General features: G+C 47.9%; 1 protein-coding gene across 1 annotated transcript; it reads left to right on the top strand.

Moving 5' to 3' along the window:
* Positions 1-11,105: 11,105 nt before the first annotated feature.
* LOC119445731 (uncharacterized) lies at positions 11,106-108,225 on the top strand. Its single transcript, XM_037710017.2, has 14 exons — positions 11,106-11,169; positions 17,185-17,305; positions 19,532-19,637; positions 23,797-23,903; positions 37,866-37,913; positions 39,901-39,975; positions 52,887-52,992; positions 55,074-55,183; positions 61,918-61,965; positions 65,105-65,210; positions 87,293-87,408; positions 91,099-91,146; positions 104,029-104,134; positions 108,007-108,225. The coding sequence occupies exons 2-14, from the start codon at positions 17,206-17,208 to the stop codon at positions 108,158-108,160; spliced, it is 1,230 nt and encodes a 409-aa protein (XP_037565945.2). The 5' UTR covers positions 11,106-11,169; positions 17,185-17,205; the 3' UTR covers positions 108,161-108,225.
* The last annotated feature ends 32,308 nt before the right edge of the window (positions 108,226-140,533 follow it).

Here is a 140,533-nt window from a genome sequence, read left to right on the forward strand (position 1 = left end):
TTCCGTAGGGGTGTGGTGTCGCGAAGTTGCCGTAGTTAATTTTTCTCATGAACACCTTGGACCTCCTGGCGCCAGCCGTGCCGTACTCGTCCCATCGACGGCGGCGAGCGAACGAGGGGACGGCCCTTTTGCCAAGCCCGCCCATGTCCCTGCGAGCACCTTCGCGCCTGATTAGCTTATATCCCCCTCGGGGTGTCATCGGTTGCCTCTTACCGTTACCTGGAAAAGACAGGGGTGCGGCGTGGCGCATTCACGCGGGAGAAAGAAAGCTAACAAAGTGGAGAGGCGTCGACAGCAGCAATGTGAATACAGACAACGTGAATACAGACAGCAAAAGCGGGACCGTGCAAAAACGGAGAACTTGTGCGTCGCAGGATAATGAGTCCGAGAAAGAACATCGCCGTCTGCAGTCGCTCACGCCAGAGAAACTTCAGGTGATGATGATGAATTAATGGCATCCCCTCTGAATGGGGGGGAGGGGGGGTGACAAAATATCACCTAGCCTGCTTGATTTATTCAGGTATGCTGTACATGTTTTACAGCGAAGCTGTCTATGGCGAGGCAAAACGTCCAAGTGTGCCCAGGCGGGCCTACCGCAGGAACCAGTGCGCATGCGCGAAGAAGAATCCCGAATTGGACAGGAGTTAGGAGAAAGAGGAGAGGGAATGTCTGGGTCTTTCACCTCGGAGTGGCACGTCTTGGTGGTGTACATACATAAACCCTGGCAGCGTCGGCGTGAAGTGCACACGCGCCAAGTGTGAGGGAGCAAGAGGAAAGGGAACGTCTGGTTCTTTCGCAGCGTGGGTGTGACGTAGCGCAGCCTGTGGGGAGTGCGCACGCGCCAAAGGTGAGGGAGCAAGGGGAGAAGGAACCTCTGGCTGCGTGGTTGGTGACGTCGTTCCTCTCTCGCAGAGGTGCGCGAGCGGGTTATTCTCCCTCCCACGTCGCAATGGTACAGCCACGTGTTGTGCGTTCTCCCGAGGAGGAGCTTCTGTACGAAGAACGCCGCCGCGAAGAGCACCGGTAGTCCGCCGGCCACCGCCAATGCCATACGTGCCCGTGCCTTCATTTCTCGACATAAACGGGCACGTAAAGTGAGACATAATTGTGTAACACAGTTCAGAAACACTTTAATATAACCGCGTGATAAATCTGAAGATAAACACCGCAGCCGCCCCTTTTCAGCTTCGCTGTTCAACCATCTCCATGGGATGTGAGGGCTGAACATTTTTTAAAGCGAAGCTTTATAGGCTCACAAGTGTATGCGGTGGTGGTGTCACGCTGAGAAGTGGACCGATCCTGGTCATTGTGCAGAAAGAATCCAAGCGCAATGGCACATACCCCAGTGGGCTCGGGGACCTGTAACGCGCCCTTGAACTACCCTTGTCACACGTGGGACCCAAAGATACAAAATTACCAGCTCTTCCGCTGTCGAGAAAATGGGAGTAAGCGAAGCTTATCGTCCGATTCTAGCGTGAGGGCTTCCGAAGCCTAGGCGAAACTTCGTCAGTGAAGAGCCCCGGTACCCGAGTTGCGGGAGCGCGATGTTGAGCCCAAACGTACGTCAGCGAAGAGCGGCCAACCCTGAGTTTAGGGCAAACGAAGCGGAATGCCTGCGACAGCGTCGTCTTGCCACAAGCTTCACTTACCCCCATTTTCTCGACAGAGGAAGGGCTGGTTATTGTTTTATCTAGCATTTTTGTATACATATCCTTAATTTCTTTCCGTTCAAAATCTACCTTGTACCGCTACCTATAAATGCAAGAAATCCGGTCGCATCAATTTCTTCTCCGCTTTTTTTCCACCAGTACTCTAAACGTCTCTTGCTTATCTCGACTGCTGACCGGTTCACGGTTTCTTCCACATAAAACCTAAGCGCTTCTGGAAGGTGTACGTTACCTACGGTTCTCACTGGGTGAATCTCTTCGCATTCCATTAGGATGTGCTGAGAGGTCTCCGGATTTTGGCTGCAGCATCCACATGCCTAATCTAGTTCCGAATATTTGCTCGCTCCGGTATGTTTTTGTCCTTAGGCAACCGGCTCGAGCCTCAAATAGCAAGGCACTGTCCTTTGTGTTATCGCACAGTTTCCCTTCTAATTTCTGTCTTCTTCAATTAACATCCAATTAACTACCTCTGTTTCTCGCACTTTCTTTCTGATGACTCCTGGTTTTCTATTTACAGTTTCAATTACCCTGTACTTGGTTGCCAACTTTCTTGGCCTGTTCCTCCATTCTGTGTCCACGCTTTTCAAGTAAAGATACTTGTGCACTTTAGGCGCCCATTTATTTTTATTCATGTTCTTGAGTCTAAGACGCAGGAATATGAACCAACTATACTTAGAGACCTAGATAACTTATCAGGCACAGCCGCCAAGCACATGGGTATGTTGGGCAACGTCGTTTTCCTGTAAGTTTGGAGAAACCGATGCCTGGTTTCGCTACAGATGCTGCACTAGCCGTATAAGAGGCAGGTTTATCTTGAGCAGAAACGGTGAATTTCGGTAAATAAGAAAGGCTACTATTATCATCATCATCATTGACAGAAGCTGACCCCCCCCTTCAGAAAAAACCTGGATCCACCCCTGATTAGGAGCATGTTTGTTGCTCGTCAGGTAGCATGGTGGCCCAACAGGCTGGTGTGCAAAATGCAGCCATCGATAGCTGCGTCTATCTATGCCTCTAGTGAGTCACCGGTGGCTGTGAGGGCGGGCTCCTGTGCCAGCCGACGGTTGGACTCTCGCAGGCGAGTCAGCGGTCGGTTGTCGCGGGCCTGTGCCTTAAGCCATGGCGGAATTTCTGGCAAGGGTGGGACAGGCTGTGACTTGAACAGTTGGATTGCCCTTATTTAGCTGGGGAATGAGATGTTGAAAATTTTTTCAGTATTAATCTAGCAGCTTTTCTCTGGATATTTGCAGCTGCTTTCGCTAAGAAGAGGTGATGAGTCTAAGTAATATGTCTAAAGTAGCACTGACTTCTTACACGTCATGCGAAGTAATACACTTTTAACAGTGGTAAGCGTCATTCCCCAGCACCATGCAAGAATATTATTCAGGCTACTACACTGCTTAGTCTCAAACGTGTTGAATGTGCTTTGAACTTAATGTTAACTAACCCCCTACCACCCTCCCCCCCCTCCCCCAGAGAACTGTTACAGGTATGGACTCTGTATTTATGTGCGCTGCGTTGATGCCGAGATCGTTAAGCGACACGTCTTTATTTTGGTTGAGTGCATGCCTCCTCGGACAGATGGCACTAAACAGCTGCCTGCTTACATAATGTGCTTACGTCACCTATACCTGGGTATGCACTTAAAGAAAGCGAGCAATAAAAAAATCACCTCCCAAGCACTCCGTACAGATGCTAACCAGCGAAGCCGAAACGTGCGGCCCCAGTGTTTATTACTGGGTTAATCCCGACGGTACATTCAAGTCTTTCTCAATTATTGGTAACGTCTTTGCGTTTCTTAATGAGGTTACACACACGTTCGACTGCGACGGACAGAACGATTTCACTGACGGTATGCCCGCAGTCCGCCGTTGTCGCACTGCCGCTTGCGATTCTTCAAAATTAAATTGCTTCAAAATTAAATCTGTCCGTCACATAAGACAATGAATGGCTCATAACCTCTTAAGCAAAGGCTCCTACCCCCGGAGGCGCTGCCTCCCCATTACGGCGACAGAAGTGAAATTCTACGCTGGAATGATGAGCGGCAACGGAGCCAGCTGTGGAAGAAGACGGCGCTCGAGCCATTGCTGATGATAATAGTTTCTGCGCACAGGCGATTGACGGACGAATCGGCTAGCCATATACAGCTTCGCTGTAAAAGATAGAATGCGGTTTCGCATGTCGCTCCGTCGTCTTGTTTAACTCGTCGCTGCTCGCCAGTTATGCAGCGTAGCTCGGTTAGTCTGAGCATGTTAAATTGCCGGCATCGTCCCCTGCTCGGCAACGCACAGTCTGCACTGTTTTCTGCAACAACTTGGCGCGATCATGGTGGCCGTGACCTTCGTGGCAAGGCCAATATTTATTATTAATTTAATTACCGACATTCCTTATCAGTATGCGGGTGCACATGACCAACACTGTCCTTCCTTCAGGGCATGACGAAAAGTGGAATTCAAACCAGAGTTATTGCTTCAGTTCTCGTTTGCTTTAAGTTCGCATCGTTCGTTATTTACTAAGCATATTAGCATTGCCGAATTCGCGCATAAAAATTATCACCGTCTAACGCAAACCTCTGCATCGGAGAAGCTCGCAGGTGCGTGTGCTATTTTCGCTGCCTGTTCAAATTCCGCATGTATGACGCAGATGTCTTTAATGGAATAAGGAGGAGCAACAAATGGAGTATTGCTGCGAAATTTTAGTGAAAACAAAGTAGAGGTACGCGCAAAATGTTCTTCAGCAAAGTAGTTGTGCACATGTACATGAACTTGGTAGCGTCGATGTAGTTTCTTGTAGTATAAAATTGTCACCACTATTTTGCTGGACAGTAGAAGCTTGATGCTGAAGTACACAGTAACGTGCCCGGTTATTCTATGGCAGAGTCACGCAGCATGTATGTTTACGTTGTCGGTTGCAGTCGGCAGAAGGTTCTGGTTCGTGGACTGAAATAGTATTTGCGGATATTCACCTCTTGTAAAATCAGCGGTAATACAGCTACAGAAATCTGGTGCTTACATAACATATGCTTGCAGGTTGGTGTAAGGTACACAATGTCTGAAGTGCCAGAGTTGGTGCTAATAGTTCTCTTTATTGGTACGTTAGTGGCTATAACAGCCTATGGGCTTCTAGATGGTGCTAGTAAGATGTATGTAGTGATACTCTCGACCACTATTTGTTCAATGATAGCGCATGCAGATAAAATGGATGTATATCGGCAGCAGTACTCATACATGCTTATGTTTCTACCTTCAAGGGTAAAGACTTTAAGAACCACAAATTCTCAATTCCCTAGAACGTCTGCGTGGGTGCGCATGTGTGAGTATAATTCATGGTCACAAACGATCATTCAATGGCTGCTGTCTATAAACTGTCACGTCTGCTGTATTATCATTGTTAACGACGCATAAGACGGAAAAAACTCACAGGAAAGACCCAGCAATTTATTATGTGAGAGCGTTTTTTTTTCTCAGACCTAAACACCGAAAAACTCTCTTTCAATGCTAGAAAACTGAACTGAACATATTTCCTTGCAGATTTGCGTGGTATATGAGCTGTCATGAAAGTGAATTTTTGATTTTTCACATTGCGTAAAACACAAGGTGTGATAAATACTATGCGTATTTTACTAGGATAGCTCAAAATTGTAGATATGTGCACCAGCAGAGACCAGCGGCGCACCGGCGGGGGGGGGGGGGGGGGGAGGATTCGGGGGTTGTAACCCCCCCCCCCCTGAGGCCGACTTAACCCCCCTTTTGTTTAACCCTATTTCTTTCCTTACGCATTTGAGTACTGCAACTAAGATGTAAGACGCGCAATCATCTGCACACTCGCACAAAGCGCATTTTTTTGTCAATTTCCCGTGAAGAAATCGAAATTAGTGCTGTTTAGATGGTATTGGCACACTGTAAACACCCCCCCCCCTGGCAGAGATCCTGGGTGCGCTGCTGGCAGAGACGCAAAATCGCAAGAAAGAGCCGTTCCCCAGTGTTTAAATTAGTTACAAAGAGGTTAATCTGTTAAGGGCAGTCTACTACATACGATTTCCTTCTAACTTTGCAAAATACGATATTAAAAAAGCTTGTACCAATTGTTCGCACATACAGTTTTCACGGTGGAAGAGCCATAAGTCATGAATCCAATTTTAAATCAGTAAAGCTATACATTGTACCTACACAGTAGCTCTGGATTGCCTTGCACTGGTACATCCTTCGATGGCTGAATAAAACCGGTGAGTGCACATGGCAGTGTATGGTGCAGTACTGCTCGGGACAGCTTAACGCTCCGCTGAGTGCAAGCTTGCATTGCTTCACAGATCGTAACTAAAGTATAGTTCCTTTATATTAAAAAAATTAAATATGGGGTTTTACGTGATAAAACCACGATCTGATTATGAGGCACGCCGTAGTGGGGGACTCCGGAAATTTGGACCACCTGGGGTTCTTTAACGTGCACCTAAATCTAAGTACACGGGTGTTTTCGCATATCGCCCCCATCGAAATCCCGCGACCTCGTGCGTTCCTTTATATCAGTGGCTAGTGTATAAGCCAGTGGGACATGCAGGGTAATAATAAATTATCCACTTTACGCAGAGCATTTCAATCTGGCTTTTGATGATCAGAAGGACCTACCCTACCAACTCGATGCATTTGTACACAACCTTCAAGATAATTTCAGTGCCCCTTTAATCCCATGGGGATGACACATACAAACATGTGTGGATGCATAGAACTGAATGAATCGATAAAGGACATAATACTTTATAAGCATGGCCTTCTTCCAATAAAATTATTAGGTGATAACGGCCAAGAATCTAGGACATGCTCCTTCCTCAAAGCTCAGCTCTATCCATCTCTGCTTAAAGAAAAGAAGGGAAGGTATGTTGGCCAGTAGGCACCGTCACCCCTGTACTGCACGCAGCTCAAAGAACTGTTGTGAGGGTTAGTGTAGCCCGTGACATAAGGCATGCCTGAATGTGCTGTTGGGAGGATAAGAGATCTTAGCATTGAACAGGCTAAATAAACATACATGTCTAAATAAACTGAAGGTGCAGGGTAAACACATCCATGTTTCAAGGTTTCGCAACCCTTGCATAAAAAAAAAAAAACATCGCAGATGTATGCCAATCCGAGCAGCTTGTACAACAAGGGCATCGAAGCTTATAAAAGAGTCCATGTTTGGAGGGAACAAACATTGGGAAAGAAAAAAGCGTATTTTAATGAAAGCGACACGCAGTTCGATTCATTCAACGAAAATAAAATTCCTAATTAATTTCATATACGCATGGCGAGAAAAGAAACAACTCTATTTTACTTGACCATTATCCATAAATACCTTTTTTCAGCACCCAGCGTAAGAGCGCCCATCCGATAGCGGCGGGCGTTGACGCCGCTATCACGTGCAGTGCAATGCAGCTTTTGAAGTGGGCAGAAATGCGGGCTCGTAAAGTTGACCTGTTACAATACGCCCCCCTCACATGTTGTGTTGCTTTGCTTGTCGACGTTTGCCTCAATTTAGTGACGTGGGTAGCGTCATTGTTTCGTAACCTGTCCAGTCAAAAGTAGTGAGTTGCGACCGTCAGATAATTGTTTAATGTTGTTGTTCTCGTGCGACAGCGCTGGCCGACAGGCTTGGCGTCCGACGAAAGGACGAGCACGCTACGCACTCTACGCCCAAAGCATTCGTCGGCCTCCAAAGAAAGTATGTTCTGTGCAACGGCACGATTTCGACACCCGTACGGCTGACCTTTGCTTGCATCCCTTTCCGCGGTGAAAGCTCGGAACGCCCATCAAGTTAAATGGCGAGGCATTTGAATATACAGCTCTAATGGCAGGCCTTGGAAAATAAGCTTTGCGCATTAGAGAACAAAATGACGTCACTTCTGTTTTTAACGGACATGACGTCACATTATTTTTTCCGCCGGAAGTGTTCCCTCCTCACACAGATGGCGCTAAGCCCCATGAACCGCCGATAAGCCGCCATGTTTTGAACGTATGGGCTTCTATTGAAGCTTCGCTACCAAGTATATTTACCTTGCATGTTCTATTCCCATCCCGGCCGCGCCGAATGCCGCCGGTTACGCTGACTGCGCCAGACGCTAGACCACGGTGTAAGATATTGAGAGTATATATCCTACAGCGTGTGCTAGACCAAGGTCCCGAAGGCGAGGCTGAAATACGGTTCCAAGCCAATGATGAGCGACATCAATTATGGTCGTACGATTGAAGCGCGACTACATCTCAAGGGGCAAAACACTAGTTGTTGAAGATTATACATCCAATACGTCTCCAATGGAAGCATTTGAAAAAGTACAGGCAATTCCATTAGAATAGGAAAATGTTGAGTCACAGGCTGTTTGCTTCCATCCACGAGTAATTATGAATACGAAACTGTGTAGACTTTCTGAAATTTGCTCGTGGCGATGCGTGCTGAGATATGCCGATATTGTATTACCATATCTAACGCTGTAATGTCGTTAAAACTCTCTTATGCGTAGCCATAAAAAGTAATGGCCATATATATATAGTGTCAACCTTATAAGATTTGATCAGTCTCTTTATTTTTGAACTGCCTTTTGACTAAATATTACGTTTTAGCTACGTCTTCATACCAGAGAAAAACTACAAGTGGCATGCGTGCTTTGTTTGTGAAGAATAAAGTGTGGCTTTTGTGAATCATTTCAATGTAATGTTGATTTTATCTTAACACTGAAATAACAGATGTGTGTTGGTGCTAATGACGCATGGATATGCTACTTCGCTTAAAATCTTGGTGAGTTACATTGCTCTGAATTCATGCAAACCTCTCAAGGCTCACCAGTGTAACATGCGAGGTTATAGAATGAGGTCTATAAGTATAGATTGGCGCATTTAGGTGAGGTTGTGACGTGATATTGTGGCGAATGTTCTCACTTACTGCGCTTCATTTGTATTGTTGTGTCACGGGCGCTGGATAAAAAAAAAGGCACCTTTTTTTTATCCAGCGGCCGTGGTTGTGTGCTCAGTATGGGCGATGTGGCAGTAGTTACTTGGCGCAACAAGCCTCCAGCGGTAAATTTAAGGGCGAAGCTCCTTAGGGTGTGGGTCGTTCCCTCCTCTGTAGTAGTAGTAGTAGTAGTATGTAGCCACCTCTAGTTTGTGAATTGCTCAATAGATGACATTTTGTGTCTATATATGTATGTATACGCATACATACATATATATATAGTATAACCGGAAGCCAGCTTCCGTTTCCACTTCCGGTTCCGCTTCCGGTTTTCGGAGAACGCTTCCGGTTTCCGGAGAACGCGGGAGGGAAGGAAGGCGACGTTTAGCTGCGGCACCAAGTGCCTATTTATATCAGAGGCTCCGGCAACAGTCACCAACGCCGCACGCATTTTGAGCTAACGCGGGCAAAACGCCGATGGCGTCGACAACATTTCTGCGTGTTGCCGGTGCTGCTGCATGTCCAAGTTTATACAGCTGATAAATCTAATATCATTACTCCGTATAGCTCTCTACAAATTTGCTATCGCAATTGATGCTTCGCCTTTCAGGTGGAACTGCGACCATTTTTTTCTTACCGCTTTTTCTTTTTTCCTCTCTGTTTGCCAGCGCGGTCGTTTGAACCCCGGTGCCACGGCGGCAGCCGTGGTGCCGGGCGCCGACGCGAAGCGGCGGTCGTTGGGGTGTTGCGGAGCGCAGCGTAGCAACACCCCAAATAAAAAAGTACTGCTCCAGTCAGGTAGACTGCTCCCTCCCTGATAGTGAGATTATATTTGAATCATCAAAACAGTGATGCGTTTATAAAAAGTTGTCGCAGTTTCACCTGAAAGGCGAAGCATCAATTGCGATAGCAAACTTGTAGAGAGCTATACGGAGTAATGATATTAGCTTTAACAGCTGTATAAACTTGGACATGCAGCAGCATCGGCAACACGCAGAACTGTTGTCGACGCCATCGGCGTTTTGCCCGCGTTAGCTCAAAATGCGTGCGGCGTTGGTGACTGTTGCCGGAGCCTCTGATATAAATAGGCACTTGGTGCCGCAGCTAAACGTCGCCTCCCTTCCCTCCCCCTCCCCCACGGCCTCTCGCGCGTCTGAAGAAGGCATGTTTGCTCTACATATATGGTGATTGTAAAGGAGAAAAGAGACGCCTACTTCTGCAGCCCTTAAGCGAGCACGGCGCAGAACGCGCGTTTGTTCTCCGCCGTGCGTTCACTCCCCGTGAAAGACGCGCCCCTCGCGCCTTTTCACTCGCACATACAGCGTTCGGCGCGCGGCGACGATTTCATCTCCAAATGACGTCATACGGAACCTCACGGCGACGGCGACGGCAGAAATCTGCTTTTGAGTGTCCATATAATTGCTATTGCAATAATACCACCGATCCCAACAGCAGGCTAGTCACCACCAGCCCAGCGTTTTCTCCGTCAACGCCTCCTCCGTTCCAAGGGCGGCGGCTAGAAACATGGTACGCGCGAGCGGCGCAGCGTGGAGCCAGCGGTCGAGCGCTGTATCTACTAGCAATTGGAAATACGCTACCCGAATGATCCCCCGGAGCTTCGCCCCACTCATCATCATTCACCCCGTGGATATGCTGTGATTTTTTTTCCGCCGAGAAGTTTGCCCCGCGAAATGTAGATGGCGTTGCTGTGTCTCCCGAAGCCGCCATTGCAGGACGTATGGGCTTCCATGGCACCTTCGCTACCATGCGTACGTATACCTTGGCTAGACTGGAGCGTCATTTTTTCGCAGTCATAGTGGGACTGCGCCGCGTGGCGCGAGGCAGCGTTATACTGGACTATAGCCACCTTTCAGACACTCTGTGATACCGCGCCGCGCTACAGCTTCGTTAAGGCTGGACAGAGAGTAGAAATCAATGAGGCCGGCGTGCTGCTTTCGCCTGCGCCCGCGCTCAAGGATGACTGCGCGCGTAAGCACTCAGAGGTAGAGCGGCTGCCCTGAACAGGTTCTCGTTGAGCAGTACGTGGAAGAGTGTTTGTTGTGTTCACTGCCAAGTCTGATTCTCGATATGGGCACCAATTCTCCCGCTACACACTTACATTATTGCCAATCATGCATGCTGCGTGCGAACTGCCACACGCTTGTAGATTTACCACACAAGGGTGCCAGGGAAAAAAAATGAATTCATTAGAAAGAACATGTTGCTAATGTAACCAAAGAAGATAAGTAAATCATGCCGCGTTGAAAGCTTGTCTCGCGCTTTCTACAATACGACAGTCCTCTACGGCGCCGCAAGTCTGCGATAAAGTTTGTTATTGTCATGACACATCACAATCTAGAGTCACTCAATTGGCACATGTTACTTCTCGAGGCATCAGGAGAGACGTGACATATGTATCACGTCTGTGTATTGATCTTTATATTTCTCTGGGCTATGTGAAAGTACAATTTCTTTAAAGAGCCCCGCGAAACTCGCTGCCATTTCCTCTAAAGAGCATACGCGTGTTAGCTGCCGCGCTTGATTCATACCGAAAGCAAAGTTTTATCCACAATCGTGCCATCAGGTAAGTTCACTTTATCTGCTCACTTTATCTGCTCACTTTATCACATGTAGCAGTGCAATTGCGGGAAATCTTGTGGATTTAGTGATTTAAGAGGTTGATAAAACTTACTTTCCATCATCGCTGCTTTAATAAGCCTTAGCAATGTGGAACTTGCTCGAATGAGCCAAGAACGGTATGCGCCTGCGCATTATGATACAGGCTTATCCAGGAGACGCCGAAAAGGCATGGGTGGGCTGATCCTTACAATGCTACGCCACAAGGTGCCGCACCTACGGCGGTAGCTTGGCTACTATGGCGTCGCGCAACTGAGCTTTAAGTGGCAGGTTGAATTCCGGACGCGGCAGTCGCATTTTGATGGGGGCGAAATGCAAAAACGCTCGTGCACAAATATTTAATAAAGTGCAGCTCTGAGTGAGTTGGAATTGTAAGTTCAAAGTAGCTATCAGGTCAGAAATTCACACAAGCGCACAAGTAAAAAAAAAGTCGACTAGAGCGCAGACAGATTTCCATACATTTGATTTTTAACACATGAACGCATACACGGCTGTCTTAACTGCACGCTTTGTCGCTCTTTCTACATCTAGACGTTTTTGTCGTCGTGTGAATTATTGCGCTGATAGCTACTACTATAATTTAGGCGCACGTTAAAGAACACCAGGTGGTGCAGTTAATCTCGAGACTCCAATATACGGTGTGGCTCATAATATAATTGCAGTTTCGGCGCGTAAAACCGCGAAATTTATTTATTTTGTACAGAGGCACATGACTGCAGTAGTGTTGGTGGATGGATGTCTATAAGAATCCTGGGACCCAAGGATTACATTGTGATTGTACGCTTAATGACTCCAAGCGCAGAAGTGAAGATAGAAAGAAGCTTCCGAGTCGTTATTACACCAGCTGAATCCCAGTCAATGATATGGCAAGTTGACTTGGAATGTTCCGGCAGGGCGATCAAGCTTACGTAGCCTTTTGCGCCTTTCTGGTGCTGCTGAATCTGGCTTTTAATGTTTCCAGCCTCGGCGATGTAAAACACGTCGCGATCCATGTACAGTATCTTGTCGTTTACACAATGACATCACTGAACTTCTGAAAGGTATCAGCATTCTGCTACCACCCGGTGGATGACAATATTTTTCTTTTATAAAACTCCCTACAGCTTGCGGATTTCCGCATAACTCATTTGCTCTATCCACTGCCCCTGATTTTAGGGTGCATTAATTCGGCCTAATATTGGATATGCTAGCCTCACTGTTCGCACAGATGGTCGAGCTGGCGATGGTGATGGTCGAGCTGGATGGTGATGGTCGAGCTTGTTTCATTAAGTTTCCTCCACCTTGCGCAATACTGAAAAAAAAATGGTCTCCAATCCACGCTGTGAAGCTTTTTGGACAGCGCAGGTGTAAACGACAACTACAACTATTACCCATTGCGACGTAGCTTGAAATTATTCACATGGTGACATTCACATGCGCCTATAGGACGTTTCAACGGCCTGCGCAGCTACTTCGCGCACCTACTAAGAGTGGACCAGACAGGCGAGAAATGCACTTGCCCACCCTTTCGCCACGCCTCGTATGTACGTTGCTCTTCAGGAGTCCTCACTATACGTGGCCTTCCCATAACAATGTAATAACACAATTGCAAGACGCGTTCTTGTTTTACACACAAAAGCGTAGTTACGTCACTCCCTGCTTCGTATGCTACTGTTGCCGCTTCCAGGCAACTGCCTGAAAGCGGCAATACTCGTTTAGAGTATTCCACCAATACTCTAAACGACTCTTGCTTATCACGACTGCTGACCCGTTGATACTTCCGTCCACTTCAAACCCAAGCGCTTCTTCAAAGGCGTACGTGTCCTACTAGAAACGCGGAGGCGAGCGCCATCTGGTGGTGCTGCAAGGAATGTAGCGGCACACGCGGCGCGCGCCTCGCGCTGATTGGCTGAGTTTTTTGCCCACGGACAGTACAGACCCATTTGGAGGTAGACCTATACTGCTTTGCTGTAAAACAATTTACCATATTCAGTGTCCCTGAGCTTCAAGTCGTCAATTAATTCCGCTTCGCCCTATAAGATCTCGTAGGCTCCACAATAAAGAAGAAAAATAAAGAATAAAATGTTCTGCTAGCCTACTGTTGAGCTCAGCGGCAGCCCTAGAAATTCGCTCGTCGCAGATTCGCTCCATGGACCAGGACGAGTTTTTGAGCAGCAGCGAAGGTTTCTTCCCGAGGGACGCTTGTTGGTTTAAGTTTGTAGCTCGCTGCCATGCTGTCCCGCGAATGACAATAATTTCACTTCGTGAAACTTTAACGACGTTGCGGCTTTCCGCAGAACTGGTTTCCTCGCTGTATCAGAATTGAAATTGAGCTGCGTGGTTGAACGACACGAAACAGTACAGTGGGTTTTGAAGGACGCCGTAGTTTTTCAGCGGCGGGTTTCATTAATCTGGGCTTCTTTAGTGGGCACGAAATTTAAGTACAGGAGCGTTTGTGCAGTCTGCCCCGTCTAAATGTGGCCACTTCGATTAGGAATCGAAGCCTCGACGTCGTGCTCAGCAGCCGAGCGCTGTAGCCACTGAGCTACCACCGAGGTTATCATAATATAACCGCAATGATCTCGTCACATGGTTATTTCCGTCCATGTTCTTTTATCTTAAACAATAAAGAAAGCTTGTGCACTAATTACAGTCCATGCCAAGAAATGTTTTGTATCATATGCTTCACGCCAAGGGTAGGAACCTGTGGCTCGACGCGCCGCAAGAGGGGCTCACCCTCGTTACGAATCCCTCCTTGCCAACGCGCAGAGGTAACAGCGTTAGCGTAGACACCACACCGGACCTAACTTTTACGAAAAACATTGGCGATTCGCAGTGGACGAACACGCAACAGGACCTCGGTAGTGATCACTTTATAATAGAGATTAGAGTCACGGCGGGACCGCGCAAGATCAAAGGTAAACAGCTCAAATTGGTCGAGTGGGGCAAATTCAGAAACATTAGGCAGACGGAAGATTCGCAGGAAGCAATTCCGGACATCGGGGATTGGACCGACGCGGTGAAGCGGGACATTGCCGCGGCGACACGAATGGTCCCACCAGAGGCGCAACTCGAACTCATAGACAGCAGACTCTTACACATGTGGGAGGCCAAACAAAGTTTGCAGGAAAGATGGAAAAGGCAAAAACACAACAGATCACTTAGGAAAAAGATAGCGAAACTAAACAGGGACATTGAGAGTCACAAGCAACAGTGGGAAAACACCTGCAGTAACATGGAGAATCAGCTAGGGCTCGCGAAGACGTGGAACTTGCTTAGGTACATGCTTGACCCAGAAGAGACGAAAACCGCGTATAGACAGAACATCAACAGAATCATCCCTGCGTATGAAGGCTCCGAACAGGACATCTTACGGGAGAACGGTACATTTATTCGATCCCACCGGCAACGCATCCACAATACGAAGGCCCAATCGACGAAGACCTAGACAGACCGATCGGCGAGTCCGAGATCAGGGCAGTGTTACATAAGCTCAACACTAAATCGGTGCCCGGGCCCCACGGAATCGCAAACAAAACGCTGAATAATTTAGACGAGAAATCCATAAAGAAACTGACGGAATACGTCAATGCGTGCTGGGAAACCGGACGCGTACCGCAGCAATGGAAGACAGCGCACGTCGTGCTGATACCGAAGCCGGGCAAGCGACTGCAGCTAGAGAACCTCAGACCGATCTCCCTGACTTCCTGCGTGGGGAAGGTAATGGAGCACGCGGTCCTCACAAGGCTGGCCATCTACCTCGAGGACCGCGACCTGCTCCCCCACACTATGTTGGGGTTCAGGAGAAACCTCTCTACGCAGGACGCGATACTACAAATCAAACACCACGTCATAAACAGCCCGACCAGGTCCACTAAGGCCATACTCGGCCTGGACCTGAAGAAGGCCTTTGACAACGTAACGCACGCAGCCGTACTGGCCAAACTGCAGGAACTAGGCCTTGGCGAACGAACGTACAATTACGTTCGATACTTTCTGACGAATAGAAAGGCCAAGCTTACTCTCGGGGAGCTTACTACCGAACAAATAGAGTTGGGTAGCGCCGGCACCCCGCAGGGATCGGTGATATCGCCCATGCTTTTCAACCTAGCTCTCGTGGGGTTGCCGCCCAAGCTAAACGAAATCGAAGGGCTCAATCACAGCCTCTACGCTGACGACATTACGTTGTGGGTTACCGAGGGGTGCGACGGCCAGATAGAACACACGTTGCAACGTGCTATCGAGACGGTCGAACAATACTTGGAGAACACCGGACTGACCTGCTCCCCAGAAAAGTCCGAACTGTTAGTTTACGGACCTATGCGAAGAGGCCGCAAGCCGAACGGCGAGACGAACGACGAGGATCCCAGTAGGGACATACGACTAACGACGTCCGACGGGCGCCCCGTACCCAGGGTAGATAGCATGCGGGTTCTGGGCTTACACATCGCGGTCAACGGACATAATGGCGAGACCATCAGGAGACTGGAAGGCGCGGTTGCACAGACCGTCAGGTTACTCAGACGCATATCCAACACACAACGGGATGAAAGAAGGTAGCATGATCAGATTAGTTCCGGCCTTCGTAATTAGCCGAATAACGTACGTGGCACCATACCTCAATTGGCACGTTGCGGAGAAGACAAAGATGGAACGCTTAATCAGAAAGGCTTACAAGCAGGCAATAGGGCTACCGATCAACACAAGCACGAACAGGTTACTGGATCTAGGTCTACATAATACGCTGGGGGAATTGATAGAGGCACAGAACATAGCGCAATACGAACGTCTTTCCAAGAGCAGGAAGGGCAGATACATACTAGAAAAGTTAGGCATCGGGTATCACGCTCAACACGGCATCAAAGTCGACGTACCCAGCAGCCTCAGGGACAAGTTGGTCGGCCCTCCGCTACCAAAGAACATGCACCTGGAATACCACAGGGGTAGAAGGGAAAAGAGAGCGCAGGACGTACACAGGAATTACGGCAAATGTGAAGACGCGGTGTTCGTGGACGCGGCCAGGTACGCGCGCAGGCGCGCCTTCACGGCCGCGGTGGTAGATCTCGTTTGCAAAACTAGTGTCACTGTACGCACGGTGCACGCGGAAACAGCGGAGGAGGTAGCCATCGCGCTAGCGGTTGCCACCACCAAGGCCGAAGTTGTCATCAGCGACTCCCAGACGGCAATTCGCAACTACGCCAACGGCCGCATCTCCCCCGAGGCGTTACGAATACTACACGCGGGCAAAACCGGGAATAAAGAAGTTTACATCGTATGGGCACCCGCCCACACCACCTCACTCGCCGGCAACGAGGCGGCCCACGGGGCGGCTCGAGGGCTTACGGACCGAGCCGCCAACCACATTACAGCTGACTCGGCCACGACGTCTGGTGAGGGGTGGGAGTGGGAGGATCGCCTGACGAGTTACAGAGAAATAACGCAACACTACAGACTGGCGAGGTTCAAATTTCCGCCACCACACCAGAAACTGAACAAGAGACAGGTGGTCGCATGGCGACAGCTGCAGACAAGAACGTTTGTAAACCCGGTGATCTTGAATCTCTGTTACCCAGAGCTTAATTCGTCCAACCCATGCAAGTTTTGTGAGGCCAGGGCAACCCTGGAACACATGTTATGGGAGTGCAAACAAGGGGGGGGGGGGGGGGGGGAGAGTTTCAGACGGGGACGCAGCCTCGAGCCGAACGCGCTGGGAGACTACGCTGCTCAGCTCCGCCCTCGAAGACCAACTCTGGGCCGTCCAGCGGGCCGAGGAAGCCGCCAGAGCTCAAGGGCTCGTGGCCGACACCTAGGCAGGGGTATTCGCCCAAATCCCCGAATAACTCACCGGATTATAAATAAAGTTATCATTCATTCATTCATTCATTCATTCATTCATTCATTCATTCATTCATTCATTCATTCATTCATTCATTCATTCATTCATTCATTCATTCATTCATTCATTCATTCATTCATGTTTCAGGGCTGAAGCGGCAGAAACTATATGGCATCGGCATCGTTTCACACATGCTGCTTGATCTGGTCTGTGTTGTGCTGTTCGCAAGTATACGCACTTGAAGCCGGCAAAGTGGCCTTTGTAAGGCGTAAGTAAAATGTTTATGAAGTTTCACAGCACGTGTATTTCTCTTCAATTTTGAATCGTTTTAAAGGTCGCCTTGTGACGGTTAGTGCTGTCCCGGCATGACACGTGTATTTACGGAAGTGGCAGAAGTTGCCGGCATAAAAAATTCTATTGTCAATATAGCTAACTCAAATATTCTCTAAATGACGTTTATGTTATTCACCCGCTTATACTCACTAGATTGAATTGCGGAATTGAAGTTAAAGAGTAGGAAAGCCGTGTTGTCTCTGCAGAACCTTCACGTTGCTATTTTATACATATCCGTCCCTACTGTCTGCTACGAAATATGTTGGCGTTTCACTCTACAGTTTCTAAAAAGCGTCCCACGAATTGTTCAAGACAATCCTTACTGGGACGTTAATGCGTGCTATTTATCAAATTTTATGGCGGATATCTCAAAAGTGATAGTATAGGCCATACATTTCTGTTAAGCAAATATGATTTTACTATTGCTTAGCTTCAATTCTAAAGGTAATAGCGAGTCAATTTTTTTAGTTACTTGTTTAGGCAATTATATTTTTCATGGCAATAATTTTCCCACCATAGGATCCTCCACGAAATATCAAATATAGCTATATTCAAGCTAATAAATTCTGTATACTCCTAAACATTTAGAAGGCGTAAATAATGCCAAAGTGTGGTGCCGGCTCGACGGACAAACGGAGATGCCTTCAACAACCTGTCCAGAGCTGGAGGTGGTGCGTGTTGTAACAATGTGGCGTATGAAATGCGCTTTGGCATGCAGAACTTGGGACAGATGACTACTAAGTGTTTCTTATGATCTTAACAAGGCCAAGTGGTAAGCATCCCGCCTCCGCTACGGTTCCCGGGCATGACAACCCTTTTCAAGGGCCAAGGCACATGTTCCGACAATTATTACGAGCTGCTTCATGTTTTCTATTACTCGCGATAGAGATTAGATGAATGGGCAGGCTGCAGCGCACTGTACCATCTATATACATAAGCTTTATGAAGGAGCACCACTGACCCGTTGTTGCTGCCTCATTGCAATCCAGCCGTGTTTCTGAATATTTGACATGCTGCGGAGATCGTCTAGAACAACTTGTTTACCAGTGATGACCAAGTTGAACTTCTGTCAACCACTACAGCCTGTAAAATTTGAGTTTTCACACGTGGAAGTTCGCAGCCATTGAGTACCAGTGGGTACCGGTCCATGTGCCTCCGTGTAAAGGCCTTTGTAACACTTATCTGTGGAGCAGTCACTGTTGGGTGTTTGAATGCGAACATCACGCACTTCAAATGCATATCTCATGCGCATGCAATGTCACATGGGCGCCAAATGGCAGGATTGTCGTCAGGAGGATAAGAGTGATGGTAAACAATAATGTTTTCAATACTGCGGCAGTCCTTTCTCAACGACGTAATATAAAGTAGAGCCTCTCGGACTGCTCAGAAATATCTGGAAATAATTAGGAATCGATCTGTCGAGTCACGCTCCAAGAACTAGACTACCCAGAGCTTAAATAACTGTGTTGTGAAGGACCGAGTCCAATGGAGCCTCTATATCCAAAAAATGGCGATTGGAGTCTAAGATTGAGTTCCTCTTCGACAGATGATGTACGATCAATGGTATTTGCGATAGCGGAATTGTTCGCATTAAATCCCTTCATTCCTTGTAGATATGCACACCTAGTTCCTAGGAACCATGGCATTCTCTTATGATTCATTTGATCGGTCAATTTTCCCATGCACATGAGCAACGCTATGAATCTCAATGACGCACAGTTAGTCGGTAGCTTTCCAGGCTTGAGAATTGGAATAATTTTTGCCATCGCTCATCCACGAAGAGTCGCTGATCTTTAAGAAACGCAGTCGGGCATATCGTGATAGCCTGATAGCCAATTCTGTCATAACTTCGTCTGGAGCGCTTGCTTGCATCAGTAATAGCTGCTGCCACCTCCTCTAAAGAGAAAGGCAGATCGAAGGGGGTATTCAACAGCCTGCTGCGGTGGCAGAGAGACCAGATTGGCATTTTGTGACAGAAGTCCTTATTTAGAGAGAAGTTGACAATATTTGGAGGAAACTCTGAGAAAAAACTTGCAATGAATTAGCGTTAAAACGTCGGCTTTCCTTTCATGTTCTGAAAGATTTTTTTTTTGCTTTTTCAAAACATGGGACTAGGCTAAAAAAGATCTGTAATTGACTTTCCTCGTGATCTGTTTTCCAGATGCCTGTCAGTATGGATATAATTTAATTCAAGCGCAGTATACATTAAAAGATGAGTGCAAACGAGCGACATGCTATATATCTGATAGGAGGCTTACCATTGAAGAGTAAGTGTTTATTTTATAGCAACTCATGACCTCCCGCTTTTTGTCAGTTTCTGTTTCGCTAGTTTTCTAATGTTGCCGACGGCCTCATTGGTATATAATATCTCTTCATTAGTTTGGAACTGTTCTTGCCACCTTAGCAATAATCCCTTCTTTCTGAAATAACACCCTTTAGCAGATTTAGCTGGCGGGGAGATGTACTATGTGTGCAGTGGAAGGTGACGGTGGCGTCTTTGTTAACGGCGTGATGCGTGTATAGGAAGAGCGCATGGTGGAGACTGAGCAATCCATGAAAAATAACAGAGAAGCCAGGGTGATGAGAAGGTATCGACGCATCTCTCAACGTTTTCAACAGTGCTGTTCTTGTTATTCGGCTACAAAATCTAGTATTTACGTGCAGTAAAAAGTCATCCCTCAAGTTGAAGACTGAGTATCTCGGGCGTCCTGGGCTCGGGATAGCAAACCGAATTGGCCGCCGTGTATTGAACACGTCATCCCGGTGGGCTGCCAGGCTTTCGGAATACCACGACGACTAAATCACACGGGAAGTGGAGATACACACTGCCAATTATCTAGTGCACTTATTTCAGCCAAGTATTTCTACCGCAGCCGTGGCCTAGTGGTAGAACGCCCGCCTCGGCTGCGGGAGGCTGTGGGTTCGATTCTCACCGCCGCCGGGCACCCACTGGTTCAAAAGGGTACAAGCGTACCCCGGCCTGGCGTTCGGCTTCCTTCAGGGGTGATACGCTTGGGAAAGGAGCCTGCGCCCTGAATTCCCGTCGAAACCAACGTGAGCACGGCTTCTCTGGGGGTGTGACCTTTTCTCCGCAGCTGCCACTTCTGAGATTCGTCTCCATGTTTTGCCTAGATAGCGAATCGCCCTGCCGTTGGGTTCGGCTCCCCAAGCTCATTGAAAACGCTGTATTTAATCTGCAAGCGCTGTTGCCTTCGTTAGCTGTGATATTAGGATTGTAAAAGTCCAAATGTTTTTGCATGAATCTCGTTTCAGAGGACACCAGACAAGTGTCGCCAGACATTCGCGGGCGGCTTCAATCTTGTAATGTCCATTGGCTATGTTTTTATACGCCACAGGTTGTCTGCGTGGGCGCTGTTCGAGGCCTGTAGTCGAGAACGTTATGATGTAAATCTAACACGTTGTGCAGTGCACTTTCTCGATAATATATTTGTTATCTATTCAAACACTGCTAACCATTTTTCATCCCAAATTTTCAAGGATCGAGTTGGTGCGTGAAGGCTTCAGGTGTCTTCACACCATCACTATCATATGTCCGATACCTCACAGAGTAAGGAAACGGCAGGTGTTGGGATTAGTTTCATTATCTAGACTAACCTTTTCGAATCCGACTACTTGAATTTACTCCCATCTGTCTAGCACAATTCGCGGCTGGAGTTCTCGCCCTGCGTAACTTCAACTCCCTTTGTTCATCAGTAGCAGTTATCACCGTCCCACTCTCTATCTTTTCATCTGTTAAAGCACGCAAAGACAGAAAAATGTGACATTCCGTCTATAGGCTCCTCTTATTCGCGTTTTTTTTTCATATATTTGGGTGCCTTATAGGAAACATCCCTGCCTTTGAGTGCGCCGCCAAATTGGCCAAGGCTTCTCGTATTTTCCTGTATTTCCTGTCCTCCCGACGGCCTATTTTACTGCAGGTAGATTTCTGAGACTGGCTATGCTGAAGAAGTTTTCTAAATCGGGCCTGGCCTCATATTTTCAGTATCGGCGCCTACTATGATGCCCCATGTTCAGTAGGTACCACTTGTTGAAACGAAACAACGACAGCCACAACAAGCAGCTGTCTCCAATGCCTGTAGAGCAAGTGGGCGGGCATCATAGTAGGACGTGTACGTAAGTGCCGCTTTTCAACGAATTTCTTTCACACCGACACGGATCACTGTAAATGCGCGACTGGGATCTACCACTCTTCGATGGAACTCTTTGACGCCGACACGGTGCGCTGATTATGCGCCATTTGGTCTGTTCCGCTCTTCACTGAGCGTTTTGGACGCCAACTTGTGTAATTAGGTTTGTGCAACCGGTAATGTGCCGCTCTACAATGACAAAGACATCCTTTACGGCTCTCCGATGTTGCCCACGTCGCAAGGGTTTCTCAAGGACAGCAACCCGACGCTCTAGCAGGCTGAGCCACAAATGCACTGGGCCTAGCTGTGTCGTTTTTCAATGAACCACTCCCCAACTTGGGTCACGAAGTGTGTGCCACTGGGCGCGCGGCAATTGAGGAAAGGATTCTCAGCGTTCGCACACACCGGCAAGCCACACTTCTCATCTCCGAAGCCCCGCGTGGACGTATTAGCAGAGCCACTAGGAGGCGCATCGTGTCAAAAAAGAAGTGCTAGAGAGGAGCCCGGTTGCCGCGTTTCTCAGCGTTCGCACACACCGCCGCACCATTTATTTCGGAGGCCACGCGTAGGCTTCGAGGCGGCGCCGCTCGATGGCGCCGTTGCTGTGGGAAGCGCAAAGGAAGTCCTGCTGCAGAACCCTCCGCATACATAACTTTTTTCGACGGTGGCAATACATAGTGTCGCTATATTGATTCAACGCTAAACGCATTACCGTTGACAGTAATCGTGAGATGGGTTCTGCCGAAAGTTTTCTCCAGGCTCAAATGTTCTTGTTACCGACTTTTACAGCGGAAACTGTTATGGGCTCATTCCAATAGCCGTTCCGGGTCGCGATGATGCCGCCGCCGGCGCCCCCCGCGTAACCGCTATCACCGGAAACGCGGAAAAAAGTACCCGATTCCCGCCGGGATCGAACGCGCGCCCGCTGCGTGGGAACCGGATACTCTACCACTGAGCCACGCAAGCGCTTGCTATCGGGTCGCGGAAAATACCCATATATAAGGCAAGCACGCAGGGGGAGCCGACTCGAGCCTCCGCCAGTATGGTGGCGCCATCTAGGTAAGATGCCGGCAAACGCAGTGCCCGCAGGCGCAGACGACGGTATGCGATTCAGACGAGGCGCGCTCCCGAGCCTGCCAGTATGGTGGCGCCATCTAGTTAAGATGGATGCTTGCAAAGGCGGCGCGCCCGACATGTAAGTTGCAGTTCTAAGGCTTGGTCGGGCTCGGTAGACTGCTGTGCAGAGAGCATTACAAGCCGCGGCTCACCGTCAACGCCTGGCGGACAGTTCAGACCGTTCTCGTCAAAACGAGGTGAACAGACTGCCACGAAGACCCTGTTGTGCGTGGTGCCCAAATTGGGGCTACTCTTGAGCCGCTCCACCAGCTTACGCTCTGACTGTGCTGCGTGTGCCGCGCAGGCCTGCGACTTTTTCTTCACTTCTGCGTTGTCGACTTGAATTTTCTGTTGCCGTCCTCTTGTTAATTTCCGTGTAGCTCAAAGTTCTCGGTCACTGAGCTTTCTATTCAGCTACCTACCCAGTAGCACCCACCCAGCCTCTGAGAATCGCCAAATATGTCCACACACCCAGCGCCCGATGGCGAGTTGTACATGCCTAATGGACCAAGTTGTCTATATACCTAGTGGTGCATGCAAGTTGTATAACCTGCAAGACAGCAGCAGTTAACGCCCGCAAAGTGGGTGGAAGAGGGAAAGAAATCTTTGCTTTACAAAGGAAGCCACTGAGAGAAGGCTTCCGAATTCCTGAGGAGCAAGCCAAGAAGCCGCGGTCACGCGCACGGCTACGACGTTCTGTAACCTGTGGCGCCCTCCCACTAAGAAATCTTGCGGCATAAACGAGTGCATGGCGGAAACAGCCAGCGCCGGGCCTGTCGACAATACGGTACGGGTCCTTTGAGTTAGTTTACAGAAACACGCATGCGCACACACGGGGGTGTTCTTGTTGTCATACGTGGTACGATCCTAACGCAGCAACATGCTATAGTGGCGCACGCGCCATATCAGACGTAAATTAACGTGGAGCAGGCGATTTAGTGACGAGGGGAGAGAAACGCACGCACATTTTAGGTACTCCCACTTGACTAGACACGTGACAAACGAACACGAGCATACACGCGCACGCTACACAGAACAAACGCTTGTCTGGCGTTTTAGGAGTAACTGCGATTGCTTTGTTCACCTGTCGTTCTGTATAGCAGTTCAATTTGGGCTTGCACTGGGAAATTAACTTATTTGTTTTATGTTCTCCCTTGCACAGGTGCGCGGCTACTGCCCCGGATAATAGCTCATGCAGTGTGAAAAGTGACTTCAAGAAAGAGCCATTTCCATTTTGTTGCGAATCGCGCATTTGTCGAGGGACAAGGAGTAAGCAGCTAGATTTTCTCTTATGTGCAGGACTATCGATTATATGTAATCCTAGTTAGATGTTCCATTATAAAACCGAGGACTGGGCTTTCCAGGAACTTAATTTGCTGCTTTACAACTAATGCCTCTTTAAATTTAGGGAGCAGTTAAAAGCTCACTATTTATGTCTTGTGAATGTTTCACCTAAAACATGGTACACGTCACTGGTATTGAGGCCTCCGCATTGCTACTGCAGCAGAGTTGAAGTCGCTGTAATTGTGGCCGGCGCAGGAATCTAAGCTTGGCGCGCTTGTAATAAACGTTACTGGATGAGTTGGTCCGTTTCAAAAATGCATCTATGAAGACCGAGGAAAGCGATTGTTTTGTTTGTCTACTGCACCCATAACGCAAATGCGTTGTATGTGCCACCAGGCAGCAGTTACGCGCAGTACGAACTCCGAGCTATAGACACTTCCAGCAAAAAATTGGGTACCAGTCCAGGAAAGTGGCCTTGGTAAACTCGACAGTAATGCCGTTCCATTCACCGTGAAAGCTGGGGAAGTGCGAAGCAGTGATTCGCCGGTGTTTTCCTTGTGTTAATCTTGTTTTATCCTGTGTTAATCTTGTGTTTAGCAATCCATCATCCGTTTTGACACCTGTGCTAAGGCACTAATGGTGGGAAACCGCCACGCACATGGAGTCAAAGCCTTTGCTGATGATGGTTAGAAGTGATTTTAACAAACTTCTGTTAATTAATTCGATTATTTCATAAGTATTCCTATATTAAATTATTCTGAATTATGTTAGTCAATTTTGAACCGTTTTAATCAATTCTGCACTTGTTTTGACCCTGTTTTTGCGCTTGACCACGACATGAGATCACATTACACGCCGACAGCCCGGACCCTTAAAGTGTTTCGCACTTAAAATGAATTCTATCTATCGACTGTCACAAGACGGTGCTACGATTGACGCCAGTTTTACAAAGTGGGAAACGTGGTTGCCGACGCCAAGTGATTGACTCGGAACAGATGTGAAAATAATGAGCTCCATGGCATCAGATCTTTCACAATAGCCATTTGGGCTGACTTCACGACCGCTCTTTAATCATCTTTCTGCGCTTGGCAAAATTTCTCTCAATGAACTTTGCTGAGCTGCCCTAACCTTTCAGTTAATAAATTGCAAGAATAAATGGTTGATCTGTACGTGTCAGAGCAGACTGTGCTTCGTTACAGCCCAAAGTGCAGTGTCTCTGAATATCGCTTCTCTTCTCTTATAGTTATTTCCATGTACCGGACATTAACAAAAAAAATTATACTAAAATATTTGCCGCAGACAGCTGCGACGTGCTTTGTTTTTAACGCGAGAGCGTTAAGGGCCCCGTGTCGCAGAAAATCCGGCGTTGGCGTCGGTGTCGGCGTTAAACATCGGCGTCTGGCGGAAATAATCGTGCCCAACGACGTCATCCCGAACCACCCGGACCGGGCGGGCCCTTCGCGTGGCGCAAGGCGTTAGTGGACAAAAATTGAATTTCTCAAAGCAAAATCCGTCAGAAAAATCGTAAAGTACGACTTAATCACGACCTACAGACGTGATAGCGTCGGATTGTAATTTGAATATACGAGAAAAAAAGCCTCATAAGCAACCAGGGATCTTTGAATGCTATCGCGTTCCACTCTTAAAGGCGAAGCTGAAGCGTCCTCCAATTCTGATGGTGTTTACCTGTACTTTGGTTCTAGGCAACATTGAGGAGAATGTTGAATACCGAGCCTTTCTAAATTTTGATCAGGTCCCATGTCGCAGAAAATACGGTGTCGGCGTCAACGGCGTCCAATAACGCTATCGCGTTCCACTCTTGAAGGTGAAGCTTAAGCGTACTCCAAGTTTTTATTCCACTTGTAATGTAATGCATATTCTCTGAAGCTTTAAAAATTGGCTTTGGTTTAGCTCTGGTTAAACCTAGTCGAGTAGCGATAGCTCCAGACCCCCGGCTGCGCTTAGGCTTCGCTTGTAGTTATGCAAAGTTTCAGCACGTCTTGCCCCCGCAGGGGCGTCTTGGACTCTCCCGCGCTTAACCGTGCGTGGCTTAGCCGTGTCCGGGGAAAAAGGGATCCTGGGGGTTGAGCCAATGTTGAGTGCTTGGACCTTTATGACGCCTCGGCGGAGGCAACACACTCCTTTGGCCTAAGCTTCACGTAGTCGGCACCCCCTGGCTGACCCACCCGGGGGAAATCGGTAGTTGCCTTTTCCTGTCTCTCTCTCCCTCCAACCTTCGTATTTCTCACTTTCTAACTCTGCTGTCTTCCCTTCTCTTCGTTTTACTTACAATTTTCCAGGCAGCAAGGGTTAACCTGGTGTAATCTATGAAACCTTGGGTCTATTGTATTATTAGGTTATAGTGACTATGTACAGCTGGCGTCTGCGTCTCCTTCGGGTCTCGTAGCGTCCCCTTGTTGGGCTCAGTGGTGGGTGGCTGGCATAGCCTCCGAAATGAACTAATTATATGTGGATGTATTGTCCTTTCCTCGTCTGCCTGATCGCCCTCTTAGCAAAAGAGGGTGCACCGAAGAAACGCAGAATTTTTTTGGCCAACGTAAAGACACCTTCCCACGATTTCACGTGATTTATAGTGAAAACCCCGAAAAGACCACCAGAATGATTTCTCCTTTCACTGTTGCCAAATGTATAACCGATGCACTAGGCCCCGGCTACAAGGTAACGAAAATGGCCAGCGGCGACCCCCTCCTTGAGGTTCGCGACCAGCACCAGCATGCAAAACTCGCCAATCTCGTAACACTCAGTAATGTACAAATCAAGGTGACTCCGCACCGATCGATGAACACATGCAAAGGAGTAGTTTCTGACGGAGACCTCCTGAACTTGACCGAAGAAGAGCTCCTTGAGGGCTGGAAAGAATAAAACGTGGCACAGGTATAGCGAATAAAGATTAAACGAGACAACGTTGAAATTCCCACGAAGCATCTAATCCTTACATTTGGCTCCAGTACTCTCCCAGATACCCTTGAAACAGGATACACGAAAATCCGAGTAAGACCATACATTCCGAACCCGCGCAGATGTTTAAAATGCCAAAGATTCGGCCATGGCTCGCAAAGCTGCCGAGGCCGACTGATATGCGCAAAATGTGCCGATCATGCACATCTGACAATTGTAATGGCGCCCTGCACTGTCCAAATTGCGATGGTGACCATGCAGCATATTCTCGATCCTGCCCTAAGTGGAAAAAAAGAAAAAGACATCATCACACTCAAAGTAAAAGAAAACATATTTCCAAGAAGCACGAAAGCGTGTTTCTTTTCTTCGTATTGCAGGGTATGCTGGTGCGGCGCGTAAGGGGACAACGCCGCAGCAGACTCCGGCATCGGCACGGCACACAAAGAGTGTGACCGCGGCTGTGCCACCAGCCCCCCAGGCGACAGCAGCCAGCACTGCTGCGCCGTCTCTGAAGGAGGGCCTATCGACCTTTGTGTCCGTGGCCTCCAAGGCCCTGCTTTTCGAGGCAAGGCCCACCCCGAAAACACCCCGCTCGCTTGAGCGGAAGTCCAGCGGCTCCCTGGAGTCTATGGACACAACCCCAAGCCAGGCGGCGCATCCAGCGCCTCTGGAGCGACGCGATTCTCGCGACCGCTCCAAGAAAGACAAACCCCGGATTACGGGGCCTGGAAAGGCTCCGTAAGCCAACTAGACTTGTCTCTTGACACACAGCCCAAGAACACAAACAATATGGATACACAAATATTACACTGGAATGTGAGAGGCCTAATGCACGACCTCGATTACATTAAAAAACTTTTACACAAATACAGTCCAAAGGTGCTGTGTGTTCAGGAGACACATCTTAAACCTACACAAACTTTCTCCAGGAATACGCCATTTTCCGGAAAGACCGGGACGAGGCTGTTACATCGTCAGGCGGTGTAGCTATAATAGCTGACGGAGGTGTTGCATGTCGGAAACTGCAGCTCCAAACCCCTCTTGAAGCAGTTGCTATCGAAGCAGTGCTATTCAATAAACAAGTCACCATCGCGTCTATATACATCCCCCCAAGTTATCAACTCTCTAGAAATACATTTCAAAGCTTTATTGATGAACTCCATCACCCTTACATAGTCGTTGGTGATCTAAACGCACATAGTACACTGTGGGGCGACTCTCGCTGTGATGAGAGAGGACGGCTAATAGAAAACTTCCTATTCCCTTCAAGTGCCCGCTTGCTTAACAAAAAAGAACCAGCATTCTACAGCCCTACACGCAAAACATTTTCTTCCATAGACATAAGCATAGCGTTCAGTACAATTGTGCCATAGCTGAAGTGGGATGTGATTAATAACCGTCATGGAAGTGATCACTTCCTCATCGTACTAAACCTTACAAAACAATCTGAGTGCTCTACACACGTTCCTCGATGGAAAGTCGATTCAGCCGACTGGACGCGGTTTCGTGAAATAACACATTTGCCCTGGGACGATGTCCGTGCACTTGGTATTGACCATGCAGTAGGATACTTTACAGCGTTTATTATTGATGCTGCATCAGTATGTATACCCCAAACAAATAAGTCGCCATCGAAGCGACGTATTCCATGGTGGAATGAGGAGTGTAGGGAAGCCCAGAAAAAGCAAAACAAGGCCTGGAATCTCCTTCCTAACTCCCCAACCACAGAAAACCTAATTAACTTCAAGCCGATTAAGTCCAAAGGTAGAAGAACACGCCGCCGTGATAAACGGGAAAGTTGGGAAAAATACTTAAGCAACATCAATTCTTATACAGACGAACGCAAAGCCTGGAACAGGGTAAGCAAAATGAAAGGCCGCGAAACTCATCCTCTACCTTAAGTAAACACAATAGGAGACACTCTTGAGGACCATGCTGATTGTCTAGGAGCACATTTCGAGCATATTTCCAGCACATCCCATTACACAAACATTTCTAAAATACCAGCGACAAGCAGAGCGACAGCCTCTGGGCAGGAAAGACACAGCCAATGCAGCATACAATTGTCCATTTAGTATGGCAGAGTTTCAGGCTTCACTGAATTGTTGTAACGAGTCTGCTCCAGGAAGTGACATAATACTATATGAAATGATAAAACACTTGCACCCTGAAACCCACAAAATACTACTGTCACTCTTTAACACCATGTTCTCGGCTGGCTACATTCCGACTGCATGGAAAGAAGCAATCGTAATTCATATTGTCAAAGATGACAACGAACCTTCTTCGGCAAGTAGTTATAGGCCTATCGCTCTGACAAGTTGTATATGCAAACTCTTCGAGAAAATGATTAACCGGCGCCTCATCCATTTTCTTGACAGCAACAAAATACTCGATCCTTTACAGTGCGGTTTCAGAGAAGGTATGTCCACAACAGACCACCTTGTTCGCATTGAATCTTATATTAGAGATGCTTTTATACATAAGCAGTTTTGTCTCTCAGTATTTCTGGACCTAGAAAAGGCTTACGATACGACATGGCGCTACGGAATTCTCCGCGATCTTTCAGCGATGGGTGTCCGTGGCAACATGCTAAACACAATCGAAAGTTATCTCTCTAATCGTACATTCCGTGTAAGAGTGGGTAACGCTGTCTAGGCCCTTTACTCAAGAGACCGGTGTACCGCAAGGGGGTGTGCTTAGTTGCACGCTATTTATTGTAAAAATGAACTGCCTGCATACGGCCATCCCACGCACTATTTTTCATTGCGTTTATGTCGACGATGTGCAAATAGCTTTCAAGTCATGCAATATTGCCATCTGCGAACAACAAGTGCAGCTTGGAATAAGCAAATTGTCAAAATGGGCAGATGAAAGTGGTTTTAAAGTAAATGCCCAGAAGAGCACTTGCGTACTCATTATACTAACAAGAGAGGCGTAAAGCCAGTCCCAAGTATTGCAATCAAAGGAGATGAGCTCTCTGTGAGCAGCGAGCACAAGTTTTTAGGAGTAATTTTAGATTCTAAACTCACATTTATTCCTCATCTTAAGCATCTGAGGGCAAAATGCCTGAAGACAATGCACCTTTTAAAGCTTCTGTCGCGTACGACTTGGGGTAGTGATCGAAAGTGTTTGCTTAACTTCTATAAATGTCTTGTCCTCTCACGCCTAATTAATTTATAATTCTGCAACGCCAAGTGCATTAAAAATACTAGACCCCGTTCACCACTTGGGTATCTGTCTCGCGACTGGTGCTTTCAGGACAAGTCCAATCCAGAGCCTCTACGTAGAGTCGAATCAGTGGTCACTTCATATGCAGCGGTCATACAGCAGTTTTGCATATTATCCGAAAGTACAAGCAAATATTGAACATCCTTCTTATTCAACAATAAACGATGTGACCGCTGGCACACGCTTCCATAACCGACCTGCAGCGAGAAAGCCGTTCTCATTGCGTGTGAGGAACCTCAGTGAGGAAATGGGTGTTCCACTTCTTGAACAATGTCCTATGGCTCCAGCGAAACTGTTACCGCCGTGGCAGTGGCAGCTCATAGATTGTGATATATCGTTTGCAGAGGTCACTAAACACGCGCCAGAAGCACACAATAAAATGCATTTCCTAGAACTCCAATCTAAATACTCATGTATAGAGTTCTACACAGACGCTTCCAAGTCACATGCCGGGGTATCTTATGCAGCCATCCATCCTTTTCGTAATCCGGTGTACTGCACCCAGAGAGAAGTATCTTTACGGCTGCGGCCTATGCACTATTATCGGCTGTGAAGTATATAATGAAATCAAAACTTCAAAAGACTATCATATTTACAGATTCCCAAAGTGTCGTGAAAACATTAAAGTCACTCTGTAAACACAAAAACCCTGTACTTAATGAGCTCTATTCCATTCTGTGTAGCGCGTATATATCTAACAAGCATGTGATTATATGCTGGGTGCCGGGCCATAGAGGCATTGAGGGTAATGTTCAAGCAGACCAAATGGCCACATCAGTTACATCTCAGGCGTTACATCTTCCTACAGCTGCTGTTGCTGCATCAGGTTTGAAGCCCTTCCTGCGAAAGAAACTGCGAGGCCACTGGCAACGCTTGTGGGATGCAGAAAGAAATAATAAGCTTCACTTGATAAAACCACAGTTAGGTTTCTGGCCCCCCATAACGAAAACACGACGAACTGATGTCCTGTCTGTCGTCTAAGAAGAGGACATACATATGGCACCCACAATTTTTTGCTTACTGGTGATGAACCACCAACCTGTGGTAGATGTGGTGAGAGGCTGACCGTCCTCCATGTCCTCGTGGAGTGTCGTGAAGCCGAAACAGAGAGAAAGAAATATTTTCCTCAAGCGTACCGGTATCAGGTCCCTCTTCATCCCATCATGTTTCTTGGTGAAGAACCGCTTTTTAACGCCAAAGCAGTCGTCTATTTCTTAGACGATGTGGTCCTGCATGTTATTAGCCCAATAAGTTCGTAGCGCATCCTCTCTCCAGAGGATGCCGCTGCGATAGTAGTTTTTATAGCACATGCCTTCAGGCTATTGTGGTTCAAGGGCTCTGTTTAGGCAGTAGTGCTTCTTGCCAATTACTGCATCTTAAGTATTTTAAATATCGTGTCATTCTTTCTCAATGCATTCCTCATTTCATAGTACACCTCATTAGTCACTGCCACGATTTTAGTACATGTATATTTTACGCACGTTACAGCGATTATTTTTAGGCCCCTTTACAGTCACGCTTCATCTACTTCGCAGAATTCATTGCTCCACTGCACACTCACAAACACTGGCATGGCACTCTTTGGCCATAACTGGCCCTTGCGCCATAAAACACCACATATCAGCACGTCTTGCAAGGCGGGCTGCCTTCAGAGACGCAGAACTCGAGCAGCATTCATCATCAGAGGTCGGCCCTTTAGATTCATCGTTAGAGGCTAAGCGAGCCCGTCTAGCGGCATCGCTTTCACGGCGTTTGGCCAACCGTTCGGCACGCTCCTCTTGAGTCTCTTCAGCGCGCTGTCTCCACTTCATTTCTACGGCGATCCCTGGCCTCCTTCAGGCTGGCCGACTTCTCACCATCCATACTGTGGCCTCAACTATGGCTGCGGCGACGCAAGCTCTCCCTTTCTATACTCCGTTGTTACAGCAGGGGAATGCGGGCTGTGACGTCGTACAGAGGGCGCAGCGAGCACCCAATGGCAGGAGCGGTGGCCGCACGGCGACCGCGACGAGGCGAGTTACCGGAGAAGCGAGGCCCGTGGTGTGACGTCGCACAGAGGGCGCGGCGAGCGCGCCAGCTGTGGCGGTTGCCAGGAAACGGCGGACGCGCGCCTGTAGGAGCGGTGGCCGCGCGGCGACCGCGACGAGTCGAGTTGCTGGAGAATCGAGGGCCATGGTGTGACGTCACAGTGCGGCCACGGCTCAAAGTGAGGTGATGGCGAAGAGGCGAAAGCCTGGCGTAATGTAGCTATCGCTACAAAATGGCAGATATTCTTGTTTTATTAACTAAACAAATAGAATTCATAGTGAAATATTTAGCACGCACAATAGACAAGGACACAGTGAAGAGGGACACACGAGTGCTCGTGTGTCCTCCTTCACTGTGTCCTTGTATATTGTGCGCGCTAAACATTTCACTATGAATACGTAGCAACTCGCCCGAATATCCCTTCTGCTGCAAACGAAGAGAAATCTCAAGCCGTGTTTTTAAGTGTAAAATTGTAGTGTTTCAACACACACACACACACACACACACACGCACAGACAGACACACACACACATACGCACAGACACGCACAGACACACACGCACAGACAGGCACACACACACACACACACACACACACACACACACACACACACACACACACACACGCACAGACAGGCACACACGCACACGCACAGACAGGCACACACACACACACGCACAGACAGGCACACACACACGCACAGACAGACAGGCACACACACACACACGCACGCACGCACACTTGCTATCTTAGAATAAAAAAAAGCATTCCCCAAATACCAATTCTTCGTGAGAAAACCTGCTTTTCCTTTGAGCGCAAATTTAAGTGAAGCTAACGTGGTGAAACGTATGACTGCAAGATGGTTTTTTTTTTTGAGATGGTGGCTAGAGTCTAAGTACACCTCAAAATAAGCAAACATACACGAGGAAATGAGAGAGGAAATTGAATGTTAAATTTAAGAGCTCTCAAGGGCACCTGGTACGCAACGTTGTCAGCGTGGGGAAATGTGTCTATGGAAATTTAGTTTTTATTTACGCATTTTGTTGCTCTCACTGTTGAGCAAAAAAAAAAAAAAACAGCTCTAGGTTGTTGCCGGTGTTGATATGCGTCCCTTTTTTCACTTTAGCAGCGCACAGCAGCCGGAGACAACCACAAAACGAGAGTGAAAGCAGCAGCTAGGCCTTTAGCTACCGATATGCTGTTCAGCGAGCTAATCTTTCTAATGCCGTAGATAGTAATCAGTCTATCAATGACTCAATAAATGAATGAATCAATTTTATTAACGTACCCAGGAAGAGCCTGATGGTCTTGGTACTGACACACGTGAGGAATGGTATAACACACATACACAGATATACATATTCCTCCGTAAACAGGAACAAAAGCGCACATGCCATACTAATGCGGTTTACAATATGTAACATATACAATACAACACAGCACAACACATCTTGACACAGTACAACATAGCACTACACAAAAATATAGCACATAACAGAGAATGAAAGCATTAACGAAGACGAAATCCCATTAAACCTAACCAAACAGCTGGTCCAAAACTGCAAGTAGCAGCTGCGTAGTAACGGGGAGCAAGTTATTAAAACACATGCAATTCCGATTGTGTGTCGTGAATGCAGGATGAACCTTATCTCAAAGGGCAAATGCGATAAGAATAAGACGCGCTCATGCAGGCGAGTTACAGTAATGTCGATGATAAACACAACGGAAATGCAAATAATAAAATTTGCGTATTCGACGTGGGTGGAGAGAAATGATATACTGGGAAAACTACAAAATGGATACACACCAGGCAGACGTTTCAAGGATAAAAGTTTTGTAATGACGCAGTGCATAGAGATTTAAATAGCTCAGAATAGGCCTTTATGGCTGACATTTATAGAGATTGAGGAAGCTAACGACAAAGTAGACAGGGAATTGGTGTGGGATATTCTCAACCATGAGGGCACAGACGAGGATTTCGTGGAGTTTTTGAGATAGGAACCGAATAGAAACCGATTAGAAACCAATTAGAAATCGTATGGGGAGGCCGAAAATGCAATGGAGTTGTGTAAATTCGCTGAGGACCAAGCAATAATGGTCTCTGTCCCCATTGGTTTTCACGCTTTATGTTAGAGTCAGGGAATAACACCTAGAATGCAGTGGATTAGGTTTTGATCTATCTTACATGCGCAATGGGCAAAATGTGCAACAGAGATCCCATGCGGGCGACATAGTGCTACTAGCAGAAGGGATTTACATACTTCCGAATATAAGTGGCAAAGAAGCAACGAATTTAGGCCGTAAGTGAAGAAGATACGAGTAGTAACGTGGCTTCAATTCAACAGGAAGTCATACCGATGGTCAAGCAATATAAATAAATACCTGGGTGTACCTCTAAAAGAAGGAAGGACCTACTCAATCGTCCACCAAGATCATCTATAAATAAAAGGGAAGCGGAATGCAGCGATAATAAGATACAGGGCACTTCGGGGCTGCAATAAACAAGAGGTTGTGTGAGGAGTTTGGAAAAGTGTAGTCATGCCAGCGCTATCGTTCGCAAGTGCAATTATGGGCTTTAAATAAGAAATTTGTCGAGGTTGGGGATTAACCAGAGTTCAGTGTGCCGACTGGCATTGGGGCCCCACGGTGAAGTGAACTTATTGTCAACTTATTGGTTTCTCGTTTTGGTGTATTTTCTCGTAAATACATGAACACGTTACACGTTTCAGTGGCATTTAACTTGAAAGTGAGCTTTGTGCCCTCTGTAGATTTCCTTACATGTGTTTTTTGAGGTACAATATTCTTCGGTTGACATCGGTTGGTTGCCTTCATCGCTGTCAGACAGTTGACTACATAAAATGATTTTTTAATATAAAATTTGCTTTGTTGAAGCGTTGAAAAAAATTGGTATATATAGAGGCCGTTTCGCTTTCGACGACTGCATCCAAACAAAAGAACTGAATAAATATATCCCAGGTTACAATACAGCCCCCCTAAACATCCTCGTATAACTCACCTCAGCATCGTTGTCTATCACACGCACGCGCACGCACGCACGCACGCACGCACGCGCACACACACACGCGCACGCACACACGCACACACACACACACACACGCACACACACACACACGCACGCACGCACGCACGCGCGCACGCACGAACAAGCGCACGCACGAACAAGCGCACGAACAAGCGCACGCACGAACAAGCGCACGAACAAGCGCACGAACACGCGCACGAACACGCGCACGAACACGCGCACGAACACGAACACGCACACTCTGACTCATAAGTGCGTCGTCTCCGAAATATTTTAAGGCAAAAGCCTTTAAGGGCTCATACTCGCGGCGTCCGACCATCCATCCGTCCGGGCCCTGGAACGGTGCCAGCTGTGGCCTCTCCCTCTCACAATCAGCAATCACGTGATGGCACAACGGCGCATTGCAACAGTGGCGCCACCACAGCTCTGGCCTCTCACCCTTGCACTCTCTCAGCAATCACAAAAAAGACATGACATTCTGTCGATGGCCACAGGCTTTCGCCGAACACACTTTGGAATTTACAAAGTGTCCATCAAATTTTGTATGTGACAATTACATTATGAGTATAAGAGAACCAGCTATAGTGAGGATGGTAAAAGAAATTCCAGTTAACAAGATTTTCTATCACGTGCCTGAATTGATTGCAAGAAGGAACGCACTTATGATACATTACCGTATACAGCTCGATAGGCTGTGATGATAGCCTGGCTTGTTGGTCAAAAAACTGAATTTCTATAAAGTCACCACATAAAGATTGCAAAGCGGTCGAAGCGTTTATGCACGTAAAGGTCATAGTAGAACACAGCTGTGCTGAAAAAGGCCACAAAATGTTATACCCTTGAAAAAGAAAGGCTGTAAATCTGCAATGTATATACACGAACTTAATCACAGGCTTTTAATGCATACAGAATATATTTTGATAGACTTACGTTGTTACTCATTTCTGCCAAATATAACTACCGCACTCTAACTTTCTAAGGATATTATCGGGAATATTCTGGACATGTAATTTTAAGGATGTTCGTTGGGCATCATTAAAGGCGTTGGGCATCATTAACGGAACTATTCTACGCAACAATGTCATATATGGGCACACCGAAAACGGTGACAGACTTCTAGACAAATAGTATATCGATAAAATCTACTAGTCTAACTCGGCCTAATATTTTCGTTTAATGTACCTTTAAATATGCGTGTTCATTTCGCTACCTTGTCAAGCTTAGCTATATTTAGCTTTTTGCTTGTGGCCGATGCTATAAAATTTTTTTCTAGTTGATCTGTGTTCCCGATTCTTAATCTACTGATGTGCGCTGCTTTGTATAACATTGTTAGAATGGTATTTAGGAAGACCTTTTGAATATTAAAAAAATGTCGTAAATATCTGTGGAGCCATGCTTTATTCTTTCAAGCTATAAAGTAAATCACATTTCTTAAGTCTTTCAAAGCATTTACAAATCATCAACGCTGAAGGACCACTACTGTGCGTCCCACAGCTTCATGCCGCATAAATGCATGGCATGACAGCAAGTGTTAAGAATGGATCTCGGTATTTCCTTTCCAATTAAACTAAAAGCGCTCAAGCAAAACGTGGACATTAAAGAAAAGGGAAGGAACATAGCATGGCTTCCAACTGGATTATTATTTACGAAACAGACACATTTATACAACTCATGGACAACTACTAAATTACATGTAACAAACGAAAACACTAAAAATCATGGTAACGATATGAGCGAAATTCATACAAAACGCACGAAAACGACAACAACGCCGACGTAATACGCCTGCTATGTAATGAAGGTTCCACATTCCAAGTCTAAAAACTTTGATTATTCTTCGTAGCAAGAGAAGGTGCACTGGCGAATATGGTGTCGCAATGTGTCCTTTCTGATAGGTCTATGACTTTTGTTGTCATTGTTGCTAATTTTGCCTACTTGTGCCCTGCTCTTACTAACTGTGCATCATTCAAATTGGGTGTAAGCCTAAATTCGTTGCAGTGTGCGGGCAAATGTTTTTCCAAGCCTGGCTTCACATCAGAATTATGCGCACGCAGCTAATAATTGTCACATCGTCCACTCTCCACCTGTTAATTCCGATTTAGCAGTATATATATATATATATATATATATATATATATATATAAAGGCCTGTTTCGAAAACATTAAACCAGTTGGAAATCCACGCCATGCTTCATCCCTTTTATTCTCCTGTGACAAAGTTTGTCTTTCCCGCTGTTTACGTCCAAAAACTAGCCCAACCCTGCATTCTCCACAAAGAGCTACATCTGGCATTAAGAGGAAAAAATACTTTAGTCAAAAGTGACAAAGGATAAATGCTTTTGTTCACTTTTTAAAGTTTAATTTGTGCGTGCGAAATACCAATAGGCAGGCACAAATTATCTAATTCGCGGACACCAAACAAAATATTTTCAACCTTTCGTACTTGAACCGACGAACCTGTGCAATTTTTGACATTCTGTTTTTAACAAGTTAATTTTAAAGTGTTTTACACGATGTTTAAGCACATTTGCTACATGTAAGTTAAGAGGTCAACAAAAGTTCGCGGACCTTTATTGTGCCAGTTCTGACAAACGTCGAAACTGTAGTTATACACGCCAGGTTAAGTAAGTGGTCGCCATACAGAGTTCTAAGAATTTAGCACTCGGAAGCTGCTTTCTGTAGAAAAGTACAATTTTTCCGAATAACGCTGCATATATATTTTCCAGCTATCATCAACGGCATTATTACGCACTACGGGACGAAAGGAGCTGCAGGTAAGCTTCGTCCATTAATAAACTGTTAACACTTGTTAGATAGCATTTATAGCTCAATGACACGGAGGTTCATAACATGCAAGAATTAATAATTCAACACATGCGTGAAATAAATGACCAGGCGCAATAGAATACTCAAAATATGTTTGTAATTTCGCACTTCTTGCTCACTATTGTTTGTTCACTGAAACACTGAATTCACAACAGCAAGTGTAGAACAGAGGGCAAAGACAGCACACAGTTTCCATGCACAATTTACAAATAAAATTACAGTTTCTTTCAGAAGCCTAGCGATATAGAAGCCTGCCAATATCAGGAAAAAAAGCAAACACCTATTAAATGTAATTACATTATAAAAGAGTTGCTTGCAGGGTGGCTGGTGCATTACATTGAAATTCATGTTTTTTTTAGTGCCACAATCCAAAAAACAGCTGTTCTTAACTCTCCTGTCTTTTTTTTGTCAGATGTAGTGTGTTGTGGTGTTGTAGTAATACTGCTACATTATGATTCCAAAAGCTAATAGTTGCTAATATGAAACCCGAATACACTAATCCTAATCTTAAAACAAAGTAAAAAGGGGAAGTCAGATTTCTTTAACATGCTGAAGAACAGTTTCCTCGGTGCAGCCTCGGCATAGTAATTTCGCCTGGATGATTGCAGCGTGTAGGTCGGTGTCCCATAAAAGGTAGCAAAAGAATAATTATCTAAAGTACTTATGAGCAGACTGCTGAGTGTGCAGGTGTGTTTTTGGGACGAATAAAAATGTCCTTGTAATTAGGCGCACTATGGCGGAGAGATTTAGAAACGATTATAATTTTATTGGCGGCATAAGTGAAGTTCCGTGTTAATGAACAGTGGCGAAGTACGGTAAGATTTAAACCCGGCTGGCACTACTTCTGTATTCATGAAACGATGAAATTGTCCTTTTTTACTCTTTTCAGCTTAGCAGTCCCATTCACACTTGCGACTAGGCGAGGTCGCGCGACCAAGTTAGTCGCAAAGCGACCAGCCGCAAGTAGTCGCAAATGGTCGCTTTTCTCGAAATGCGACCGTTTCGGGCCAGTCGCTCACTGTTCTTTTTTTCAGTCCCGCGACCGCAATCGCATAACAGCTGAACCATCAGATGCGAAGGAACAGGACGCTTATTGACATTTCAAGCAGACGTGAACGGCATATCGTGATACATTTAGGTTTAGCGACTCGTCGGTTGCATTTGTCAGTGTGAACATCGTTCGTCTTGAGTAGCTTTTTTTGTCGCCAGTCGCAATCGGTCGCGCGACCTCGCCTAGTCGCAAGTGTGAATGGGCCCTTAGTATTATCGCCTTCCACATCTAATGCCCCAATGTGGACGGGGGTGCAACGAAAAAAGGTAACCCAGACGGACGAAACAATTCAGTGAACAGGATTATGGAATGCGCTTGTAAAAGCAGGATACGAAATTATTTCATCTATTGAGCCATAGATCACAAGGTCAAACAACGGGAAAGTTAAAAAAATCAGCAGAGACACTTAAGACTGCTTACGTGTAAGAATGAGAAGGCAATATAGTTACTTTGGTGAAATGTTTTTTCCCCCCGCACGTTCCGTGTCCGCGCAAGCTCTCCCCTGCGCTCTAAATGCGCCTAGGTGAGGCCAAAAATACGCCGGACTCGAATCTTATCGATTTGATAATAAAGTTTACGTTCTTCTTCTGTGAAAGCACATCTGTTTGCTTCTGCACATATAGTGCGAATCTACATTTCCACAAGGGGAGGTGTTTCTTTGCCCTGTAGCACACTATAGAAAGGACTCGTAAGTGGGACACACAATTTGAACAGGTATTTGCAAACTGTCATCATGTCGTACTCAAATATTGGCGACGTTGTTTCAAAATAGCCTGAATGCCTGATCGCAGTTTTGTGAACTACATTGCTGCGCTTGTTTATGTAAAAACAATATATGAAAGCACCATCGTCATACTTTTAATCTTTCATTTTCGCATTTTCAGACCATGCTCGTTATCTGGAACCAACAGAGAGATGGAGTGCTCCTATGAAGTACATTCTTGGCGCTTGTAAGAATGGTAAGCAAGCGGGGCTTTTGAGTTTTTTCTGGACAAAGCTCGAAGAATTTAGAGGAATGAATGTGCTGTAAAGTGTAGTAAATCGACTGATATGCCAATAAAAATTTGTAATGAGGGAGTAATGAAGCGCAACATGTATTGCGCAACTTTTTAAATAATATTTTGGCGCAAGATCTCAGTTATTTTTACATAGCAAACGCAATGAATGCTCCGACGAACACATGCAGGTAAGCTGGGTACAAAATACGTACATAATCGCTTGCAAAATAAACATTTTGACTGGGGGGGGGGGGGTTCGTGCACAACATTTTACATATGGCATCACATCGTATGAATTCTCAGACCAACGACAGTACCGCCTTTTCTAAATAGTTTATAACAGACTTCAAATGGCAAACAAGTCGCGTCCCCATATACTCTGGTTGAAATGAGTGCTGAGCACAATAACCCCAGACATCTCTATGAATGTTAACCTGCAGCAGCAGATATACATACATCGTCAAATACTACGAATATTTAAAATGAGGTTACAAAAGCCTATGTATACTTAAGAAATATCGTCTCTTCATTGAGCTTACTTTGGGTTTGGGTTAGCGATTGCCGAAAAAAATGGCGTGCCTCGAGACACTCCGAAAATAGCTGCACAATTTTGGAGCAAAAGCTGCCCAATTCGTGGCGCATATGTCATCGTTCTGTAAGTTCCGGTGATATGATATTACGAGACTTTCACTTAGTTTCGTATTTCATCAGCCTAAACTTTTCACCCATATAATTCTGCCAGTTTTACTGCTAATATTGACATTGAGCATACAGACACGGAAAGAGGCAGACCGTGCGACGCATAGGGCGCTAAACCGCTGGTCTATTATAGTCAGAATGGGTGCCAAAGAAGGCCAGAACAAGTTCGTGGGATTAAAGGGACACTAAAGAGAAACAGGAAGTTCAGCTGGAATAAAAGAGGGACCTTCAGGAATGCATGCAGTTTTTGTTAGGTGCAAAAATATGAGTTATTAGTGGAGAAATTCGTAAACAATGACCAAATATCTCTTCCTCAATTTCTCTCACCCCAGATTTGGCGCTGAAGCAGTGTCGTCACAGATTTCATTGCTCTCAGCGAATCAGAATGCGCCATGATACGTCACCGCTTGCGTAAACGGCCGAGGCGCTGAATGCATCATGGCTGCATGGCCGCTGCGTTTGCGTTCGCAACGATGGATACCGTTGCTGCCGCTGAATCTTGCAACGAAGAGCTCGCCAGGGAAGCAGGACTGCATTTCAGCGATATTCAGTGAAACGGAGCGCGAAACGATCCTCCGTGCTCGAGCGGTAGGTGTCTCCGAGTGCGATGGCGGTGAGCCGCCGACTGCGCCGGCGGAAAGCAGAGCTTCGTTTTTGTCAACGGTATGCGAGGCGTCCGGTCCGCCAGGCAACGACGTTCCCGACAGAACAAGCGTAGAAAGTTAAGCACGTACTCGGTATGGTTATTTCGTGGCTTTATTTAATGACATTCAGCACTCACCGAGCCACCAGTTTGCTGCTGCAGGGGCACCGGCAGAGGGTTTAATGAAGGCCGCATTGAGGGAACAGCTGCTCGAGAAAGAACTGGCCTCTGGGGCACGCCAAGATACTTTCCGAGGGCAGGATTAAATACATAATCCGAGGGTGAGAAATACAGAGAGCACACCATCGGTTTCTCTGGATCTTTTGCCGTTTTATCATCGGCAGAGCAATGAGCCTTTGCGAACGCCGGGGAGCCGGGGCTCATCGCGCGGGACCACATGAAAGGACACAGTCGGGTCAACACTGCCGCTGCCCCTGAGCAAGCGCCTTGGGCAGTTTATACAACCCTCAACACTACACACAAGAGGCATTTTCTGGCTGTCTCCCGCGAAGTCAACGTTTTTCGAGCCACGCAACACGCAACCAAACACTAGAGCGGAAAAGGCGCGCGTGATGATGCATGTAGCAAAAACGAAACTACGAAACTATCACGACCGCATGTAGTGCGATGCCATTTTTTCTTATTTATTTAATTTTGCGCTAAACTTGTACTTCCTAACTTGAAACGGTTTAAAAAGTTGGAAAATGCTGTTTATGTAGGTTTGAGGTGTATTTCATTTTGCGTTTTATTAACAGCGATAAATCGCTCTCGACCAATCGCGACCGGTCTGCGTTTGTAATCTCCGACGTCACGAACGTGTAGTGCGGGAAATTCGAAGGGGCGTCAGCATCTATAATTCAGTTTTTTTTGCTATTTTCTCGCTTATTAAACATCTGTTCGCCGTAAGAATGGTATGACTGTGATTGTGATAGGATGATGTACCATTAAAGCTTAACTTCCAGTTTCTCTTTAGTGTCCCTTTAGATTAAGGAAATTCGCAGTCATATAATGGGGTCAACTGTTGCAAGAGAGGAGTTAATAGAGAATGCTGGGAGGCACCATTGCCCTTCAATGGACACTAATAGGCTGATGATGATGGTTATGATGGATCTGGAATGCAATTAGTCTCACAGGACATTTGGTTGTCCACCAAACAGACAGAATAAACGCGCCAGAAATACAAGAGTTCAACTTTTTGCATAACTGCATGGCAAATGCGAATGCAGTCGCACGACACGAGCCTGCAACTTGGTTTACATAACCCTGTCTTGGCGTCCGGTACGAAGTATGCAACTGCCCAAATTCTCAAAACGCTCGGCCAATAAGCTCGAGTGCGCCAGGTATTGGCATAGAGTACATGCGAGAACGGAAATGGCAGCCAGCTTTTGCGCTTGCCCCAGCGTCAATCACGATGCGTTGGAGCTGCAGTCATGTACAGCAGTGACTGTTGCGCGTCCCCCTATTTCGTTAATTCATTGCTTAACACAGATGAATATTTGATATAAACTATAATCTTCGTGGCGGTCATGATCTAAACTCTAATGTTCCTGATGGTCGTGACAACAGACGTGTGACATCTATTGAGCAGCACCAGACACAGCGACAATTATTTTATATATATTCTTTCGTGGAAGCGCCGTGGGGAAACTATAAGGTGTATGTACAAGGGGTAGCAAGCACTGGCCAACATGGAAGCCAGCCGACATCAAAAAAGGCACGCCGTCGTCCTCAGGTCAGCCCTATGCCTCCTATGCGTATGCCCCACTACATCGAAGTGTCAACATCATCTTATAACAGCACGTAGCATGACCCCCGGCGGCAGAAGCACCGGCTCGGCGCCACTAAGGACCCACAGCAGAGGAAGGGTGGTAATGCTTGAGTCTCGAAACATGGACGACGTCGCCGGACAACGGAACAGCAGGTGTAGTCGGACTGGCGGACACCATTCTCGTATGTGACATCAGTCACTTGACGAAGGACGAGGTATGGGCCCGTGAAGCGAGGGAGAAGTTTTTCAGAAAGGCCCATATATCGGGAGGAGGTCCAAAGCAGCACGAGGGCACCCGGAGCAAAACGTTCGTCGCGATATCATTGGTTGTAAAGGCGCTTCTGATTGTCTTGGGAAGGAGCAAGTCTACTACGGGCTATGTGCCGCGCGTAATCAGCCCGGGCAATGGCGTCGCGTGCATATCCGATAGTCGAAGTTGCAGGAAGAAATGTGTCCAATGGTAAACTAGGTTCTCGCTCGAACAAAAGGTAAAAGGGAGAGTATCCAGCAGCGTCGTGGCTGGACGAATTATATGGGAACGTCACGTATGGCGGTGCATGGTCCCAATCATGGTTGTCAGCCGACACGTAGTTGCAAAGCATATCTGGTATAGGCCTGGTTGAAGCGCTCGGTGAGCCGGTTCGTCTGGGGATGGTAGGACGTGGTGATCTTGTGCTGCGTGGAGCAGGAGCGCAGGATATCGTCGATCACTTTCAACAGTGAGGTAGGGCCTCGGTCAGTCAGCAGTTGACGTGGGGCACCGTGTTCTAAAATCACGTCTCGGAGGAGAAAGTGCGCCACGTCTGTAGCACAGCTGGTTGCCAGCGCACGTGACATTGCGTAGCGCATCGCGTAATCAGTAGCGGCGGCAACCCATTTATTTCCTGAAGCAGATGTATAAGAAAGGATCCGAGAAGGTTCAAACCGACGCGGAAGAAAGACTCAGGTGGGACGCCTATAAGTTGAAGATACCCAGCAGGAAGCGTAGACGGTTTCGTTTGACGTTGAAAAAGCTCGCAGGCGCTGACATAACGCCGCACTGAGCGGGCTAGGCCAGGCCAATAGAAGCGACGGCGCACGCGGTCATGTGTGCGAGTAACACCAAGGTGACCAACGGTTGAGGCGTCGCGAAGCTCACGAAGAACTGTTGAGCGCAGGTGAGACGGTATAACTAGGAGAAGGTCAGAACCGTCAGGGTACACTTACGCCGATATAGGGTATCATCCTGCAGGGTGAACATGCGCACAGAGGCGTTGCAGGGAGAGGATTCCAGGCGCTCGATTATTTCTCGTAAGTAGGCATCCTGACGCTCTTCACCGGCGATGTTAAGCAACTGGCTCACGGAAAAGACGCAACCGAGAGATCCAGTGCGCGAAGAGTCACAGTCGGCCACAGGGTAGCGGAACAAACAATCCGCGTCTTTGTGCAGGCTCCCTTCCCTGTCTTCTATACGACCATGTACGTATATACTCTTGCAGGCTAAGTGCCCATCGTGCTAGTCAGCCTGTAGGATCTTTCAAAGAAGCGAACCAACAGAGGGCATGGTGGTCGGAAACTACAGTGAACAGTCGGCTGAATAGAAAAGGGCGGAATTTTGCAACTGCCATACAAAAGTGAGGCACTCACGTTCTGTAATTGAGTAATTTCACTCCGATGCGGACAGCAGCCTGCTGGCATAAGCGATGGCACAGTTCACTCGACGTTGACGTTGGGCCAATTAAGACAGCGCCTATTCCATAACTACTCGCGTCAGTGCGGACTTCTGTTTGTGCTGAAGGGTCGAAGTTTGCCAAAATGTGAGGCATTGTGAGGAGGATGGTTAAATCGGAGAAAGCCGCGCTTTGTGCGGGATCCCAGGTAAAAGGGGCGTCTTGTTTAAGGAGATCTGTGAGCGGTTTCGCAATCACTGTAAAATTCTTCAGAAACCAGCGAAAATAGGAGCAGAGCCTCACAAAGCTGCGAACATCTTTGGCAGACGGGGCACAGGGAAGACTTTCACGGTTCGAATCTTCTCCGGGTCAGGTTGTACGCCGGCAGCGTGCACAATATGGCCAAGTGTCGTAATGCGGCGACAGCCAAAACGGCACTTCGACGAATTCAGCTGAAGTCCGGCATGGCGGAACACGTCAAGAATCGCTGAAAGTTGTTCGAGGTGGGAAATCAAACGTAGGTGAAAACACAATTACATCGCCTAAATAACACAAGCATGTATACCACTTGAACCCATGAAGCAGAGAGTCCATCATTCGCTCGAATGTGACTGGGGCATTATACAGACCGAAAGGCATGACATTGAACTGGTAAAGCCTATCAGGAGTTACAAAAGCCGTTTATTCTCGGTCCATTGGGTCAACAGCAATCTGCCAATATCCAGATCTAAGGCCGATAGAAGAGAAGTAAGCGGCACCATACAGACAGTCGAGAGCATAATCAATTCGCGGTAATGGTTAAGCGTCTTTCTTCTTAATATTGTTGAGGTGGCGATAGTCCACACTAAAGCACCACGATCTATCCATACTTTTTTAAAACTAAAACAACAGGAGAAGCCAAGAGACTAGAGGATGGCTCGATAATGCCCCTCGCAAGCATCTTTTTGACCTCCTGCTGGATGATGCTTCGCTCAGATGCAGAGGCAAGATAGGGGCGTCGGTGAACAGGGTTGGCATCGCCTGTGTGTATCCGATGCGCGAGTACGGACGTCTGGCTGAAATACCTATTACCGAAGTCAAAAATATCTCGATACGACTCAAGAATACGTCGAAGGGCTTCAGTGTGCTCAGGCGGAAGGTCACTGGCAATGATGCTGCAAATGTCGCGGCCGCCACAAGTTGTCGGCGTCGGAGGGCCCTTCTGAATACATGTAGCATCTAGTAAAAAAACTTCTATCTGAAAGTCTTGTAGGGGGCAAAGATGCGCTACTGAGGAAGTACTTGCTTGATGAAGTCAAAATTCACAATTGGAAGGCAGGTTCTATTTGCGGCAATGCTCAGGACCGTGTAGGGCGCAGCGACACCGTGCGTCAGCAGGACGTCAGTAAGAGGCCTCACGTAGTAGGTGTCATCTGGAACAGCTGGCGAGCAGGACAATTCAACATACGTCATGGGTTTAGATGGTAGGCGAACAAAGTCGCTGTAATGTAAACGAGATGGGGGAGGTTGGTCACTGGGTTCAGCGGAATCAAAGTCCAAGTATGAGGTCATGAGGGCACTGTGCAAGGACCGTAAAAATAACTGCCACCTGGTGACCAGCAACGGTAACCCGAGCTCTGCACATACCAACAACAGCACCGTCAGTGACACGTACGACTCGGGTCGTGGGAGATGTAAGGATCTTCTTCATGCTACGACGAAAACTGGCACTCATGACAGACGTGTGCCCCACTATCAACCAAAGCTCTGACAGGGACGCCGTCAACGTGGACTTCAAGAATGTTCCGATGGGCATGTAAGGGCAACAGAGGATTTTGGGTCAAGATCGACAGTGAAGCTTCACCTCCAGAAGCTGCGCAGTCTAGTTTCCGCCGAGAAACGACGGTTAAAAGACAGCGAAGGAGAGTGGCGGCGAGTCGGTGAACGAGATGAACGGCGATGCGGCGGAGGCGACAGGGAGGGAGTAGCGGGTACCTTTCTCAGGGTCATTGGGTGCAGGGGATTCGGTGCGGGGCGGATAGCGGCTTGCAGTACGGAAGGGACCAGAGTCAGAGGGAAATGGGCTAGAGGACTGAGAGGGCCACTGGCTGCGGTAATACACGTTGCATAATGTGTCCAGTGCGGCTGCAGCGGAAGCAGATAGGCTTATCATCGCCTGTTCTCCATTCCAACGGGTTTCTCGATCGATGAAGGGCGTACGGTCCACGACGAGGCTTGCCCGCGAAGACTTGGGCGGCGTCAGGAGTGTTCATGGCGCAGACAGTAGAGAGGAGGCGAAGGTTCGCAAATTTCTGGCGAACAACGGCCTGGATCAATGAGACAGCCGGCGTGGAGGTCTCAGATACCGTGGGTTTATAAGAAGCCGGATATGCGGCATCGAGTTCTCGGCGGACGATGCGGGTCACGTCGTCCGATGTGGATGGTTGACAAGGAGTTGCCGCCTCGCAGGACGACGTCGCAGCGGTATTCGGCAGACGCTCTAACTGCGGCGAGATGCGCCGATATTTAGCTTATTCTAAATGGCGGCGCTCTTTGATGACACTCTCAACGGTGGTCACGTTTGTGAAGACGAGCATATTGAACGCGTCGTCTGCGATACCTTTCAAAATGTGGGCGATCTTCTCACACAGCCCCGCAAAACAACACCCTCTCACCACATCTACACCCAGCACCCACCCCACACATTTCTTTCCCCAAAGACAATACTGATATTCAACAGCAAATTCTAGCTGAGCTAAAGGCTATCAGAGAGGAGAACAAACGCCTCCACGAACAAAACAAAAAACTTCGCACGCACGTTGCAGAAATATACGCCAATCGATCGTACCGCCAGTCAGGAGTCCGCACCAATAAGCACACCCTCATCACTATCATCTTCGGAGAGTTCTGAACCCATGCTTCTCGCGGAATCAGCAAAACCGACCGAAATTGCGCAAGTCGAGGAGAAAGTCGATGCACTGCAACAGCAGATGCTAGCCATGCAACAAAGTATCCAGCAACTTGCAAATGCAATCGAAGAAACACGGCTCGCAAAAGATCAGCGACGTAAGAAGGTGAAAACAATAGGACAACAGGAAGTAGAGCAGGGACACCCTGCCGATCCACCCCGTATAGCAAGATGAATAGAAAAACCAACCACTGCAACGAAAACCAACTCTTAATCTGGCAATGGAATTGTCGCAACTACAAACGCAAGCACGGATCATTGAGACAGTACATAATTAACGCCAACACGGCACCGAGCGTAATCGCACTGCAGGAAACAGGCACACACCCAACTCAAACCGGCTACAACACACATACTACCACGCCTGAAAGCCGCGTGGCCACACTTACAGCTAAAACGCTCACTACAATACAACACACAGTAGACGGCAGTGACGTCGACCACAACCTAATTGAGATCCTACCCCTCCAAAGAGGCCGAAAGAGCCTTTTCATACTGAACATCTACAGCCCACCCAAGCAGAAGCAGGCCAAGTTCGACTACTTAATCACCCAAATCGATTACCATAGCCAAAACCAACAGCCTCCTTATAGTAGGCGACTTCAACGCGGCTCACCAGGCATGGGGCTACACGACAGCCACATCAAAAGGCGCTGCACTCCAGTATATGATACAGCAGCACTGTCTCATCCTCCTCACAGATCCCGCATACCCCACACGTCTAGGAAACAGCGTCTCCAGAGATACGTGCCCTGACCTCACCCTCACTAAAGGGATACAACAAGCCACCTGGCACAACACGGAGGAAACCCTGGGCAGTGATCACTGCATCCTTGCAACCACATTGTACGTTACGCATGCACGCCGCCCGATAAAAAAAGATAACACTCACAGATTGGACAGCTTTTCGCAAAGAGCGAGCGGATGACTCTTCGAGGGCTATTGCGGATCTCGAACAGTGGGTACGAGAGCTCCAGCAACACGTAAACAGACATTCAAAACACATCACACTCACCACAAATATTACGGCAGTAGACCCGCACCTTCTTCACTTGCGGGAGGCCCGTCGAGGCCTTGTTAGGAGATGGAAGCGCCAAAAACATTACTGGAAACTGAGACTACGTATAGCGAAACTCACGGCAACCGCAGAATTTTATGCTGGGGAGCTTACCCGTCACAACTGGCGACAAATATGCAACAAGTTGCAGGGCACTCTCTGCACGGCCAAAACATGGTCGCTACTACGCCATCTTCTTGACCCCACGCAAAGCAAAACAGTCAGCCAGCAAACAATTCAACGTCTCCTCCACAACCATCCGGGTTCTGACGACGACATCCTGGAAGAGTTGAGGGTGCGGTACATAGGAGATTTCAAACCCACACAGGGACAACCTCCCACGTACAGCGGAGGCGACAACCACGACCTGGACAAGCCGATCACCATCTCTGAGGTGCAACAAGCAATCCATGCACTCACACGAAACACCACCCCAGGCAAGGACAAAATAAATAACAAGCTCCTGCGCAATCTGGATGACGGCACCATTCAATCTCTTACTGACCTATTTAATCATCATTGGGAGGCGGGTACGCTACCAGCGGATTGGAAGCACGCGGACATCATCCTCATTCCAAAGCCAGGCAAACCCTCCAGCTTAGAAAATCTCAGACCAGTATCACTGACTTCATGCCTAGGTAAGCTGCTGGAGCACGTCATTCTGAACCGACTTCAACCATACCTAGAATCCAGTGACTTGCTGCCCAAAACGATGTTCTGATTCCGGCCCCACCTTTCTAGCCATGACGTTCTCCTTCAACTGAAGGAACAAGTCCTTGAACACATTTCACCACACAACACCGGAGTGATCTTAGCACTAGACCTTAAAGGCGCTTTCGACAATGTGGCTCACAGCACCATCCTTACAAACCTAAGTCTTACCAACTGTGGTCGTAATACTTATAACAACTACGTACGCGCCTTTCTAACCAACCGTACGGCCACAGTTGGCATTGGCTCACTCAGAACCCCGACGTTACCTACTCACAACAAAGGAACCCCACAAGGTGCCGTTCTATCACCCACCCTTTTCAACATTGCTGTGATGAAGCTACCTGATAAACTCAATGCAATATCAGGAATCAGGCACGCAATATACGCCGATGATATCACTATCTGGACCACCACTGGTTCTGAAGGAGAAAAACAAGACGCACTCCAACAAGCGACTGACGTCGTCCAGCATTATGCAAGAAGCAGCGGTCTCCGATGCTCCACCGAGAAGTCGGAACTATTAGTCGTTCGACAGAAATCCCGTAGAAAACTCAATGAAATACCCCACATTACACTCACCCTCGAGTCTCGACGGCAAAGAAATACCCACAGTAAATCGCGTCCGCATTCTCGGCCTCCACATACAACAGGACGGCGGAGGCGCCTACACCATCCAACGTCTCAAGCATACCAATTTCCAAGTCATGCGAATGATCAGCCGCATCACCACCAAACAACACGGCCTGAAAGAAGACGATGTGACCCAGCTCGTCCAGGCCCTGATAATCAGCCGCATCGCCTACGCTGCCCCGTACCTTCCCCTCACTCCCAAGCAGAAAGATCAAATAGACATACTTCTGCGGAAAGCATACAAGCAAGCGCTCGGCCTACCACCGGGAACAGCCACACTCAAGCTCGAAGCCCTAGGAGCCATAACACAGAGAAATCATAGACGCCCACCTCACAAGCCAACGAGAACGCCTAGCCCTCACACCAACAGGCAAGAAGCTCCTAGCGCGCCTAGGCTACCCAACACAGGGCCGAGGCCACGAAAAATCAATCTATCTGGCCCCCAACATCCGGGAGCATATCAAGGTAGCCGCCATCCCCAGAAGCATGCACCCGGAACATCATGCCAGTCGTCGCAAAGCTCGCGCAAAGACTCTTCAAACAAGATACGGTAACCTCCCCAACATACTATACACAGATGCCGTGCAGTACCCCCGAAAAGCAGCCATGGCAGTCAGTGTTGTCGACCATAACCTTCAAGAGGTGGTCTCGATGACGGTCCGCACTGCCAACACCCTCGAAGCGGAGGAGACAGCCATCGCCTTAGCCATCGCCTCTAGTCAAACCAAAGAACACGCTACAATTATTACCGACTCTCAAGCAGCTTGTAATAGCTATGCCAGAGGCATAATTTATTCCATCGCCGCCCGATTCCTCAATTAAGCCTCTCAATTACCCGACGTTGAAATAGTATGGACTCCAGGACACGAGTCCCTCCGTGGAAATCAGCGTGCGCACGCTGTAGCCCGAGCTCATGCCACCCGGGCGCCACAAGAGAGGGATACGGCCGCATCTATGGAGCCTGTACCTTTACAATACCACGCCATATTAGAACACCACAGATTGAACAGACGTTAATACCCACCCCCGCATAAGACCCTCTCACGCGAAGACGCAGTAGCATGGCGACAATTACAAACCTACACATACCCCCATTTAAGCAGATTACACGCAATACACCCTGCTCTGTACTCGTACAAATGCCCCCTTTGTAACGACTACGCTTCCCTACATCACACCACATGGGCATGCCTCAATATACAGGTAGTCCCGCATATGCCCAACCCCACACCCGAGCAGTGGGAGGCCGTGCTGACTAGCTCGGACCCTCGTGACCAGCAACAACTGGTGCGGCGGGCCCGGGAGACAGCAAGAGCCGCAGGAGCCCTGGAGTGAGGGCACCTGCCAACACAAGCAGGAGGACGCCTGCTTGTTTTTTTTTCTCTTAATAAATGTTTTTCCTCTTCCTCCTCCTCCTCCTGTCAGCGTTGGACATCTTCTGGTCAGCTTGTAGACACAAGGCCACCACGTCCTGTACGTAGGACAAGTACGGTTCACTTGACGTCTGGATACGTACCGCCAGTTATTTCTTGGCGGCAAGCTGTCGACCAAACGCGTTGCCGAAAAGGTCACGGAGCTGTTGCTTGAACATGTCGCAGCTGGTGAGATCATCCTCGTGGGTCCGAAACCAGACGCGAGGGATGCCACCGAGGTAAAATATGACGTTTACCAGCATTACAGTTGAATCCGAGCCATTCTGTTTGCTGGCTATCGCGTACATGCTGAGCGCGATAGCCAGAAAAGGTCCCCCAGAAAAGGTCGCCCCAGAAAAGGTCCCAGGATCGCGGGGCTGTGCGAGGGCGATAAACTGGGTAGTGGTCGCAGGCGTATACCTGCAGTAGCGACGTGTCATCACCTGGCGGCATGGCGGTAGGTTCGAGGTGGCGTTCACTTCGAAGCTCCGTCATCAGAAGTACCCAGCACTTCCACCGAATAAATGTTACGTGCAAGCGCAGTGAAAACGTTAAAATTAAGGCTATTCATTTTTCATATAAAATACATCACACGGGTATGTATTTATTTATTTATTTATTTATTTATTTATTATTACCCTCAGGGCCAGAGGCATTAAAGAGGAGAGTGGGTTACAGCAAATGAACATAAAAACAATAATAAAAAAGCAGTTAGAACGTTCAAGTACAAAGGCTTCTGATTAGACAGTTTTAGCTAGGGTAAAATCGTCGTAAGAAATTGGTAGCAAAGTACGATAGTAAAATGGTAAATATGAAATGCACTTACGTTAAAAACATATAGTAGGAAAAATGCTTCCATTATACAATGTTAGCTAAATTTAAACACACTAAGCCTGTAACGTCCAGTAAATGTAAACAAAACAAACTAACACTGTGGAATAAAATATTGTACAAAGAAAAGTAAATTCATACCCTTTCAGTATTCTAAGACGCAATTGAGCCGTAATTATCTGTAGAGTTTCCAAACGCGTTGCTATGCACAACGGAAGTATACAATACAAATATATTGAAACCAAGAAAACTATTGAGGAAAGCATAACCAATTTTTTAACAAACAATTAATTCAGATCAGAGTTATTTTATACTTTTAACTATTTGAATGTATGGATAAACAGACATAATATAACTAAAAATATTTGTTGGTCACTATTGACTATTCTAGAAAACTAACAAGTTAGTTACAATAATTTCTAATGATTGGGCTGGCTTGGCAGCAATATATGAAAGAATGCCCATAGAACTATTTTACTGATGTCATGACTCCCTGCAATATACCGGCTTTCTTATTTTCAGGGCAATGCAGGTACAGAAAGCAAAGAGTTGTTCATGAAACTAAGCTGACAACACCGTGTGTAAGTGCACGAACCTATGAGGGAAAAGACTACATAGGAGTTGAAGAGTAAGCAACCTTTATTTACCGCTAAACTGCCGCGAGTGTACAAATTAAGAGAGGTGGTATTGAGGGCATCATTTTCTGTGATTTATATATCACCATCACTTATGAATAAAAATTGGCAGCCGATCCACGAAGTGAATGCTGATGATAGAGCGAAGATCCTTGGACGATTACGGCTGCTACTCGAGCTTTCGCTTCGGGGTCTTGCTGCCGTTGCCGGCGTGCTGCTGCTTCGCGTGCTCGTAGCTCGGGGTTAGCTTCGCGGCGTTGCCGTTCGGCTGCCGCGCCTCGTTCTCGAAGTGCAGGATCAGAGTCACGACGTTTGCACTTACGTTCGCGCTCCCCCATACTGCAGTGCTAAGTGTAGAGACAGCGGCGCGGCGCCGGCGCAACACCTGCGCGCGGTTGGTATGCGCGCTGCGTGCGCTCTGCGAACGGTTCTGCGCATCACGTCGTGCGCTTGCTCGCAGAGGGGTTTCGGAGCGCCGCCGGCGCAGCGCAACACCTGTGCGCGGTCGGTATGCGCGCTGGGTGCGCGACGGGGAGCTACGACGACGACGGCGACAGCGGATATCGTGAGAGCCTAAGGAGCTTCGCTCCTAAAAATTCGGCAGACCGCGTCTCCCGATGACTGTCGACTGTAATGCGTTTAGCCTTGAAACAACATAGCGACACAACGAAGCGTGCCACGCCGGTGCCTGCGAACGTTGAGAACTGTTCCCTCGCTTGACGCACAGTCAGTGGCACATACCCAAGTTGGCGAGAGGTTCGTTAAAGAGCTGTACCCACCCAGTTCATTCATGGCGCAGCTCGCTAAAGTGTTGACGCGAAACACGTTCATTGAAGAGTGCCGCATGCTAAGTGCATGAGGGGCACAGCGCGCTAAAGCGTCGGCTTCCTGTCCTTGAGGAACCCTTGTGACGTGGACTCTTTTCCTCTCCGCATCGAAGAAATGGAAGTGATCTTTTCCGCAATTGTAGAGGGGCCCGTTTCTCAGTGGCACATACATAGTTACCCATTAGCCTCAGCGAGGTTCATTGAACAGCAGCACCCACCTACACCTACTGGCAGATACTCAGTGGGACAAGCTGGCATCAAAGATGTTCACTAAAGACCAACACAAACCGAGTGGCCCATACCCAGTGTTCCAAGTCGGCATCAAAGAGTTTCGTTGAACAGCGGTACCTAACTCAGTCCCGCATCTACAGTGGCCCATATCAGCGTGAAAGAGGTTCGTGAAAGAAGAGCTGCACATAAATACACATCGCCACAGACTCAGTGACCCAATTTGGTCGCATGGTTTGTTTCAAACCCTGGTCCGTCCGTACAGCAGCTCGAGGCGCTATCCATTCGACTACGGACTACTCAGGCACTCAGGTAGGCGGGAAAACGGTTAGGTGCAAGCATACATAGATATATAGCCCGTGGAAAGCGCGTGAATTACTGTAAGAGTGTTAACGCATTAAAAGGCACTTTTGATAATATCGTAGATTTCGCTTCCTCTTCATTTTATTCATGTGTACTAGATTCTTACGTCTTATTCATCCGTTATTCAACCAGTAGGGAGAAGGACCAGAAAAAGAATTTAACGTCTTTGTAGTGATGACGCTCACAGAGTACGGGCTATTACCAACTGCGTCAGAAACCTTGCAAATAAATGTACCATGAAACTAGACTTCGATTGGGCAACAACTTCAGTTACTAGTTTTACTTCTAAAGAGATTTGAAAGCGGCTCTTAGCTAATAAAAATCCCCTTTATGATCTTCGGTACCAGTAAATACATGCTTTCGGGTAATAAAGCGTGAGCTAGTAGAAAATGATTCATTTCGTTCGTTGTGGTCACGCTGTCTTAGCACTCTTGCTAAACATCCGGCTGGTACGTCTTACGTCTTGCTTGTGCATTCAGTATTTAAATTAGTTTTTCATTTTGTCTTTGGAAGTCTGGTATCTTACATATAGCAAATAAAGGAACCGCAAGTTAACAATGCGAAGCACAGGCTACAGGAGCGCTAATATCTTAGTTTCCACTGCCATAAAGCACGATACCAGAGCAGCGAACACTCGTTCATGTACCTTTTTACAGGTGCCCGACGTTTCCGGAAGGCGATCGTAATTGCGTCAAATTGAACGATGGCAACCCGAACAATAGATACCCTTATTGCTGCCCAGAGTACATGTGTCCTGCAAAAGGTCGTAAGTACAAAAATATCCGTCAACAATTAATACATTTCAATGCGATCAAGCTGACTTAAAACATGTTTAACCAATCACTGCAAATCTGGAATAGTAGAAATACATTTAAGTTTTCGGGAGACTTGGCCACACTTTTTGGCTCAATGGGAAACCAACAGTCGTCATTTCCCTCTTGTTAAATATGGAGTGTTATTTTTTACGGCCAGCGTAGGGCCGCCTGTGCGATGCGATTACAGGCTCTACTTGGTATGTTAGAACTTTCAGGGCGCAAGAAATTTCGGTGCACTTGCGAACCTCGCGTCCAACCTAGTCGGACGCGCTCATAGTTACAAAACCGTCCAATCTGTTGAAGCGTGACGCTAAACCTTGTTATCGCTGTCGGTGCTTCGTCATTCGGGCGAAACTGACAATTTTTTGTGTTCGTCTTTGTAACGCTTCGGTTATAGCATTAGGCCTAGAACAACTAGCCGGAAAACCAGTTCTGCTACACGGCAACTCATTTTAATGCTGTCACCTGTAAGCTTGTGGCAGTGAGAAATTGGCAGACAATCACTGCAGTGCACAAAGAATACGATCCGAAAAATTCGAGTGAGAATGTTTAAATGTATGAAACAGGACTGGCGCGTTTTTGAGAAAATCCTCTACGGGGACCAAAAATGCCGCAAGCTTAAAATACTGGCCCCGGCTAAAACAAGGTGGTAATTTTGCTATCAATCTAGGGGGATTGGAAAGTCAGCTCGACCTGTGTTTGACAGAAATGGTGCCAGACTAGTGTAGAAATGCTACAAAAAGAAATCTATTTTCTTATGTTGTTCTCCGGAAGATCGCTAATGAAACCAATCATTGCGTTCCACAATTACTCGCCCTAGTAAAAGGGCATGCATTCACACCATGATCTGACTGCTTAAATCGCCGACTCGCAATTTGTGCGCGGGAGCACTCTGGCGTTTAATGGTACTATAGGATTAAAGAGAGGTAGGAACTCATCATCAAGCGTTACGTGTCTTACCCTTCAGTAACTATAGAGGGAAGAGCATGTTTACCAATGCGCTTTGTTTCGCTTAGCTGACAAAAGCTGGTAATAAACAGAGAAGTTCAAAGTTGTTTTTGATGATACTATGTCGTGACGTCGAATGATTATAGTGTTCATTATTGTGTACTATTTTCGTGCGATTGATCTTCCTTTTAGCGAGCTATTCTTATAAGAAAACCTTGAACTCGGCCGCGCAACGCCTGAAAGAGCGAAGCTGGGCGGTCGTAGCGCAGCATTTTCCGGAAGTGCGCGGGAACTTTTCATCTTATTACTCATGATGATGATAATTTTATTTCGCGCGTCTCGCACTTACGGCCGTCATTGCACGTTGCATAGCACAGCTTGCAACACCGTGCACCGCGTTCCAATGCCGACACCGCGTTCCAGGAGACCCGCTCCGTGAACACGTCCCTCTCTCTCTCGCTCTCATAGCGCGCAAAACCTTCACCTCGCACAGCACGAGCGTACGAACGCGCCAGCTGTGGACGAAGACGACGACGCTCGAACGCAATCATATGGTTCGCATAAATGCATGTTCGGCAAGCGTGGCTGTATAGCCTAGTTACACATGTACATATTCTAAATACACCAGCCACAACTCAGCCAGAGCATGTGGTTTAAAAAGGCTTCACAGAAGCCAATTGGTCTAATACAGGTAGCCACTATGGAGGTTCACATTGGGCTCTGAACAAGTCTCGGGTGTAGGTCATACTCTCAACAAAATAGTGTTTTGCTGAGTGAGCCTGTATATGAGCATGCCTATCATTCATTCTCGTCTTCCATACGCTATGCATGTACATGCTGATAATTTTGTTTGTGAAATGGCAATAAAGAAAAAAAAGGCTGCTATAGCGTTGTGGTTACGACGCTAGTTTTGGGACCGGGGGTATATATACGCGTGTTCGAATCCACCTCGGCAAGAAAGTGTATTTTATTTTATTTCTTGGTAGTGTCCTGATACACACCACAAATTACGGCTGGCCTAAACAGCTTCGCTGTAAAATTATGCAGATCTCAAGCACTGCAGGAATCGATGCTATACGAATTGATTTGTTGGTAGCTGGCTATTCAGCACCGTTTGGGATTCGCAAAGTGTTACCAAATGCCGTTCGTGTCATTTCATCAATGCATGGTATTCTTTCATGTCATGCGCACTATTCTTGTCGTAACATGCGTGTCACGACATATTCTCAAGCATATATATCCACCCAAAGAAACGAACACGATGTCATTGTGACCATGAGCCCAAACATGCCCTCTGGCCCAACCTACTAGACAACTTTGGCCACTAGATCGGCGAAAGACGGACGGACGGACGGACCGACCCTTTCAATATTTTTTTCAGTTGTGAGTAAGCACCTTGTCCTGTCTTCTCTCTTCGTTTTCGTATTTCATGCGCTTAAAACAGTAGTCAAGATTTAAGTACACCAACTAGCCCAGCTGTCCCTTCTGCTACATTATCATGTTATCGTCGTCGTCATGAAGCCGTTGTTATACCATCCTCATCATTTAAAAACCGTCCTTTCATCGTAATGCTGTCGTCGTCATACTGCCCTTTTCGGTTCATCAACATCGTTGGTTCTTGGTCATTCCATCCTGGTCACTCCGTCGGCGTGATACAGCCATCGTCATGCCGCCATGTTTATGGGCAACCTTGGCAAGCGAGTCCCATGGAAAAATGGGACGATACCGGAGTATGTCTCATATAGCCGAAGCAATGAAAGTTGCAGAATGACCACTACATATGTAAAATAAACGTAACTTCGGTGGCCTGGCGCCTCCTAGAAACAAACACGCATCCTAAGCCGGTGGCCTGCAGAAGATTCTATTCAGGGCAATACAATGACCAATGCAAATTATGTAAAGGTAGGGCGGATCTGTCACATAATCTGTGGGGATGCTCGAAGGCGGCTCCTTTCGAGGGCCGCAAAATTCAAAACCGGCAGCAATGGGAGACCCTGCTGCTCAGCTCAGACCAGCAAGACCAGGTCTGGGCCGTCCAGCTTGCCGGGGCAGCCACTGAGACCCAGGAGATCTCGGCCGTCTGCTAGGCGGAGGGAGGCTGCGGCCGCCCTCGTGATTGCTGGCGCCAAAAAATGTTGCATCTCTCTCTCTCTCCCATCCTTAACGCATTACCACCGACGTTCATCGTGAGATGAGTTCTGCCGTAATATTTTACAGCCAAGCTGTTAGCCTCTAGTTGGTCAGGATTTTAACAGCGGAGCAGTTTAAGGCGGCTGTAATGTGTGCCGCCTGCCACTGCTTTGCCTAGCAACCACCTCGCGGAACGTCGCGCGCTATGCCCGGGAAAGGGAAAGAGAAAATCATAGCGAGAGAGAGTAAGCGCGTCGCGCGCTATGCTCGGGAGAGAGAACGAAAAAAATTAGCGAGAGTGAGAGCGTGCGTCGCGCGCTATTTTCGGGAGAGAGAAAAAAGTTGTCGCAGTTTCACCTGAAAGGCGAAGCATCAATTGCGATAGCAAATTTGTAGAGAGCTATACGGAGTAATGATATTAGCTTTATCAGCTGTATAAACTTGGACATGCAGCAGCACCGGCAACACGCAGAATTATTGTCGACGCCGTCGGCGTTTTGCCCGCGTTCGCTCAAAATGCGTGCGGCGTTGGTGACTGTTGCCGGAGCCTCTGATATAAATAGGCACTTGGTGCCGCAGCTAAACGTCGCCTCCCTTCCTCCCCCTCCCCCCTCCCCTCCCCCACGGCCTCTAGTAAGTGGTTCATGTGGAAAGGGGAAATGTTGACGCTATCTTCTGCAGCCCTTGAGGGAGCACGGCTCAGCGCCAAACGGCCTCTCGCGCGTCGGAAGAAGGCGCGTTTGCTCTACATATATGGTGATTGTAAAGGAGGAAAGAGACGCCTACTTCTGCAGCCCTTAAGCGAGCACGGCGCAGAACGCACGTTTGTTCTCCGCCGTGCGTTCACTCCCAGTGAAAGCGCGCGCTCCTCCCGCCCTTTCACTCGCACATACAGCGTTCGGCGCGCGGCGACGATTTCATCTCCATTGACGTCATACGGAACCTCACGGCGACGGCAGAAATCTGCTTTTGAGTGTCCATATAATTGCTATCGCAATAAAAGAAAGTGGGAGCGAGAGTACGTGCGTCGCTCACTATGCTCGGGAGAGAGAAAGAAAATGAGAGCGAGAGAGAGTGCGCGCGTCGCGCGCTATGCTCGGGAGAGAGAAAGAAAATGAGAACGAGAGAGAGAGAGAAACAAATTGTAGCAGCACCAACGAGGCAACGCGCAGCGGTGCTGCCGACGCCATCCGCGCTTCTACGTTTCCCCACATTGGCGCCGAATGCTCGCGGTGTCCGTGACTGCAGCAGGCGCCTCTGGCGGCGGCACGGCCGAGCTCCCACCAGCTGCGCTCTACTGCGCATGCGCCGTGACGTCATCCCGGCGTGTCGTCTGCTGCGCGCCGCCCGTACACTGTGCATAGCTTTCACCCCACTTCCCCTACGTGTGATCGGACTGTAAGTGCTTCGCGAGGCGTTCCCCGATGCCACGGACCACGAGGAAATGCTTAGACACTTCGTATAACTTAGCATCACTTGACATTACTTCGTATAACTTCGCATCACTTCGTATAGACAGGACCAGCTAGGAACCGATCAGCTCCGCTGTGTCTTTAGCCTTGCGCCACTAGTGAAAGCTAAGCAGATTTTATTCGTGACGTGTTCACACATAAACAAACGGCAGCCGCAAGGCATTGTGTTTGAGTTTCCGCGTAACAGAATTATGTTTTCTCGGATATTCGAATTACAGTTTGATGCTCTGCAGGTTGTGTGTAAGTCGTACTTTACGAATTTTCTTACGCTATTTACAATTAAAAATTCATTTAGTTCAATAATGCGCTTGCGATTGGCGGAGGGCCTAGAAGAATGAGGATGTATGCTGAACTTTCGCACACGTGCGTACGGGCGTGGCGTGAGTCGCCTGTGTAGGTGGTGGTGCTCGTGCAACGTCGGTTGTGCTTGCTTAACGTCGGCAACAGCTTCGCTATACATTCACTTTCACAGGGCGAATTGGAGGCGGATTTTTTAAAAATCTATGCGAGGTGCTACCCAAAAGTTCCGGGAACTTGAAAAGCGCGGGCAAACTGAGTGTGGTACATATTTCCGCCGCTAGATGCGGCTAGCAGTATGCCTTGCGGATCAGTGTGCTGAACGACTTGCATCTAAGTATAAGTACTGTTTTGCGAAGTGTTGTTTTGCAACGCAATGTTTCACTGATTTGGCGCATTTCTTAGCAACCAATATGGCAGAATTCAAGAAGCGAAGAATTTGCATCAAGTTTTGTTTTAAAATTGGCAAAAACTGCGCCATAAACTCATTGTATGCTAGATGACGTTTTTGGAGTCGACGCCATGAGCCAAACTAGGGCGTTCTTATGGCATAAACGCTTCAAAGAGGGTCGAATGTGCATTGACGACGATGAACGTACTGGACGCCCGTAAACGAGCACAACCCCGGAAACGATAGCGGAAATTTGTAAGGCTATCATTGGAAATCACAGGCTAAGTATAAAGGATGTCTGCGACATTGTAAGACAGTTGTACAGCACAGTTCACCGAATTTTGTCGGATGTTTTGAACATGAGGCGCATTTCTGCAAAATTCGTGCCACGACTGCTCAGTGACGATCAGAAGCTGCACCGTGTTTCTGTCTGTACGGAACTGAAGCAACAAGTCAGAGACAATTCCACACTCCTCTCCAGTGCAATAACGGGGGATGAGACATGACTTTATGGCTACGATCCTCAAACCAAACAGCAGTCGTAGCAATGGAAGTCGCCAAATTCTCAGCGGCTGCAAAAGGCACGTCAAGTTTGTGGGAATGTGAAGTCCATGCTCATTGTTTTTTTTTGTTTACCTACATGGAATTGCCCACAAGGAATTCTTACCTCCTTGACAAACCCTGAATAGCGAGCATTACTGTGACATTTTGGGGTGCTTAAGAGAGAACATTCACCGCAAGCGTCCGGAGGAGTGGAGGAACAACTGGCTTCTTCATCACGACAACGCGCATGCTCACGCATCACTCGTTCGACAGTTCCCGACTTCCAAACAAACCACAGTACTTCCGCAACCACGCTATTCGCCTGACCTCGCGCCGTATGTCTTTTTTTGTTCCCAAATTTGAAGTTGAGCCTGTAGCGCGTCGGTTTCACAGAGTTGAAGAGATCCAGTCGGAATCGCAGGCGGTCCTCAACACACTGTCGCCTGGAGAGCTCCATGAACGCATGGAATCACGACCGAAACGCGGGGATCGGTGTATACATGCTCAAGGGCACTATTTTGAAGGAGACAGTGCTCATTACGCGTTATGGTCAACACTTTCTTTTTTTACGTCTCAATTCCTGGAACCTTTGGGTAGCACCTCGTATGTGACACTTTCTTGCGCATACACCTCTTACCCATGTTCCTTCCTCGACAAGCATCATACATCGCCTTCTTCGTGATGAAGACACCTTACAGCTACGGGCGACAAGGCTGCCCTCGTGTCATATGGCACTATTGATACTCTGTAGTTCAAACAAGCTTCACGTTATTTAGATTCCGAAGCTGGGTTGCATCTGCGTGTTCTTTCTTACTTTTGTCATTAACAAATCACAAATTATTAGTTTCTAACGTTGTTTTTGCTCTTAGTTCTAATACTGTCTTTCTTTTTATTTGTCACTTAGGTGAGCGACGGAACACGACACATGTAGAGAAGGCGGTGATGCACAAGGGTAAGACCATCATCAATAATGCCCTGGCCAGTGGGTGATGCAAATGTCGTAATGAAGAGAATTCTTACGTTATTAGCTTTCATAACCTTCGTACCACTCAATCGTCCTCACTACAAACATCACTACGTTTATCAGGCTGTGGGATACTGTAAACAGTTAGAAAATCCTTGCGTTTGCATACTCCCACTTGCGCCAAGCCCTGATCCAGAATTTCTCACAAATCAGTACGCTGCTTGTGTGAAGTGGGGTTTTTGGCACATTCAGAGTTAAAAAATTACCGTGCACGAAAGAACTTAAAAAAAGAAATGTGCAAATAGTCGTGGCTTAAGGAGTGGTATCGAATATGTTTAAATACGGTGGCCGTGTCATGTATAAAATCTGCCATTTATTGATGAAAACCAACTCGCTACAAAGGTTTCAATACAACGTTCGTTAGGATAAAATATGAGTGTAATCTGCGGTGCCAATACGTATGGTATTTTGCCTCATTCTGATTGCGGAATTGAAGATATTTTTGCACTTTATCTAAGCAGTAAATTACTCGGAAGAATGTAGTCAGTTTCTTTATTGTAGCCACTTTCCTCACCCGTATATATTTAAATAGAGTTATAGAGCATCCTTCTAACGTCAGTTCCTACTAAACACCTAAAGCCCATCGTTGGTCGATTTTCCGTTCATTCGGTGAAATGAATGAAATTATAATTTTCAATATTTTTATATGAAATAAACTTTACAGCACTTTCTCTTTCTTGTACTATTCCCAAAATAAAAAAAGAAAACAGCAAGAAAATGAGACCTTATGCTACGCCGGCGTGTTTGCGCGCCGTCGCCAAACTTCCCTAGCTCTCGCGCGCTTTTGAACAAACGAGCTTGAGTCTGAGCTGTATTCGGTGGGCACATCATTGTGATTGGGCATTGTCCTTGCTTGCTGGCCCCCATGGCATTTTTTTTTCATCCGCTCTTTCACACGTCAGACAAAACATTTGAGCTGTGCTGTCGCTTAGATAAATACACCAATTTAAGAAAGATGTTCGATTTGTTCATTCTGAACGTGTTTGAGCTCAATGTCGTTGCGGTGGACAAACCGCCCTCTTCCTTGCTTTGGTGTAACCTTTACAGTTTAGTTCTATCCCGGCCGGCCTTGGTTTGCGCATTTTGATGGGGTCGAAATGAAACAACGCTCGTTTACTTGAATTTAGGGCCTCATTACAGAACTCTGCGTAGACAGAATTATTCCGTAGCCATTTCAAGCCGGTAATTGTGAAGTCATACTAATATTGCTGCTTTGAGGTGCTCTCTCTTTTTGGCCTCTTTCTATCTCTCTCTCTCTTTTCATTAAACTGTTTGTAAGTACGAATATTTATTTGTGTGCATGTCATTTTCTTTAGTTTGTATCCCCACCGTATTACATCCCGGAAAGGGCTCACAGCCGCTCCAAAGACAAGTGCTCACAGCCAAAGACAAGGGCTCACAGCCGCTCACCGAGCCGCTCCAAAGACAAGTGCACTTCGTCCTCTTCTACCGAAATTGCTGTCACTTTAGCGTAACAATATACAGGGTGTTTCACCGAACACTTTCAACTTTTATTTAAAGTTTCCTGTGGCAGATAGCCCAATTCTAGTTCATGAGCTGGTCTACTCCAAGAGGCGGACATTACTTGCACAAAAAATTGAAATGCATAATCGAGTAATTAACAAAAATTTACTAAATAAGTTTTTAAGTAATTACCTGGTGGCCCATATTGCAATTTACAAATTGTAGCCGTGGAGTTCGCAAGGCGGATCCACTTAGAATTAACTCTCAGCATGACACCTGTTTCGAGATATTAATTCCCGAACTTCGCGGAGAAATGCATTGGCGTTCCAGTTAATTTTGTGCTTCAATGCAGGTGCAGTCCTCCTTTTCAGCATTTTAATAATAAGACAACCAATGACGACCAAGTGCCCAGTTCTTTGAATTGGTGTTGCCACAAGGTCGGTAACGGAGCTGAGCATTGTGGTTGGCTGAAGTAAGCGTAAGTTTTTTTTTTGCATATCTTTGTTTTTTAACAAAGCACAATTGAAGCATAATTTTGTGCTTCAATGCATAAAGCGACATTTTGTAAAGCAACTAACTGGAACACCAATGCATTTCTCCGCAAAGTTCGGGAATTAATATCTCGAAACTGGCGTCACCCCGAGAATTCGTTCCAAGTGGATCCGCCTGGCGAACTCCACGGCTACAATTTGTAAATTGCAATATGGGCCATCAGGTAATTAGTTAAAACTTAATCAGTGAATTTCTGTTATTTATTCGATTATGCATTTCAATTTCTTGTGGAAGTAATGTCCGCCTCTTCCAGTAGACCAGCTCATGAACTAGAATTGTGCTATCTGCCGCAGGAAAGCTAAGAAATTTTGAAAGTGTTGGCAGAAACACCCTGTATATATATATATATATATATATATATATATATATATATATATATATACCGCACCTCAATGTCGCACTGTTCGTATGAATTCCCAATGAACGGTTTCAAACTGCTTGATTTGTTTTGCCCTGAGCATAACAAAACCTCTTTACTACAACCACAGCATTTTTAATGTTCGTTCACAGGGTTTTTTTAATCATACAGACAAGCCTAAATAATTAATTAATTATGGGGTTTTACGTGCCAAAACCACGATCTGATTATGAGGCACGCTGTAGTGGGGGACTCCGAAAATTTGGAGCACCTGGGGTTTTTCAACGTGCACCTAAATCTAAGCACACGGGTATTTTCGCATTTCGCCCCCACCGAGACAAGCCTAAATATTTCTCAAAAGCCCCGTTTGGCACTGCCATGTATAAATTGCTCAACAAATGGTCTTATGCGTCATCAGGTCATACTTTATTTTTGCCTACTTTTTCATGGAGTAACTGTGACACTAAAACAAAATCCATAGTCGATGAAAAATTCTGGTCTAAGCATCATTCTTGGCCTGTATGCCGTTACCATAAATGCTTCAAGAAATATCATGAATGTGTGGCAGATGAAACTTTTTGCAACTTTCCACGCTTTTATTCTGCCTCTTGTCGGGGATTTGAGTGTAGCAGTCAAACTGCTTACTAATGATGAATAATATTCCTTAAACCCATACGCTTTCACTTCTTTCAGGGATGTGTAAATATGGTGGCAATGCCTTCGCACACGACTTTTCTACCCTGGAACCTTGTCGAACCGCAGTATGTGACGTACAGCGACGTTGGGTCACAGTGATAACGTGAGTTCCTAACACCTCGCAGTAAATATGTCCTTGCACAGAAAATGTAACGAAACAAGTCATAGTGAGGCTGGGCACAAAATTATTGGTGTAAAATATTCATGACAAACTGAGTGTGAAATGTCAGGATTCGCAACAATAATAGCTAAAGGATAAAGTTTTGGTTGTGGCTACGTTTCTGGGCACAATATTTACCAGCGACTGCTCTTAGTACTTTCTGGACGTGACAGTTGCTCCATAAGAGAGGTGTAAAGAACTGTGCAAGCAAAAGTTTGTCCCAGCAAACGAAAGCCAATTCAACATACCAGTATAAATTGCGCTGATTGACAGCCAACCGTCGATTTACAGACGCGCCAAAAAGGCTGGGCTACGCACTAGAAGAAGATGCCAGCAGCAAACTGCGGGTCCCTCTATCCCAGAGGGAGAATACAACGGTGGCAACGCCCCTGGAAACACGCACCCGGAAAACGTCAAGGAAGAGAGGCAAGCTAGCGTACTAGCTCTACGGAAGGCCTACGAAGGACCGGCAAGAAGCGAAGTCGGATACAACGACGCGGCAAAATACAAGAATAGGGCGGCACACGGTGTCAGTGTGATCAATGGCCAAATAGAAGAGGTAGAAGTGGCCTCGCGGCGAACGCTGAAGACATCCACCATACGCATTATATTAACGGGGACCCAAGCTTCCCCACTGTTAAACAGTGTGGGGCCAATCCATAAAATAAACACATCTTGTGGGAGTGCCCTGCAAACGCCATGTTCAAAAACGCCATACTTTCCAAATTACCACACAACCAGCATCCTGGCACCTGGGAGCAGTGGACCACTCCCCCACGAAGGTTTAAAAAACTATGGTGGCCGCTTCTGGTGCAGCACGTCAAGAGCGTGCTGGGCCAGGAGGCATGAGCCTACCAGAAGGCCCGGACTTGGGCTTTAGTTCCTGCTAATAAAAGTTCGGTGCTAATAAATGTTATTTCTCTCTCTCGACTCCGCAGAAGAAACGGCGAAAGCCCTAGCGGTCACGAGGGGCAAGCGACATGAAGAATACATCACAGTCATCACGGACTCGCAAAAAGCATGCAGAATCTACCAAACAGGTCGCATTACAAAACAAGCCCTGCAAAATTTAAATAAACATGACAATCTTCAAAATATATGCAATGTCTGGATCCCGAAACACGAGTTTCTAGCGGGTAATCTAGCGACTCACGCCATTGCCCGAGATCATTTTCCAGGCCATGTCATCGGGTTCACAAGCCCCGGTAGACCCACACGATGGGGCCTCGAGACAGTATACAGACAACCTGATCCACTACAGACTGGGTAGGAAGACCTCCCCACCCCTGCACGCCAAGCTGACCACAGAAGAGGTGCCGACGTTCCGAAAACTACAGACCAGCACATTTCCGCACGGCCCCCTGCTGCACGATATGTATCTTACGAGCTACAATTGCAACTACATCTTCTGCTCTGCGGCCAGTACCCTCTACGACATGGTATGGGAGTGTGGGCACAGTACATCGATACCACCCATTACAGGAGCAACCGTCGAGCAGTAGGAGGCCTAGCGGACAAGCCTGAACCATGAGGACCAGCATTGCCTGGTGAACCTGGTCAAGCTATCGGCTTAGGCCCACGGCATGCTGGACTAAGGACGCCGCCAACCTCCGACGATTCTACTGTCGGCTCACATCTGCAAATAAAGTGTATCCCCCCTCCCCCCTAAATGAAGCCCAAAGGCCGACATTATGAAGGATCCTGTATGGTACAGCTACTGTAGCTAAAGGAAGAAGCCAATGTGCGCTCATTAACGGGAGAAATGACGCACGACGAGTCTTTTGAAATTGTTTGCAACGAATTTGGGAACCAGTGATTAAATACTTTAGCAAACAGAGCGCTGGCAGATGCTCACACTATCCCACCTTAAGGTCATTTCAAGGAGAGCCGACAAGTGCGTGTAACTGGTAACATCTACGAGTATATGACGCATGATGCAAAAATTGTCGCAACTGAAAGGGAAATATGATGAAGGCTTTAGTGATGTCCTATATATGCTTTTAACATCGTAGGCAGTGAAACTTACATGGCGGCGAATATTTCAATGACACAATAAGCTAAAGTTGTACTTGCTTGGACAGTCTTTCGGCAATACGCTGGTTCTGATGAGAAGTAAGTTCCGCAAGATAAGAATTCCCAAGATTAGACCAGCAGGTGAGCGACCACTGCTCACCTGCTGCGCGTAAGAAGGTGAGATTGAAGGTACGTCCTGCTAGGACAAGGAAACTGGTCTATTGTCTAATAAGCTCGGATGAAGGTCTCCAGATGTGTGAGCGACAACGCACAGCCGGTGTCCATGCAACAGAGATGTGTACGCACTATCACGTTCCGCTCGATCAGCTCGGAAGCGGTGAGTGGGCATCGTTATACCTTGCGCTGCTGGCATGAGCGTTGTGCGCAAGCGCTCTAGCGCTTTTGCTGAGAACGTGTGTCCAGAAAACTGGTCTGAGTGGAACGGTCAGTAAACGTCAAGCTAAGGCTATCAAGCATGGTAGGAAAACCAACTAGCCTAAAATTCAGCTTTCATAAAGAAATTTCCGCCTCCATTCCACCGTGTGATAGTGGATGTGCAGAGGGGTCCACTGTTAAAGAGAACACCGGAGCGCGTGGCGTCTGCTCGGCGCTACCGCCGGTCGGCGGCCGCAACGAGTGTAGCGCTGGCGCAGTGAGCGCTGTGGGCGATGATCTTTCGTCGTCTGCTACGGTCAGCTGCCGTGCTTCAGGATCGTCGCGAAGCAAGCAGCTCGCCTAATTCCTGTTTGAACGCAGAAATTTTCCTTCCAGCTGGAAGGAAAGTGACTGGATTGATGTATAATCAGATAAATGCCCTTATCAGCAGGAATGACCGTGCCGTTTTTTGGCTGCCTTATCGTTTCATAAAGATTTGCCTGCCTCAAAAAATGTTTACTGTGCACGTAAATTCATATGATTCAACGAAAACTCGTGTGATAGCTCTTTATAAATTAATATGCTCGTTAAAGGCGCTTGTGGATTCTTTGTGCAGCCTACGCACTGCAGCGACTCCAATATGCAGTAGTACAAATGAGATGGCCACTACACACGGAGAAGTATTCTCTAATATAGCTGTGCCACAAAGAGACATCCGTAAAAAATGGTCATGTTTGTCTTGTAAGCTGAAACGGCAAATATACCTGCTTGGTAATATTTTGCCTCGTCTAACTTTGCTTCAGCTTTGCAATGATTGGCTATCAGTGTGTGGCCATGAACTCACCGGCCTACTTTAAAAAGGCGTGATCGGCTTGCTTCTCTACCATCCGAAGAGCGGCAGCAGACGGTAGCAGATGACTAAACTCCCTATATAAGAAAAGTACCGCCATCTACTCTTTCCTCCGCAGCCTCCTCTCCTAAAGCGCTTGCTTTTTTCTTTACTTTTTGCTTTCGAAAGCCAAGTCGACGGTGGCGCACCTAGAAAGTCTACGTTGAAGCTTTCAGGCCGGGCGCGCGCCGCCGCGGCCGCCGGCGACTGCGGCTGCGCAGAGGACTTTCAACATGGTTCTGAGGCAGAAAAAAAATATAAAGAACTTAAAGGGGGGGGGGGGGCGCTATCATCGTCCAATCGGAGATACAGGAGAGAGAGAAGCGGCGTTTATCAAAGGATGGTGGTACTTTTCTTATACAAGGACTTTAGCAGATGACTAAAGAGCATCGCCCACAGCGCTCACTGCGCCTGCGCGAAACTTGTTGCAGCCACCGAGCGGTGGTGGCGCCGAGCAGACGCCACGCGCTCCGGTGTTCCCTTTAACAGTAGACCCCTCTGTACATCCAAGCTGTTGGCGACGTTACACAAGTGTCACCATCACCAGGCGTCGCACCGTCGAGATCAATGTAGCGTCCACGACCTCGTTCGCGCCCTTTCCGTTGGTGCTTCGACGCCGCGGTGCACGTACGCGGCGTCCATACGCTTGCGCGCAACTCACGTTCACGAACAACCTTTGGTCAGCGCCACCCATTTAAATCTCTGGCACTACATCTACAATGTAGGGAGATTGATGTCACTGAATCTTTCTGCAGAAAGATTGCTGGCGAGGCAAATTCCGATGGAACGGGAACGGGGACGCTCGACCACCCACTGTTCTCACGCGATCCCCGCATGGAGTGCCCGTTTTCTATGGAAGAACTAGAAGCTGCGCTGGCTTTGTGCAGGCGTTCTTCAGCGCCAGGACCTGACGGCATTACGTACCGTGCCCTGTGTAACCTAGGAGACCAAGCTCGGAAAGCACTCTTGCTCCTATACAACGACTCCTGGCAGACGGGTACGGTTCCGCAGGAATGGAAGTCAAGTCGCCTCATTCCACTTCTCAAAGCTGGCAAGTCGCCTTTGGACATTTCCTCATACCGTCCTATCGCACTTGCAAGTTGCGTTGGAAAAACAATGGAAAGAATGATTTTAACACGTCTGGAATGGTACTTAGAGTACTATGAAATCTACCCAGACGCTATGACCGGTTTCAGGCGTGGCCGTTCGTCTACAGACAACGTTGTTGACTTGGTAACATTTGCGCAACACCAGAAGGCCTGTAAACGACTATCTGCTGCTCTGTTTCTAGAGGTTAAAGGGGCTTACGATAATGTCACCCATGAAGCTATCCTTGGCGCGTTAGAAGCAGTAGGACTTGGTGGTAAGATATATATGTGGGTGCGCAGCTACTTACAGAGAAGATCATTCTACGTGCACACTGAAAATGACCCGACATCCGAGCATTACGGTAGCCGAGGAGTGCCTCAAGGCGGAGTGCTTAGCCCGACGCTTTTCAATCTAACCCTTATTGGATTAGTTGACAACCTGCCAAGCACCGTACAACTTTCCATCTATGCGGACGACATCTGCATTTGGGCATCAGGTGTAACACGACTTCAGCTTCGCGCTCGGCTTCAGAAGTCAGCCACAATGACATCTTGCTACCTTCGTCAACAAGGACTTGAAATTTCATGTGGAAAGGGCGCAATGGTGGCATTCACCAGGAAGCGAATGTCTGCTTACGGAATATCAATTAACAGACAACTTATACCATACAGCAGAAGTCACAGGTTCCTGGGAGTCGTAATTGACAGAGACCTGTCTTGGACTCCGCACGTGAATTACGTGAAAAAGTGGCTGTCTGCTATCTGTCACCTGTTCAGGTTCCTTGCAGGAAAAAGTTGGGGAGTATCCATACACGGTATGTTACAGCTGTACATGGTGCTGTTCGTTGGATTCCTTCGGTACAGCCTGCCTGCAATATCCAACACCTGCAAGACTAACCTCCGCATGATTCAAAGCATTCAAGCCCAAGCCCTTAAGATATGTCTTGGCCTACCACGCAGTGCGTCAACGGCTGAAACCATTGCCATTGCCCAGGATTACCCAATCACGACGCACATTGCCGTTGAGACAATGCGTACGCATCTCAGACACTATGCTAGGACCCCTTCCCACCACCTGGCGAGCCTCACTGCTGAAAGGACCTGCTCGACATTTAGCGCTACTGTCAGTGCACATCGTGCATCGTTTACTTCAGGGTACGCACCTGCGGCCAAGCCAGTGCTTCCTCCGTGGTGTTTGAGCCGTCCACAAGTACATATAACGATTCCAGGACTACAGAAGAAATCAGATGTACCGGCCCCTGCTCTAAAACAACTGAGCTTACTCCTCTTGCATGAAAAGTACAGCAACCACGTGCACATCTATACCGATGGATCGACTACGTCGTCCAGTTCTGGTGGTGCGGTGGTTATACCAACGCGAGGAATAACACTGCGGTTCAAGACATCGCATGTCACGACCTCAACGGCAGCAGAACTAACGGCTCTGCGTCGTGCACTAGAATTCATTGACTCTGAAAGACCTACAAAATGGGCTGTGTTTTCAGACTCAAAACCGGCATTACAGTGCGTGCAGTCAGTTCTCCGACGCGGCTGTCATGAACAGTTGACATACGAAACAGTGAAACTTCACCATCACGTCCAACAAAAAGGCCACGAGGTTGTATTTCAATGGGTACCTGGTCATTGTGGAATCAGTGGCAATGATTCCGCAGACAACGCTGCTCGCACATCACACCAAGAAGAGCTCCGCGTTCCAATTCCACTTTCGAGGACAGACGCCGCAAGGCAGCTTCGACACCTGGCACGCAGTCTCTCACTGACCGAGTGGAACTCGCCAAACTTACGATTAACACGACTGCATCAATTAAACCCGTCACTGCAACTCCGACCTCCATTCGGACTTCCTCGACGTGAAGCTTCGCTTCTCTGTCGCCTTTGGTTAGGAGTTGCCTTCACAAAGGCATACTCTACATTGATTGGAGTGACCGACAGTGCAGCATGCGAGGTCTGCGGCACCGACGAAACTATTGACCACCTGCTGTGCCACTGTCCACGATATGCCCAAGAAAGACAAGAACTCGCTAACGCGCTAAAAAAACTGGACAATCGGACGCTTTCCGTGCAGGTGCTGCTGGAACACCGCCCCCATCGCTCGTCGGCCCATAAAGCGGTGAAGGCACTTTTGTGCTTCTTGAGGACGACGGGCTTGTGTCAACGTCTGTGACTATTAGTGCACTAACACACGCGTCAGCGAACTAACCGCTCATTTCTCTTCTTTCCTTCCCTCCTCTCTCTCCCTGTCATCTTTGTGTTCCCTCTTCCCATTCCCCCGGTGTAGGGTAGCCAACCGGACGTTATCCTGGTTAACCTCCCTGCCTTCTGCCTTTCTCTTATTTCCTCCCCACGTTCACGAAGTGAACGTCCCTCTAATTTTTTAACAGTCTTGCCCTGATATCGATTACGGTCGCAGCACACTGCGCGACCCATGCAACGGACAGAGCGCCCACACATCAAGGACAGATGAAAATAGTTTAAGGAAGATGAACGTCGGTGCAGAGTCAGCAGCACCGGCAGCATCAAGCGCGCAGCAGAAGCTCGAGCGAGAAGACTGTGCTCGGTTCATCCTACGACCGGCTCTCACTTCGAACCTCAATAAATCTCCTTTATAAGGGGTGGAGCCGTGCTGGGTAACGTTCCACTCTACCATCCTGGAACTTCGTTCGCGGACGCTACCCTCTGCCATGCCGGACGCCGACCAGCAGACTCTTCCATCGCCACCCGTCCCTTGCGCTGGCACCGTTCGCCAGCGGGAGCCTCCCATCTTCAGCGGAACCGACGACAACGACGTTGAAGAGTGGCTGTTATCCTATGAACGGGTGAGCGTTCACAACAAATGGAATGACTCGGACAAGCTGGCTTACGTATCCTTCTATCTTGCGGGCGTCGCCAGTCTCTGGTTCCGAAATCATGAGAGGGATATCCGAACGTGGTCGGCTTTCAAGACGTCGATTACCGAAGTATTTGACCGACCGGCCGTCACGAAACTCCGAGCCGAGCAGCGTTTGCGTACACGCGCACAGGACACAGGTGCGACGTTCACCAGCTATATAGAAGACGTTCTCGATTTGTGCCGGCGCGTGAACGCTGCCATGACGGAAGCGGAAAAGTTCAAGCACGTCATGAAGGGAATCGATGATGACGCGTTCCAGATGCTTCTGGTCAAGGACCCGCGCACTGTTGGCGACGTTATCAGCTTGTGCCAGAGCTATGATGAATTGCGAAAGCAGCGAGCTCTGACAAGGCGACATCCCACACCTAATGCGGCGTCACTCTGCAGCCTGACCACCGGCCCTGAACAAGCCTCCCTGATAGCCCAAATCAAAGATTTCGTCCGCGAAGAAGTTGCACGACAGATATCTCTGGTGTCCATCACTCCGGAGTCTGCCAGCACTTTGCCGTCTCTTCTCCGTAATGTGATCCATAAAGAGGTCGCGAAAGCGCTGCCAGCTGTTGCCCAGCAGGATGATGTGGCAACACCGGTCACTTATGCTGCGGTTGCTGCAATGGCCCCTCGCAGTGCGCCCGTACCACGTTTCCAGCAGCCTGTGCGCCACCCTCCTCCTCCCGTTCCCTGGGCCAGCACTACCGTCGCTAACCCGTGGCGTACGCCGGACAATCGCCGTATGTGCTTTGCATGTAGGCATCCCGGTCACGTCGCAAGGTCCTGCCGCCACCGATCGCAGGCGTTCGATGACGATCGGCGAGCGTCCTATGTGCCGCCCGATCCAAATGCGCCTTACGGACCCTTCGATCCATCACCAGCTCGCTCCTAGACTGATCGCCATCCTCGCTTCGAACGCTTCCGGTCACCCTCCCCACGTCGCCGATCGCTTTCCCATATGCGTCAGCGACCTGTCTCTAACGAAGAGGGAAACTAGACGACGCAGTTCCCGAGGCAAGAACTGCGCAAGTGTCGACATGCCGAAGTCCTCCTCCTTTACCTGTCAATGTCATTGATGTGTTTGTCATAGATGTCGCTACAGTCGCCCTCGTCGATACCGGTGCAGCTGGTTCAGTTATGGATGCGAGATTTTGCCCCTCACTTCGTAAAGTGACGACGTCTCTGTATGGATTGTCTTTTGAACGGCAAGTGCTCGACCCATTCACCCTACCGCTGCTTGTACGGCCCGTGTGACCATACACAACGTTTTATACACGATTGAGTTCGTAGTTTTTTCATGATGCTCCCACGCTGTTATTCTAGGATGGGATTTTCTCTCACACCACTATGCCATCATCAATTGCACTCGGGCTGAGATTGAACTTTCCAAACTTGGTGACCTGGCCTCGGTCGATGCTCATCCTTCCGCTAAACTTGTCGTGAAAGAAGACACCTGTATTCCCCCGTGCTCTTCAGCATTCGTAGCAGTCTCGTGTAGTAATATATCCAACGGGACGGTCTTCTTCGTGCCCTTTCATCACTTTGTTACCCGAAAAGCGCTTCCTTTGCCATTTGCAGCTCTTGACCTCGCCGTCGGTGTCAGCACGATGCCCATTTACAATCATCTTTCATCGCTGCTATCACTGCTCCGCCGCGAATGCCTTGGTTACATCGAGTCGGTTGATTCAACACGAATTGTCTCCGTCCTCGACGAAGTGCCTTCTACTGCCGTTCATGAACTGAGTGCCCTCTCCGTAGCCGACTCAGCGTGGACAGATGTATTCAGCCCATTCATCGCCGAAGATCTGACACATTCGCAGCGATCTCAACTTCTCGCAATCCTTCAGCACTTCCGCCGTTCTTTCGACATTGCGCAAACAACTCTGGGCCGTGCATCGTCAGTCGAACGGCACATCGACACTGGCGCTCACTCACCGCTGCGACAAAGACCATATCGCGTGTCCGCTACTGAACGTCGCGTCATTGCAGAACAGGTCGATAACATGCTTCGTCGAGGCGTCATTCAACTTTCACAAAGCCCATGGGCCTCTCCCGTGGTACTCGTCACAAAGAAAGACGGTTCCATTTGCTTCTGCGTTGATTTTAGAAGGTTGAACAAGATCACACTGAAGGACGTCTACCCATTACCACGCATCGATGATGCTCTGGACTGTTTGCAGGGAGCCTAGTTCTTTTCTTCGCTGGATTTGCGGTCAGGCTACTGGCAGGTTCCGATGGCAGAGGCCGATCGCCCGAAAACTGTCTTTGTTACACCAGACGGCTTGTATGAATTCACCGTCATGGCTTTCGGACTTTGCAACGCACCTGCTACGTTCGAAAGAATGATGGATAATGTTCTGCGTGGCCTCAAATGGAAAATCTCTTTGCTATCTTGACGACATTGTGGTGTTCGCCTCTGATTTGGCAACGCACCTGCTCCGCCTCCAGTACGTACTCACTTGCTTGACCAACGCCGGCTTGCAACTTAACCTGAAGAAATGTCGATTTGCTGTTCGTCAGCTCACAATTTTAGGCCATGTCGTGTCAAAGGAGGGCATTCGCCCGGATCCCGAGAAGCTACGTGCTGTTACTGCGTTCCCAAAACGTACCACTAACTAAGAGCTACGCAGTTTCATCGGCCTCTGTTCTTACTTTCGCCGATTCGTTCGAAACTTTGCGTCAATTATATCACCTCTCACGCAGCTCCTTCGTGGCTCTAGAGATCTCTCATGATGGTCTCCAGAGTGTGACGACGCCTTCACAACGTTGCGCCGTCATCTCACGACGCCACCCATTATTCGCCATTTTGACCCTCACGCGCCAACCGAAATTCATACTGACGCAAGTGGTGTAGGCCTTGGCGCTGTGTTGGCACAACGTCAACCTGGCCACACACAATACGTCGTCGCATACGCGAGTCGCACGTTAACCAAGGCGGAGACCAATTACAGCGTAACAGAAACGGAGTGTTTGGCCATTGTGTGGGCGCTTGGCAAGTTTCGCTCATATTTATACGGCTGATCTTTTGACGTAGTGGCCGACCACCACGCACTATGTTGGCTGTCAACACTATAAGACCCATCGGGCCGCCTTGCCCGCTGGGCGTTGCGAATTCAGGAATACGACATCCGCGTGGTTTACCGTTCCGGGCGAAAGCACTGCGACGCTGACGCGCTATCCCGATCACCGCTTCCCCCGAAGGCCAGTCACGACTTCTCCTGCGAGTGCACATTGTCATCTCTGGACTTTGACACTATCGCTGCTGCACAGCGTAATGATCCCTGGACTGCATCTCTGTTCGACCTTCTCTCAGATACGTCGAAAGTTCCAGCGTCACGAACGCTTCGGCGCCAAGTTCCTCATTTTGCGATTCGAGACCAGCTACTGTATCGACGCAACTATGCCCCAGAGGGACGCACATGGTTACTCGTCATTCCGGGAACCTTACGGTTAGAGATCTGCTCCTCGTTCAACGTCGACCCTCAGTGTGGCCATGCGGGAGTCTTCAAGACCAACGAAAGACTTCGAAACCGCTATTACTGGCGGGGAATGTAAATTTAGTTCGCAACTTCGTCCGCTCTTGTCATGAGTGCCAACGCCGCAAAGCGCCACCGCACAACTCCGCCAGTGAACGCCAGCCTTTAGAATGCCCATCCCGACCCTTTGATCGCGTGGGCATAGATCTCTACGGACCCCTTCCGTTGAGTCCTACAGGCAACAGGTGGATCATCGTTGCGGTAGACCACTTAACACGTTATGCGGAGACTGCTTCTCTACCAAATGCTACAGCGCAGGAGGTCGCCAATTTCATGCTACGCCGTTTCCTCCTTCGTCATGCAGGTCCACGTGAACTTTTAAGCGACAGAGGCCGCGCCTTCTTATCTGAAGTCATCGAACAACTACTCGCTACATGCACTATTGTTCATCGTAAATGCACTGCCGGCAATGCACCCACAGACTAACGGTACCACGGATCACTTCAATCGAACTCTTGGTGACATGCTCACCATGTACGTTTCACCTGATCACACTAATTGGGACCTAGTTCTTCCGTTTGTCACCTACGCCTACAACACCGCGACTCAGGCCACTACCGGATTCTCACCCTTTTACCTTCTTTACGGCTGTCATCCTTCGCACACAATCGACACCATTCTACCCTACCGGCCGGACCCATCCGAATGCCTGCCGATCTCGGAAGCAGCCAGACACGCCGAAGAATGCCGCCAGCTGGCCCGCCAATTCACCTCAGACGACCAGAACCGTCAAAAAGCCGTTCACGACACCCCAGAACTCGACTCCTACTTTTCTCCCGGGCGCCCTCGTCTGGTTGTTTGTGCCACACCGCACGCCTGGGCTCGTTTCAAAACTCCTTCCGAAGTACGACGGGCCATACCGCGTTCTCGAGAGATCATCACCCGTTAATTACCTGGTTGAGCCGCTCACGCTGCCGTCCGACATGCGACGTCGAAACCGCGAAGTCGTTCACGTTCAGCGTCTCAAGCCGTACCACCATTTTATCGTCCTTCTGGACAACTAAGTCGCCAGGATGGCTCGAGCTCGAGCGAGAGGACTGTGCTCGGTTCATCCTACGACCGGCTTTCACTTCGAACCTCAATAAATCTCCTTTATAATAGTTTACTTTCGAAATACCAAAGCGAACACAGCGGACTCATACATTGCTGAGAACAACGCTGGTGGTAAGGTAGTGCACAGGGAGGACTACTCAGCTCTCCTACAATCTCACTGACTTATCCGAGCGGACTAGCTGCACGCAAACAGTTCACAAAGAGACACGAGTGTTGCTGACACCGACAACAAAAGGTGGACGCTGTTCGGCCCCGTAGCACAAACAAATTAGAACACTTCCACATCAGTAAAGACCACAGAACGTCTAACATAGCCATCTACCAGAGATAAAAGTACCAGAGATACAGTGCCGCAGGAACTCGACTTCGCCGTGTGTAACCACTTGGGTCTCTAGGAAGCGTAATCGTCCTAAGGTGAGCCAGCAAAGGCCATTGCAGCCGCAGGCGTCGGCGACCGCCAACCACCCCGCAACGGCTTCGCCAAAGGACACATTCCCCGGCGGCGAGGACGAGCCTTCCGTAGGCGCCTCGGGGACACCGGCCCGTAGTGTAATACTGGGCCACGCCTATACTTGGCATGCATCGATGCACGAGACGCCAGAAGGTCGTGGCTACCACACAACTTGCGACAACGTGTGCCGCTGTCTCTGTTTCCGCAGTTGGGACAATTCGCGTGCTGGACCCAGCGCTGTAGGCGTTCTAGTGTAGGCAGGATTCTCTATGCCCTTTCCCACTGCATGCCCACTACTTTCTTGGAGAGTCTAGTTGACGTTAATTCCAACCATGGAAACGTCGGTTGTGGGCTATTCAAGGTGGACCGGGTGGATGCGAGCGTTTCCCGGAGCCGCGCCGGCACTACATTCTCTTGGCTCTACCTCGGGGTCGATGGCGACGAGTTTTCGGAAGAGCGAGATGAGTGCCCTGTAGTGCTGTGGCGTGTCTTCAGCACTCGGGCACACATTCCCTAACACTCGGGGGACTAGTACCCTCCTAAGTGGACCTAGGAAATACATGGCGAGTGGCCTTGCGGCTGTACCTACGTCATCTAGGATTGTCATAAGTGTCGTAAGACCAAGCAGTAGCGTTATCGTTTCGATACAGGGCAGGCTGAAACCCCCGAGATGCCTTGGTAATCCTAGGGCGTCCCTCTGCAGACGCCCTGTGCCGCCATCCCAGAAGACAGAGAAAACGGCGTGGCTGAGGGCCTGCAGCACCGGTCTCGGAGGAAGTGCGACACGAGCAACATAAAAGAAATGTACCAGAAAAATACACTTAACACGATAGGCTTTCTCTGCAAAAGAGAAATTGCAGAGTTTTGCCCTCTGAGTAGCATGCTTAAACTCTTGGACGAGCGGTTCCCATACATCTGGCGCGACGCCAGATCGATCGAACTCTACTCTCAGAAGCCTAATCTTTCCTGCTATTTTAAGGTTGTGTGACATGCCCGGTCTAAGCTTTTGGCCATGTTCAGTTTCGCCCCCGATATGCTTCCATACTCGTCGAAGCGCCTCGGCACTTGAAGAAAACTGTCTGCGTCTCTCATAAACACGGTCACGTCTTCGGCATACGCTGAAACTGCTGAAACCGTTATCGCCGATTTGCCCGTGAGCGGAAGGCTGCGCACTTTCTGATCAGCGCATATCGATCGAATAAAGGGGTCTATGCACAGGACGAAAAGCATCGGGCTTAATGCGCATCCCTGTCGGACGCCCCCTACTTAGTCTTATCGTTTCCTTTGCCACTCCGGTTAAGACCAAGATGCTCGACATGTCCCGGTATATTTCCCGGAACAAATCGGTAACTTCTGGTTCAAAGCCGTACATGCGCAGTGCCCCAAAAAGGTATTCGTGCCTGACTCTGTCAAAGGCGTGCTCTTGGTCCAATGACACGCACGAACCTGGCGTCTTCGTATGTTCAGTATAAGCTAAAAGATCACGGGTTAGCGACAACGCACTGAAGACTTTCCTGCCGACAACCGAACCGGTTTGCTCACAGCAAATTACATCGGGCCAGTATAGTTTGAGCCTATTCACTATTACTGTGGCGAATATCTTGTAATCCGACTTAAACACCGTGATCGAACGCCAAGAAGCAGGGTAGCTGCGATCTTTGCCGTCTTTGGGAAGTAGAATGAGCCTGCCTTGTGCAAAGGACTTCGGGAGCACTTGAGTATTCAAAATTTAGTTGAATGTTGCTTGTAAAATTCCTTGCAAAATTCGGTTGGTAGACCATCAGGACCGGGAGCCAATCCTACTTTCATCGCTCCTAGCACAGAATGCACTTCCGCAAGTGTAGTGGGCCTTAGGAGGTCTTCGCTAACATAAATTGGTAACTGCGGAACTTTCGGGCAGAAAGTCTAACGTCCTTCCTACTAAGCCTGGGTCAGGTGTGTGAATTTCTGAAAAGAGGTTTGAGAAGTAATCGAAGAATACTCTCTCGATGTCAGAGGCGTTTTCAGAGACGGAACCATCCGGTAGGAACACGGATGTCACGAATCCACCTGTTTAGTCCTGTGCGTGCCATGAACTCAACAACCGTGTCAATTCCGGTCCGTCGCGAAGTATGGTGTCCTGCTCGTACGAATTACCTTTCTGAGCTGATCTCAGCCAGAGACGATCATACCTAGCCCGCAGTGTTTCGCGAAATTCTCTTGTGGATGGGGTCAAGGGGACACCAGCTTTTACTATCCTGATTCTTGTAAGCGTTTCACTTAGCTGGCATGTAAGCCTTACTTTGATATTCCGGCCTGCTTCTCTAGCCCAGTATTGCCACACTGATTTTAAGTCGTCCCACTCCAGAACGGGTCGTTACTGTTTGCCAGTGTACTAGAAATCTTTGCACGAAGGATGACATTGGCTTCTAAGTCCATCAGTACTGCCCGATCTAACCTCCAGTGATGCTCGCCTTCAAAACGCGGGTCTGGCAGGCTCATGGAAATGCATTATAGGGTAATGATCCAAAATGTGACCCGCGTATGCGGAAAAGGAACCAACTGTGACCACTGCTACGGCATGTATTAAGTCCTCACTCACGTAAAATATATCTAGTCTCGTTGCGGATCTTCCTCACTTCCAAGTTGCAGCAAACGTTACCCCTTTCTTAAGCACCCAAGCGTCATATAGTTTAAAGTCATGAAGTATAGAGGACAGCTGACGCGCGTTGTCCACCGGCCTGCCTCGACCTGGGCCCTTAACATTCCTCACGCTATCTATAACGCAGTTGAAATCACCGCAGAGAATGGTAGCACAATCATCGAAGAGATAAGGCCACCACAGCGCGCGAAAGGAATTGTTCGTATATCTTTTCCGCGTAGGGGCGTACACGCACACCACGCGCACGCGCGAACTCCCAACTGCGCACCTTAAGACTAGGACGTGACCGTCACAGTCAAGCGTGTTGAACACCGCAGAAAAGAGGGTGGATTGCAGAATGACTACACCGACCCCGCAGTTACGCGAAGATGCTAAGGAAAAAAAATCTTGGGAAATTAAAGCGCTTCTGAAAGTTCGTGACATCAGATGGCGAGAAAAAATTCAGTTCCTGAAGGATCAACAAATCAACAAACTTTTCTCTGGTAAAGTGAATCAGTTTGTGGGTTTTCTGAAACATTGGACATTTAAGGTAAGTATATTAACCATGTCGAAACATAAAAAAAGCTGGGTGAAAGCAAAAGCAAAGTTTGCAACCCCGTCAGCAAACGACGGGACAGAGAACGTCCGCGACGGGGCCGAGGTATCGGACCCAGAAGGGCCCGCGGCGCGCGACAGCTTAGTCGCCGGCTACTTACTTGAAATCGCCGAGTCATCGGCACTCGAAGACGTTGAAAGAAGAGGTCGTTTCAAGTTCGGTTTATCAACCAACATGTCGTCCCTCAGTCCCAGAAGGCCGAAAACCTGGCTCAGGGGCTTGCGTAGATTGGGGTCCCGGCATTGCGCAATGAGACATGGGGCTCAGTGGCGTCGGGCCCGCCTGCGCGCCAGGCGCTTCGGCGGGGGGCTGTCTTTTCCTAGTATCGAGGGTCTGCATCCTGTGACCGCGTCTAGCGGGCCCGTGGGTTTCTTTCGCGTCCCGGCCTTCCCATGGCATAGCAGCCGCTTCCGAGTAGGAGGGCGCCCGCGACCTGTTCTCGTACTTAGTCGCTGGGACGTCTGTACTCGCCGCATCACCTGAAGAATCCTGGCTCACGCTGGACTGCGACGTTGAATCCAGAGTTGAAACGTTTTCCTCCACTGTGAAACTTGGTGCTGAACCATCGGGACCAGTGGGCGTTGGGCGTTGTCGCTTGTTGGCAATCGGAGTTTCCAGGTTCTGTCTCCTCTGTCTCCTTAAACGGGGGCGCAAACGGAGCACGTGGTTCGTCAACAGCCGCGATGACCTGCGCCCACTCTGCCGGCGCCGTTCCAGCCGCAAAAGCGTATTACCTGGGCTGCAGACATCTGCTGTCGCGTGCTCCTCTGCGCAGTGACGGCATGGGGAGGAGCAATCAGTTGTTTCATGGCCGAACCACAGAGAAACATACTTCGTAAAGAGCGGACACTCCCGTAGGGCCTTGCGGCCCAGCTACTGCACTGCTACCAGCGCGACCAGCGGCTGGTCAGACCGTCAATTTTGTCTTCCGAGATTTGGGACGCTTGGTTTGGCTCTGTTTTGCTTTCGGTTTTGACAGCAGCGCTTTTCAATATGATTTACCTAGCTGTTTAAGTGTTCAACTACGTTGTCTTTAGTGAAGCTCCGGTGTTGTGTTTTTGGCATAAACAGGCGTATAAACTAGCAGATCGCAATCTTTTTACTAAACAAAAACAACCAAGGTTGTCGATGTACCATGCAAAACGGGATTTGCTCATGCGAACAGCATAAAATCATGCGGTCAGAGATTTTGTTGTTGTTTTCGTTCCTCACTTTTTTGCCGTTCTTCTGAATTACACACAACAGGAAGCAGTAGTGGCACAGTACAAAATGCTTTATTTTTCCTTGTTTACAAGCGTACTACCAAGATCCTATTGGACACAACTAATTTCAGTACATATCCTTAAAATTGCAGGTAAAGAGCAGGCAGAACAACAAGAATGGTTTAGCAATGACAGCAACGCGTTATGTACAGCCCACGCTTACGAACCATCCTCGGTGGGCGCCGAAGCATGTATTGTATACTACGCACGCAAAAATACACTCCATCAGCATCAATAAACATCTCTTTAACAATGTTGAACGCAAACAACTGCAAATTCTTAGTGCAGACAAAAGGATGCAACTTACCGCAGCAGCGAACCGGCGTGTTGAAAGCGCGGCGAGGTGGGCGTATCCAGCGGCACATGACCGGAGCAGCCGGCGAAGCATCAACGTTTCTATGGAGACGGGACACCACAGAGGGGACGTCATAGAGAAATATATGACGCGTCGATGCAGCCCACTGGAGGCATGATAACCTGCCTACCTTTGAAGCGAAGTGGAAGCGCTTGTCGCTACGCCATATGGCGGGTGGTCAGACCCTCAATTGCTCGGCCGCGAAACGGCCCTTGTGGCCACTCTTTACGTAGTATGTTTCTCTATGGCCGAACACTTCACACCTGGCACAGCGGGACGTGTTGCATTCCTTTCCGATGTGGCCTTCCTGCCAGCAGTGTGGCCAGGTCCGACGAGGCGGCGTAGCCAAAAGCTAGAGAAGTTGTAGCCCAAGTATAGCCAAACACAGAAAAGTGAAAAAGATTTCGTAGCCAAATATAGCCATCTTTATTTGCAGTTTTATTTGTCTACACATTTTCCCATTCGACTACGTCAATCATTTTTTGCACAACCCGTCGTAACAAGATGTCTGTGCCGCCGTCACGGTCGGCCCTTGACATCAAAAACATTGACATCATGCTTGCACAGGACACTTTTTCGTTGGGATCCGGAAGCTCTTAAGTTCCAGCGAATCGCTCCAGAGGGCAAAATCAGTGTTTTTATTTTATGACAGATAGTACTAAGTTATAATGTTTAGTTATTTACAGTAATATAAATTACGGAATCTGCTTTTTAGCTGTCGTGAACGCAAAATAATATTTAGCATCATCGATCTTTCACGTCATTTCTGCCTACGGCGTAGAAGTTCATCTGTCCAGCGATCTGCGACGTGCTCACGGCTACATTTTTATGCGCTAAAACAAGTCTTTGTATTATTTGCTTCATCGTCCTATCATGTTTTCTCAGTTTTTTTCAGTTAGCTTGGCCCGGGTTAGCTGGTGCATGCTCTATATACTGTCCATTTACATCAACCTGGCCACCACCTTAGGTCTCTAGCACGAAATGAACATGCGTTAAAATAAAGTGACAGACAACAGATGCCTCCCGCTGTCTGAATCGGTGTAAGCGAAGCTTTAAAAGATTACGGCGCAAAACGGCACACCAGTGTAAGAAGCGCGCAGTCGTTTTCGGCGACGAGCACGTCCCGAACATAACTCGCTCGCAAAGGTAAAAGCCGCGACGGCGCACAAAGAGCAAATGTAAGCAACAAATGGATAACCGTGCATGGTTATGCTGTGAAAACTGGTTACTGTGAAAAAGCAAACCATGTTGACGTGCTAATAAAGTTTCAGAATAGGGGGCTCCAAAGTTTGGGGCCCCAAATAGCTTTGTGGGTGTTAGCGTTGGGGCTTAAATATTAAAATAAAATATACCATTTTATGATAAGAAGAGTAATTTAGGTTTTCGTGTTTTATTACAATTTAGAACTTATTCTATTAGCAGCAAGCAACTTGTTGCGTTTAGTTTTGAATAACGAACTCTCCGTACCTTCACCCAGCCAAGTCAATCCGTGTTAGGCCTACGAGCCATGAATACGGAATCAGCGGCGTCTAATGAATGAATCTTCATTACACATGTAAGTTGAGAGAAAGCGATAACCGCAATCACTTCTCCTAGTTTACGAACTTCACGGGTTACCACGAATCGATTCCAGTTTGGTCTGTCACTTCGGCGGGAGCCGCCATGTTTGTTGACAAAAGCTTTTGGGGCTCCCGCTAAATCGATGAAATAGCATGCCCGACGCAAAATCCAAACACAGTTTGCGTCTTGCGCATACGCAGTGGCTTCGACGCTATTTTTTTAGGGCCCCAAAACGTTTGAGCCCCCTATTCTAAAACTCTCTAACAATTGCTAGGGTTTTACGTGCCAAAACCACGATATGATTTGGAGGCATGACGCAGTAGGGGACTCTGGATTAATTTTGGCCACCTCGGGTTCTTTAACACACACGAAAATCTAAATACACGGGTGTTCCTGCATTTCGCCTCGATCGAAATGCGGCTGCCGTGGCCGGGAATCAAACCCGCGTCCTTGAGCCAACAGCGGGGCACCTCACAAGCTAAGCTAACACGGTGGGTGAAGTTCATAAGACGTGGTGCACTGATGTCATGGTGGCAAACTTGTTTCCATATTAGCAGAATTAGTATCTGCATCCGTGACGTTACGGGCAAACCATCTAGAAGTAAAAGCACCAGAACCCACCTTTGGCTCGGGGTCTTGCTCCCATTTTTTTATACGTTCTCGCATATACAGGGTGTCCCAGCTATCCCGCAGCACGATTTAAAAAAAAGAGGAACAGCGTTACGCAGAGCAAATCTAGTGCGTATTGTTTCCAGTGCAGTGGAGTATCCGCCAGTAATTTTTTTTGTTACTGAGATTCAATTAGCTAACTGTAATTAATTATCTAACTCGAGAAGTACTGTCCTAATTGTGAAAGTGTCAATGAGAAAATTGTAGAGCAGCATGAAAAACTCCCGATACAGCCTTCTGTTGCTCAGTACACGCTACATAAAGTGTTTTTCCGAGCGTGAAAGAAGCCAGCGAATGCACGCAAAGTGCCTCGAGCGGCCAGTCGCGCGGCAATTCTGCGTGTATTCGCGGGCTTCTTTCACACTCGGAAAAACACATTTATGTAGCATGTATTGAGCAACAGAAGGCCGTATCGGGAGTTTTTCATGTTGCTCTACAATTTTTTCATTGACACTTTGATAATTAGGACAGTATACTTCTCGAGTTAAATAATTAATTACAATAATCTAATTAAATCTCAGTAACGAAAAAATTACTGGCGGCTACTCCACTGTACTGGAATCAATACGCACTAGGTTTGTTTCGCGTAACGCTGCTCCTCTTTTTTCAAATCGTGCTGCGTGATAGCTGGGACACCCTGTATACTTGGCCCACTTCCCAATGTTCGGATTCTCCTCTCTGAGGAAGATACGATCTTACGTCCAACCTATCGAAATGAATCTCGAATGTAAGCACGAACAAAAATTCATCTAGCAGGAGAAGGAAAATGGCAGTAAAGCTTCGCGCGAGATACGTGGAGTAGGTCGAAAGCGGTGCCCGGCGCGATACTTCACCCAGAATTAAGACATGGCCATGAAAACACTGGGGCATGTCATCCACCCGTGCTTCCTTTCTTTCATGTCGGCGCCACGATCGCTCGACGGCCCCGACCCTATGATATTGCTCTCCCTTCCTGAGCTTAGCCATGTTGGTACAGTGTAGTGTAAAAAACCCCCTACTCCCAGGTTCATCCCGATGCCCGGGGATCGGGTGCCTAACGGTCAAGCAGGGTCTAAGTTTAAGTGCATCAAAGGTCAAAGCCATCGGCTCAGACAACAGTGCATAGAGGGAAGGAAAGGCGCGGGGGGGGGGGGGGGGGTCATTTCGCGCACGCACATGCGCACAGCCAGCTCAAACACAGCCTTCGAGATTTGCTTCTACCCGATCAAAGCCACCTCTGGAGCGTAGATTAGGGCACCACTTATAGCCCAAACACAGCCAAGTCGCAGATTTTCAGTAGCCCAAATATAGCCACATAGCCAACTCGTCCAAGTCGACGCCAAAAAATTTTTTCTATGGCCCAATTTGGCTATATATAGCCAAACCTGGCAACAGTGCTTCCTAGGAGCACCGGCAGCACACCTTGGTGACGCCCCTGTAGTCGCACATTATTCGGTGACCATGTACCGTCATGAAGTTCGGTACAGGCTTGAGCATTTCAATTCCACCATCCGCAGGCTGTTACCAACATGCTGTCTTCTTTTTAAGGACTGCTCATGAATTTCCAGAACCTTGCCGTAAGGGGAAAACGCGGCGGCTAAAGAAGCGTCCCGGACAAATAGGGGACATCTGAAGACTGTCGCCACTACAACTTGAGGGCCTACTTGGACTACTGGTGCTGATTCTCTATAAAGGACAAAGCTACCACGTGCTAAGAGCTTGGCTGCAGCAGCCGTAGAGGTGACCGCTATGCATAATTTGGTTCCACCTTGATGCTGCATGGACTTCAGGCTTTTCGGTCCTGTGGTCTCTTCAATGGCGTAAATAAGGTCATCGGCTGTAGCATTGGTGGGAGCACTGAAGTAAAAGCAGTGCGCCTTTAGAGGGGATGAGCACGGAACACCACCCTCACGATGCAGACGACCAGCTAGGTCGGTCGCGGGCTCCGGAAGATGGCGCTGGCCGGGCGAACCGTACTCGACGAGATAACAAACACCAACTGGTCGTGTGCACACGTTCGTCACGCGCGCATGCAGGTGCGGCGGAGTGCAGCATATATCCTCATTCTAGTAGACCCTCCACCTGGTGCAAGTGCGTTATTGAACTAATTCAATTGCTCAAAGTAAAATGCTTTACAAAATTTGTAAAGTACGACTTACACACAACCTGGAGACATGATAGCATCGGATTGTAATTTGAACATACGAGGAAACATAATTGTGTTACGCGGGAACTCAAAATTACACTAGCTCTGGAGACGAAAATTTTTCTTTGTCGACGCGATGGCGTACACGCACGCATGCAGAAAATTTGCCGAGGTAGCCATATTCAGCCGAGGTAGCCATTCTTACAGCTTCGCTGTAAAAAGTCTTGAGTACTGAAAAACGCACGTCGATGGATTTCTCTCAGTCTCATCTCTGTGCACCATCGATGTGCATTCGAGCTGGCAGCAGCTCCTCATTATTCCAGTGTTCTGAGATGCCTGGTGATTGCCCAGGCGTTGTTTCTGCTGCGCATCAGCAGTTATCTTACATGCTGCGTCGCGCTACTATGTCACCTTGCGTGTCTTTAGAACATGATCTGATGAACTCGAGCGCAACGCCAAACCTTCTATTTGTCAATGCTTTGTCATTCTGGCTAATTCGTTCAAATTGCAGGTGCTTAGACGATGAGGACCTGAACTGGACAAGGTGCAAAGCAGTGAATCCAGTGATACGGCGGTACGGAAACCATCCTGTATGTTGTCCGGATTACATGTGCCCAGATATGAAAGGTAATCTCGAGAAACGTATTAGCTTATCTAGTGTAGTAGGTCTGTATGTACACATTCTTTGTTTTTCAGGCAACGTGGTGTCTTATTCGAAATGAGGCTATTCGCTGAGCGGCTGCCATGCTTTGGATAGCAATAAATGAAAGAGACCAATCATTTCATACTGTGGAGACGCTTAGAGCACCGCGAACTGTTAAAGGCAAGACATAGCTGGTATTGAAGCCAATATAACGGAAACAGTTCTCTCTATTAAAAGAAAATAATGCCTGATAGGACGCATTCGATTGCCAGCTATGCATTAAGAAACTCTGTATGCCCTCGCGCAGTAATCACCAATGAAACAACTACTAGCTGTTTGTTTTCGGAGTGCAGAAAAGTGCTATGTTAAGCGTCAACCACATGCCCGCGATATTCAAGTGACAGTGACAAGCGACGCGACCGACACACGCTGTCACGCTGTCGCGTCGTGGCGTGGACTGACCACATGGGCACAACATCGCGAAAAAAAGGTAGCAACATATTCACATTATTATCCAGATAAATACAATCGTGCTCCCGTAAAGAGATCGCAAACGTGCCCGCAGGCCAATGTTCTAACCGAGATTTGTTAGATCTAACTTTATTATGCTCTAATCACCAGTGCAAATCCGTTCCATGCGGCAGCGCAGGGGCGGATCCAGGTTTTTTCTGAGGGGGGGGTCAGCTCCTGTCAATGATGATGATGATGATGATGATGATAGTAGCCTTTCTTATTTACCGAAATTTACCGTTCTTTCTCACGATAAACCTGCGTTTTATACGGCTAAAGCAACACCTGTAGCCCTTCGTGGTGGCTCAGTCAGCTCAGGCGTTGGGCACAAGATCGCGGGATCAAATCGCGGCCGCGGCGGCCGCATTTCGATGGAGGCGAAATGCAAAAACGCTCGCGTTCTTGCGTTGTAGCGCAGGTTAAAGAACACCAGGTAGTCATAATAAATCCGGAGCCTTCCACTACGGCGTGGCTCATAATCAGAACTGGTTTTGGCACGCAAAACCCCAGAAAGAGGAAGAAGACCTGTAGCGAAGCCAGGTATCGGTTTCTCCGAGCTTATAGGAAAAGGACGTTACCCAATACAGCCATGTGCTTGGCGGCTGCGCCTGATAATACAGGGTGTTAAAAACTAAGTGTTATGGTTTTCTTAAAGTTAGGCACTGGGAGGCACGCGAAGACCACCTGTGCAAATAAGTTATGTGGCTATGGGGGCACAAAGTGAAATGATAATTATCGCTGTGAACAGCCCAATTAACTAAAATTGAACAATTATTTTTTGTTGACTGCAGTAAGTGGGTATGTTTGTATTGGAAACTTAGAGACAGTCGAGTTTCTACACAGTATCAGTCGGAAGAATTATTCTAGCGTGTCCGTGCTCCGAGATATCAGACTCCAAATTTCACTTGTACTGCGCAGAATAATCGAGAATAAAGACGCGACAATTCTCATGAATTCCCGTGAATGATCATGAAGCTCAGTGACCACTTCTGTGGAGGGATGGCGGTGCCATCTTCTCTCTTGAGTCGTGGTGGTGTGTTGACTAGAGGAACGTTCTTGAATACGGGCGTAACGGTCCGCTCCAACGCAGCAACCACTACGCTGGTTGTTTACGATATGCGAATCACCGCGTATGAAGACTCACGACGCCACCTACAAGAATAACGATGTGGCGTAGTAGACGAGAGCGCGAGCCAGCGTCTACATGTTTTGTTTCCCACGCGACGTCATCTTTTTACACAAGGCGCGCATCTGCTCCCGTTTCTCTAACCACGCGACGCCATCCTAGGCCCGCGCGCTGGCGTGGGCCGCTGACGCCACGCTCCCCCACTTCGCAGCCGCGGCTCGAGGCTTCGCCCCGCTCCGCGAGAACGCCCACTCAGATAAACGGATCCGGCGGGTTTGAGCCTGGTATGCTTAATGTACGACAATAAAACTGCGAAGTTACAATGAAAAACTTGTAGCGTTCGAACGGTACTGTGCTCGTACCGGATATTGTCAACGTGTAACTGTGATCACAATGAGTGCTACAGTTAAAAAAAGTTGCCTATGCGTAGTTCTTAGTTTATCTGTTAGTTGTTATTATTTATATATGAACACTTCAGCAAGAGATCTCTTTTATTAAGCAGGTTGGTCACGGAACCGATGGCAGCCAATGAGGCAACTGTTGACACCCCAAGGGGAAACTAAGTTAATCAGGCGCGAAGGCGCTCGAGCGGACCTCGGCGTTTTTGGCAAAAGGGAAGTCCCCTCGTTCATTCGACGCCACCGACGGGACGAGTAAGGCACGGCAGGCGCCAGGAGGTCCAAGGTGTTCATGAGAAAAAATAACTACGGCAACTTCGCGACACCACACTCCTACGGAATACAACTAAGCTTGTGAGCGAGCTAGCTTTACTTCTACATGGCTGATACCACTGGTACTCGCGAAAAATACTTTTGAAGAATGCTGGTGGCCATATATATATATTTTTTTGCGACAGGGCCATCCCCCTGTCAGCGAGGGGGCAATGCAGAAATCTGAGGAGGGGGGGGGGGGGGGTCAGGACATCCGGACATCTCCCCTAGATCCGCGCCTGCAGCGTGAAATTCGATGGCTGTCATCTGTCGAGCAAAACTCAAAATACTTTGACGGTTATATCGGTGGTGTCTCAGGCCTAACAACGTTAAAACGTTCCACGTGGTATACTGTTGACCCACGTAGGCTGGTTTCGCGACAAGCGAAATTTTGTGGCTGGCCAAAAACCGGTGACGCGACAACGCCGGATCGCCTTTCTCGATGACAAAACCTGTCGCTCGTCGCCGTCGCTCGAAAGTTGCGTTTTTATAGCTCGCGGTTGCGTTTTTATAGCTCGAATGACAGGCGTGCATGTTGGTGCGCGCTCATGCTATGAAATAAATCTGAAGCAATAAAATACACAAACACGAAAAAATATGAAACGAAGTTGCCCAATTTATTTAGTTAGTGCAGTTTCACGCTTCGACTGCACCGCATGTGCGTGCGATGACATAAATGTTGGAGTAAATAAATAAATAAATAAATAAATAAATAAATAAATAAATAAATAAATAAATAAATAAATAAATAAATAAATAAATAAATAAATAAATAAATTGTTCATTCGCATCTGCGGCTCGAATACATCAACGATTCCATCACGCATAGGTATTTGCTGGAAAATGCAACTTACGCGGGGACCACTACAGCAGAGGTATTGGAAGTCTTAATGAGCTTCTGTATTTTAGGTGCTCCTTGTTTCAGCTCTTATAACACAGCGTTCCAAGGCGTTCAATGTCCAGTTATAAACTAAATCACCTGCAAACTTTTTGTTTAAAGAAAGCAAATGTTTCTCTGAGTTTTCGAAGAAGTATGACTCTTGTTCTTGGTGAAAAACTATGGCTCAGAGCCGCTGACGAGTTACGGAGCAGTCATAATATACCCGTTTACTTTCATATCTGTTTATTATGATACAATGCTGAGCAATTTCATTGTCAAAAAATCAATCGAAAACAGAAATTAAAAAGCAGCATGTGAAGTCCATTATTCAACTTTTTTTGTTGCACCTAAGCAATACGATCGACAGAGGAAATTTCTGATTGGGCTCGAAAAACACTATTGCTGAATCGAATCGAGTTAATTTATTTCTTGCCTTCTTTATTTCCAGTTGATAGACTGCCTGAGCCGCAGACATTTAAAACAGAATATAAAATAGGTAAGTTCGAACGTGGTTCGCCCGTCCCTCCTTTCAAGGCTGAACATCGTGGTGGAATGAAACCTTCGTGTACATGAACGGTTTGAACCAATAGAGCCCTAATTTACAAAATAAAAATATTGAGATCTTGTATTGACGATTAAGAGAGCAACAGCATGTCCAGAGGGAAAATGTATTCTTTATGGCTCTGAATGAACTCCTCGATGCTTTCTAAACTTCAATGGGTAAGCTTGAAGAAGTTCTTGGTTTGCGCGTACTTTGCATACATTGTAAGAGCTCTAGGACTAGCCTGCATAGAATATATTGTTGGGCTAGTTGCTTCGTGTTCGATAGTACAATTCACGCTTTCCTTCATCGCACACGTACTACGTTGCTTAATATATATATATATATATATATATATATATATATATATATTGTTACGGCCTCGGGAGAGGGTTAAGGGAGTGTTTACTGATTGAGACACAAAGATGTAGCACCTTGGGCTATGCTGGCCGGAGTCAATCGTAGGAGCAACGTCGTCTTCTTTCTCCTTCCCTCGCTTCCCTCACTTTTCACTGGCAGTGACCACGGCGTAACATTCCTCCGCTCCCAGACGAAGCCCCCCGGGCGAGTCACTCCTGCTACCTTCGTGTGAACGGCTTCAAGCGGGCGACATGAGTCACCTCAGTCTTGCATGAACGACGGCCATTTGAAGTGAGACGTGCAATTGTGTAGTTCACTTCGCTTAGACGATCGAGGATAACGTACGGCCCGGCATAGTCTGCAAGTAGCTTTTGGCTCAAGCCACGTCGGCGTATTGGAGTCCACAGCCACACGAGGTCACCGGGAACGTAGGTAACATGCTGGTGTTGACTGTCGTAGCGTATTTTAGAGTGGTCTTGCGCGGCCAATGTACGTAAGCGCGCAAGTCGACGAGCCTCTTCTGCACGACACAATGTCTCTGCGATAGACAAATCGTCATGGACCACAAAAGGAAAGATAGTGTCCAGCGTATGACGAGGTTGGCGCGCGTAAAGAAGGAAGAAAGGGCTGAAACCGGTCGTTTCGTGTTTCGCAGAGTTGAAAGCGTACGTCACGAACGGTAGTACTTCATCCCAATTCTTATGGTCCGAAGCAACGTACATTGATAACATGTTGATCAACGTTCGGTTTGTGCGCTCGGTGAGGCCATTAGTTTGTGGATGATAAGCTGTTGAGTGTCGGAACTTGGAGGCACACGAACGCAGCAATTCCTCCACAACATCGGCAATAAATTGGCGACCACGGTCACTTATTATCACTCGAGGTGGCCCGTGCCGGAGTATGATTGCATGAAGCATAAAATCAGAAACCTGCGCAGCAGTGGCGGAGGAAAGGGCTGCGGTTTCACAATACCGCGTCAGGTAGTCGGCACACACAATTATCCACCGGTTTCCTTTCGAAGAACGCGGAAACGGCCCGATCAGGTCTATGCCGACTTTTTCAAAAGGGGAACTGGGGGGCTTTACTGGCTGTAGGTGACCGACTGGAGCTGAAGTAGGTCGCTTGTGGCTCTGACACTGCGTAAAACTGGCCACATAGGTGTCAATTGTTTTGCGCATTTGAGGCCAGTAGAATCGTTCCTTTGTGCGACTAAGTGTTCGCGCGGTCCCTAAGTGACCAGAGGTTGGGTCATCGTGCGTAACGCGCAGAACAGATGTTTGAAGAGACTGCGGAACCACAAGTAGAAAACGGGCGCCCGTCGTTGATAAGTTCCTCTTGTAAAGAAGACCATCTCGGACGCAAAATCGGCCTTCGGATATAGGCCCTTGGGTGGCAGAGAAAAAAGCGTTCAAGCTTGGGTCTTTGCGCTGCTCTGCGGCGAATGTCAAGGCATCGGGAAAGTCAGGCGACAGCGAAGCGATAAGGTGGTCAAAGTTGTCGGCTTCACAGTCCGTCGTACGTTGTGGCATCCTAGAAAGGCAGTCCGCGTCAGCGTGGCGACGACCACTCTTGTACGAAATAGTGAACACATATTCCTGTAGACGAAGGGCCCATCGCGCGAGGCGACCGGATGGGTCACGAAGATTGACCAGCCAGCACAGAGAATGGTGATCTGTGACGATGGTGAACGGGCGACCATATACGTACGAGCGAAACCGCTGCACGGCAAGTACTACCGCTAGGCATTCTTGTTCCGTCACAGTGTAGTTTCGTTCCGGCTTGCTTAAAGAACGGCTTGCGTACGCGACGACATGTTCTTTGTTTCCAGAGCGCTGAACGAGAACGGCACCGATGCCGACACCACTTGCGTCTGTGTGAATCTCCGTTGGAGACGAAGGATCGAAGTGTCGGAGTATTGGCTGTGAAGTTAACAAAAACTTCAGCTGGCGAAAAGCGGCTTCACACTCAGGAGTCCACTGAAACGGAGAGTTCTTACGCAGAAGATTCGTCAGGGGTTGAGCGACATCCGCGAAACCGGGTATGAACCGACGGAAATATGAGCAGAGGCCTACGAAGCTACGAAGTTGTTTGACAGATTGAGGTTGCTCGAATGATTCAACGGCTGCCGTCTTCTGTGGGTCGGGTCGAATTCCATCTTTATCGACGAGATGTCCTAACACCACCGTTTGACGCTCGCCAAAATGACATTTCTTTGAATTCAGCTCAAGACCAGCTTTTTCAATACAGTCGAGTACAATATTGAGACGAATGTTGTGCTCCTGAAATGTCCGTCCAAAAATTACGACACCATCAAGATAGCACATACAAATCTGCCATTTTAAACCACGCAGAATAGTGTCCATGAACCTTTCGAATGTAGCCGGTGCATTGCACAATCCGAACGGCATGACGTTGAATTCGTACAGCCCGTCCGGCGTAACGAATGCCGTTTTTTCCTTGTCATCTAAGTGCATCGGAATTTGCCAATAACCGGCTCTCAGATCCACGGAAGAAAGAAAAGTAGGAAGCGGAATGCAGGCAGTCGATGGCGTCATCAATACGGGGCAGCGGATAGACGTCTTTCTTGGTTACGGAATTCAGTCGGCGATAGTCAACGCAGAATCTCCACGTACCATCCTTCTTCTTCACAAGAATGACGGGAGCGGCCCAGGGACTCGCGGATTCTTGAATTACTCCCTTTCCTAGCATCTCCTGCACTTGCTCGTTGATGATGTTGCGCTCAGATGGTGATACCCTGTAAGGTTTCTGCCGTACGGGATGCGCTGAAGCGGTGTTTATCCGATGACGTGTTCGAGACGCTGGAATTACAGGCATTTTGCCGCTTTTGAAAAGTCGAACACTTTCAAGTGCTTGGAGAGAACGCCCAGGAGTGTGTCACGTTCGCTTTGGCTGAGTGACTTGCTGATCATTTGTAAAAGTTGTGAATCGGCTGAATCTTGAGAACCGAGACGTCTATTGTCGCCGGTAGTATCAACAAGTGCAACCAGCGTCGTAGAGGATTCTGGTTTGAAGACAGCAAGTTTCATGCCACGAGGCAAAACTGCAGGCTCCATTGAACTGTTGATTGTCCACACACCTGCGCGGCCCTCAACTACAGACACCACGCAATGCGGAACTAAAATGTTCTTTTTCCCACAGGTCGCATGAATCGGTTCAAGGCTCGCGTCGAACATGGCAAGGTCGTTACCGCAACAGATTACTGGAACGCACGCCGCAGAGAAGGCAGGAACGACCGTGTCCTCGGAGACAAAAAAGATGCCTTCATCGCGGGATGAATTTTCCAATAGAGCAGGTGGGAAACTACCATGCACGGAAAGGTGACCACTTCTACAGTCAACAGTTGCCCCACACTCCCGCAAAAAATCGATTCCCAAAATAACGTCATGCGTCGATCGTGCAATAACCGCGAATTCTGTGGGAAACACTTTACCGCACAAAGACACGTCCACATTGCAAACTCCCACCGGACACAACGCATCACCACTCACACCACGGAATGTCGCACCACGGCTTATACAAAACATCACTTTCAGTCCAAGAAGGTTCTTAAAATTCACACTCATCACAGAAATTGTCGCACCTGTATCCACGAGTGCCATGGTAGGTACGCCATCAACAAGTACATGAACTTTGTTCTTCAGCATAAACACTGACGGGGGTATATCTGTCGAAAGTGTCTGGTATCTTGCGGCCTCACCCCCATTGGCCGCGCCGACTAGTTTTCCGGCGGCGGTGACTGCGTGCGTCGCCGCGGCGATGGGGAACGTCGAGCACGTGGAGCTGGTGGCGGCGTTAAGCTTCGATCAGAGGCCGGTGAGGGGTAGCGTAAACTGGTGGGCGCGCGTGGTGGCTGTGACGTAGAGAACGGGCGGCCGAAAGGCTGGGGAGACATGAGCAAGGGATCTCGCTGGTATGTAGGGAGGTTGTTGCAATATCGCGAGATGTGACCCGGGACGCCGCAGCTGTAACACACCGGTGGAGGTCGAGACACCCGTGGCAGCTCGGAGTGACCAGTCCTGTCAGAAGGCATTGGGTAGCAGTATCGCTCTTCATGGGGACGGTAGCCAGCCGACGTTCGTTGAGTGAAACGAGGTGAGCGAAAACGCCGTTCGTAATTGGAGGGTGTTCGATCGGAGTACTCAAGTGACCGCAGTGTACCTTGGCATTCATCGACGTCTGCTACATTAACTGATGGCTGCCATGGGGCCGGAGCGGCTGGCGTTCGCGCGTGTGCGGTCTCTCTTGCATAGCCGTCCTGAAAGCCGCTGGGGCAATGAGAGACTTGCTGACATCGAAGCAATTCTTCCCGTACAATCTGGCGTATTGTCGACGAGAGGTCATTAGGCGACATACTGTCGACACCAGCCACTGTTGGCACGTTTGACAGACGGCCAAATTTCGGAGCTATCCGTCGCATCTTCAGCGTTTCAAATGTGCGACAGTGCTGCATCACGTCAGACACGGAGTTCAGGTTTTCCTTGCCAATCAAGAAATTATATACGTCTTCGGCTATCCCCTTCAGAACGTGTCCAACCTTGTCCTCTTCAGTCATCCTAGGATCCACTATCTTGCACAGCTTCAAAATTTCTTCGATATATGTGGTACATGTCTCCCCTGGGAGCTGCGCCCTCTGAGCCAATGTCTGCTCCGCTCGCTTCTTCTTCGCATTAGAATTGCCGAAGCACTTCTGTACTTCTTCAACAAAACGATCCCAAGTGGTGAACATGTCCTCGTGGTTTTCATACCACATGAGAGCAGTGTTTGTCAGTGCAAATACAACATGGCTAAGCTGCGCTGCCGAGTCCCAGCCATTGCTTCTGCTCACCCGCTTATAGTTCTTGAGCCACTCGTCAACGTCCTCCCCTGAGGTCCCGCCAAAGTTTGGCGGCACTCGGTAGTACGGCCAGGGACCCGTAGGAGCCGTAGGAGTTGACCCCGATGCATCAGAGGTCGGGAGTTGGGACATCATCTCGATCGGCGAAGGCGGAAGTCCGGCAAGGCGGCGGCTGCGGCGAAGACCAGGGAGTAGAGCTTCCGTCGTTGGGTTCGTATTACCCAGCACCGTCCACCAATCTGTTACGGCCTCGGGAGAGGGTTAAGGGAGTGTTTACTGATTGAGACACAAAGATGTAGCACCTTGGGCTATGCTGGCCGGAGTCAATCGTAGGAGCAACGTCGTCTTCTTTCTCCTTCCCTCGCTTCCCTCACTTTTCACTGCTAGACGGTCGTGGGTCTGAGATCTACAGCGATTCCAAAACGGCAGTTAGGGCTTTTCAGAAGGGTCGCATCGCCGAGCAGGCTGCTCGTCTTCTTAGCGTCTACAATCCGGATGCTCTCACGCATCATTCGATTCACTAGTTTCCCGCTCACGTAGGGTCGGTCGAGGGTGCTCCCCCGAACCTCAATGAGTCTGCTCACGAGGCTGCGCGCGACCTCACCGACCGCGCTTCCTCTGTAAGGAGAGCCGACACCCCTCCCCCCTACGGCCACAGGGATGCTCCCGCTACTCACAACGAGGTGACAAAATTTTTCTACATGTCCAGAAGGGTCTTTCCACCCCCTCACCCCAAATTGAATAGGGCGCAAGCTGTTTCGCTTAGACTTTTGCAGACCGGCACATATCCGTGTCTGGCCGTTCTGCACGAAGTTTACCCTGACGTATATCGCGACGACGCCTGCCCATCCTGTGGGCAGACCTCCACTCTAGCACACATGCTCTGGGAGTGCGGGTCGAGATACCCCAAGTTCAGCAAGGACGAGTGGGACTCGCTTCTGCGTAGCCCCGCTCTAGACAAGCAAATCCTGGCTGTCCGGTGTGCCCGTGACCGGGCTGGTGGGCTAGACCTGCCGGTCCCGACGTGGGACTAGCCGGGTGCGCGACGAGTTCGCGTCCTCGCCGGACCTGTAATAAAAGTTATTTCACTCACTCACTCACTGGCAGTGACCACGGCGTAACAATATATATATATATATATATATATATATATATATATATATACGAAAGAAGAATGGGAACCGAGGGGCTCGATTTTATTAGTCATAACCATATAAAGCCAACAGACAACGAAGCCAAGGAAAGCATCGGGGAAATTAAGTGTAGTTGAAATTGGAATGTAGAAAATAACGAAGAAAAGGGAAATGAAAGTGGACGAAGAGATTCAGTTTTCAGTTTCAGTCTATTCAGTCAACTTAAATACAAAAACATGGTTACAAAAGTATTTGGACCATTAGCCTGTGTGGCTAGTTAGTGGTCCAATCTATTACATGTTTATTTTTTTTTACATGTCAGGAGCAGAGGTGCAGTTAATATGATTATGAATCTATACACAAATTCAATGAAAGGGTGGCTTTTAAGGTATATTTTATCTAATTAAATACACATGACAATAAAAGCTAAATTGCTGCAAATATTTTAAGTACACAAGTAATAAAGAACTAAAGGCATACAATGTAACAATACAGAAGATAGTGATACCACGAAATAATTAGCACAATTTAATAATTAATAATAATTAATAATTAATAATTAGCACAAAAATTAATTATGCCAGATGAGTCGTAAAAAAGTGTGCACGTGAGCTTAACTTTGGTTAAGAACATGAAAGACTTACAAAATGCATTTTACAAGTGAATTTAAAGTTGCGGACAAGTTTAATTTCAAGTGGAATTGTGTTCCAGATTTTAGCGCCAGTGAATTGTATTAACCGTTCGCCATATACATTCCTACAAGTAGGAAGGTTGAAGTTGCCATTGCCTGCATGCCTTGTGTTACAGGTCGGTGTTGAAAACGTACTCACAGGTAGTGGAAAGTTGGTGTTAATGATAGAATTTATCAACACCGTGGTTTTATCATTTCGCTGAGACGTGAAAGGCAGTATCCGAGTAGATGAAAACAAATCTGAGTTTGGGCAAGAAGAGGACGATGCCGTAATAATTCTTAAGGCGCGTTTTTGCAATTGTTTGATCGGTTCTGTATACGTTAGATAAGTAAAGCCCCATATCTCGCTACAATAACTTGTCGCCGGCGGGAGCCGAACCCGCAACCTCCGCATTACATACTTATATATATATATATATATATATATATATATATATATATATATATATATATATATATATATATAGGCACAAATATTGGTGGGGAACGTTAATAAAATTTAGAAAGCAGTTACGCTTCATGTTCAATACTGTGGGGGACACTTTTGGTCTGTGCATGTACAGTCAACCACAAAAGTTTGCGGACCACGCGAGCGCGTGCCAGACTGCCTATCCGCGCCACCTAGCGGTACGCCACCTAGCGGCGACAGGGGCGCTCTCCCGGATATGAGCCCTCTTGGTACTCGCCTGCCTGTTAATTTTTTATTCCCGTGCATGACATTATTAGTTCGTTGTGTTGACGCAGAGCGCTGTCTGCGATAAGACCGCCACATATCTGGCTTGATAGCAGTATCGGAGCAATCACTGCAGCCTTTGTCGACTGGTGTGCCAGTGGGTAGATAAGTTTCACGAAGCGCTGCGACGATTTTTTTACGCGACGTTTACTGGCGCACTTTGGTTGGCAGCATCTTGGTCCAATGAGTGTTGCTGCTTCTGCGTCTTGAGAGAAAGGGTAGGGAGGTGTTTCACTGTCATCAAAAATAAAGAAAAAGCGGATGCATAGAAAATTTTCTTTCACACATAGGCGCATCTTCGCATCAGTCGCTGAAAACGTAGTAGACTTGCTTCAGGCCACGTGGTGATTGCCTATTTGGAAAGATGCCGCTGCGTGTTCCACTTGACGAAAGAAGGCACATTGTGCGTTTATTTATAGAGGGAATACCTCAGCGCGAAATCTGCCGCCGAACCAACAGGAGCCGGACTGCCGTGAATAGGATTATTCAAGCTTTCCGCGACGATGACAGATTCACAGATATGGAGCGCAGTGGGCGTCCAAGGGCCACGACTGAGGAAGAGGACCGCCTGATTACGGCCGCCATCGTGGCTGATCCTTTTCAAAGTGCAGAGGATATCCGAGAAGCGCTCTCGCTCACGGTATCGTCTGAGACTGTAAGAAGAAGGCTGAGTGAGCTTGGCCTGCAGTCTTTCGTAGCAGCACAGAAGCCCTGCCTCTCAGACAGCCAGCTACAAGAACGACTCATGTTCGCTACAGCAATGAAAGATTGGACAACAGAGAAATGGGGCGATGTCATCTTTAGCGACGAGTCAACTTTTTCCACGCGCTGGGACCAACGGAAGCGGGTTTGGCGTCCACTAAACTGCAGGTGTGTTTACAGTGTATTGGCAGTTAATTCACGAAGCTAATTCTGCATCACAACATGTTTCACGTAAAATGAGCTTTTGGACATTACGAGATTTTTCTGTAGTGGTATTATGTTGAAAACATTAACGATTGTTTCATAGTACTACTTACTCTGAAGCTAATTAAAAGCTGCCAGTGGGTCTTTCAGTACTATCTAATGATGTTTGCACGTTTTCTATTGCAACTCTATAACAGCATTATAAAGTTCATACGCAAGAGGAATCACAACATTTTTAGACGCGCCGCTGGAACCCAATTGTATGCTATTTCTTGCAGATATCTGCCTAATTACACACAGAGTGTTCTATCCAGTGGACGGTGTTCCGTGAGCGTGTGGGGAGCAATCAGCAAAGATGGCCTTGGTCCCCTTGTGCGTCTGGAAGGGCCCTTCACTGCGTCACGGTACTGCGACGTCATCACTATATAGACACCTCGTTCCGTATGCGCTGGACGGTCCCTTCAGCGACGGCTGCTATTTTTTTCAACACGACCGCAGCCCGATCCATAAAGCACGTATCGTCCAGTCATTGCTAGAAGAACATGCTGTTTGCCAGCTTGAGTGGCCTCCATGTGGCGCCCACTTGAATCCCATAGAAAATGTCTGGGGCATGTTGAAGAAACGACTGTCCACACGAGCCAACCGCGGCCGCACGGCCGATACGCTGTGGCAAGCGATCGCACAAGAGTGGGAAAGCCTGCGCGGTCGACCGGAGATTACTGAATCTTTGTACGAGTCGATGCCCACACGCATCAATAAGGTGCTAGAAAACGGCGGACATTTCACTTCCTACTAGATCATTGAGAGACCTATGTTCATGACACTTCTGTAAATGTCTTGTGAATAAATTCATCCCCTTCAGACATGAATTATGATGCACTGTCTGCAAATGCGTCAAATGCGCATGGCATCATTTCAAGACTCTCACTATTACATTCCAAGAAAGAAGACGAAGCAATGTGCTGTTTTGTGCGAGTTTCAGTAAAAAAAAATTAATTAGCGTATAACTCATTATCTAATTATTCTGCAATCCGTCAGCTTCAATGCTTGCATAAAAAGAATCAACTATTAGGCCCGAAACGCATGCACACTTGCTTTTTCGGTTGTATTCGTGTCGACCGGAGAAAAAAAAATACTCTTGACGTTGGTCTTGGAACGCGGCACGTCGAACGATTGTCTAACATGGTAGTGTCTCCAGCAAAGTGATCATCTGCAGCAATACGCAGGACAATGAAGTTAACTGACCGCTAGTTGTCCCATCAGGAAGCGGACACGAATGTGCACACTGAGTTTTAGGTCATTTGAAGAAACACGTGGCGTGGGACGCGCCTCCGAAGTTCGAGTCTCCAAACGAGGACGCCATGTCGCAAAGGGTTACAAAAAGAGTCATCGCACCCGATTATTTCTTATTTTTCTAAATGTAACCACTATAGCAGCGCGGTGGTTCGGGCTTTGCGCAGCAAAACCTGGGCGCAGGCGATGAAATCCCGGCCGCTACTGTCACTTAGCGATGGGGGAGGAACGGAAAAATTCTGCCTACTGACTAAGCATCTGTGTCCCATGGCTGCCTCACCGCTCACTCACGCACTCACGAAAAAAAAAAAAAAACAGCGTGGCTATGCGAAAATAGAACTGATAACAGCCGAAGAATACGCTGTCTGATTACTTGTACTGATATTCTGCTCTCAAAATATAAGCAAGTAGCCCTGGCTAACAAAGAGCGCGTCACGTTGAAAGAGATAGGTAGAAAATATTTGCGCACAGTGCGAAAATAGACAGGCCATAGATTTAAGGAGGGATGCGTCTTCAACGTAGCGCTGCTGTCGATCGCTGGTGACGTAGCGGAAGTGTCGCGAAGAGGCTCTTGGCCACGCGCTCGCGTGGTCCGCAAACTTTTGTGGTTGACTGTACCTTCCAGACATTTGAACACGATAGCGTTAACGACCCCGTGTCGCGGAAAATCTGGTGTCAGCGTCGGCTTCGGCGACATTGTCCGCCAGAAAAAAATCATCCCGAACCACGCATTCCCAACCACGCAGGCCCTCCGCGTGGCCCATAGGCGTTACTGAACTTATTGACTTTCTCAAAGTAAAATTCGTCAGAAAATTCGTAAAGTACGACTTACACACAACCTACAGGCACGATAGCGTCGGATTGTAATTTGAACATACGAGGAAACAATCCTGGTACGCGGACACTCACACACGAACCCCTTTTTGCTTGCGGCGAGTCACTGCTTCTAGTCTCTGCCTTATGGGGGTATGAGCCATTGCTGTGCCCTTCACTGCGCCGGGATCGGCCCACCATTGTTTTCTGTCGACGTTACGCCACGAAGAAACCCGGGATCCTAGTCATAGACAGCTGCGCTGTAAAAAGAAATGGAGCTAGGCAGGCCATGTAATGAGTAGGGCAGGTAATCAGTAGACCATTAGAGTGACACGATTGATGCCAAGGGAAGAAAAGCAAAGTCGGGGATGGCAGAAAGTGAAGTGTGGTGATGAAATGAGGTATTTTGCAGGCTCAAGTTGAAATCAGCGAGCGCAAGGCTATCGAGTTCCACCCTTAAAGGCGATGCTTAAGCGTCGTCCAATTTTTCCTTTGCGCTGTGAATTCCTGTGTCGAATTTAGGAATATGAAATCCCTCTCCCTTGCTTCCCCACAGTGGCTAGAAGCTAGTCAGAGTGCCAATCGCAGAAGTCTATGTGGCTCCGATTTCACTGCTGTGACAGTTAATGCTATAAATTCTGCTGCGGTAGGTGAAAAGTACTACTGCGTTGGCAAGAGTTGACTCCCTATGCACAGTGCAAATGCACACAGAAACAAAGGCTATGACGCGTCATTGGCCACACTCTCGCATGAATAAACAAGTAAACAAACATTTCAAGAGCTCTTCTAAAAAGTAAAACAGTCTAGCTACTGGTAGCAGTGACGTGCAGTTAATGCGACATCAAGCCTAACTGCCAAGTATGTTTAATTTAAGCCGGCATGATGGTGGTAACCATTGCTGATCCTTGGCCAACAGATTTTGGGGGCGCCAGGGGGTATACTGTCATACTGTCCCTCTGCCTTAACAGGCACGCTCAAAAACGTCTTGAGATGAACCAAGGCCTAGCCATTCAAGATCTAGATTGAGTGCTGCAAAATAGTAGGCCAGAAAACATTGCAATAGATGGAAGTGTTACCAATACAGGTATATTACCTGAGCAAGATTCCGGTCGATGTCCCGATTTGCATGGTCCGATTAGCTAAAGGGTGGATAATATCTGCAGAGTGCACGTTGAATTGCAATTTAATACAGACAATTGAGACATATCGAGCCGGACTTTACAACGAAGCCTCTCACAAAGCTGAAGTGTAAGCCTTCCTGAAGTACCGCTGTCTTTTCATCTGTGTTGATAATTTCGGAATAGAAAACGTCTTTTTTTTGCGAACAAATTGCAGAGCTTCAGTCAAATTAAATTATAGATGCGAAAAAAAAGTACGAGGACACCTAAGCTTCTCATGAGTTTTGAATGCGAAAGCATTAATGTCCAATCGAACGCCGCTGAGCGGTCCTTCCAGTTTTGCGCTCCGAGTAATGTACCATACCGGTACGTGCTGCCTGAGCCAGTAAGCAGCCGCAGCCTGCGGTGCCAATGCCGCCTACCACCGACGCCGTATCTGCTCCGTCGAGGCGCGCTGATGAAGTAGCGCTGCGGTGATGCCCTCTCCCCTCACGCAACACCTGGCGCGCTAAGTCGGCAGCAGGTGTTCCGATTCGCCCGCTCTGTTCCGCCGAGGTGCGCTCGTGACATGGCGTTGCAGCCAATTGGGATTTCGGTGCCATTTCGCTGCTACAGACCTCACCGGTTTTGTTCGATCAACGGGCCATTTGATGCACGCGTATCAAAAAAAAATATAACAAAATAAAAAACCGCGAAGCAAAGTACCACCCTGATTGACGCAGGCTCGGTAGCACTTTTGGCGTAACGTAAGCGATACACTGTCAAGAAGTGACAACAACCTCTACTCCGTTTAAAAGCACCCAGTGCACTGTTGCTTCAGTTCCTCTGCGATTTGTAGTCTAGTATTTAGCACTTTAGTCTAATGGACATAAAAACTGGTTTTGCTAAGAGCGTGTTGACTTTCTTCTACTTAATCAGCATTTTTTTAAACGCAGATGTTTGCATATTTAGAGGAAGATATTTTAGGAAGAACCTATCAACTTCAGATTCATGCGAGCTGTGGACTTGCGATGTTAAAAAAGCTAAAGTTAAAGTGTACACGTAAGTACGCATGCATTTCACTGAACGCTTTCTCGCCTTACAACCTCAACGTAACTTCGTAACGCTCTGACGTAGCCTTTACCGAGTAAATTCCAACGGTGCAGCAAGGGAGCTTCGATGTTTGGGGAAATGGTTATACAGTAGCTTGGGGATTGACTGGGAATGTCGCACTAAAATGTGAACTTCTGCTTTTAAAGCACAAAAGTGGCGGGATATATTGCGGAGCTGATTTGATTACCAACGTTTCGCGTGTCTCAGCGTAAAAGCCGGTGCATTGGTGATTTTTTTTGGCAAAGGGTAGAAGAAGAAACGGGTTTTAAAAGGCGCGTGGTTTCTGTTGCCAAGCAAGGCGTCGCACATTAGAGCGAAGTAACTCAACCGCGGGAGGGGCCGGTGTTTTTAATTTAGGAGCTAAAACAGGTACACAGGCTCAGAGTCGTTCGGTGGGTGCAATGACACATGCAGAGTGCAGGATCCCGCTAAACGCACTCAATTTTTACGGTAGAGCGCTTCAGGTTTGCTACCCAATTCGCGCGATGCCGCGTGACTATTTCATGTGTGCGCTTTAGTTTTTCTGCTATGATACCAATTCGTGTATTTGTCAAAATAAAAATCAGATGTGATAGCACTACGCTTACATGCGGCCGCTTTTGCAATAGCGATGGTTCGGCCTTGTCTTGTTGGTGCTGAATCTCCATTACTACAACTTTGACGACTTGGAGACAAAGTGATGAAATTATGCTGCTTGTTAGAAAGAGAACGGCGCGTTGAACTAGAGGTGCACTTCGCCATCAGAATACAAAATACATATAGGCAGGGCAGATGCCGAATAATGCCATAAATATTTTTAAAACTTTAAATTAAGATAAATGTGTGGGCGCGCTCACAAGTAACTCTAGCATTTTCATCGGGAGGCCTAAGGAAGAGGTTACTGCGACACATGACCTGCTCACGCAACCCATTTATTGCCTCAGTTTTTCTCACACACGAAACGATGCTCATGTTTGAACCACGGTGTGGTGTGGTCCATACTATTTATGACTGACAGCTAGCATAGTGCACCTGTGATCTACAGTGCAATAACTTGAATGCGTTCGCGTTACATAGAAGCTAGTACACCGCTAAGCTTGCCGCTGCTCCCCACATTTCATAAGTGCATATTTGTGTCCGCACATCGGATAATTCGAAGTGTGATATAATCTCGAATAAAAAGGGATTTCTGATGAAGGGAACGTATTTGTGGGTATACGCTTATCGTTTCCTTGACCGAGGAAGCGCTAAAGTGTATTGAGAACACGCCGATAGGGGAGGTATTGCCTTGTTTGTTTTATATTATTCCTATATAAACTGTTCGATCCTCTGTGCATGTGTGATGACTTTAAAGTAAGCTCACTCGGGCTGGGCATTAGGAAGTACATAGGCCATCAGGAATTACACCAACTGCAAATGGCAGGAAAAAATATTGGAGGATGCTTAAGCTTCGCCTTTAAGAGTAGAACGCGATAGCGTTATCGGGGCCCGTTCGCATCGCATCGTTCGCATACGGCAAGTAGGCTTCATTCACTGCAACACTGAATGTGGGAAAGCCAGCTTACAAAGACCAAGCTTACACCGATCCCCTTAAAGTCGGCTTCACTTTTAAACTGAAATGCATTACTGGAAAGACGTTTCTTCAGGGGCAATATAAGTGGTCTTGTATTAAAATTTGAAGGCCCTAGCACCTTTTTTATTTTATTAATTGTTTGCTATTGCCCCAACGCGCGCAGGTCTGGTAGAAATGCTAGAAAAGGGGTTTGGTGTTTCCTCGTAGCAGAATTAGGTTTTCTCATACATTCAAATTACAATCTGACGCCGATTGGTGAACAATCCGACGGCGAATCCGACGGCGAATGGTCAAGTCGTACTTTACCCTTTTTCTGACAGATTTCATTGTGAGAAATTCAATTTTTGTTCATCAATACCTTGCACCACTTGGAGGGCCTGCGCGGTCGATGTGGTTGGATGATTTTCTGCGCCACCCGCGATCACACGCCGGTTGCCGACGCCGGATTTTCTGCGACACGGGGCGTTTCGCGTTAGTTATCATTAGACGAAAAGTTACTCCAACATGAAGGACTTGCCAACATAGCACTGCTTATCGTTCGATATCGTTCTCAATCGGTCACGAGATAGTAAATACTTGCGAAGATTTTGATTGGTATGACGTCGGCTTACCAGATTAAAGTGCAGGTGCCGTTAGTTAGGTTCAATTGTTTTGAGAATGCTATCTTCACGACAGCACAGGCGAGCTGGGCTACTATATTTATCAGTATTGTGTAATAAAGCGTTTGTTTTCTTTTCTTTAGTTTTTACGGCAACGTTTTATCGGAGAGCGAGTGCGACTTTAGCTGCGGGAGGTTTAGTTACAGTTGGATAAATGAAATGAAGGGCGATACGGAGAAATCTAAAAAACAAAACAAAAAGATACCGGCATGGAAAATGCACAAGTCTTACCCTGTTGGAATCTAAACCTATATAGGAGGCGATCTATACAAAAGCTGCGTAAAACTTTTTGAAAGAAACTCTCGCTAGCGTATCTCTGCAAGTGTTGAGAAAGACACATTTTTTTCGGATTTGGGGGAAAGGTAGATATGGTCAAGGCAAGTATTCGCCTAGATTTTCGACGGTGGAATAATTGTGCGCTTTCGTTCTATTAATACGAAAGGAAACAAATTCGTGTGCGACCGCCGCGTTGCTGACAGTTACCTTAATTACAGGGCTTCATTTCATGAAATACAACTGACCTGCAACCATTGTTAACCAATGAATCAGGGAGCGAGGTTTAAGCAAGCGAATTTAGTACTTTAGATATAACTATACTGCTGCAGTACGAACGACGTTCTTCCGAAACACGAATGACCAGTTCTCAGGTACGCGACGAAGAAAGCTACCCGAGTATTCGAGAACGTGCCTTGGTTCATGCATCAAGCTGTACTTTAGGAAATGGAGCACAACGCCTTCCCTCCACAAAACACAACACTTTGGTTCAATAACGCTCCCGGGCCATTCCTAGGGTGATGAGCTGCGTGGAGAGCCTTCGTGTTCTCCGCAATATTCTATCAAAGCCTGATAGCAACAGAGGAAACAAAAATTCCTAAGAAATAGGCCTGAAGCGTTATAAAAGCTCAATGATCTCTTAAGTCTATTTACATAAGCCATTGGAGGAACATTCTAATATAATGATTTATTAATTATAGCAAAACACACTATAAATCTGCAGACAATATCCGATGTAGCGTGGCATAGCCTGAACACATCCGGTGCTGCTGTAATCGAGAGGGTCACACGGACGAATAAACTGTGTACTAAGCGTGTCGCGAAATTCTCGTGGCATATTTCAAGTTACTTATTCTATGCAATAATAGAGCGGTATTGGCAGGGTGGAAGCAAAAAGAAAAAAAAATATTTTCGCTTCTCAAGTGCACTTTTTCAAGTTAACAATGTACAATTTTATCAAACTTCGGCTAGCCGTTACGCAGGCAAAGAGTTGTGCTGCGTGCGTCGGAGGCACAGTGCGCGATCGAAATATACGTGGTGAGAAGCAACAGATCTCTTCACACTTCAAATATTTAAATCATTGAAGATGCAACAGAAAGCGCAGTGCACGGCTCTGGTGAGCTATATGCAGTCCCCGTTGTGAACTACATATATTCCGTAAACGTGAGGTGGCTATATATAATAATAAAAAAATGACGACAACGAAAATTGTCATGACAGTGATGTTGCCATTGTTTAAACAAGCCGTACTTATGCATAATGGCGACATGTTTGAATGTGTGGACTTTAGCATAATCGTACTAACATTTCATTGCGAATTCTGATTCTACCTACAGCTGCGAGAAATACGAACGAGCTATTGAGCCAGGCTGTACATTGGAAGTGAAAAATCCACAGAAGCCTTACCCAGATTGCTGCAAAAGGAAAGTTTGCCGGTATTATTTTTCCACGCATTATCCTGGCTCGTACATTGCCCCATCTCCGCTGTAGACTTTACTATTCTTTGATCATAGCTGTGTGCGCGAATAATGTTTACAATAAAAACGAAACTGCAAACTCAACTGTTTCTTTTGCAATGATTTCTCATTTTTATGTGATATTTAGAAGCCATAACGGATGATGAAAGCGCAAGTAAGTGAGATTATACGCACTACTTCTAGGGTTTCTATGTAGGGGTACGAGCGGTTAGGGATGGGCATATAATGCGCATCCACGTGTGGTACGAAAGTATTTAGTGGGTTGACTTCACAATCACAGCTGAAAAATGAAAAAGCAAATCCAGCGTGTTCTGCGCGTTTGTTTCTGCGAGCCGAAATACGTGGCCAATACATTGCGATAGCCAATCGATAGGTAATCGATAGGTAATTGATAATCGATCAATAATCAATAAATTCCGGAAAATGCTGAGGAGGACTTGGTAGTGCTAGGTGCTGATCAGCTCCGCTATTTCTTTAGCCTTACGCCACTAGTGCAAGCTATGCTAATTTTTTGACAGACAGCCGGCGGCATAATCGTCTGTAAATGTCGGCCATTTTCAAGCGAAGCTTGTATTGTCTCACAAGTTTCGGTGGCGTTGCGGTGCATTTTTTTTGTTTTCCCCATAACTCACTCATTAAATTTAATTAACCTACGTTTTAATTATTGGCTAAGGACCCCAAGTATGATTCGCAGATTTGTAGAGCACCTTCAGAAACCACCGATGGTGTTGTTTCCTGTGCGATCCGTCTCACGTAGTCCTTTTTTCAGGGTTGCAAAGAAAGGCCGCGAAATATGAAAAAAGCCACGTGGCGCAGCGCTTGCGCAGTGGTATCGTGCTGCTCTCAAGCGTGCGTTCGGTGAACAAGGCCGGCTGCATCGCGACAGGCGACGGGCAAGCAGCAGTGCATTGTGATGGTTGTAGGCAGCTGGGCCGGCGGCTTCATCGGATGGCGGCGCAAGTGCATGCTGCTGGCTGAGTGCTGCCGAGGAGATATTGGGGAGGCTAAAATACCCAGAGGCACACAGAACATTAGACAAAAGACAATCAGTCACATGGTGACTAGTACATACAGGGGATGCACACAAATCCGGTTCTATATAGTCACTACTACCCAGAACTACAGAGCGACAGATGTAAAAAACTTTAGAACGTTAGAAATCGGCATAAAAATTACCGCGTACACTTCGCTCCGATTATACAGATCAATCAGCCCAGCATTAAGCAATGTTTAAATTTGCTTGCTTGTGTACCTTGAAATGATGCGAACGAGCACTATGAAGGCAATCTGAACACCAACTGCACGTTCCATCGGCTGCCAATCTGCGTTTTTTAACGCAAGCGCAACCTCAAGGCTCAGTTTGCAGTTAAACGATGTTTTAGGCGAATTCATTGAGCGCACGCAAGTATGTTTGCAGCTCCGCACATAGCACTTGACGCAAAACTGAGTCCTTGAAGCGACGCGGAGAGTTCGTGAGCATTGGAACCATCGCCGCACATTTGATGCAGTTCCGTCGCTTTCTGCGTAGTACCTCCATTACCGTCGATATCTCGGTGTCACTTATAATATCTACATGAAGAAACACAAAAGTAATACAGTTTTGTTGCGGCCTCCAATGAGGGCCTTCGGGCGCGTTGGGGGACTGCGCTGCTCAGTTCAGGCCTGGACCAGCAACTGTGGGCTATCCAGCAGGCCGAGGAAGCTGCCGGGAGACACGGTCTCTCCGCTGGCTCCTAGGTGGGAACCCAGCCCAGCAATCTGCCGGAAATAAATAAAGTTCTTCTCTCTCTCTCTCTCTCTTGTTGAACGGAACGCGAAATCCAGTGTAGAAGTCCCTCTCTTACTCAGCGCACATTGGCAGCGCGTCGGCTGTCTGGAAGTGGTATGGCCGCTGCCGCCTACGGTTGCCGTCATACCTTTTACTTTTGCGGTACTATGAAATTTTTCCAGTGACTCTATCCAGAACGTGCTACGGGCGCCGCCGCTGACATTTCCCTCCTCCTCCCCAGCGCCGCTTTTACCCTTTGCCTCCACGCTCCTACTGCGCCGCCGTTGCCCTTTCCCTCAAGTCTCCGACTGCGCTTCCCTCGCCCTTTCCCAGAACCCTCCTCCGGCACTGCTGTTTCCCTTTCCCGGCGCGCTCTATTTTTCTGTACCTCACAACGCGAGCTTGAAACATCGAGATTTTAGGCTGTCGTCTAAAAATTGGGTAGGCTGCGTCGGTGACTCAGCCACAGTGGGGTACGTAAAGCATCTTGTGCGTGCTTCTTAGGGTCTAGGGGCACTAGTGTACAGAAATGAAGTACCCAAATACACAAGCGACATTTATTCACGCATTACAAAGCCTACATGGCTAACATTAGTGTACAGCTATTGGGGTTCCTGTGGTCTAATCTTGCAATCGTGCCCGCTCCCTAATCGTTGTAAGCCCGCCGTGGTCAAATATGGTGGGCGCGAGTTAACATCACGTTGTCTTGCAGGCCGAGTTTCTTCACGCGAAATCTGGACTCTACGCGTCGAAAAAAAAAGGCGCCATAGCCCAGCAAGCACGAAATTTCCGCAAAGAAATGGCTCACTCGTAGGCCTTATAGCTCCTGGTGAGGACAGGTTTGACTTTGATGAATTATACCCATTGTGACAGTATAGGGGGGTTCCAGCAATTACAGACTCCCCTATACTGTCATAATGCATCAAGTGGCCCACCAGACCACACTACTATACCTATTGTGACTGAGTGAGCTTTCTTAAACGCAACCGCTCGCAAACTGCCGAGCGATACGCTGCTCTGAAAGTTGAGCGAGAGGCCAAGTTGATCTCCTGGCATTCTCGTCAAATTGCACCGGAGCCGCCCTAGTGCGCCGTTTAATCTTATCATAATTGCACTACGGCACCCCGGTGAGCACTGCTTTGATTTGTCCAGCATGCAAACCGACTGAGTCATGCGTGGCGTGACAACCGGGCCATCTGTGGACGCAACACGTGCATGACGAAGCAATGACGCCATTTCTCAACCATCGCCTCCTCTATATTTAGAGGAGGTGCTGTCTCAATACAATCATACTGAAGTAAGGTGCGTGGGTAGTACGCTTGCAAAGCTATAAGCGATAATAGCAAAATATGCTTCCGTTATGACATGCTGTTTTAGAAAACCAGCCCCTATGCTGACCGAACTGAAAGACGTTTCACGTCATAAAATAAAAGGAAGGGAAAAATATAACGCCCCCTTAACACAGTGGATAACAAGAAAGCGCCTCGAGTTTAAAAATTAGCAAACAGTCACGTTGCCCTTAAAATCGCCATAATGCCATCGGAGCCTTCTGCATCAGTGAGCGGCGAGGTCTGTATTGCAAGCACATTTGTGTAAGCAGAAGGTCGGTCGTCCCATTTCGCTAATCAAATCAACCCGCCATGGTAGCTTAGTGGCTATCGAATTGCGCTGCTAAGCACGCCGCCGAAAGATCGAAACCCGGCCACGGCGGTCGCATTTCGATGGGGGCGAAATGCCAAAACGCCCGTTTACTTAGGTTTAGGTGCGCGTCAAAAAAAGATCAGGTAGTCCAAGTTATTCCGGAGTCCCCCACTACAACGTGCCTCATAATCAGATCGTGGTTTTGGCACGTAAAACCCCATAATTTATTTAATGAAATCAAGTGCGGTTGCAGGTGTTCGTAAAACTGACTGAACTTGCACTACAGGTAGTCGATGGTCTCGGCGTAACCACAGACAGCCAACTCACCGCTGTTAACTATTCCGAAAAAGTAGGGGTACGTTGTTGTGAACGAAATTCCTGGCAGCACCCACATTCCCACACTATATAGAGCGGTAGTAATAGCTGTACCGGTAGGACACATATTAGCGGAAAAGTGGTTTGAAATTCGTAGTGGCAGATGGGCGAATGAAAGTGGGAAGGAGAGGGGAGGGATAAGTTATCAGTCAGGTCCAAAAGTGTTCGCAGGCAAACAGGGACTGCTTGGTGTCGGATAAGGAGACATTGAGAATCTCTTCCTGGGGCTTCCACTGTTGTTGAAAGATTGCAGCGCGCAATCTTTTTGTAGAAATTATAGACGAACACTTTATGGAAAGCGACAATGGGCGTATGTGATAGCCAATAGCTTCGCGACATGGGCCTGCAGAAAACCTAATGTTTGCACTACTACGGCCTCATGCAGGTGGTGCATCGAATGTAAACAACCTAGAGCTGCAATGCACGGTAGAACTGTAGCGCTGCCATCCGTGTTTTCCACAGATGGTAGACAGAAAACAGTTGTTTCACGGATGTTTGGCGTCCGAAATAGAGCACCACCAGGAAAGGTAATATCATGGATGCCATCCTAGATAATGTTTTTCAATACGCTCGAAGACTTGATAATGAAAGATTTGCGCCCTCAGATGAATACATCGCTACAATATTGCAGATTCTTCCCAACTGAATAAAAACTAACATATAGACGAAAAGAAAATTTTAACATTCTCAAAACGACTCCAACTCCCAACGGATCCAACTCCCAGCCACAAGCGGCACAGCAAGGTTGTTTTGCCGCGAGAAATTCTAGCAAAGGACAAAATATATGTACAGCCATACACCCTGACTTGCTAGAGTCAGGGTGTATGGCTGGTACGGCCCAGACATCCACCGACTGTGTGAATGTCTGGGCCGTACAATTGAAAGATGGAATCGTTATATCCACTGCGTATATGTATCCAGGCACATCCAAGTATGACATAGAGACGTTCATGACCATGCACTTTGCATGGGTCAGCCGTGATGACACTACCCCTCTAATCGTTGGAGACTTCAATAGGGACATTTGAAAACGAGACAAGAAATGCTTCACTCAGTGGGTGCTAGAGAGAGAGAGAGAGAGAGAAAGAGAGAGAGAGATTGATGTTTATGCAAAAGAGCACACGAGCGTAGGTAGCTCCTCCGCTCTGCAGTGGGTGGACCCCTTAGTCCAGGAGTCCAGCGGCCTTAGCGGCCCTTCTCGCTTGGTTGACCAGGTTGAGCTGGTCCATCGAGTCGGAGCTGGACAGCGCTACCTCCCATTGCCGTCTGGTGGGGTGTGTTATGGGTGTGAGCTCTGGTGCGTTTGCGCAAGCCCATATACCGTGTGGTAAAGCGTTGCGCGTTGATCGCAGTGTGGGCATTTATAGGAATACAGCGCAGGGTGTATGGCGTGGTAGAGACTCAAATGTGGATATATGTTTGTTTGGAGTTTTCGCCACATTACGGCTTCCTCTCGCGTCAGAGCGTTGTGAGGGGTAGGTAGTGCACTTCGTGAAAGACGATAGTGTTGCGGGATGTGCGTATAGGTTAATGGTATGAGCTCGGGCTGGAACTGCTCGGCGCGGCCCTCTCGCGGCTTCCGGTGTACATGCGCTCGGGCGTTGGCGTGTGCCTGCTGATTGCCGCGTCAGCACTCATGCCCCTGAGTCCACACGATTTGTATGTATGATGGGAGCTGGTGAGCTCCATTCAGAATGCAATGCGCGGCCCTGGAAATTGTGGCCCTGGAGAAATTTCAGCATGCTATCTGAGAGTCTGACAGAACTATGACGCAATCTCAGTGCGGTCTCGTCGTGATGGCTAACGCTTTCGCTAGTTCCTTTAAAATGCCTATATAGGAAAAGTACCGCTATCATTTGATCAACGCCGCTTCTCTCTCTCCCTGTATCTCCAATTTGACAATGATAGCGCGCGCTTTCACTTCTTTATATTTTTTTTCCGCCTCCGAGCCATGTTGAAAGTTACTCTGCGCAGCCGCATTCGCCGGCGGCGGCCACGGCGGGCGCCTGGCCTGAAAGCTGCAACGGGGACTTTCTAGGGGCGCCACCGACTAGATTTCGCAAGCAAAAAGTTAAGAAAAAAACAAGCGCCTTAGGAAAGGAGACGGCGGAGGAAACAGTAGATGGCGGTACTTTTAATATATAGGGACTTCAGTTCTTTTGCCTCCGCAGCGCTCCCTCTGGAAACCGACGACGCATTTATTTCGGTACCGTGATTGGCGATTACGCTGGTTAAGAATTCGGTGCTTCTTGCGGTGCTGGCCGCGTCTACGTACAAGACATTGGGGTAGTTATCATACTTCCTCGCGAGCACTTGCACTCGGGCTTGTCGCCGTCCGATGTGGAAGTTTGGGTGCATGTTCCTGATAATCTGTGAGACGTGCATAGTTTCTTGTATTTATGTTGGGACTTTTGTTAGTGCGCTGGGTTTCCGTACGACATGTCCAAGACGTTCCAAGACGCAGCGTCCTGCTATTGTGCGTAGTAGCCTTTCCTTCTGGCTTACCAGGTGGGCCTCTACGATTTCCCGTGCGTTGTACACCGCTGTCTCCTCGAGGCGAAAAGTAGCCGTTCCCGGTGGGTGTCCGAGTGCTTGCTTATACGCCTTGTGTATCAGCCGGTCGAATACCTCCACTTCCGCGTTACTGAAATTTAAATATGGTGCCGAGTACGCAATGCACCATATAGTGGGTGCTAGAAGAGTTTGATTTGAAGTGCCACGCCAATCCAAGTTACTCAGCAGCTCAACAACGATCGTGCATAGATTTAACTTTGTCCAAGAATCTGTCTAATGTTGTAACCAAAACAATCAGTGCTTATTACAGTAATCACAAAGCTAATGTTGGTACTTTAATGAAGAAGAGTAATCTGCGCCTCAGAAACCACGAAATCATGCCGGTGGCGAGTGATGAAACTAAATACACGTACCCTTGTACAATTCTGTGTGATGTGCTACAGCTTCGATGGTCATCCACCTTGACAGAGTGGAATGGCTCCTCAAATTTTTTTTGTCGCTAGCCCATTATTTCATTTATCGTGAACCTGTTTGAAACTTTTGGTAAGCAAAAAACACGTTCACATCTGCGCTGCCCGACTATTCGCACTGCTTGCCACGCTGGCGCAGGGATTTAAGAAAGTACGTCTTATATTTTTCAGCGCCGCCCACGTCGTAAAACAGTGAGAACACTTGCCATTTGCAATATGGGATGGCAAATTGCTTCATCATGGCATGCTGCACACAAAGGTCTTTTCAATTTTTCGTCACCTACAGAAAATCAGGTGCGATAACGCAAATAATTGCTTAAAATGTGTACTTGCGTGTATACGTAGAAAAAAAAAATACACCGCCCATGCACCCCGCACAGATGGTAAACCAGCGAAGCTGAAATGTGCGGCCCCCGTGTTTATCACTGGGTGACGCCCAACGGTTCATTCAAGTCTTTCTCAATTATTACATTTTGTCTAGCTCGGCCGTACGAGCCACCGGATCGGCCCGACATTGGCGCTTGTGCTCCGCATCCCGGGCCCTATCTTCTGCCGAGGCACTGGAGCGACGCCGACGAGATCTCTCCCGCTCCTGCTCTCGGCGGCTCATACCCACATTACCAATGCGGATATGAGCCATACGTGATTTCTCTTTCTTTCTTTCTTTCTTTCTTTCTTTCTTTCTTTCTTTCTTTCTTTCTTTCTTTCTTTCTTTCTCTCTTTCTTTCTTTCTTTCTCTCTTTCTTTCTTCCTTTCTTTCTTTCTTTCATTCCTTCTTTCCTGTCCCTGGCTTCTACCCGCATATCCAATGCGGGTATGCGCCATACATGATTTTATTATCGTTAATCGTGACATAACTAACGAGCATGTGATGTGATTGATGTCATGACCTATCATTCATGTTAGTCGTACATTCGTACCCTTCCATGCAAATTTTGGTATATACCATGTGAACGAAACGCGAGTTTTGGATAGGTTTACGATAAGTTTATTTCCACTGGAGGGTTTCTGTGGTCGGACCAGGAGTGTTTCGCCTAGGCATACACAGCTTCGCTATACAAATCATGAGCCATTCCACTCTGTAAAGGTGGATGACCAGCGAAGCCCCTCGGAAGTCCGGACAATAGGCCCCATTACGACGAAAGAGAGAAGTGAAATTCAAAATGGAGAACAGCAACTTGTCTTACGGCAACTTGTCCTTCTGGTTTTTAAAGCGAAGCTTTATATGGCTAGGCGAAACGAAAATGCACCAGCTGCGCGCTGCTGCGCATGCGCCGCGACGTCATCCCGGCGTGTCTTCTGCTGCGCGCCACCTGTACACTATGCATAGCTTTCGCTCCACTTCCCCTACATGTGGTCAGACGGCAAGTGCTTCGCGAGGTGTTTCCCGATGCCACGAACCACGAGGAAATGCTTGTACACTTCGTATAACTTAGCATCACTTCGTATAGCCAGGACGAGCTAGGAACCGATCAGCTCCGCTGTGTCTTTAGCCTTGCGCCACTAGTGCGAGCTACCTCGATTTTTTTAATGTACGTTAGCGTGAACGACGGGACAGCCGCCCCGAGGAGGTGGAGGAAACTAGAGACGCGTGACGTTTCGACGGCACCGCCACCACGGGAGAGCGGAAGGAAAGGAAGCTGGATAGGCAAGCGCTTGGAACGCCGACAAAAAGAGGGCGGTGCGAACGTAGACATGGATGACGCGGGTCGCGCAGCACCAAATGTTTGAGTAACCTTTATTAAGCACACCATGATCACCATGATCACCAGCACACCATGATCTGCGTGTCCTAAATATAGGACACCAGGGCTCAATGGTTGTGAAGGGCACTGAATAACTTGAATGTACATTGAGGACGCTGTCGCTTGTAACAGCTTCCGATTTCTTGTGTTATTATTACAGAGGTGGTAAGTCAACCTGAACTTCTGTATTCAGTGGAAAGGCGACTCCTATAGTAATAAGTATGTGTATCAAGAAGCCAAATATGTTCCCTGCACTATAGGAAGTGTGCGTGTTGGAGGTAGAAGACGATGACGATGAAAAGCAGGATATACAGTTTGCTTTTTTAGGCTAGGGAAGCAGCACTTGCTGCACAGTAGACGAAGAATTCGCCATCTATGGCGAAAATACATCCGACAAAGTGACTATCAAGTAAATGGAGGCCATTCAAGTGCAAACATGAAGGAAGTGTGCGCGTTGGAGATAGAAGACGACAACGATGAAAACCAGGGTACACATGTCCGGATCCGAGGGGTCGCAGCGGAGCGCCAGAACAAGAGAGCCAGCGCAGCAGGCTTTTAGAACGGACTAGCACGTGCCGTGCTTACGCATCGATCACGCACTGTCCAACTTCATTTCCGTCGTCTTTCGCAGCTGGCACCAAGGCGCCGGCCGACAGCACCGACTTTAGCGTCCCCGCGTTGCGGCGTCGGTGGGCGCTACACACAGTTTGCTATTGCAGGCTTGGGGAACAGTAATTGCTGCACAACAGACGTATAATACGCCATCTATGACGAAAAAACATCCGACAAAGCGACTATCAAAGATAGAGGCCATTCAAGTGCAATGATGAGCCGTGTATAACCAGCACGAAGAATATTTTTGAGGCCTCTGATGCAAAGGAACCACTGTCAAATCACCATCATGCAAGTTTTCATATATTTAAATGTGTGATGCAGCTGAAAATAATATGCAACTTCGAAATACTTCATATTGGTCTTCACAACCACTAAGCCCTGGTGTCCTATATATAGGACATGACGCCATATCTTATGCTGATGGGGTACTCCGAATAAACTAAATATTTTTCTGTTTCTTAGGCCTTAGTAAATCAACACAAAACGACGAAAAAATTTTGTGGACGTTAAAAAAAATTCAGGGCTGAAAGGGCTAAGCACGCTACACTCATGCAACAATTCTGATGTTGCGCGGGTCAAGCAACCAACCCTCACGCAGCAATTTTGATGGTGCGCGGGTCACTGTCGTCATCGTGTTAATTAGAATCGAGTTAATTCAGGCACTCGAACCCACGACCTTCGGTGGGAGTCGAAACCTCGACTTTTAGTGGGTGTCCAACCCACAATCTTTGGTGTTAATTAGGGAGAGGTAATTAATGAATTAAGGTAATATGACAAAGAAGTCTGGCACAGCTGTGGACGACACGAAGGACGCTGACAGGAAGACACAACTGCGTAGGCTTAGCAAGGCGCACCAGGAACAGCGTCGAGCCCGAGCCCCACTTCAGTAGCGCTGGCAATCCGGCTGCGGAGCTCTGCACGGCGTACTTCTTCTTCCTTACATCTTCCCCCCTCGCTGAAGACGGAGCCGCACAGGAGGCCTAAGGCGTCGTAAGGACGAAGGGCTCGTGATACGGCTTGAGCCGATCGACATGGACAGTTTCGCGGCTGCGGCGACGCAGGTCCGTAGGGGGCGTCAGAGGTTCGATGACGTAGTTCACCGGAGAAGTTTGCTGTAGAACCCGGTAGGGTCCATGGTATCGGGATACAAACTTGGAGGAGACACCTGGTGTCGAAGTAGGAGGCACCCACAACCAAACGAGAGCGTCAGGCGAAAACTGGCTGTGGGGGCGCCCGTCGTCATGACGAAATTTCTGTAGCGCTTGTTCTTGCGTTGTTAGAGAGCGAGCTAGTTGCCGACATTCTTCTGCATACCGGGCGGCTTCGGAAACCGGTGTACCCTCTGATAAGTCGGGACGGTAAGGAAGAATAGTGTCAATCGGAAATGACGGTTCTCGGCCGTATAGAAGAAAGAAGGGAGAAAAGCCCGTCGTTGCCTGGGGTGCCGTATTGTAGGCGTACGTGACATAGGGAAGGATGAGGTCCCAGTTTGTGTGGTTGGAGGCGACATACATCGAAAGCATGTCGCCAAGAGTTCGGTTAAACCGCTCTGTCAATCCATTTGTTTGCGGGTGATATGCGGTGGTACAGCGATGAATAATGCGGCATTCAGTGAGAAGTTCTTGAATGACATCGGCGAGAAAGACGCGACCTCGGTCGCTCAGGAGTTCGCGGGGGGCGCCGTGACGGAGAACGAAGCGTTGAAGCAGGAAGGAGGCAACGTCACGAGCTGTCGCGGCTGGTAGAGCGGCCGTTTCTGCATACCTCGTGAGGTGGTCTATGGCTACAATGACCCAGCGATTGCCAGCAGCTGTGTATGGCAGAGGCCCGTATAGGTCTATTCCAACGCGGTCAAAGGGTCGCGAAGGGCACGGTAAAGGTTGCATTGGTCCAGAAGAGCGGCAAGGATCAGGCTTGCGGCGTTGACATTCGGTGCAAGAGCGAATGTACTTTTGCACAAATGTGTACATACCGCGCCAATAAAACCTATGACGTAGTCTGGTGTACATTCCTTACAGTACATTTAATTAACGTAGCGTCAATTAAGACGCTCGAACCCGCCACATTTGGTCGGAAAAAACAAGTAAAAAGTAACAACGCATTCGAATTAGGATGTCAAGTAATTTAATGAATGTCTCTTGAGCGCGCAGGCTTTCGCCTTCACCCTCTTTGGCGTATGCTAAAGTGACTATCAATTTTATCTACCTGGGAGTCTACTGATCTTGAAAATTGTGCCTATTAATAACTAATCTACTCAAACTGCATATGCGAGGAACGCCGACGAGCTAGCTGTGAAAGAAGACGACGAACGCTCTAGCAGTGGAACAAGCGCGTTGGCGCGGGACCTCAGTTTTTGTTGACGCAGAACAAAAGGGCACGGAACCCTAGCCACAAACAGCTTCGCTGTAAAAATAAAACGTCAATCCCGATGAGAACACACAGTGGCGCCTACTCTTGGAAGTGCCACTGCAGCGTCAAAACTAGGATATTGCAGACAACCGAGTGTATACGTAGAAAACTGTGCCAGTGATGCGTATGCCTTTATGTTCCATGAACGACATGAATCTTGCAAGGACGCCGATCACAAGAGACTTGCTTATTCACTCAATATATCTAGCCACGCCATCAGCCGATCTCCGGCAGCACCGAGCGATGCAACCGATGCACTATGTCAACTACATCAACTAGGCATGTCGTCCATTTTTGATATGAACTCTCAAACTTTGTTCGAGGTCCGAGGCTCCAGCAAATTAATATTGACTCCACTTTCATGTGATCGCATAAAGAAAGTAACATTGTTACGTGGGGGTAGAATTTCTTGATTGTTTTATTTTTCTGTCGTCTGCATTCCTGCTGTGTCAACGCAGCTGACAGTGACAGAAGTGCTCCTCGTATGCGCACCACGGGATAAACGTCGTAACGACTTGCTCACATTTTTAAATTCTTCATAAGAATTCCTTTACATTACCCATTCTCGTCGAATTTCTTGCATCGCAGAAGTCCGGATAATTTAGCAACTAGCCTCTACACCTGCTTAGGTAAGTCGTACAACTGCTGGTAATGCAGCAACGTTTTTATGTATTTCGTCACCAACCATGCAGTTTTTCACGACGTAATGCTTCTAAGTTCATCATACAACGCCTAGAGCGTCAGCGTTTCGATATTAGTCAGACATCGGTCTTCGGTCCGTAAACACCGTTCGAGAGTGCTTAAGGGTAAAAGTAACAGGGACGCACAGTATTTCAACTGAAGAATACAAAATACTTTAATGTGTCAATAGATTACAATAATTCGTCGCCAGTGTGACTTGCAACGACGCGTGTACCCATTTTCCTTAATGCGGGTCACATGAAAACAGCCGCTTATGCTCGCGATGCTACAAGAGCTTTCAAAGCACTCTGGAACGGAGATTAGCCTTGTTTTTTAGAACGCTGATGGCAGGAATTCATCCTGTGGTGTCCTTGATCTCTTGCATACGACAGGTGCAGCAGCTTCAAACCGACTACGTGAACGACATGGCTATAACATCTGTGCGGCATAAACGGCCCTGCGGCCGACATGCTTCTCAAAGTGTACCATTCTGCGTTCCGCCTCTGTACCAGCAAAGCCTTCCCAAAAATCGACGGTGACATGCGCACGGTAAACAGCGTGGATTTTGCACAGACGTCGATCATTGCTGTCCTATTGTTATCGTCGGCAGCGCCGATGCCGCGAGAAGGTGGAACCAATGATGCAGAAGTTGCATGGCGGTGTGAAGGTATGACACTTGCACGAAAATATTATCACGCAGACGCGTACTTCCAAAAGCACTTTGCCGAAGACGAATTGGGTGCGGCGTGTAGCGCCTATGACCGCCGCCTCTGGTTCCGATCGTACGTCGTCAGGGCGTCCCGGCCCGCGTACGTGGCGGTCCTCGAGTGAGCGCTTGCCCAGGAGGTTGTCATTTAGTTCGGGCTTTGCGCCACGTGCAAGGGAGAAATGCTTTGCATTGACTTCGATACTTATCGAGGATGGTTTCTGCTGTAATGTGTTCTTCAGCATCTATTATACCAACCTATTTTTCTAGCTTCTCTTGACGCCCCAGATGCAAGTCTCCCTAGTCAGCATGCTAGTCTCGATGCTGCATCGAGCCATGAAGTAAGGCTGTAGCGATGGCCCTATAACGACGTCATCCTAGGTGGCCTAGAATATAAGCGCTTCGGTAAGTCTGTTGGAAGGTATTCATTGATAAGGCGGGTTTTAATGCTTTAGTGATGTAAGAAACAATTTCCGATGAAGAGCGGGCTGACTATCTATTTAGTGTTAAATTTTTAGATGTGGTGTCGTGTATCTATTTAAAATGCGTTCAGCAGCAGTCATTGAGGAATTACCGCGGTATCACGTGATTGTGTAGCCGTTTTTATGGGCCGACCCCGAAGGTAGTGCAGTCTAACACACCGGTAAAAGCCGCACAATGGTACTTCACTTTATTACCTTAAAACACCATTGGAGGGATAATAGATAAGGGGGTGGTTAATAAAATAAACATTAGAAACAGGCGCTCATTTTGAGATATGGGTGACAACAGCTTCGGTAAAGGAAGATGGGCTTGTGATGGCTACGATGGCGTGTCGAAGGCCGTTCCAGTCCCTTGATGCTCGAATAGAAATGATGCTTGAAAAGTGGTGGTCCGGGCACGTGCGCGTGCAACTTGAAGTGGATCACCGGTGCGATGAGATATGTATGAAATGTAAGAAGCGCTGCACCTGTGGTTAAATATACAGACGCTCTCCTTTGAGACGCTGCGTGGGGTTGCCAACCTGTCATTGAGGAACTGCCGATAACACATAGTGAACCATATCCTCCTGAGACCCCAACACAACTACGGGATATATTCTGTCTTCAAGGTAGTTTTTGTCTATACTTATGTTATGAACATGAATTTTTTATTAAAAATTAAATAACACGGTTATACGCCAAAAACTGCGTCTCCATGTGCGTGAAAAAAATAGCCATCTCCATCACCTCCTCATGTTTGCAATTCCTTGCTTAAACGCAAAGATGAAGACGGAACTACGTGTGGTACATTGGCATGTTGCTGCCGCGTCCGGCATTGTCACGCAGTATGAGTGATTACGAAACACACCTCAACGTTGCTTTCAGCCGTCTGGGACGAGAGAGAGGTCCAGATAAACTGAGCGTCAAATTCCTCAAACGCGGATGACAGGAATATGAATAATGCACTTCTTTTCAGTTACAGATGTACCGCACTTCATAACCAGAATGAACATCTTGCGTAATGATTTCCGAGTGAATTTCGAAAAAATGTTGAAGGCAATGTGCAATGTATTGTAGAAGGGGTCTTGTGTGGGTATTACCACCTCCCAAGGCATGCTAAGCGCATTCTTGAATAGGAACCGGGGTTGAGTGTTCATAAATTTGTTTCTCGCAAGCGTTTTCCTATTATCATGAATTTGAGAGTTACTAAGCGCCGCATCACTATGAAGGTTGCTGAGCCAGACTCGTGACTAGCGTATAAAAATAAAATGTCGTAGTCTCGCCCGAAAGGCGAAGCATCGATTGCGATAACAAATTAGTGGACAGCTGTACAAAGTAAGGATAGTAGTTTTATCGGCCGTGTTAACATGTAAACATATGCACACTAACTTAATTAACAAGCATGGGGTCACGCGCGCACAAGCAAACATGAACGCATCTCACTCGATGACCGCGGAAGCTCGCTGTCAGAACGCTGGAGTGAGTCAGTCCGGCAGCAGCAGCGAGCGAATTGAGCTTCGTGCCGGCGCTCGCATCAACGCGATCTTATGGCGAATTCCATTGGGAGAACAGGAGCAGGGCGCCGCGCAGTGCGGAGTCGGGCGACAGCGCAGTGAGAACAGGCGCACTCGACCCGCCACTGGAATACGGCGTGCATTCGGAGAGCAGGTGGGAGGGGGACGTATGAGGAGAAATGTACCATGTGACTAAAGCAAACGACGTCCCACCATTCTCTGCAGGAGAGCGGCAAAACACGCGTGATCGTCCTGTAATCTGTCGGGCGTAAGGCTGTCACCGTTTGCGGCCACGTACTACATGCGTTTGTGCAGCGCCGACGCATCCCACAAAGTGTCCGCCTGCGAAGATCATCTGAAACTGCAACTTGAATCTGAAGTTGAGCTCCAGCAGCTTTCGCTGCTGTCACCGTCGAGCGTCTCAAGCACTTCAGCAAGGCGACGACGCTATGCTGCCGCTGTCCCCCGCGCATCCAACGAGAAGCAAGGCGGACTAGAAATGCCAGGATGTGTCGCTAAATCGCTGCGAAGCTCGCTCGTATTGCCGACGTCAAAAAAACAGCGGTACCAAAACACCAACTACGCTTGGCTGCCGCCATTGCCGCCGCGCGCGCCGGCTGAAGCAAAATAAAAAGAAATGAGGAGGATATGACGGTTTAAGTCACGTGACTTCCTCCGTACTCCGCTTTTCAGGCGAGAGCAGTCCAGACTGCTCCCGGCTGCTCTCGGCGCAGCGAAACTGCTCTTGTTCTACCACTGGATGACGGCTCTCCCACTCCTGTTCGACCACTGAAACACGGCGCCTCTGGAACGAGCACTTTCAGCGTGCTTTTGAGTGCTCCTGTTCTCCCAATGGAATTCGCCATTAGCTGCGAAAACACACGGAAGGCGGACTCTGCCCCCGACGCCGATGGCTTTCAAGATACAGCCGCGCGGGCGGGCGCTCGCGGCGCAGAATGCGCTTCGCCGTCCCTCCTCCGAGAGCCTGCCGGCCTGGCGGGAGCGCACATGTAGGCGCAGTAAAGCGCGTCCTCTCCCCCTCACTACCCTCCCTCGGCAGCGTTGTGCGCGACTGGAAGACTGCGCACTTCTTTCCCGCTTCACGCCCGTGCGTGCGCAAGCCGCGATTGCCGGCTCACCGTCGCATGCTTTGACTCGCACATGCAGCGTACGGCGCACGGCGACGAGTTTATCGCCCGTGGAATTTATGCAGAACCTCATGGGCGACGGCGACGTCCACGGCAGAAATGCGCCTGGTGTGTCCATATGATTGCTACCGCAACAAAAATTGTATAATCCTTTGCAGCTCTGAAAACATAGAAAAAAAAGGCAGCGCCATAGCTGCACACATTAGATTATTCGCAGCATGAGGCACGCGGCATATTTTGACCATAGCCAATTTAGACAATACACGTGGATAACTTTCTGATAGACAGCAGATAATGTACGCAGAAAAAGCGCATGCGCTCCCTCTTTAAAAAGCACATTCTATGACCTGGCGCTGCATTTTAGTTAAGAAAACCTTTAGGCGCTCTGCGATTTTGGCCGTAGTGAGCCATTTTGGAAGACGCCGCGATTGCCACTGCCGGTTATCGCTTCCTAGAGTCTCGCAACAATGTCAATCTTTGCTGTCGTACTGCTGGCGTCAGGAGCACCCGTCCCTCCAGACATTCTCACTGGTGATACTGAAGATCAAATGAGGCTCTAAGGCATACACTACTGGTAAAGCTTTAGACATTACGTTTCTGCCATATGCACCGGCTGAGCCTTTGCGTGTAGTGTGCCATATCTATTGAGCGAAAGGAACAGCATTTCAGCTAGGATTAGCACAACAAACAAAGCCCGCTATTGAAGTTTTCCTATTACCTACCCAGCACGATAGGAAACAAGGCTTCAGCAACGAGCGCAACGCAAGGCCGCAAGCTCGTAAAACGTGCTGAACTATGTTTTTCGCGAATATTCGTGCTTAGAAGAATTAAAATGGCACGTGCTAAAAGAAATACCTTTTATAATATACCACCTCATTTCGCAGGCGCCGAAGGTTCTCGTAGATGCATTTAATTTTACAATAGAGAAACGCTATTCCCGCAAGATGGCAAGTTACGAATGTACTATCGCAAAACATTGCACTTATATAGCGTTGATTGTATATGCAAACAGTCAGAGATTAGAGCACTGCACGGGCTCTGGCTTACCCGAAAGACGGGCCCGGCCCGGCCCGTGGGCCGGGCCGGGCCGGGTAGAGCAGTTTTTTCACGGGCTCGGGCCGGGCTCGGGCACGGCGTGTGCTTCTTGATCCGGGCCCGGGCCGGGCTTGGGTTCTTTGACGCGGGCCCGGGCCGGGCTCGGGATTTCAGGTGGTGTGCATGTAACGTGCAGCGAGTTATTCTCGGGAGTATCAACTCTGAAAAACATGTATTTTTCGGTCTCGGGCCGGGTTCGGGCCGTTTTCGAGCCGGGCTCGTTCCTAAGGTAAAAGGGTGGTGGGCCGGGCCGGGCGGGTAACGTAGAATATTTCCGGGCCCGGGCCGGGCCCGGGTTTCGCCAAAAAAGTTTTGGTCGGGCTCGGGCGGGCAGCCCAACGTGAAAACGGGCCCGGGCCGGGCCCGGGCTGAAAAAATCGGCCCATGCAGTGCTCTATCAGAGATCATCTCGATAAAGCTGCGAGTCTTTCATGAGCTCAGAAGTGCTTTCAAATGGCCATATTTTAGATAGAGGCACATCTGCAAGAAGCTCAGTCAGCACATCTGCCCACGCCTACCTATTTATCTATCTATTTATTTATTTATTTATTTAGTAGCTACAGCGTCGAAACGGCGTTACAGTAAAGGGGGTGGGGGGGGGGGGTTACAAGCAGTATGAAACGTACATCAACACTTTCTCCACATTGAAAAATAACGTGTAAAGCTTAAAAAGATAGCGATGGTTACGACAGTTTCGGAAAATGCGAGTTCGACATGTCGGAGCTGTTTTCCGCTGACAGGTGTGGTTGTGAGTTGACGTGCATATGATATTTGGTTTTATTCTGACGCTCATTCAAACATTTTCTATCATGTCCCTGTTGAAGATTTCCATTTTATTAAGCGGATTCATTTCGCCGCTGTTTAGTCATCAGGGTAATTTAGAATGAGCAGCAATATTATTTAACGATTCTTTTAATTCTTATCCTTTTTGTTCTTCGTCATTGACCGGCACAAGAAGTCGTCGTTATCCAGTTGATATCAGCCTTCGCTCTAAAGGGTGTGAAAAACTGTGCAGAAATCACGGAAGATAGCTGTCAATGTGAGCAAATAGTCGAACGTGAACGCTCGCGTTCGGGCCCAAGTTTCGACCAGCGATGGTGTTCTTGCTTGGCACGCCAACGTCGTTGCTCGTTAAACTCTTCGTAGGTGAGGATGCGTTTGAGGGGCTCTTATGAAAGCAACATTTGAAAACCTTGCGCTTGCTATTCACAATACATAAAAGTGATAAAGAGATAAATGGCTCTGTAAGTGAACGTAGTAGTTTCTCGAACAATTGGACGAATTGTTTATATATATATATATATATATATATATATATATATATATATATCGAAAGACGGAAGACGGAAGACGACCAAGACCGGCAGCACTGGCAGACCCGCTTATTCCGCAGGCACGGCCCAGGCTCCAACACGAAGAAGAACAGGGATGATGATGGCTATATACAAATGAGAACGATGAAGTACGTTAAATGCACTTACAATATATATATATATATATATATATATATATTACTGAAGAAAAGGTTGATATTTCATACATAATGATATATATATATATATATACATATAGTAATGAAGAAAAAGTTGCATTTGGGTCCTGTGAGATATATGATGTGCTCAGAATGTTGGTGATGCGTTATGTCCAATAACAAGTCTAGGGGAATAGTCTCTTGAACACGCACTCCCATCATACTTTATTCGCATCACATGGCCAACCCGCCATGTACATGATTTGCGAGTTACAAAAATGTACTATCACAAGAAACCCATAATTTCAAGCAGCAGTGAAAATACGTGCGTACTGGTGAGATACATTTTAATTATGGGAGGGGAGGTTAGTCGAGCAAAAGGTTTCGCATGCTACTACAGGTTTTATATATAAATCAAAATCAAAGGACGAGAGACAAGAAAATAACGCACATGGAAGCACTCGCACAAAAACTCAGAAAGGGGCAGCAATCAGCACCGTAAAACGAACAATGTTGAATTGGTGCTTTGTGGCCCCGTCAATCAGCAAAATGTTATTCATCTTGCTGGTGCAGCCAAAATGATAGAAATGCAATCCGTTGAGGCGCATTTGGTGCATGTTATTCCTGCATTTCTTTTTTTTTTGGGGGGGGGGGGTTCCACCCGCTTTTAAAAGATTATCAAAATTAGGCGACTTGATCTCGGTCGCGTCACACAATGTTCAGCTTTTTTTATTTTCGTAGCTTGCCTACCGGTGTGTTATTGCTTCTTCGGTACTTTGCATTATGTCGATTTACCCGTTGCCAAGATTCTGTAGGAGGCGCAGATCCCAAGTCAAGCCTCTTCCAAGGCTTTTTGTCTGCGCCCCTAACATCACTGAGATGTTGAATAGATTCGAATTTGAAATAAATATTGATACGGCAATGAAAATTTGGTGATCTTTATTCAGGTCAAATACTACGTCGCCGTTGCTTGATCCACCTGAAACTTCCATTCAGTGTAGGATGATTTGCTCCAAAGCCCCGTTAAAAGATGATGGTGCGTTCACATTCACGTGAACACGTCCAACTGTTCCAATACACACACGTCTTCAAACAGTTCGTCTGGCCTAATATTCACCTCCGGTGTTCTAAACCTCATCATAAAATTTATTGCAACATGTCTTAGTAATTTAATTTACTGCGGCGTTTCGAATGTGCACCTATCGAGCGTATTTGTGCAACTGCAGCATCTGCTGCATCAGAACCCATTCTAATTGATTTTACATAGAATTAAAACAACAACAACGCAGAGGACAACGTGAAACCAGTTTCCGGCGACGTATTTACCCGCAGCGAACAGCGTTCATAAGTGCAAATCATACCGTTGCTTCATCATGTCAGGTAGCGCCTGCGCCGTACAGCCAATTATGGCCGCCTTTTTGTAGCTTTTCAATAAATATTAAGGCGACATTCTAGAAAGTGAGTAAATAATTTAGTCACGTCACTAAGAAAAAAGGCGCCGGCAGCTAAACAGACCAACAACTCGTTAAATCTATAGTGACAAGGTTGCTAAAATGGCAATGCTGATAAGATGCAAAGCTTGTTTTGTGAACATTATCTTACTTGATGCTTTACTGTTTTCTCTTTACATTTCAGCCGACTGGGCAATGGAAAGAGCCGAAGAAATTGAAGGGAACAATGTTCTGCCCGAGGGCCGCACCTACCAAGTAAGTATTTTCTTTTGCTTCTTCTGTAGGAACGCTGTGCCCACGACATATACTTATGACACACGGGCCAACTAAAGTTCCTTTGAAGTAAACCCTTTTTCATTACGCTGAATGACCCCTTGCACAGAGGAGTTTTGAAGCTGACAAACGGTGCGGCGCGGTAAACGACGCAGCAAAACACGTTGCGCCGCTTATAGACCTTTTCACAAACCGACGTTTGAGCAGCGCCATTTGCCGACGCGGGCGACGTCTCATGTTATGCCGCCATTTTGGACTGTGCGCCTTGCGAGAGCAGGCCGGCCGCACTTCGGTTGTGTGATCTTCGCCGCGCATTATTTCGATTGTTTTCTTCCGCTTCGCTTGTCATGTGCGGCTTGACTTGATACATGTTTCACGTGCTCGCGTGAGCGCTCAGTGTGGTGTGCAATGGCAACAGCAAGCCCAGCCAGTGGATGTGGCGTTTCGTCGTCGTATAGCGGCGGCAGCGGCGTCTGCTTCGTCGAGACCTGGCGTGCTATCAGCGGTATATTTCATTGTTATTGCTGGCCACATGTGACCGTATCGTCGATTGAATCTGATCACCATTACGTTTCGCGGTTGAGGGTTGCCTCATTTAGCTAAAGCAGGCGCGTACGTAGCTGTCGGGCAATGCTTAGAACCAGGCGCCGGCGGCCTGACGACGCGTGTCAGCGGTTGGTAGATATGCGGTGGTTACTCCATACGCTTCCGACGCAACTGAACAGCTCAATCATGCAAAATTTATTGGATATGGTGCGGTGAGGGTGCTTATAACCAAATGTCAAAGCATAAGCGTGGCGATCGAGCAGCGCGGTACCTGCAGCGAACCGACGCGCTACAGTTATCACAGATGCCAGCGCAACTGATACAGCCCAGGTGCTAGATTTTTATTTTTAGTATTTATTTATTTATACATACTGTCAATCCCAATAGGGATTATAACAGGACTTGTTATAAAGATATATTTGTTTACCTATTTTTTACGTTTCTTTACCTGGAATGACTTTTCTTTCGAATGTCTGAATTTGAAACAAGCTTCGCTCACGGTGAACCTTGACGTAGATCGTGCGCGAATTTCGTATTGAAGATATGGCGTACGGCAAGAACTATTCGTGTGCGCTATCTCTGAAGCGAAATAAGCCAATAATATTGCAGCGTTAGGGACATCTCTGCTCTTTCTCTTGTTTCCTTACACCGTCTCACTGTGCTATGTTCATAATAAAGTAACGTCGAGTCTTAAGAATTGTCGAATAAATACATATGCATATGATTGTAAACCATTACTGACCGTGAGTGAAAAGCGCTTAGTGGTCAGCGAAGCGGTCATTGCACGCACGTAAGTATTTCACTTGATCGACTGTGCGAATCATTTTTTTTTCGTTACTGTTATTCTTGCAAGCATGATGCTATTGTCCGCGTACCCATGCGAATACCGTTTTTTACGTTCTTACTTGCGCGGGCTCATTTAGCGCGTTTCTACGCCACGCACAGTTAGCGCATTACGGTTCCCGAACTCTAGCACTGGAGCTAGGCCGCGCTGATGAGGTTGACACGTTAGTTTTTGCATTCTCTTGCTGCCCAAGCACATAAACAACGCTCAAAGATGGGTGAGCTCGATGCAGCACCACACTGTTGAAGTTAATTACCTTTATGGGCAGGGCCGCGCAGGGTGCGTGTGAACGTAGAGACAATGTTTTGGTGGGCACAGGGTCTGCATGCATCTTCCATAGGACACGATTTTTCCAGATCGTTGCGAAGTGTATTTACCTACTAGTTTTCTCGCAGAGTGCTTCAATTGGTTTTAAACCGGTGTAACACGGCCACCTTTGATAGCGATCGAGACCGATCTGGATCGGAATGTTCGACCGCGATTGGCTCCCTTCCGCAGATTGAGCAATGAAGCCAATCGCGACCAAGAAATTCGACTCAGATCGGGCTCGATCACGATCAAAAGTACGCCGTGTGACCTCCGTATTAGGCACTGGGATGAAGTCGTGTTTGAAAGAATAACAAATATAGCCTCTGCCACTACATACGAGAAGATATTGCATCGAAGAGCTGACAATTCTCGCAACCTATTGGGAAATGTGCCGAAAAGGGTTTACCAAAATGCGTTATTTTACTGATGTGTGCATTCGTTCACATTAGACTGAAATGCCAGGTCCTCAGGTGATGCAGGAAACCGGAGAAGCGTGAACATATATACCACATCGGCAGTGGTCTCGCGGAGTGCTGTGTTGTGGACACACTTAGACCCCAAAATCGTTATTTTTCGCTGGTTGTTTGTGTACCCATAAACTGCACAGTGCTGGCCTGTAGCCTTTTTATGAGTGTATATGCCATTATTCACGAGCGTAAGTCATTCGTGACAAAAATAAACGGAAACATCGAAGGAAAGCTACCACTCCGCAATGCAAGCGCAAGGCAAGCTCACAATCCTGACCGAACAGGCAACACTGACACATACTCTGCACGCCAGACTGTCGGAAGCGCCCTCGTAAAAACGTCTATATTGCGAGAATAACTATATACGGACGACCGAGGCGCATTCGCCGTTGGCGCCGCCGCCGTCTGGTTGTGACACGCATCGGCGCGCATGCGCGGTCAGTGCGTGGAGGGTTAGGTAGTCTCCAGAGACACGAGATGCGCGTAGTGCGTTTAGCGGCAACAACGAGGGCGCCAAGAGTACACACCATCATTCTCCGATCAGTCGACCATGAAGCAGAGCCAAGGCAGCGTTCTGCCTCTCACTGGTGGCGCGAGAGTTATTCACGAAAACACTAGCGTTTCTGCTAAGCAGGTATTTTGCAGTGGTCCGAGTTGAATGGACCTCACACTTCGAGCTCCGAACTTCTGTCTCATATCGTGCACCAAGTTGAGGTGCGCTGCCTGCATTGCTGCTGGTGGTGCTCTTATTCATGCCAGTGTTGTGAGATGTCTGACAGCGGCCAGGACGATCTTTTTTGCTCAGCAGCAGGAGTTGCTTCGTGTGGTTCGTTGCGCCAACGCGTTGCTTCCGCGTATTCTTACAACCTCGTATAAGGAGCTTCAGTGCAACCTTAAACTTTGGTATCGCTTTCACGTCCTCGGCCGTCAGGTGGAACTGCCAACTGTGCTAAAAAAATGAAATTGACAATGCGCTAAAAAGAATGCGCATACGGTTAATGCAAAGTAAAACAAGATAGTGTGAACTACATTTACCCCCTTTTTCTCGAACGATCCTCGACTCGAAGCTCTTCCTACACTCGATCGAGTTGACATCAGCACCACCCCTCGGCACAAGATACCGTTACGATTCTCAATAATTGCCGACGGATGTGGGATGCGCATAGTTGACTCTCTTCAGTGGGTCACTGAGGCAGAACCTCAGGGCAGCCGAATGAAAACAAAGGCGTTTGTTCAGACTGGCGCACAAAACATTTAATACACACCGGACACGAAAATAGGGTAGCAAAGACTCAAACAAACAGCAAACGACACAACACGTCTGAGACTAACATTCACCGCGTGTTATAGAACACGCAATAATACAAACCAATGTATTTAGGAAACTGCAGTTCTCTCAAACAAAGTACTTCGTCATTGCATTATTGGCACGGCGATATGGTAAGTGGCGAGGATCTCACCAAAGCAGTAATGGGGCGAAGCGACAGGTTGTGGATGGTTGCATCGACGTTGTGTATAGTCGGCTAAGAAGAAGCAGACGCCGCCCCAGAAACCTTCAGAAGGAATCGGCTGGAGACCGGGACGTCCTGTCAAAGCAACTGTACGCAAGCTCGGGCCAACAGCCCGACTGCCCACGTTCTGTCAATGGGCGCAGGCTTTCAGAGGCCTCGAGGTGGGAGTCCATGTCCTGGCAATATCAGGAAGCGTAGGAAGCGAGTGGCGCATCTGGTAGCAGCGGACTGGTGATGTCTTGGCGGCTCGACATCAGACTAACTGCCGCTACTTGTGGAAGAATCCCTATTCATGCTGCTGCTACAGTACCTCCACAGAAGCTGACGGCAAACTGAGACGGCCGGCGAGGGCGCACTCCTTTTGTAGATGTTACGTCAGTGACCGCATGTTGACTGCGCTCCGATCCGATTTCCTTATCCCCTTCAAGTTGGGGCTTCCCCTTCTGCTGCGGGGATTCCCCTATCCTACACTGCGGCTGCAGGCGGTTGCTGCGGCGGAATTTAGCGCGCGTAGAGTGTAGCTGCGGCAGGCGTTGGCGCCGGCGTCAATTCCGGTGGCAGAGGTCACGTGCTCTTCGGGCACGGCTTTTGCGGACGCCTTTTGCGGACGCCAGCCGGGTGCGCGCTTTCGCCAACCTAGCCAAAAAAACGTTTTCGCGTTAAAAACATTTCGCTACCCAGCGCAGCTCAGGTTCTCGTCCACAAAGCGAGAGCTAAGTCATCTATTATACCGGATGTCTTTAGCAGATGGAGATGAACGCAAGTGGGTTGCTCCAACTATACCGTGCGATCGCCAACGTCGATCTCAAGCATGTGATCTTGTGCTGTCTTGCCACATCCAGCCTCAGGGGCTCGTAACACGGTGTCTATGAAGCGCAGTGACCACTTCTGTCGAGGGGCAGCACTGCCATCCACTTTCTTTAGTTGAGCTGGAGTATCGAGCGGAGGAAAATTCTAGAATACGGGGTTTACACCTGTCACAGCACACGTCGCTTAGAGACCCGTCCGCTCATAATTCACTTGTTCAGAAGTTTCGGAGAAGTTCCGTTGGTTTTGCATTTCTATAAGCGCATCTCTCCGGCGCCAAATTTAAGGCGCATAGTCAGCTTGGCTGCAAAGCCTGAATCTGTTTAGTAGCAGAGCGATAACAGCGTTTCGCTAGGATGGCGCTTCCTTCGGGTACAGGAATGAGAGTTATGCGAAAGCGCGCTAGCATCCCCACTGGGCAGCTGTGTTCAAGTATTTACTAATACACCGGTCTGAATTGACAATAGTTATCGAGCTATAGAAACTATACGGTGCTGTGTATCCATTTTCACATTTCTTAATGTGCAGGTGAACGCCGTGCCTGGAGAAAAGTATGTGTGGCCCGGGGCAATCATTCCTTATACGATAGACCCTGGTAAGTTGAAACCGTGCGAGGAAAAGTATGCAAAAGGTAATATGCTCTAGGCGAATAAATGTATATGAAGACGGCACTAAGATTCCTGTGGAGTACACTGACACAAAGTTGAATGCGAATATTAGCTCATATCTGAGTTGTTTTGAGCGCGAAATAGGAACTACAATGTCTTTTCAACGTCCTTCGTCTCAACAAATTTCATTTTAGATGTGGCTAAAAGATTGTTCGTGCGTAAAAAAATGGCTGAGGTTTAACTCTTTCAAACCTAGTTATCACGGGCGAAAGGTCTGTTTGGCTTGGTTTTGCAAAGACTATGCCCACAGTGTTTCATTATTGCACGCTTCCGCGATTGGTAAGCTTCTCTATCACGTGCTAATAGGGCTTCACTTTGCTCCAGTGTTTCAGCAGCCAACTTTGCCTTTGCTTGAGATTTCGCAGCCGGCCGTTTAGCTATATGTACTGGATGATTGGATTCAGCCTGTCACTTGCGCTGAAGCACGCGCACAGACGGCCCAGCGGGCGCTCCCATCCACGAAGAGACTGGCCGACCAAGCGCCGGCGAAGCAGCCGTTAAACCCTCACCTAGTCACGTGTTACCGCAGCGGCGAGACTCCGAACGAGCGCAGCTGCGACGCCTCTCCGCAGCGGATCACGTGGCGTGACGTCTCACCGGCCACACTTGCGCTCCGGTGGCTCGCGCTCCGGCGGCTCAAGGTCATTGCGACACGATGAATGACCTTGCCAGACATGGCGTAATACAGCTGTCGTTCTAAACTGGTAATATGCAGCGCGAGAAGAAACACGGGGACGAATAGCATACATGGGCAAGCGCTGACTTCCAACTGATTATTTTATTGACAGACATGCTTTATATATGCACGTCCAGGAACAGATACAAAGAAAAAGAAATATTTCCGCGGCAACTACCGGTGTTGCCCATTCACAGACACTGATCTGCGAAAGCACTCCTTCTGGCATCATGCGATCAATATGTGCTAAGACTCGTTGCACGTATTGCATAGGGCACGGTTCGTGCTTTGCAGATACGAGGTCGAGCACCTTCCTTGACGTACAGTTTCACGGGCGGCCTTTTACAGCAATCCAGCTTGTTGTCAAACAGCTGTGAAAATTCGTCAAGTAGCGTTGTCACCTGCACGTCTTCTTGAACGTAAGTTACACTAGTAGCACTTTTGGTATGCAAGATTGACAAACCGGCCTTGCAAAATTCCTCTATGGTACGCTGACCGCAGAGAACTGGTATTCGACAATCCACGACCACTAACGTGCTGCTCACGGTTGTCACCACGGACTTCAAGTCCATAGTTAATTTGCCGATGACGGGCAGGGGCTCAATGAAACACGATAGCCACTGGGAAGTTTCTTCCCAGAGCTGGCCACCACCTGAGGTGTCTCTTGTATATACTCTTGGGTATCACACTCACCGGCGTAGCAGTGTCGATGATCATGCGCAGCTTTCGCCCTCCCCACGTCAAATATTGTTCGAGAGGCCACGAGATGGCTCTGTCAGTCGTGCTGTGGACTATACCAGGGCAAGCATCAATTCTTCGCTCTGACTTTCACCTTCCTCCACGGCGAGTGCACCTGACGTCCGGAAACGGCCCCTGTGGCACACCCTAGCCAGGTGTGCTTTCCGGCCGCACTGACGGCATTTGGTGCTTCGATGCCGGCTAACGTTGGTATCGTGCAGCCCGTTGCAACGTTTGCACAGAGGGCGACTGCTTTCCAAGTTGCTGATTAGTGTCCGTGGCTTCCAGCGCCGCTGTGCACGCAGTGCAATAATGGTTCCGCTTCCGTTCCACATGCCATTCTCCTGCATGTCTCGGAAGTCTTCTTGCGCCTACTCGGAAGCCCTGGCGAACTCTTCAGCCTCTTCCGAAGTCATCTTGTCACGCGTCAATAAGGAAAGACGTGCGTTGTCGTCCCAGATAGCGCAAACGATGCGGTCTCGTAACATAAGGTTCATCATGCTACCGAAGTTGCAGTTTTCGGCAAGCCTCCTGAGTTCGGCTATGAAGTCTAGGACGCTCTCTCCTTCCCTTTGCTTCTGCATGCAAAACGCGTAACTGGCTGCAATTTCATTAGCCTGGGGGTGTACTGATCTTCCAAACATTTCACAACATCGTCGTAGCTTAAGCTGTTGATCGAGGTAGTAGGATGACGTCCTTGTAGTACACGCACGATGCTGTCGCTCAGCGAAGATATCAGCAAGGTGCGGTGCCTCGTGGGATCCGTTGTTCATGCCCTTCGTAGTAGGCTTCCTGGCGTATGAGGTACGTGCCCCAGCTTCTCGCTGTTCCATCGAAAACTGGTGGGCGAAGTGCCATGCCTTCGTGTCGTCCGTCCTTCAGCACAAGGTTATGCCGGAGTAGCATATCCCATCCTCATCGCCACTATAAAGTATGGTCCTGTACACGACACACACCAGGACTGCAAATAAAATGATGAACCTCTGTCGTGGCTCGCACACACTAAGGGGGATAGGTGCAAGTAAAAACAGGGTTCATTCCAGACACATCTTGTCGACGCCTTTTACAGCGGAGCTGTTAAAGCTTTGCTAGGTTGATCTCGTTGTCGTGCGCAGCATCGCCGATCTGGTAAATAGTGAAAGCAGAGTATAGGAGGAGAGGAGGTGCAGAGAGATAAAGAGAAAAGACATACAAAGAGCGATATAAATAAAACAATTACCTTTCTCGGCTTCGAGCCCGGGTACTCACGGTCCGAAGGCGAGCGTCATAACCAGTGCGCTATACACCCGCGCTTGCAAAACATGCATTTATGGTTGCATTGTACCGACGATTGTAACACAACTTGCTATGGGCGAGAGAAACAGAAAATGCGAGCGAGAGAGAAAGAAAAAAAAAAGACAGAGAGAGAGAGAGAGAGAGAAGGAAAGAGAGAAAGAAAGAGAAAGAAAGGAAGAAAAACAATATAAAATTTCTTGGAGTGGCGGGATTTGAACCCGGGTACCCACGGTCCGAAGGCGAGCGTCATATCCACTACGCGGTACACCCCCGCTTGCACAGCTCCGCTGCTTTATCAATTTTCAGAAGCGTGGAACTGGCTTAATTTTTTTTCACTTAGAAATGTCATGGATGGACGCGCTGGTCGATGCGCGTATGTACAGTCCTGCAGTGGGCGCGATGCGGCAGTGTATTGTTTCGTCATTTTACTATGCTCTATTCTTTGTGGAATGTAGTGTGGATGGACCGCCGGCCACAATGTGCCAATATTAGTCGAACGATTGTATTTGAGCTGTTTCGGTTGTTTTAATCGAAGAATCAGGCTGTAAGTTCCTTGCAACCCTCTGGAAGGGCTGATGCTTCGTTCCATGCTGGAGAAAATCGATTAGTTTGTTTCACAGTGACGCAATGCACTGTCAATAGTAATTTTGGAATTCTTCTAAACAGACCCCCCCCCCCCCCCCCCCCCCTTGTAAAGGCTAAAGGCAGGACCTCCATCTCGATCTACTTTCTTTTAAAATCCTTTGCCAAATTCGAAAGTAGGAAAAGAAAAGCCGGCAGATCCCGCGCCCTGTGGCAATCGATGTTATACGAAGAAGTGTGCGGGGAGCCTTCCAAGTTTAGCAAAACGACCATGAGAGCACCAAGACGTGTGCGGCTCTTTCATGACCTACATGACATGTTTGTCATGACATTCATGTCACGAGTCCTCAGGATTCCCTTTAGCTACACCTAAGAGCGCTTACGGTGAAAGCCTTAGTCATGCTCATGACTATGAGGTTCGACCATCAACCTTTAGCCTTTTCCTTCACTTAGTACCACATACAAACCTATTCCAATGGTCTTTAGGTTTTAATCTTTTTTTCGCTGAGTCATGGTGATGACTATGACTTCTACACAATCCTTTAGTGTTTTCTTCACTTAGTGCCCACGTCCGAACCCATTTCAGTGGTTTTGATTATTAATCTTTTTTTTCGCTGAGTCATTGTAATTTTTGCTGAGTCATATCCATGATCATGACTTCTACCATCATCCTATAGTGTTTCCTTCCCTTACTGGCCACGTCCGAACCCATTCCAGTGGTTTTTTAGTGTTAATCTTTTTTTCGCTGAGACATTTTCATTTTTGCTGAGTCATGCTCATGACTATGACTTCTACTATCATCCTTTAGTGTTTCCTTCACTTAGTGCTCACATCCGAACCAATTTCAATGGTTTTTGAGTATTCATCTTTTTCGCTGAGTCATTATCATTGTTTACTGAGTCATGCTCATGACTATGACTTCTACCAGCACCCATTAGTTTTTCCATCACTTAGTGCCCACGTCCTGAACGAATTTCAGTGGTGTTTGAGTGTTAAACATTTTCGCTGGGTCATTGTCATAACTTACATGACAGGCATGTCATGACATTTATGTCATGACCTATAACTTATGTTCATCGTACACTCCTGTCATACTATGCCAATTTTGGTACTTACCAAGTTAACGAAACGACCATGAGAGCACCAAGACGTAGGCGGCGGTTCCATGACCTACATGACACGCATCTCATGACATATCATTTATGTTCTTCATATACTCTTGTCATAGTATGGCAATTTTGGTACATACGAAGTTAACGAAACGACCATGAGAGCACAAAGACGTAGGCGGCTAAATAGATAGATCGATAGATAGATACGGTCAAAGTAGCAAATGTTCGCCAAGAAATGCTTCGCATTTAATAAAGTAGCAGACGAAATGCCATTACCCGCCGTGGTTGCTTAATGGCTATGGTGTTGGGCTGCTAAGCACGAGGTCGCGGGATCGAATCCCGGCCACGGCGGCCACATTTCGTCGGGGGCGAAATGCGAAAACACCCGTGTACTTAGATTTAGGTGCACGTTAAAGAACCCCAGGTGGTCGAAAATGGCGTGCCTCATAATCAGATCGTGGTTCTGGCACGTAAAATCCCATAATAAAATGAAATGCTATTGAAACCGGGCTCCTGACCATGTCTGATTTCTTAATAGAGCATTGAAAATTGTGCACTGCAGATGCGAAGTAATTTCTCCATCCTGTAATAAGGTATACATTGGGCATAGTGGGCACTGCCGAATGGACGCCTGCGTGAAAATCGCTATACGGTAAATGAACCTTCTTGGTTGCATTTCTCATCGTATTGCTCAGAATGTTCCTGCTTGCCAGCAGCTAATCGCACGAAATTTTGTTACACCAGTAAAGATATGAGAACCGCTGAAATAGCTGAATCTTTATTTCATTAAGAAGTGCGAAACGCGCGCGAGCCGTTTATCACTATCGTTATTACTCTGCTAATTTTTTGCTTGTAGGCACTGAATTCATGAGATGGTAGGTTTTTCTTTTACGAAGTTTTCGATCTACTTCTTTTTGCGTGCTCACCGATACCTATGTGTAGATTAAAGAAATCAAATGAACAAGTTATAGTAACCGTTTGTCACGCCTCGGTATCCAATAACATGAGGTCTAATAACTAAGCGTTCCTATAGCGGGAATACCTGCAAACTAGCGCAGTGGTCCTCCCTTATGTTGTTGGAAGTTCTTTTTTTTATGCGATATCAATTATATATGCACACTCCAGGTGCATTCATGCCGTCATCGTCATTGTCGGCATCGTCGTGATGTTCCGTATAAAGTCAAAGATCGATAACATCATCGCCACGCGCCGTATGCTGTATGCGCGAGTGAAAGCTTGCGAGGGTGTGCCGACGATCGTGGCTCAATCTCGCGCGCGCGAGTGAGGACAGCGGGGAGGAAACGCGCCCTCTACCATCGCACGCAAGGCGCCGGGGGAGGGGTGGGGCAGCAGCTGCGCATAGCGCGGCCGTCCGGGCCCCATCTTGAAAGCAATCTGCGATACGCACGCAGTGTTGATAGCTTCGTGCACGCTATGTTCTCGCCGCTTAGTTCGCGTTGAAGCGAGAGGCAGCACAAAGGTCAATTCGCCCGCTGCTGCGCCTCTTCCTCTTCACAACCACTATCTCTCTCTCTCTCTGCTGCTACCGCACTTTATTGCTCCTCTGTTTTGACAGAGAGCGTACGCGGCAGTGTTGCGGAATTGGCGCCCCCATTCCATTCCAATTCCATTCTGGGGAAGTGGAACTTGCCGCAGTTCCATTCCTTTCAATTGCTCGGCATGAAAAAAACTTAGCCCATTCCCACTCCGGGAGTGGCCGGGCAGTTCAATTCCATTCCTGTAATTCCTCAACGTAAGGAAAGGCATCTTGATAGTTTTATCGCGTTATCGATGACCGCACCATAAAGCTGATGTCATCAGATGCGTTAAGAACTGCAAAAATACGCAAAACACGTTACCAAGGTCGAGGGATAGTAGCTTCGTGACATATCTCGTGCAGTACAACCACCCTACTAATTCCCATAGGGGCAGTTCTCCCGCTACCTATAGAATTTGTATGGTCAGCATGTCTTAACGGCTTGTGATGTTTAAATATTGTTTAACCTTTAATGAGTTAATGCTAAAATGACGACATAGCGTATACTGAGAAACGTAGTGTTCAAGAAGACCTTATATTCACTAAGCAGTTTTGTCACGCCTCTGGTGCGGTCGTGAATATGGAGAAAACTAAGATTAGGTTAATGGGCAACAGAACCCTCCCGATCTGCTGGTATTAGTTCGAACAGTGCACCACTCGAGCACCTTGTCGTGCTTTTGCATCAAATACGGAACACTGGGCCGCACTGCTCGTCACCACTCACGCCGAGGGGAATACTTCGAAGCATTGTCTGGCATTGACAGTATGAGCGAGCTACTAAATGAACCGTTAGGCTTCTGTAGCCGACAACAGGCGCCAGCATGGTGGCGGCGCCATCCGGACTTCCCCCCACCCTGGAACAGAGCTCCCAAGAACAGAGCGAACATGGGTTTTCTTCGGCGCGAATCGTCGCGTCGGGGCTCGGAGAGGCGCCGCCGTGGCCGCAGTTACGTGGGCTCTCCTTCCACTGCCTTCCC

Source organism: Dermacentor silvarum, chromosome 3 (genome assembly GCF_013339745.2).
Source record: "Dermacentor silvarum isolate Dsil-2018 chromosome 3, BIME_Dsil_1.4, whole genome shotgun sequence".
Classification (NCBI taxonomy): Eukaryota; Metazoa; Arthropoda; class Arachnida; order Ixodida; family Ixodidae; genus Dermacentor; species Dermacentor silvarum.

Excerpts from the sequence above, each read along its gene's own strand:
- LOC119445731 (XM_037710017.2), top strand. The coding sequence starts at position 17,206 with ATGGCATCGGCATCGTTTCACACATGCTGCTTGATCTGGTCTGTGTTG. Across the intron at positions 55,184-61,917 it reads CATGTGTCCTGCAAAAGGTC|GTGAGCGACGGAACACGACA; the intron begins GTAAGTACAAAA and ends TTTGTCACTTAG. Across the intron at positions 65,211-87,292 it reads CGTTGGGTCACAGTGATAAC|GTGCTTAGACGATGAGGACC; the intron begins GTGAGTTCCTAA and ends TTCAAATTGCAG.